We start from the raw sequence: 144179 nt of genomic DNA, 5'->3' as shown, positions 1-144179 counted from the left end.
TCAAAACCTATTATTTTAAAAAAATCACAGTTTTTATTTCAGAGAGAATTATAAATGCGAAAGTTTAGATGGATGAATTGATGTTTCTAAAAAGGTATTCGAAACGATTCAATGGATCTCTATGAAATTTAACACAGATGTAGAACATAGTCTGGAAGAACACATATTCTGCGTATTAAGTTTTTTAAATGCCACGGGGATGGAGATGCAGGCGATAGCTAGTGTATACATAAGTCTAAATCTATAATAATTAATCCAAAAAAAACAACTAGTAAACATCTTGTCTTATTTCAGTGTTAACCCTATAGTCTCTTCGCTAATATAAATACGTTAAAGGGGAACATGTTTAAAAATTATTATTAAGAAAAGTACCAAACTATTTTCTTTCTTCACTACTTCTTTCGCTTTACCTATCTATGTATGATTGATGATTTAAATATGATACATGTTTGTGTACAGATAAATATTTAAACACGTATTATATATATAAATACGATTATTATGATAACATTACGTACAAAAAAATTGTTTATTTAGGACGGCCCACGTCACGCGTTGAATTATTTATTGTCACTTTATTTACCCAACGATCCTTCTATCATATAGACGATAACCGATCATGATTTGCCGTAAAAAAGGATTTCTGTACTAAGAAACGAGTTTTCTACGAGTTTATATCAATCAATATAAATATTTGTTCCATTCTTATTTGTACCCATAAATAGAGAGTAGATTAAACTTTATCTTACTTCTTACTAATATAATAAATGCGAATGTTTAGATGGTTGGATGTTTGTTTGAAGTTATCCAGGACGGCTGTATGGATCTCGCTAAAATTTGGCATGGATACATAGCCAGGAATAACACATAGGCTACTAATTAAGTTTTCTTTTAATTCTGATCGGATGGTGTTGCGGGCGACCGCTAGTTTAATTTACTAAAAGCACACATAACTAATATTACATGTTCCGTGTGCGTAAATACTAATCCATAGTTATTTCTCTATATGTTTTCATATAAAACTTAAAGCATACAACGAATTGTATCGTAAATAATATTATTCAAAGACAAGGAATTTATGCCCGCTCTAAAATAATGGAGGCGTGGACGCTGCAGTGGAATGAATGTGGTATCAATTGAATTTATTTGTCAGCTTATAAAATATGTTTTACATTGTTAATCGCTCAGTACCTATTAATTCATTATAAATGGGGGTAAGATGGTAGGATGGGGTATCTTTACTTTTTTTTTAATTCTTAATCTAATTACAGTTGGAAAGGTAAATATTTTTCATTTAAGACTAGTTATCACCCGGACTCCGTCTGCGTAAAATAAAACTTAGTGAGTATGTGTTCTTCCAGACTATTTTCTACATTTGTGCCAAATTTCATCAAGATCCGTTGAGCCGCTCTGAAAATACCTTCAAACAAACATCCATCCATATATCTAAACATTCGCATTTATAATATAAGATTAGTAAGATTTTTTTTATTCCAAACGTGTAATTAGAACAAGCAATCTTCGCTGTAAATATATTTAAATCTAGTACTAATTTATTAATCTAGTATCTAGGGTAGATTTAAGTACTAGATTTATGCATAAAATATATATAATATAAGTAATTACATCGATAACACGGGTTAAATATTTAACGTATGCAAACAAAATTAACACGACAATCCAATTACATGGCAAGGGAACAAAACACGGACTGATAATAAAAAGGTAAATAGATGGATGGAAGTGGCACAATAGAACTTCCTGTGAACGTTTGACAGTAAACATGCGTCAGTATGTGGGTGATAACGATGAGTTTCCACTGCCAAAAACACGTAGTAAAACAGCTTTATCTCAATTTCTTAAAGGGGAATGAAAGAGATGACAGTATAAACGAATGTTACGAAAAGAAAAATTGACGGAATGCATATCTCGATGTTGGACACACGTAAATAAATTGACTAAGTAATTAATCCATCTTTCTATGCTTGAATCGGAATGCTAAACGCGTAATGAGTGACAGCCCTAGCCGAGGTCCAATCTCGGGGGCCCTTGAGTCCAGTCACTCCATGGAGCGTTCACCTAAGCGATCTAAGAACTCGATGACCTCCCAATCCAATAACGAAGAAACAGCCCAAGCTGAGGCTCCTGAGGGAGCCCTCGAGTCTTGTTACTCTTAAACGAGGTTCAGTCTAAGCGCCATCTGCGCTCGGCCACCTCAAGCCCGATGAAGCTGTAAATGCCTCTTCAAAGCAAACAGTGACTACTCAATCTCGAAATAAACCATCTTTCTATTCCTATGTTATTTAATCTATATATTCTTTTAACAACGAATACAATTAGGTAATCTAAAAAACAGCTTGACCGATTTTGACATGGATTCACTGAAAGGTGCGGGAGTAACTATTTTTTTAAATTCAACACTGACTAAGTTGCGGGCGAACCTAGTCGAAAGTTAAATTCCGTAGATTGTAAAAAAAAATGTGTCATTTTTTTATTTTTTTCATAAGTTGGTCTTATTTTATAAGTCTAGGAGGATTATATACTCAAAAAGACGATGACTAAAATTGCGTGTAAATGAACGTATTTAGTTGCACAAACATTTACTTGCCATATACTTAAATTTCAAACGTAAAATTGTCACAAAGTCCCATTCCTTGTGATAGAGTGCCAAGAAAGCTGAATGTGTTTATTTACTGAATACATTTAACCTTTGAAATTTATCTCTTTACCGGTGTCGCATTCTCATTATTATTCTAAAAATAATTTGAACATTTCAAAAGTTATAACAATGAGAAGAAAAAAGGACTTGTTAAGCTAAAAGGCATATGATACCAAATGGCCCATAGAGTTGCTAATTACTTTTTCCACCATTTTTATGTCATCCAGTACAAAAAAGTATCATCATCACTATACCTCCCCACTGAGGGAGCCTACACTAAGTTGGGGTGACTAGGCCATAGTCAACCACGCTGGCCTAGTGCGGGTTGGTCGACTTCACATATATCTTTGAATTTCTTCGCAAATATGTGCAGGTTGCATCACGATGTTTTCCTTCAACGTAAGAAAGTCGGATACGTTGTACGTATGTACATATGTAAATCGGAAATCGAAAAACATGTTGGTACATGGCGGGATTTGAACCCAGGACCTGCAGATTACAAGTCAAGTGTTGAAACCCCTGAGCCACCAACGACAAAAAAGTATAGTTATTTGTAATTACTATCTTATATATAAAATTCTCGTGTCACAATTTTCGTTCTCAAACTCCTCCGAAACGGCTTGACCGATTCTCATGAAATTTTGTTAGCATATTGAGTAGGTCTTAGAATCGGCCAACATCTATTTTTAATCCCGCGCGGACGGAGTCGCGGGCGACAGCTAGAAGGATTATATAAGTTTTTTTGGGATGAATTAATTTTACGTCAAGTTCGTATCGTCAAAATATTTATATGAAGTAGAAAGATTTTTGAAAGTCCTGGTTTAAGGTTAATGATTTTTTTCTTCTCCAAATAATCGTAAGAATTAATAATTAATGGGTAATCTAGAATGAATTAATTCTGCGTAAAATTGATGGAGATTTATAATTAAATCACTGGCTATCAATTCACGAGTTCCGTATAATCGGACTAGCGCTCTAATTCACTGACGTCGAATTGGTTATCATACAGGACGTGAAATAAATTATACTTCAATTAACTATAAACCGACCAAATTAGGATTATGATAAACTAGCTATTACCCGCGACTCCATCTACGTTAAAAAATACTTAATAAGTAGTGTAAGTGTCCTTTTAGACTATCCCAAACTACTCTACATATATGCCAATCAGCGAGATCCATGCAGCCGTTCTGGAGATATGTAACAAACATCCATCCATCCGTTCAAATATATGCATTTATAATATTAGTAAGTTAATATCGTAAACGCATTCAAAGTGTAACTTTTAAATACAATGCAACAAAAAAGTCAATTACTGCTTTACTATTACAACTTTTACTTACAACATTTTTGCTTAGACGTTTAAAGTAGTCAAATTTCAATATTCATCATTTCACTATACATCCCTATCGACGGGCTCGGGCATTAAGGTTGGGTAGGTCATATTCAACAACGCTGACCCAGTGCGGATTGACTTCACACATGTTTAAATTTCTTCGCATATATGTGCAGGTTGCATCACGATGTCTTCCTTCACCGTAAGAAAAAGTTAAAACAAAATCGAATTCGTTTCACTATTCGTAGTGTTAAGGGTGATGATCAATTAATGTGTATTAGAAGTTTAAAGATAGATTGATAGGTGAAATAAATTTGGGAAACTATTTCCAAACTATAAATAATTAATCAAGGATACTGCATTTCAGCTCGTGATGGGATCAATTAGTCGCGCTGTCGGCAAATGGCGTATGTCTGAACGCAAGACAAAAGTACGACAATTTGATAGACATTATATGTGATTAAATTAGCTAACAGAGGAGGGAAAATCTATTTTAATTCCAAAGTTTTCCTAATATCGACTTTCCTCGTTTCATTGGTGCACGTGATTTGAAATCATCGCGTTAATTTATCCTTTCAAATACTATGCAATATTTGAAAGGAAGAAGTTTAAAGTAAAATACTTAATAAAATATTTGTGTTATATGGATTCAATTATTATTACTTATCTCCAATACTTTATACAGCCTACTGCCTTGTTATGGCAAAATTTCTAAACTGATATATAAACGGCTAAGCACTCACGTATATTCGTCCGGTGGCGGCACCGACGACGGGCGACGGGCCGCGTCCGCGAAATAATACCAGTACCACTCATCCTGATGAAGGCCCCAGATGGGCTCGAAACTAGTCGGTGCCGCCACCGTACGAATATACGTGAGTGTTTAGCTGTGTTTATATATCAGTTTATCATAATGTCTCACGAAGTTTGAATAATTTAATACCAAAATTTCTGTATAAAATATCTGTATTGTCAAAGATACAGGGATACCGATATGTTTTATACAAAGATTGTCTCAGAAACCAAAGGCTATTAATGTTTTCAAAGTAAGATATAATTAACTTGGATTGAAGCTATTAGTATTTAGTATTATAAATGCTAAAGTTTGGATGGATGTTTGTTTGAATCTTCGGAACGTCTTAACGAGTCTCCCTGAAATTTGCCGTAGATGTAGAAAATTTGGAAGAACACAGCCTACTTATTATTATTTTTTATTCCGCGCAGACGGAGTCGCGGTTGACAGTTAGTTAGTAAATATAAACGTTAAATAAAACAAATACGCTGATATATATATATTATGTTATGTTATTTCTGCTTACTTCTCCAGAATAGAACCTATAAAACTTGTAGCGGCTAGCCACTTTACGTTGTCTAAATTAAGTTCTCTGTTCACGATTCAACCTGTGCTTTATATTGCCTAGAGAGCTAAGTTTCTTTACGGCTAATTTTGACTTGATTCAATTACTATGTATTACATTAACACATTAATAAGTGTGGTTCTTACCGTCGATTTCTGAGACCAAAAACTGTGAAAAATAATAGTAATATTCTTTTTAAAAATCCACGGTTAGTGGCTACTTAATTCAATAACCGATTGTAAAATGGTAATCATGAAATAATATGAGTTAGTAATGTAAATTAAAATTCATACATCAAACTTTTTTTGAGCAAAACCTAAGCAAAGCTCCTTGTTTTGTCGTTGTAGTTTAAATAACGATTAGAAGCTATGTTTTTAAGCCTGTATTTAGGCGATGTAACCGACATTACACAAGCTGTCACTGGCGATCGTTAAACTTAGTAAAGTTTCTAAGCAAAAACCACAACTTTCATGTATACATATTTGTTAAATCAAGTATAGAACTCAAGTTACATTGTTAAAACCTATGCAAAAGTAGGTTGATTCCCTAACCATGGGTTTCTGAAACAAAATTTCCCATTTAAATCATATAATCATCTCTGTGTGGTCAACGATATTGGCAAGGACGACGATATGTTTTACACAGAGATTTTCGTTTGAGAAAACAACGGTAACTCACTTTTGCTAGGTTTATTTCAGATAGTGTTTTTGTTTCAGCTCTTTCTTTTGTTTTGTACTCAACCATTTATTTATTAACAATGGGATGACTGGCACTGGACAGTAGTAACAGTTCTTTTTTTTCATTTAGAGCCCTAACCTATATACCTACTTAAATAAATCTTCATCAGTTGTGTTGTAAGCACAGAAACATTTCGAATAGGAGGAAACATTATTTGTTACGTTAAGAACGAAAATAAATTACTTTCCAATGTACAGATGCCTAACTGTAGGTTTTTGATAACAAAATCCAAATATAATACACCATATTTTATCTTTAACAACACAGAGATATGTTTTAAATGGAGATTTCGGATTCACAAATCCATGGTAAGACATCTCAAACGACGACGACGATTAACTACATTGTAAAGCTTCCTAGAAGAAGCTTATTTCTGACCCAAGTATTACGTCAATGGTAACCCATGCTTGGGCTACATGTTTATATCTTGGCATTATCCTACCTCATGGAATAAGTAACTTGTAACCGTTGTGTTACCGTTGGTTTCTAAGACTAAAATCTCTCTGTATAACATATCATCATCCCTGTGATTATCTCTGACAACACATATAAAATATAATGTAGAAGAGGATTTTGGTCTCATAAACCCACCTTTAGTTAATAATATAATCGATATTAGGTAGTTAAAGTTTTCTAGGAAACGATAACATATTTTTCAATCCAATAACATTAAGTGAATATGTCTTACAAAGTATAACATTTATATTCACAAAAGCAATAACAACAGTGATGTTAAAGTATCGAGAATTAATTTTTCATTTGATGTTTCCATAAGCGGGGTCTACTCGCAAATATTTTATGGCTTGCTGCACTCGCTTTGACCGTTAATCGTTGTATGGAATTGCTGGGCTTTTGAACGTTAAAGTGAACGTAAAGAGAATGCTAATATATAAGACAATGTTATTTATGATTTTACTCTTTTATTGTTTATGGTTTTATGTTTAGGATCGTTTTTTGTGACCGAATTGCCACTATTTGCCTTGAGGAGGCATTTACAAGTTCACCGGGCTTAAGGCAGCCGAGAGCAGATAGCACTTAGCCTGAACCTCGTTTAAGAGTAACTAAGCTTGAGGGCTCCCTCAGGAACCTTTGCTTCGTTATTATTACCGGAATGGGAGGCCGCCGAGCTCTTAGGTCGCTTTAGGAACGTTCGGAAGACGTTTATCAAATACTCATCAGTCACTTTTTTATAAGAGAAGGGGGCAAATTAGCTACGGGAATACCAGAAGAACCGCAGCTGCATTACCGGCCTTTGAGGTGATACGCTCGCTTTTTGAAGGACCTGTTCTTTACTTGATAAAGACAGGAGAAGATGACTCATAATCTTTTCTTCCATCTCTATAATGCAATATTGTGCATTTGTTGGTTTATCATATTTTAGATATATTCATATTTTAATATATCAAGAGTTAAGATTCAATATTACGTTATTAAAATCTATACTTATTAAAAATAATACAAAAAACTTAATAATGTAATAAAAGGAAAAAAAACGTAATGCCACAGACATAAAAAGACAAATTTAGTTTAGTAATTTAGATGTAAGATGACTGGTAGAAAGATAAAAGGGTGAGTTGATTAAAACCGTTTGACAAAGTACAGACCGTCACAAAAAAAAACAAAATTTAATTGACCGTGTAGCGAAATTGGACGCGGAAATGTTGCAGGAAAATCCATCATCCCAAGCCGTCCCAAGAGTGTCGTTTGAGGCTATGGTATAAAAATGCGAGAAAAGATAAGCTGGAATTCATCAACATTCACTTTAAATAACAAGCGTTTTAGCTTTGTTTTCGCACTTACTCTATTATAACAAACTAGCTGTCGCCCGCGACTCCGGCCGCACGGAACTTATAAAACTATTTAACTACTATTGGTCGCAGCGTAATGTTATATATTCTAAAGCCTTCATCTATAAATGGACTATCCAAAAAAAATCAAATCGGACCAGTAGTTCTTGAGATTAGCGCGTTAAAATAAACAAACAAATTCTTCCGCTTTATAATATTAGTATAGATAACAAAACAAGTAAGAGAAAACAGAGTAGATTTTCATTCATTGAATGTTATAAGAGCACCACATATAAGTAGCTGTCGCCAGCAACTCTGTCCACGCAGAATTTAAAAAAAAGATTAACAATTAAGTTAAAAACTACCCTATCTACCAAGTTGGACCAAATTACGGATGTTTACACAATTTGATAAGAATTGGTTCAGTAGTTTTGTAGTTTATCGCGAACATACATCGTGACACGAATTTTTTATTTATAAATAAACAAGTGAATGCTTAAATGAATGAATTATGGATTGTGTGAAAGAGGATAGGAGGCAAGAATGGAATGAATTCAGATAGAGGTATAAGGAAAAGTTCCATTTTGCCCTGATAATCAATAAGGAAAAGTACTAGATGATGATTTATGTATTCGAATGGATAATACCATGAATGATTGTAATAAATATTACTTCTAATATTACAAAAAAGGAAATTAAAGCTTAATTCGTAATCTTCATTGTTCAAATGACAACCATAACCGTACCTCAATCTGAAGGTCGTAAACCACAGAGCAAGTTGAGTAAAAACGATTCTATAACAAAAACGGAGCGGTTACGTTGCGACGTCGTCCCCAGATAAGGTTGCGGTCTTGATATCGTTGCGATATTTTTTTTATACCATTTAAACACCTTGTCCTCTTTGCTCTAGTGGTTTTGTACTTTCGACCGGCTCTGCAACTTGTTAGGTATAATTTATCGGTGCGCGTTGGTGGCTCAGGGGTCAAGCACTTGATTTGCAATCTGCAAGTCCTGGGTTCGAAATCCGCCATGTACCAATGTGGTTTTCGATGTCCGATTTACATCATCAGCTCACTATACGTCCCCACCGAGGGGCTTGGAGCCTACCCTAAGTTAAGGGTGATTAAGCCATAGTCAACCACGCTGGCCAAGTGCGGGTTGGTTGACTTCACACATATCTTTGAATTTCTTCACAGATATCTGCAGGTTGCATCACGATGTTTTCCTTCACCGTAAGAACGTCGGATAAATGTACATATGTAAATCGGAAATCCAAAAAAAAAAATTGGTACATGGCGGGATTCGAACCCAAGACCTGCAGATTGCAAGTCAAGAGCTTGACCACTGAGCCACCGACGCTCTTAACACGTTCCCTGCTACGATTTATTTATCAAAGAGCTTGTGCGGAGCGGCACTGAACGTGTTAATAACAAAGGATAGTCAATTTTAATCGTCCATTTCCTTTACTTTGGTCATTAAATAATTTTTGAAAATTTTAATTATAATTAACAGTGTTATTCTGCGTAAACTGTTATCGAAAAACGAAATCTCTGTATTAAATCGTCATCCCTGTCATTATCTTTGAGAAAATAAAGATAGCATATATGTTTGAAACGGAGATTTTGGTCTCAGAAATGCACGGTAAGTCAGTTTTAATTTATAAATATGTGTTATTAGCAATGTTGTTTGTTGCATCTTTAATTTATTAAATACTGCATACCGGTTAAGTATTCGTGTTTCGTTTTTATTTCGTTTTGTGATACTAATTAGATGAGAAAAGAAAAAAAATGTACGAAATAAGTTTTATATTGAAATGTCATACTGAGATAATTTCTTATAAAAATGTTTTTATATCTCCAAATTGAAATAACTTTAGTAAAATATCAGTTAAGACATAAATATTAATAAATTATAGTAACAGTATTTGAGAATAATATTAAATATACATTGTTATAGTAAATATTATTTGTGGTCCCTTTGTTCTAAATCAGACAAGGAAAAGGGCCTTTGAATTAATTATTAATAAGGTACCGATTCTATACGTCTATTGGGCTACAGTCGACGGAAAATTTCTTTATTATTTCACGTACTTTCCTCCAGGCACCTCTGTACCGGCCTTTGAAATGGAACGACACCGTTTCGACAATAGACATGAAAACAAACATAGATATCGTCGCACGTAGTTTGTATGTGTTACCGAACGATCGTGAATGTCGCCTGTTTGAAATTTACCTAAGAAAAAATGTAAAGACGGCAAATCGTACCTACATTACACAGAATTAGAATTCGTATACAATAGCGACATTTTTCAACATTTTGTATAGATACTTCATTGACTGTCATTTTCAAGAGCCAAGATTGTGTTGTGGCTAATGTATTTTTTTATATACGATTTGCCGAGGTTTTACTTTTTTCTAGGCAAATTACAAACTTGCGGAATTCCCGATGTCACGGTGACATGTATAACGAAATGGTTTGCACACAAAGCATACCGCAGTTGTAAATAATGAAAGCAATTCAAAAGATATTCGATTTTGTCTGAGTCTTAATGGAGACCCGAGTATAGGGGCGTATTCAAAGCAATTCATTTTTCAAAAGTGTGATAGCAATAGGGACAACATGGAGATATGTTCTATAGCATTTTATACTACAATTCTATGGAAACCTCATCACCAATCTCATTATAATTATTTGTTTGCTGTAATTATTGTTAGGAAGAAAATCCGACACTTTGCCGGTGTATCGGCGCAACACTAGTCTTATTAAAATGTCGACGTTTATGTCCCCTCACTAATCAATCGAATACTTGACAGGATGAAGAAAGCGCGGCATTCGCGATAAAGCATTCTAACTAAAAATGTCTAAATTTTTTAAAAAATAAACGTAACTCCGAAGGCAAATATCATGTAATAAAAAATAAACAAATCATAAACTCTAATTTTATTTGTACTCGATATAATTCGTCTCAATACACAGGAGATTTTCTATTTGAAAGATGCTGATACACGTTTCTTACTTTCCGAAACCTAACGTTTCTGTAGGTTTTCAATGTCGACATACTTGTATGTGATTATATTGCCATCCCTTTCAAATACTTCTTAAAAACAGAGATAGCAAAGATGTTTCAATACAAGTATTTAGTTAGGAACTTCATAATAAATCTGAGCTTTACTGTGGTTTTAGCGTTAATGTCACATAAGTTGCAATAAAAGACATAGATTTACGATATGACTAACAGTTTCCCGCGACTTTGTCAGCGTGTAATGAAATAATTGCCTAATTTACTCTTGCAAACATAAGAACGATTACCCGTAACACACGTGTATTTGCGACATATATATCACGTGTGCTAAATATGTTTTATTAATTTCATAAAAGATACTTCAGTTTTATTAATTTTATAGATAAAGGATATGTGTTATAAAATGTCATGTAATTTCTCTCAAAGGATTCAACGTAAAATGAAGCAGCACAAGCATTAAGGCTACAGTAGCGTGTAAAATATCTCCGCTGCGGACTAGTGCATTATACGCTTTCTTCACTTAAAATGTTGCCGAGATAAATTGTCGAAGCAAACTTCTGTAGCATAGCTTTGTATAGGGGAAATATACTTTATCTGAGCGTCCCTCCTTCGTCGATTAAAGGTAGGCTACTGCAATCGCGGATGTCTATGGGCAGCGGTCACTTCGTTATATCGACGAATTTAAGTGGCTTGTTCTTTTCACACCTTTTAAAATAAAAAACTTTATGGTTTTACTTGTACCAAGAGGAAACAGTACATTCAATGAGGAATAACCCTTGTCTATTCCATCAAATCATGGATTTTCTTCTTCTTAAGTTGCCTTTCATGTTGCGTTGTTTGACTTTTAGTGTCTTGTTTTCCATGGTTCTATTTCTAATGGTCGTAGTGTGATGTTAATATTAATTACGCTATCAAAATAAAAAAAAAGTATTTTGTAAATCCGATTAGCAGTTGCCAAGTTTGACATATTCAAACTCTTCAACTTTATAACATTGAAATAGAGATAAGTTTAAATACGAAGATGGAACATTTTGATAATGGACGATGTATTGATTTTGGGATTACGAAACCCTTGGACCGTCTGTACTGACCTTTTGAACTTTTCTACCTGAGCCTATTAAGTTTTAAGCACGTATGCTTGATATTATATATTACGATACATGGACAGAATTCAGGCTACATAAACTTTCAAAGAAAATGTAATGTTAATTTTTTGGTTGACCCATATAACATAAAAAAATAAAGAAAGGGCGAAACTTAAGAATAAATGTATAGAATGAAAGATTTTAAAGTATAACAAGTATCTATAAACTATTACTTTTTATATCAGCAGGGGCAAACAAACAATTGGTCACCTTAACCCATTAGTACATAAAGTTTATTAACGCCTTTTTTCATTATGATCACTGTAATATTTTTTCATTTCGAGTGTATTTGACCATATGCTTCCCGGAATGTCATACCAACAGTATTACCACTTTAAATATATATTACACTACTGTTTAAAAAAATAAACGGTTGGTAAAATAATATATATATATCTCCTAAATTAACAATTTTATTGGCGTCCGATTTATCGAACGTTGTGCACTAATGGGTTAAGTAAACCAACGCATGGATATCCGCAACACCAAAAAAAGCAATTCGTCCTATTCAAATCGAAAGCAGTAACCAATTTCCAGAGATTTTCCAGTTAAAATGCCACTTAAATAATAATATAATATTGCGTGCTTGTAAAAATATGCGGCAAATTTATTTAAGAAGGCAGACGTATGCCACGCTTCATTTCTGCCACAATAGAAAATGAAAAATGTAAAACGTGTTCCGTTCCGCCTTCCAGAAATCACACCATATTTTTGTCGAGTAATTGTAACTCCAATATGTCTTTGGAATATAAAGGTATATCTTTAATATTTATAAGATACTCCTTATTGCAACATAAATATAACTATAACGGAGTTTACGTCAATGGCAAAAGAAACTATTGCAGAAAAATATTTTTTTTATATAACAGAAGGGGGCAAACAAGCAGCGGGGACACCGAGGTGTTCAACGATGCCCATGGACATCAGCTTTAGCAGAGGAATCGCAGATGCGTTGCCGGCCTTTGAGATGGTGATACGCTCACTTCTTGACCCTAAGTATGTCACTTACAAAAAATCTAAGTTAGTTTGTTTTCAATATTTCGAAGTTTCAATTCATTAACCTTCAGTATTTTCAGAAGGAGCAATAAATAAAATCCAATTTAAGTTAAGATTCCCAATTAATTTAAATATAGAAAGTAAATGAATAACTAAATTTAAATTAATTTTAACTTTCGAGACATATTATAAACTAATTGATGTGACATTATTCCGGTTATTATATTTAACAGTGTCAGAGCACGCTTTAAAATCTTCGCACTAATTGGCCCGGCTCGCCCGGTGAAATACCACGACCACACAGAAGACACGCGTCAAGTGGAAACAATTCTGCGTTTCGTCTGATGAGTGTGCGTCTCGGAGGCCTAATTTAGTACTCTGTCCCTTCCCACCCTTTTTCTTATAAGAAAAGGATGGGAAGTGGAAGTGGACTTTCCGGATAAGAGGATGCATGGAAAGGGAAGATTTTCTTTCTGTGCATCCTCTCCTCCGTTGATTAAATTGCGTATGTCTATGGGCAACGGCCACTTCGCTATTTCAGCGATTTCAGGTGGCCGTTCATTCGTTTGCCACCTTATGATATAAAAAATATATATATTTTCCAATGTGGTTCCAAAACTTTACTGTCTCTACATATTTTCATTTAATATCTCTATGACATAACCTCGTTCAGTAACAGCTGTTGTCTAATTGCCTCTAGGCAACGTTGTATCCTAATTATAATTAATAGAGTGAGCTTTATGGTGACTTGGTGATCGATATGTCCCATCCGTGATCTAAATTACAATTAAATTATGAATATTAAGTGATGAGAACTAGCCTATTTAATGATACTTCAGAAATAAAAAAAAATCGACAAATAATCGGTATTTTAAACTTGTTAAATTATTTTATAACAGTCAGTTTCTATGGATCAAAATACAAATAATAATGTCTTGCCTCGTATAATTTTAAAATAACAATAAATTTTTGTACAAATTAAAGCGTTAATAGCCTAATGGTTAAGGGTACGGATTTCCGACCACGAGGTCGGGGATTCGAAACCCGACATTCGACTATTGTCGTAAACCATATCCAAGCACAAGCTAGAGCTTAGTTGGAATGGTTAAAGAAATGTTATTAAATTTACAAAAAAAATCTGCTAATATTAAAAAAAAAACAAATATATGGCAGTGGAAACTCACGGCTAAACCAAAACCTCTTATTAATTTTCCTACTACAATAAAATGTAATTTTTAGTAGAATAACGCAATTTATAATTATTAATGTACACGCATACGTAACTTAAAGTGATTTAGACATAAACTTCAAGGCTGTAAAATAAAAACTTCAGACTTATTTAATTTAAGTTACTGATTCGCATAAATTAATAAAGAGAAATAGTTTCACGTATGTAGATGTAACAAGATTAAAACTTCAAAATCCAAATCCGTTACATAAACCGAACTAAAACTTTGAGATACTTTTAGTTGATTTTATCTGAAATAAATCTCAGTAGTTTCATTACTTATGATATGATACATTAAGACTAGCTGTCGCCTTCGACTCTGTCCGCGCGGAATTAAAAATAAACTTAATTAGTAGCCTATGTGTTCTTCCAGACTATGTTCTATATGTATGCCAAATTTCAGCAAGAACCGTACTGGAGATACCTGCAAACAAACATCCCTCCATCCATCTAAACATTCGCATTTATAATATTACTAAGAAGTAAGATGAAAAGACGTCGATGGCTCAGGGGTGAAGCACTTGACTTGCAATCTGCAGGTCCTGGGTTCGAATCCCGCCCTGTACCAATGTGTTTTTCGATTTCCGATCTACATATGTACATTTATCCAACATTTTTACGGTGAAGGAAAACATCGTTTTGCAACCTGCACATATCTTAGAACAAATTCAAAGATATGTGTGAAGTCAACCAACCCGCACTTGGATAGCATGGTTGACTATGGCCTTATCACCCTTAACTTAGGGTAGGTTCCGAGCCCCTCGGTAGGGACGTATAGTGAGCTGGTGATGAAGATGAAATTAAGGTCGTGAAATCGAATTTAATTGTATGATACCCATTATAATTTTATTGTACTGTACCTAAACTGTTTTAAAACACGAACCTAATGTTGTTACTTTACTAATACTTAAAGTTAAACGAAGCAACTTTGAGCAACTTTAAAATTGTAAATCAATTTTACTGATTAAGTTGGAAATTCAAGAAGAAATCTGTAACAGACTTTATAGGCCTAATTTTAGTCCCCTTTCCCTTTCCACCCTTTTTCTTATAATTAAAGGATGTGAAGTGGAAGTGGATTTGCCCAATGCATGGGAAGGGAAAATATTCTCGTCCTGGGCGTCCCCTCCTCCAATAAAGTAGGCAACGCATCTGCAATTACGGGCTACGGTCGCTTCGCTATTTCAGCTTTTTCAGGTGTTTAGCTCTTTTGCCACCTTATGATAAAAAAAATATGATCTAGATAGAAATTGGAAATTTTTACTCCAAAAATACAAGTAAAACATTTTATAATATTTACACAATGCTACTTAGTACTTGAAGCAATAACAGAAGCTATCAAAGGATTCCAAAGAGGCAACGAATTTGTTCCTTGCGCTAAACGATGTTTAGACAAACCGGCTACGTGAGATATCTCCAACTGTACAAAGACAAATAAAATTAACACGCCGCACTTTCCACAGAGCATTGCGGTATTTACTTAAATTATTTTAATTATCATTACTCTTTTATTAATGCTATAAAGTGTTATTGTAATATTATGTAAAGTGAACTAACTGGATGTTCCCCTAGAGACCTACATCGTACACTGATATTGTTACATATTAGAATTCACATATTACTATTTACTAATATTATAAATGCGAATGTTTAGATGGATGGATGTTTGTTTGAAGGTAGCAAATCGGTTGAACCGATCTCGATGAAATTTGGTATAAACATAGAACATAGTCTGAAAGAACATATAGGTTACTTAGTATGTTTCCCTTTAATTCCTCGCGGACGGTGTCGCGGGCAACCGCTAGTACATACATCCTATTCCATAACATGGAACTAGAATTTTGTTTTGGTCTTTGGAAAATGTATTCAACATGATTGTTCGATAGGAATAAATGTCAAATAATTTTTACAACACTGGAGTTTTTACTGCCTATGTTGTAATTGTTTTTGTCAACGTGTTTAAGTTGTGTAAACTCTCGCTAAAATCATCTAGTTTTTTTTATTTTTTATTAAATATTAGCAGATTTTTTGTGTAAATTTACTAATATTTCTTTTACCATTCCAAATAAGCTCTAAGCTTGTGTTAGGATATGGTTTACGACAATAGTCGAATGGCGGGATTCAAACCCCCGACTTCGTGATCGGAAGTTCATACCATTAGGCTATTGACGCTTTTTACCACTAGATAACAGTCTTTTAATAGTGTAGTTTGTTTATCTTCTTTCGTTCCTTCTCGTTTAGCATAGGTCTCATTATTAGACTATGTTTCTCAATTTGATTTAATTCTTAAATATTTTCTAAATATTAGAAGAATGTATCGTTTAGTTCAGTTTACAGGTCTTCAACTGTATTACGTCCTCTAAACTTATTTGTGGTATTAACTTTGCTCAAAGGCTCTACTGGGAACCTCGGTTAGAGGTGTTACTATTTGTTACACTATGCGGTTGAAAGACGTATACTCCTTGGTAAATCAGTGCAATGGTTATTCATGAACATTTATTTCTATACGTAAAGTTTCTTGCAGATTGCTTGTGTGATATTATGAACAAAGTTATATGAACCTTTTTCATAAATCTGAGAAAAAGTATAATATTACTAAAATTTTTACCGCAAATACGCTGCCGCGGTCTACTCAATTTTCTCTTAAGGGGAAGTAAAGAAAAATCTTACCGCACTTTTAATTTGGTTCTGTCGTTAAAGTTCTTATCTTTCACTTTAAAACTACGATTCCAAAAAAATCCGGTGTCAATTTTGTTTTTAATTCTTTATTTAAATAAATATGTCCTACAATTTTTATATATGTGTAAATGCTTACAAAAACTTCTAAAGATAAAATCAACTTAAATTTTAGAGAGTTTAATTTAGAGAATAGTTTAAAGTCTAATTCAGGACGAATTAGACTTTAAACTAATAGAAATAACCGGGGAAAATGCAACTGCGTCTCCATGTAAATTCAGTGGAAATACCAACACGTACAAGCCAAATAGAGACTTGTGGCTAAATCTATTGAATCTACCGATGAACTTCTAAACTTGGCAGAACTTGAAACAGTTGAACGCTGAGGTTAAAATATTAGGCTGGATACTTACCTAGCAGCCCTTAGCTACATTATTAAAAGTAAAAAAAGCTGCTTTTTAGGACGAATGTTTAAAGTATTATTTTCTTCCCTATGGTCTTAAAAATGGAGGATTCTGCCAAAGTCTAGTTTTTAGAGGTTACAATAAAGTGGGTTTTTGAAATATCTTATGAGTGATTTTGTCAAAAGTTTAATTTACAAAAATAAACATTGTGTCCTTTAAGATTTTTTTTATCGAAAGTAGTACATTTGATCCTTTACATTATGTCTATTCTTTTGTTTTTTCAAGAACAGTAATAAGAGTTAAAAGTAAAATTAAAATGTCATAACGTATTGATGTCTTCTTTTATTGAGAGAGTTTAAGAGGAATATGACAATTTATATTTGTATTTATGAAATTTTTCGACTATGCCAATAATCTATGAATAATATTTCAATTAGATCTGTAAAGAGGTTGAATATTTAAGTAAATTTACATTTCAAAAACTTGACATCATTAAAATATACAAGTACGACAAATTATATATTTTCAAGTCTTGCTCATTTAAATAAAAAAAAAATATTTAAAAATACTTTCGGAGCAAATTTTTCTAAAACTCTTCGAGAATATTCTGGAATTACCATAAATATAGTCATGAGATTTGCGGACCAGTATATTCTTATCACAATTTTTATACTTAACTAAGGTAAAGCCGACTCTTAATGCAAAAACCGTATCTGGTATAATAATTACAACTATGAACGTTAACGCTGTAACCTACTTTTTTAAAATTCTAACGTTGGATAACCAAAATTTTGCTCTTTTTTTTACAGTACATTACCTTTGTTGCGAGAGTTAGTATCTGTTAGTAAAAGCTTTTTGAAATTGTGATGTAAAATTTTCCATAGAAATAAAACTGACCACTATATCAAATATCAATTTTAAAAGGGTATAAAAGATTAAAGCCAGCAATAAAATCTACCTGGTGGATCTACCTGGTACCCTGGTGCCTTCCACTTTTCTTTGGTCAATGGATACATACTATAGTAGGTGAGGATACAAGCATGGACAATTGAAGAAAGGCGCTGATTTTAAGTGAAAAATAATAACAGAAATAGCTATAGCGATAAAAATGCATTTGAAATTCATTTGTTTTTTGAAGAAAATCCAGCTTAGGTAATACAAAATGTTACAATAGTGTCAAAATTGATCAATAAGTATAGTAATTTAGAACAAGTTGTATAATTGGATTCCTTGTTCCTTTGTCCCAGGAAACGTAAGACAAAGCAGTGTTACAATTACACGAAGACTGCTTTGTACATTTTTTTCATTTGAGTGTGCTCCCAGTTTGTGAAGGCATTCTTTACATTTCGGCTAACGTAAGGCATTCGTCACCTTCTTTTGTATCGTATGAAATATAGACATATAAATTATAATGCAGGATTTCATTATGGAATTTATTTGATGTTAGCTGTCGCCCGAAACGTCCGTCCGTGGGGAAATAAAAAAAACTTAATTGGTACCCTATGTGTTATTCCAGACTATGTAGTACATCCATGCCAAATTTCATAGAGAGCCGTTGAGCCCTCTAAACATTCACATTTATCTTACTAATATTATAAATGCGAATATTTGGATGAATGGATGGTTGGATGGATGTTTGTTTGAAGGTATACAGAACGACTGCATGGATCTCGCTGAAACTTTGGGATATATGTAGAACATAGCTTGGAAGAATTCATAGACTACTAATTATTTTTTCTTTCGACCCCTAGTAATATAATATACGTAAGATGTTAGCAATACAAATGCATTGTCTAAAAATTTGTATTTGCCAAAATATCACGGTGATCAAAATTGAATTAACATTTACGATAAAATCTAGTCCGTAATCATTGTACGTTGTTTTGTGTAATTTCATATTTCACAAGACGAAATCAGAAAATTATATTAAAATTACATTATTGTATCATTAGATAGAAATATCTCATAGCCGCTGGAGGAGCGGAATTAAGATTATTATCACAACACTGGCCGAAACAAAACAATGAATATTTAAATATGCAAAACAATGATTACTTATTGTAGATTTCCATTGCCGTAATACTTGTATCAGATATATCGCTATCTCTGTTTTTCTAAAGACAAACAGAGAGATAGCAATATATTCTTGAATACGTTTTTAGCGATACTATACTGTCCGGTAATGTTTCAACTGTCCGGTAATTTTCAACTGTCCGGCAATGTTTCAACTTCGCATGAAATATCGAATTATAATAACATGGTTTTACTTTTTTATTTTTAGTGTTTTTTTTTAATATATCTTACTAATTTGTATTTTTTTTCTTATAATATAGATAAGTGTAGCTTTGAAAGCTTATGAAATTCAAATACTTCTAAAAGTTAGCATAAACCAAGCTTTTGCCTGGTAACAGTTTGTGATCGTAAACGACTGATGTCACATCAAGTTTAGACTTGCAAATGTAACTAACGCACACGATGTGGTGAATGCTTTAAATTTAACTCTGAATCAATCTTATCCATCATCCTGACCATTCCTTACTGACCGTCCACGCAGTATTAAAAAAACTTAGTAGCTTGTGTGGTCTTCCAGACTATGTTCTACATCTATGCTAAATTTTATCGAAGACCGTTGAACCGTTCTCGATATACCTTCTAACAAACGCATGCATACATCCAAACTTTCGCATTTATAATATTAGTATGGCCTAATAATCCCTTTTTTTCCGAGGGGAATGCTTTATGCACACTCCGCGCCCCGGGGGGGACGCGGTAGTTATGTGGGATTCTCCTCCATAGCGGAGGCATACCCACTAAACTCCTCTGTTCCTCCAACGCATCGGAACGGGACCACGGGCACGCTTTCGCTCTCGTCCGCGGCCCATGGCCTAATAACCCTTAATTGGGTAGGCTCCGAGCCCCTCGGTGGGGATGTATAGTAAGCTGATGATGATGATATATTTACCGTAATAAATAGAAGATTTTATTGGAATTTAGTACTTCAGTAATCTATTAGAAAATAATGAAATCAACATGTATAATATCTCTTACTTTTCAATACATTAAAATATACTTTATTTTAAAAATATTTTACACAAAATGACGATGTACTCTTCTCAAGCCCTTCTAAAGCATCGCTTTTGCTAGTTAAATTAATAATCAAAGTATAGTAGAAGACTAGTATGGTTAGGAGATTTACTGGTAGAGAGTTTTATACAAAAGGTCTGTTGTTGAAATGATTCCGCTTCAAGTTACTTAGAAGGCAATTTCCTAGACTAAATTGACTAAATGAGTTAAGAGCCATGATACTTAGACATATCTTAATTTCATTCAACACATAAATAATTGTATAATTATGATATTCAATATCATAATCAGAATTAATAAAAATCCCGTTTAGTTCAACGAAATATTCGAAACATATTTGAGACATAAATTTTTTACGGATAGGTTCGTAAGTCTCTTTATTTATCTTTAAGTTATTATTTATACACTAACTGTCAACCGTGACTCCGTCCGCGCGGAATTAAAAAAAACTTAATAAGTAGACTACGTGTTCTTGCAGACTATGTTTTACGTCTATGCAAAATTTCATCAAGATACGTTAAGATGTTCCGGAGACACCTTCTAAACATCCATCCATCACAACTTTCGTATTTATAATATTAGTAATTAGTAAGATTTTACCGAGAGTTTTGACACAAAACATTTTATTTACTTATAAAAAATATTAGCATTAAAGTAAAAAAAAAAGTATACCAATTTTTTCTGACTGTACTATTAAATACACCGCACACTATATTTTGTTTACTAATCGATTAAAAAGTGATTATTATAATTACTAAATTAATAATTAAATTACAATTAAGTAATAATAATAATTACGAGTAATTAGCCATTGCATTAGTCACGCAATTCCATTTTTAAATCACTTCTAATTACAAAATTAAAAAGATACACTAAAATAAGAATAAAAAAAATACTTGATACACGCAATACAATTTAAAATAACGTAATATTTTTTTGTTGGTTAAGCGAAGAAAACTTTTAATGTTACGAATATTGACACAGAAAATTACTCACCAACTTTAACGGCAACTGAGAGAATAAATGTCAGAATAATATATTCAAGCTCCGTATTTCTCATTTTTAAAACAATATCTCACTATACATTACACAACGAAAAAACACAACGTAATTATAATACGTAAAATTGTCTACTTTATAACCGCCATGAATTGGCGCGCAAAAGTTAAATCGTCTCTCATAATCACTTCACAATATTCAAATAAATGTCAATAAAAATATTAATCTTGCTTCAATTATTTATTTCAAATTTAGAATTAATTATTTTTAATTTTGGCGCGAGACAAACGTACGACACGCGCGCAAACTTCGAAATACCGTATGTAAAGGAACGTACACACCGCGCTCTGGTGATCGACCCCACCGGAACCACAGTCAATGGGCCCGCGACTGACGACTCCATGTGCACCGCACCGAAACGCGCCTTCTACAAACTTAAATTATACGCCGTTAAAATCACACTGAACCTTATTGCTAAGGAAATAAAGTTCAAAGTTAAATAACTTTTAATTTTTGGAAAATTTGTCATTATATTAAATGTAGAGTTCGTAGTTTTGTAGAGCGTACGCGCATAGAAGTACGTGTACGGTACCACCTATTGTTATTCATGTCAAGAAGGACTACAATTGGATATAAAAAAAAACAATAGGCAAAGGTAAAATAAAAATTAAGTACAGCGATTTAGATGAGAATTACGCAGCACAAAGGAATGTGATTATTAATAAATTAATAATAATAAATAATTGTGAAGTGAATTAATAATATTACACTAATAAGTAAATAAAAATATAAAGGCATTATTCACTATTCTGGGGTAGGTAGAATGCTCATAACAATTAAATATTTTTTACATATTTGTATAGTTTTATTCTGATTAAAAAAATGTTTGTTATGATTATCGTCAGCCAAATGAATTAACAAAACTATCAAGACAATCTGTTTCATCTTCGTTATATTAAATAAACTAGCTGTCGCACGCGACTCCCTCCGCACAGAATTAAAAAAAAACTTAAAAAGTAGCCTATATGTTCTTCCAGACTATGTTCTAGATGTGTGCCAAATTTCATCAAAATCCGTTCAGCCTTTCCGGAGATACCTTCAAACAAACATCCATACATCCAAACATTCGCATTTATAATATTAGTAAGATTACATTCTGTTATTTTATATGTTCAAAAGTATCTCACGGAGTAAATGGTGATTTGTCACGAGAACAGAAAAAAATATAAACACGGTCGCTTTCAGTAGAGGAGCCTTCTAGGACCGGATAATCCCTTCAGAAGCGTCCCTTCACAAACAAACGAGTGCTATTTCCTGTTTACACCTTGTTAAGCTCCACTTAAACTTGCCACTGTTTTCCCCGTGTGTTGTTGTAGGACCCAGTGTGAAATTTTAGAGACACATTATTGTTGAATGTCAGAGAATTTGCAACAAAAAATTTACTTGTTGTAAAAAAAAATTCTGGCAACCATGTAGTCTTGGTGTAGCTTACTAATTATAATCATCATCATCAGCTCACTATACGTTTCCACCGAAGGGCTCGGAGCCTACCCTAAGTCACGGGTGACTAGGACATAGTCAACCACGCTGGCCCACTGCGGGGTGGTTGACTACACACATATCTTTAAATTTCTTCTCAGATGTGTGCAGGTTGCATCACGATATTTTCCTTCACCGTAAGAACGTCGGATAAATGTACATATGTAAATCGGAAATCGAAAAACACATTGGTACATGGCGGGATTCGAACCCAGAACCTGCAGATTGCAAGTCAAGTGCTTGACACCTGAGCCACCGACGCTCTTATAATTATAATACCTTTGGTAATTAGTAAGAGTTATAAGTTTTAGTTTGTTATGGAAGAAACTTGGTCTTGAATTAAAATCGACTCAACAAGACCTCATCTTCTTGTGTCCAGCGAAGCGATGCGACTAGAGAAAGGTACTCTGTGTTAACGTCCAAGTGAAAGTCATAATTTTGCAATATAAGTTTTCATCGTAATGGGATGTTGGAATAAATTATACTAAAGGCAAATAAATACGTTAATTATCTACACGATAGTTAATTACACAGATGAATGTTTGAAACGCATACTTAAAATCTACTAGACTAATTCCGAAAATCGTATATTATCCCTTGGCAATATAGGCTATAGGCTACACTAATAAAAAATAAACCTCCACCTAGTCATTATGTTTAAGATACAGTGAAACAGTTGTTCGCAGTAAATAGCAAACCGAGCGTATGATATTTTGAACAAATCCACGTATTCGAATATGTAAAAGCCGTTCAGATACGTGCAGAACACACGGGCTAGTCCGGGCTCTTATCTCACCGCGGTGTGCTGAAACTTGGAACAAATGGCTAGCAACGGAATACGGAAAATATTCCGCAAATGCTGTCTTTTTATGGTTATAAAATATTCTAGTTATTTAAATTTTATTTATACCAACCAAAAGCAGATTCAATTTAGGAATCAGAAGTATATTTATGCAACTAAAATTAATAATATTTCTTCAACGGGAAACAATTTTTTTGACAAAACTGATAAAGTCAGATCACTCAGCTATTAGAACTTGGTCTGTAAACTTCGCCGAGACGGCAATGATATATAATGATACGACCTCTATGGTGATCGAGCCATTTTGCTAGTTCAATTAGTTTTCGAAGATGGCGGAAGGGTGATAGCTGAGAAGACGTAATTATTTGATATGACGATGTTATAACTTCATTTCAATGAGACGTTATCATAAATGCTGTTATGCCATACTTTTATGCCTATTTGCTTTATGTGCTTTAGGCAAACATTTGCCGACCCCCTATTGCATAGGATAATTGAATTTGGGAACGATTGAAAGGTATCCCTCTAGACAGCGGCGACCTTTAACCGTAGACAAGGGAACGGAATTTATTCTTTGTTTTTACCTTACCCTCGCTGGTGAGGGGATATTATATACTCGTAGGTAGACTTGGTTTCTAATAACTTTTGTATGTTTGAATTATTGAGTAAGCAAATTCTTTGAAAGTAAACATAGGGGAAGGGAGTAGATTATTAGATCGGTTTACATTCTAAAATCTCTTAAAAATTCAAAAAAGCCTATGTTATCTTTCGACATAGCAGAGTTTATGGAATTAAGCCGACGTAATTTTTATTTTACAAATATGAAAGAAAAAATGCCTTTACCTGGAAATCGAATAGAAAAACATTGTAACATGTGCTGCGGATTTTAGTATTGGGTATGCTTTTCAATATTGAATATAGAGAAACATCGCTCCAGTTTTATAAGTAAATATTTTTCTTCAGGAAAGGAGTAACATCATTAACTAATTTTATTTATTATTATACTTTTAGGAGTAGAAAATATGCTTAAAATATTCCTAAAAAACATAGTATTGTCCAAAAAAATAAAAACGCAATGTGTTTTAATACCATACTTATCTCCGTGTCTGCAAATAATCCAAAAGCTCTATATAAAACATATCGGCATCTCACTTTCATCTTTGACAAAACGGAGATAACAGTAGATTTGAAATGGGGATTTTGGTCTCAGACACCCACGGTTAGAGTCGTTTAATTCTAACTCTATCATTTAAAGACTCAGATCACGGCATTTAATGTGTAAAAACAATCCTTCAAGGTCACACAACTAATCATCCGAACTTACCTTTCACAAGACGATAAGTTCATGTTAAAATGGTCAAGGTAATTGTAATTCTTAACCTCTGCTTCTCTTGAGAACTGTGAATGTAAAATAATAGGTTTAGTTGCTTAATCACTTAAAGTATGGCTCTATAACTATCGTATGTGTAAACTTAAACCTTGTAACACACAAAGATCTTTATAAAATCTATCAGAAACATAGCAGTTGCTGGATTAACACTTTACTTTAGATAATAGTATGGGAATATATTTTAGGGGACTATTAACGTAAACTCTACATTAGTTTGACCTTGACCAATATTACGTCACCAAAAACAATGTTAAGTAGGTAAGTAAAGTAGAAAAATAACAACGTTTTTAACTGAAGCAAACTGAACTACATACTTCAATTCATTTATGTAACTTAGATAAGTCTATAAGGCTACTAGCGATCGATACAAAAAAAAATAGTAGTATATGTGTTCTTCCAGGCTATGTTCTCCACATATGCCAAGTTTTATCAAGATCCAATCAGCTGTTCTGGTGATACCTTCAAACAAACATCCATCTATTCATCTAAACATTCGCATTTGTAAGATTGCGTTTTTATGACAAAAAATTTCACAGCCCAAAAACTCTTAATGGTCACTTTTGTTTCCACACAAGTTTAATTTGTGATGTAAATTTCGAACAGGGCAACAACAGGCTGTAAGGATCAGTGATTTTCGCAATATACTGCTTCAACCCAAAGCTGACTCAGTCACTCATCATTTTCCGTTTCCGAAGCTTCAGACAAACAAATGACTAGAGCATAATTTCTATCATGAATACACGTAACTTTTGTACTTATTACCTAGGTTTAATTCATGTTATAGATGAGTTACAGCTGAAAAGTATATTTTAATTAATCTGGTTTATCGATCAATCCAATCTTCTACTTTCGATCATACAAAGTAATTGATTTTCTCATTAATCTTAAGGTTCGATTATTGACGTCGGTAGTCATCAGCTTACTAAACGTCCCCACTTAGGGACTCGGAGCCTTCCCTAAGTATGGGGTGACTAGGTCATAGTCAACCACGTTGGCTTACTGCGGGTTGACTTCAATATTTTTGAATTTTTTCGCAGATATGCGCTCAAGATGTTTTCCTTCACCGTAAGAACATCGGATAAAAGTACATATGTAAATCGAGAAATACATTCGAACCCAGAACCTGCAGATTGCAAGTAAAGTGCTAACCTCTGAGTCACCGACCCTCACTTGAGTAATTCTTAAGTTTAATAATAAAAATAAGCAGAACGTAAGAACTGTGAGTAACATTAAAAGTGAGGAGTGTAAAGAATAGTTAATTTTATGTCAAATATTGATGCTATGATATAGTTTTGACAAAGTTGTATAAATCTAGATAACGTATAAAAGGATAGTTTTATACCATCCCGGCAGCGGCGCTTGGATTTACTGCTTACTAGTGACGGGATGAAATGTATCCCCAACTTTAGAACCGTACACTTTGGCCAGTGTTGTGTGATAGTGCTGTGCCAAATTTCGTTGGCACTAACTTGTTACACAATCTGTTCATTAAGTTGATTGTGATATTTTCATATTTAATGACCATAAGTCAGTAAAACTATCGCTAAAGATATGGACACGATATAACGTAATTTTAAGAAGAAAAGATTATCTTATATATAAAATTCTCGTATCACAATTTTCGTTCCCATACTCCTCCGAAACGGCTTCACCGATTCTCATGAAATTTTGTGAGCATATTGAGTAGGTCTGAGAATTGGCCAACATCTATTTTTAATCCCGCGTGGACGGAGCCGTGGGCGACAGCTAGTATTTATATAGTAACGTTGGATGAACTATTTCTTGATTAATTCTGTTCATTGTATCACCTTTTGAGAGTAGTAATGGTAGTAATTTCAACTCTAAAAGTAAACGTAATATTGCGACGTAATCTGTGACGTCTGTGTGGTCAGTTCGGAAAAGGCATATAAATAATAAACTTTTCTTATCGCTCTAAATATTGATGAAATCAAGTGTGAATCAACTCCTCTATGAGCAACTTAAGATGAGTGTGTTTTTTAATTTTATCTACAATAAAAAAGTCTAGATTAGTCCCTATTAAACAGAGTTATTAATTTTAAATAATACGTTGTTACTGCTTGTTTGTCCGGTTGTATGTTTTATCATATAGTCATCCCTATTATCTTTGACAAAACAGAGATATGTTATGTTTTAAATAGGAATTTAGGTTTCAGAAATCCACGATTAGTTTTCTGGGCATAAAGTTTAACAAAATTCAAACTATGTCTTTGGCGATTTGTGTACTAAATACTTGGTAACTAACTTGAACATCGGAATTTCATTAAGTTAGAATCAATCTTTAAACATCATTAAGTAAGATATAGATGCTTGGGTATATTTAAGATAAATTTTTATTTCATGTTATAAAGTTTATGTAATGAGTAAATATTAAACTAATGCGAAAGAGTAGTACTAAGTAGTAGAATTAATATATTAGTTTTTGAATGTTTTATACTTTGACTGTTTAGTAATATTTAAGAACGTCTACCGCACAATAAAGCGCTGAAACAAACAGACGAATAGAGAACCTCCTCCTTTTTGAAGTCGGTTAAAAAGAATTTTATACGTTTTCGATAAATTTCTACATTAAACCTAACACATTCTGTGCCACGGACTCACCTGGCGACATCTTTTACAACAAATTAAATATGGTTTTTAACATATATTTATGTTTTAGCGCCATCTTACAAAAAGAACTTACAATAATTTTACGAATTGTTCTGCCTGTTATTCCTGGTAAGCTCGCTACGGCTTGCACACACTCGACGTTGTAAATCCGGCAAAAGATGGCGCTGTTTACAGATAATAGAAGAAGGCAACCTTATGAAAGCCTAGTATGGTTGGCGAAAGGAAAGCAATGTCTTCATATAGCATCACGTTTAATGTAGGGTTATCACCTGGGACGACTTTTGAACTCAACTTTTCAATAAAATATTACATAAACAATGAAACCTAAATCATAATACTTATCACTGTGTCATCCATAGTTACTTAGCGTAGTACCACTTTCCTAGTAATTTATTTAGTTGTATTTTCTTATAGCTTTTTGGAAATTTCTATTATTATAATATTTAAGGAAATATTATTTCTTTGACTAAATGCTAGTAGTATTCTATTTATTTTATATGTTGTGATCTTGTATCATAGCATCAATTTTCGGCACACTATATTAACACGTTAGCTGCCATGTCGGACTATATGACAGACAAGATAATGTTTCAATCGGGCCGTGTCAGACTATGTGTCCGACAAGCCATACTTCCATTCAACACCTCGCTGTGGCAATGTAAATAAGGTATTACTATATTTTTTGGTAATGGACAAGTTTAAAAAAAAATCGTTTTTCGAAAAATCATACTGGCAGCTAACGTGTTAATGTAGAGTTGCAAATTTATGGAGCAAATAAGAACTGTATTAATTTATTAAATCATACAAGGGTATATTATTGATCTTTGTTTTTATTATATTGTTAACGATATCTAATTGATACCAACTAATTTGTACTAGTTATCTTGGTTCATTACTTTTTATTAAAACATGGCGTGGATAGTAGCTGTATATTTCCTTGCAATAACTGCTGCGCGCGTCACCTGAGATGTAGCTATGACCCGTAATAATTTCAATAGTGGAATTAGGTCATTGACCTAGGTCACCTATAGGGTTCTCGCCAACTTGAGACTAAACTTCCCACACGCCTTTATATTTTAGCTACTAGCTCTTTACTATTTATCATCAAATCTCCTTTCATAATTGGCATTATCAAAATGAATTTATTTTAAATCATTGGTTTATTTTGAAATAAATTGGAATAAAGAAAGGTGTTAAAGCGCATGTCGAAAATTTATGACCGCGCACCCATTTCGCATTGGCTAGTTAGTTGCCAGCTTGTAAACCCCGTCCGACAAAGCCGTCTCGCATTCGGGTGCGGTCCAGTGTAGTTCCTGCAGCACAGGATAACTATTTCTCGACGAAAATATTTACAAAGGGGTAAGTTATTTCTTAAATATTGCTGTTATTGCCTTATTATATCTTTGTCATTGTTTTGTTGCATGTATTTAATTAAGATTGTGCTTTCATTTTATTTATAGCGGATTTTTCGTTGAATTCAGTTTAACCTTTGTAACTCGCCTACACATATGAAGGTTTCAACAGCGATCAATACAGGCTCTTATGGATAGTCTATAAATATATTTGAGAAGGAGCTGGTGAACCAATATTTGTAGGTTTATTTCTTATCACATCTATATTTAGTGTTTCGTTTATAAATACTAGTTTTATGTTTTATATTCTAGAATTTAAAAAAATCACATAGCAACTAATAAATCATACGTCTTTTTCATTTAGCTTCGATTTTATTTAACAATAATAAAAAACAAATTTTACTTCTTTTCAGATTTCGAAAACCCAAAATGAGTGAACTAAAATCTGGAGCTCCAAATGATAGGGACAATAATGATAACAAGGGTAATCCTAAACTTCAGGGCGACAACAATGAAGCAAAGAACGAAGCTAACAAACCAGCAACAGTTGTAGACCCAGCTTTGGCAAGATTCCAAAAACTTTGGATTGAAAATATCCCATGCATAATAGTAAACAAACCTGATGGTACTGAGTACAGTATCAAATATAAATCTCAGAAACGATTCCAAACAAGAAGGATAAGACTGTCTCACTTGCCTCCACGCATTCCTAATGCTATAAGAATCTTGATCACAACGGTCAAATCGAAGAAGGTGCATAAGAAAAAAACCTGCCTTCCTTACAAGAAATTCAAAAAGATGTAAATTTACATCTATGTATCCCAGTTCTGTAGTCAAAATCTTGTCTTTTATGCTTATTAGTGTTTGACGGGTTTTCAAATGTAGTACTTATTATTCTCTCAAGTATTTTACATTACATTGTAAATCTGTTTTATTCAATCTTTATAGTTTAGAGCAATTTCATATTATAATGTAATTGATATTAAATTCAATTTTTGAATTTGGAAAATATTTTCTTTTCCAGAATCACCACTGTGCAAGTCGATATGCGTTAGTGCGAAATTAATAGCTTTACTTTTTAAAGATATTTTGTTTATCAATGTAACTTATAGAATACATAGAAATCGCATTTCATTACTCGTTTTATAGTAGTCTATAATTCTGTCATCATTGTAATTTATGTTGAAATAAATAAAAATTAGATCACGTCTACACTTTATTTATCTTAACCTTCCCAAAAGCTGGCAACTCATCTGCAGTTCCTGGGTGTTATTGTTTGGTTGGTTCTGGTATTATGGAAGTCTATGGGCGTCGATGACTACCTCTGTATTCCCACTGCTCGTTAGCAATTCTTCTTTTATATAAAAAAAACCTAATACATTTTTAAAATAAGAATGTCGCCATCAAGGAATATTGGTCTCGTATTAAACCTTAACCTCTTTTCAATGTTTTCAACTGCTATTCAAATATTCTTATCAACCAGAAAGTGTGTCTATTACCACGGCATGTAAATGGAAAGGACATGGTAGTAAATTTTATTTTTAAAACTAAGACACAAGGAACAAGACTAATGATATTCGACCAGCACTACTTTAAATCTTAGGAATTAAAAAATAATAATTAAAAACTATTTATAATTTAATTAGTTATCATTTTATTATAAGCATGTTCAAATTATGTTTGATTTAAGGAAAGAAATAGTTCCTTTCAGCGTTTCTTACTTTCAACAAAAGATGGCATTACTGACTAGATTAGAAAAGAAAAACAGATATTTTGTTAAGTCTTAATTGTGTATTACTATAATAGATGGCGGCACCAAGTTAAGGGAAAAAGACAACCAAAGATTATAAAGGCTTAAGTTGATATTGATAATTATGATAAATGTATATTAAAAAAATAGCATTAAATTTTATCCATGATTTATTGTTTAATAATTCGTAATAAAGATCTTTAACAGTAAAAAAAGAAAATTGTTCCAATAAATAAACAAATCTGTGAAAACATACAGAAGTCAGATACAAAAATAAAAGTATGAGGAATAATGAAAATAAAACTAAATATATTTTTAACACCATTTATTTTAATTATATCGAACAACTATTAAAAACACATAATACATATTTTTTGGGAGAAAATGATAATTCGGCCGACATCGCGTTGGTGCACTGAACAATGATTAAACTTCCTACGTAATTTCAAGGAGAATCAAATTATGTTTCTACTATATTATGTTTACACACATTGCACAACGGAAAATAACTTAACTTGTATTTTATCTACACCACATCGATACATTAATAGTAATAGAAAGATAATTAAAATTTTTTAAATTTTTTGAAGGGGACAGTATAGTTCAGTTTTCGTTCTGCTTTATTTCTAAGGGGCGGTTTAGGTTGAGCTTGCCCTTCATTGCTTGAAGTGGGGAGTACAACTTCAGTTTTAGTAGATTCGTTACCATCAGTGGATTCTGCGTGGCTTGAGATGTTCTCAGTTCCTTCATCATTGGATTTTTGGTAAGTTGTCTGTTCGGAGCTAGAACTGTCATTTGTATCTTCGTCGCTTGAACTTTCGTTTTCCTCTTTCTCGGATTCATTTTTGGTTTTACTACATTCACCCCCATAATGACTGGTTGTCTTTACCTGGCTTAAGATGTAATTTGTGTCTCCATAACTTGAACTGAGGTCTGGTTTTTTTTCCTCTGGGACGATAGATGCATCTTTAGTTTTACTCGTTTCACCGCCATCGTTGGAAGCTAACTTGCTTAGGACGCAATCTTCTTCATCGCTAGAATCGATGTTATCGTCAATTACCATTTTCTGTGGTTTTTTACTTTCAGTTTCTTTCATTACATTTATCCCAACGTTCTTCTTCATGACAGTTTCATTACCAATATCTGTATTAACTTCATCATTGTCAGAATCAGCGTCATGATTTGATTCAGAATTATCCGATGAAGCAGACCCGTCTTTATCAGTGATGTCGTCGTCTGAAAATGTTAATAGATCATATGGATCGTTGCTGCCATCTTTATTCGTGTCATTGAAAAGTTGACGATAGCATGGGCCACGTCCTGACGAAGTCTGAGGTTCACTTTTACAAGTCGAATCTGGCTGAGTACCATCCTTACTTGTTGAAGCTATTGGTACTTCGTTCACTGCTTGTTCTGAGGTACCTCTATCTTCATTTGCTGTAATATTCATAGAGTCATCGCTCTGATCGTTCTGTGGTTCTGTTTGTTTAGAGGACGTTGCTTCAGTCATTCTGACTCTTCTAATTTTTCGATTGACTTTATGACCTGTGAAATAAAAATTGACATGAATTTAACAAACCATAAAACCTATTTTACCAGTGGTAGAGCCCACTTTAACATCTTCGCAAGAGTTGGCCCGGCTCATCCTGTGAAATACCACCACACAGAATGTAGGCGTGAAGTGAAAGTCATTCCGCGTTTCGTCTGATGAGTTTGCGTTCCTTGCGTGCTCTTTTTCTTATAAGGAAAGGATGGGAACTGGAAGTGGACTTTCGGATGAGAGGGTGCATGGGAAGGGAAAATATTTTCTTAATGTGCGATTAAAGGTAGGCAACGCATATGCAATTGCGTATGTATGTGGGCAATGGTCACTTCGCTATTACAGCGATTTCAGGTGGCCGCTCGCTAGTTTGAAAAAAAAATGGATTATTTTGTAAATTGCGTCGACATGAATAATATTTCAATGAGTAGAAAAAGTTAAATCTTATCAATAGTTATGCTATAGTAAAGTATCTGTTTATGTTGATCTTAATTTAGCACATTGAAAACACGACGGACAACTAAATATTTCATAAGCTGCGCTCAGTTTACATTTTTCCGACGGCCGACGGCAAATGGCTTTACGGTTTAACAATTTCTTAAAAATTAAAGCTGAAACTTTGGTGATCCTACATTAAATAAAACGTAGTATTCTTAAGATTTTAATGCTTTTTATAAATAAAAACCAAAGATTTAAAAAAAAAACATTTTTTTGTAATTTTTTCATAATACTACAACAAATTAATAATACATATTCGATAAGAAATTTAAACAAACAAAAATATAAAAAATGCAGTTTCTCTCCTATCATAGTATATTTTAACATAGTTTTAAAATGACGCCTAAAATAAATTCAATTTTATTTATATTTTCAAAGTCGGATAAAATCAAGCTAGCGTATGTTTATATCAAAAATACGATATTAGATTCCTAACTTATCACTAAAACAACACTTTTTTTACAACAAAGTAACACACACTTGTGGAATATCTTTTTATAAATAACCTAAATAAACCTCTATTATTATATCAATTACAAACAGATAAGGTAAAAATAGTAACAAACTCAAGAGAAAACTTACCACTATGACACTTTAGAGTCGAAAAACTTGTATCACTTCCTTTATGAAAATTTCAATAGAAATATAAGGAGACCGGCCGCGATGCCTTACCCAAAGGTTCTGGCGGACGCACTCCGGTTTCATGACATCTACACAAAGCTTCAGCCAATAGGGCGCTGTTTTCATACTGGATGCCCGTCATGCGCAGTAGTGTTTGATGCCTTTTATTTTCTCCCTTATTAAGATCGAAAATTTGATCATACTGTACAAATAGGTAGCTTATTATTATATCAACAGCAAACAAGTCTGTTAAATAATAAATCTGTTGTTACTCGTAGGAATGGAAACATTTTATAAAAAGGTTACTGCGTCGTATTTTTGTCTCAGGGGCAAGCCTGTATGCATGTACTACCTATGTTTATGTTTTTAATATCTTGCTCTAAGGGCTTTGTACAGCGTTCTATTTCGATATATGGACAGAAAATTTTATTTGAAGTTAATAAAATAAAACACTCGATAAATTTTTAATAGTTTTATTTTCTTTCATTTTACTACAGGTGCTACTTATATTATATTTTTTAAAACATCGTTTAAGAAAAATCAAGCATTTTCTTTATGTTATATTATGGAAAATTTTATTCCTGTTTATACTAACTCCAGTTCTGATTTAATTATAATTGTGTAGTATTTTAATTTTTTTTGTAAAAAGATATATATTAAGAATAATCCTTAGCGCTTTGTTACAATACATATATTTTTAGATATTGAATATTAAGTGGAGTCAGTAACTTTAAATTGCATTCAAGTTGTTTAGCGGTCCGGATTATTTTCTTCATTCTTGACACGTTTTCGTGGTCTCGCTTTTATTTTAAATAATGCTCTTTTTTGATCATTATTTTCCTCGTCGGCTACATTTTTTTTATCACTGCTTTCATCATCAGTTATTGGTTTTAATGTTTCAATTTCTTCAACGGATAAAGCTGTATCGGTCGATTCACCGTTATCGTTGTCTGTATTTGAGTTATCTTGATTATCAGGAGACGTATCATCTCTGTCGTTATTATCAACATCGCTTTCTTCTTCACAACCGTCGTCAGATTCGTAGTCATCCGATGATGGGATATTTGGTATATCATTCTGGTTACTACGCATACTAATCCTTGTAGTAAAAGTGGATGACGTAGAAGTCATTTCCACTGATATATTCTGTGCAGTATCACCAAGATTTTGAATGCACACCATCATTGTGTTATTATTATTGATGGCGTTGTCATCGTTATTGTTATTTCTGAAAATGTGTAACACTCTACGTGTGCAACTCGTTGAACTAATTCTGAACTCATCATTCTCACCGAGTTCTTGTTCTGATGATGTGGGCGTTTCTCCCGTCATTCTGGACTACAATCTGAAAAAAAAATTATAAGTTTTATGTCTTTTATTCTTGAAAATTTTCACTGTGTTTCATTTTAAATGACAAGTTATGTTTTGATGTATTATGCTAATGAATTCGCTCAATGCGCAATTTGCTAAATGACAAACTGGCGACTTTCGCAATTTGCCTGTGACATGTACACTGATAAATAGTAATTTTATATGCGCATCTGTAAATTGAAAATCCAAACAAGAAATTTTTGTTTATTTTAAACATATTTAGACAAGTTGCATCTATTCAGAATTAAAGCTTTTCTTTTTAATACTATCAAAATAAGTTTAAAAGATGACTTACCTCTTTAAAACTATATTTTAGGGAAGTCGTTTTCCAAAAACAGGACTCGATATGGACAAGAACCGCTCGCGTTGCCGTTCCCAAAGCCTCTGGCGGGCAGTGCTAATTTTCATGATATTTAGAACAAGCTTCAGCCAATAGGGTAGCTTTTCGCGTTTACTCGACATGCGCCACGTTAAGGTGAGTTTCCACTGTCCTATCGTCTGCATTAAGACAATATTACCATCCCTCTTATTCTCGTGGGAAAAACAGAGATAACAGTTTTCGAATACACATGTCACGCTATTTGAAAATCACTATAACTTAATTCTGACATACTCTTTTTTTGTTTTTATATCAATTTAATTACGATGACATGACAATTGTTTAAAACCTTATCTAGCTGGTGACAGCTATTATGAATTTATGGCATTTGAATCTGTAAAGATAATTAATTAGGGTTTTGCTTCTGAACTTTGAAGGGAGATGATGTGATATAATTTTCGGAATTCCGTCTCTGCTGTAAGAAATTTAACAAAAACATTCCTTTACTGTTATTACTCCGAATTCAAATGAATCCGATACCTTGTTTGTGACTGTTAGCGTCTCGAGCTACCTTTGCATAATACTTGACCTCGGATACTGTATAATTTCTTTAAAATTAAATCAATGCGTCAACATTATTCGTATTATGGTTAATGTGACCGTCCGTAGTCTGGTGCAAGATTTTGAATCAGTTTGAATAAATTTGACGATGAGAAAAGATTTACTCATTTATCTATGTAAGATAAATGAGTAAATTACATTATAATAACGAAAGAGTGCGATATAAATGGATTAAAGCATTTTATTCTGCGTATTATTCCAACAGACACAACTAAAAAAATCCTGAAAAAGTTTTTTTTTATTATGTACGTATGTATAAATATTTCAAAACGTTTTATTCCATTAATATTGAAGATATATTTCAAAGTTTTTGGTAAATAAGAAACAGATTAAACATTTTCTGATTATTTATTTATAGGTACAAACACATCAGTGATTCAACTGATTTAAATCGCATAAGTGAGTGCGGCGCGAAACGTTTGCTACAAATCTTGCAACTTTGTAATACCAGATTTGTAACAAATCCTTTGTCTTTTGAATGCTATTTTAAACTTATAGAGACTTACTATAAAAAAATTAAACAATATTTCAAATAAATTTTAGCTTAAACATACGTCAACTTTTTATACCGAGACTATAACGCCCAGATTGGATTTTTGATAAATCATGGTTATTGAAAACATTATAGTGCGTAGTATAGTGCGTAGGCTTGCTAAATGTTTTCTTGACAAATAAATAATGAAAATCTTATACCAATAGTAGACAGTGATACTTATTTATTGTGAGTATATAACCTCTTTGAAGTCTATAATATATTTCACCGGCGTTCAAAGGGTTAAAACATTTAACTAAACAGTATCTAATTATATTTTTTATTATAGTAAATATTTATTTTAATATTTCTTTGATAATATAAATAAAAGGTTAAATTAATCGTTTTGTTTAGTTATTATTGACAGCGCCGGTGGCTCAGGGGTTACAGCACTTGACTTGTAATGTGCAGGTCCTGGGTTCGAATCCTGCCATGTACCAATGTGTCTTTCGATTTTCGATTTACATATGTACATTTATGTGATGTTCTAACGGTGAAGGAAAACATCGTGATGCAACCTGGACATATTTCCGAAGAAATTCAAAGATATGTGTGAAGTCAACCAACCCGCACTTGGCCAGCGTGGTTGACTATGGCCTAGTCACCCCTAACTTAGGGTAGGTTCCGAACCCCTCAGTAAGGACGTATAGTGAGCTTTTGATGAGTTATTTTAGTAATAACTACCTGGAAATAACAAATTAAATAATAATCAGCTTTAATTATTCGACAAAAATACTTTTTTGCAGCTGCAAATCTTAAATCAATACTTTCCTAGCTTTGGTTTAAATTAATTTATCATACATCTATGTTGATATCTTTGGTATCGTGTGAAATCTAAATATATACTAAGTTATATTAAGTTATACTAAAAAGTTACTTAGATGTAATGCAATGTTTACTTTCATATATATAATGTTACTGGTTATAATTATTGATGACGACTTATAAATAAACATATGTAAGTGCCGTAATGGCTGATAGAAAAGAATTATTAATCGTGAGTTTCTGAGACCGAAATATCCCTTCAAAACATACAAGACGTATTATATACAGACATTTTGGTCTCAGAAACCAACGATAAGAAGATTATAAAAGAGTTAAGTACTATCACAACACTAATTTTATATTACCTCAAAGAAATTGTGCATTAATAAAATCTAAATATAACAGAGTACGAATGATTATTTTATATAATATAAAATATAAAATTCTTGTGTCACAATTTTCGTTCCCGTACTCCTCCGAACGGCTTGGCTGATTTTTATAAACTTATATTGCATATTCGGTTAGTCTGACAATCGACTATCCACTTTTTAATCCCGCGACAGCTTCTTAATTTAGTTAGATATATTATTTACAAATATTTACAATCTCCTTATTTTATTAAATGCAACTATGTACATTTTTTTACATTTAATCATTTTTATACAAAAACCTACCATACCTTACATATTTACTTATTTAATTACCTTAAAAGGTAACAAGCTTGGTATTTAATTATAAAGGAGTATTAGTATTTAGTATATAAAACACTTGCTATGTAAAGATTATTAGTACATGCTAAACTTTAATTCAAAATTGTGTAAACTAAATTCCAGATTTACAATTAAGCAGTCAAAGTGTTTCATGTGTTTATTAAGTGAACTTACTAATTTCTTACTCAGAGGCATGATTCGCTCTTTTTTCTGAACTAAGTGAATACTTAATTTAACCCTTATGTATGATGTTTTAACGTTACTCAGCGTAGCTTAGCCCTTACTATGAGTGCTTATTACATGTACTTTGCTATGAATCAAAGTTTATAATCAAATGGTCCCTTTTTATTTACAACCACACTTGACACTACACTGCGGTGTCACACGCATTCTGGAACAAAAGAACAACTGAATTATTTCACAGAAATATATTACTTAAAACTGAATGTTTCATTAAGTTCTGGATTATGTTCAATTATAAACCTGTCCGTTCTTAACTTTAAAACAAAGACAGACGATCACTTAAACTTAGATTCTGCTAAAGATTGTTATCCAATTCAACCTACATTTTTATAGATAGCTTACTTAAAAAATGTTTACGTGGATTGCACTGTAAGTACTCTTAACTAAGGAAGATGTCTACCAACGAATTCTTTCTTAACGCCTCCCATGAAAGTTGAAAACAGTGATTATCAAATTATCATACCTGTCCATAGATCACACAGTTGTGGGCGGCTGCAATACCACAGCAGCGTGACGGACTTGCATAGCTGCTGGTGAGTAACGCGGGCAACTGGTCTCAACAGTCGTGGTTCCAGCATGTCGACTGTCGCTGGAGCCTTGGGACGGCTGAGGACCGTATAATGCGTCCGCTGGCAACACCTTGACTTCACTGTTAAAAGAAACAAAAAAATGTTTAATAAGATATTTAGATAATCCAAAATATTTACCGTTGGTTTATGAGCCCTAAATCTGTGTACAAAACATATCGTCAACTCTCTCATTATGTTTGACAAAACAGAAGTAACAATATGTTTTAAACATGGACTCAGAAACCTGCGGTTAGTGTCTTAGCTATTAATAGTTAATTGCACTTACCTGTTTAATTCATCAGTCTTATATTCGACACTTCCTGAAATCAAGAAAATATATAAAATAAAACATACCATTTACAACTTTTAAATTAAAATTTTTCACACTGTAAATAGATGAATGTTGAATAAGACCTTTTTAGTGTTGGTCTACGTAATTTTCTTATTTTATACATTTGGCTAGATAGATATTTACCTCTTCGTCGTCGACAACGCACTACAACACACAGCAACAAGACAGCAAGTGCGGCGATGACAAGAGCAGCCGCGATAACGGGCGCAGCACGCGTCGCCTCTGTTACCGAAAAATTGTCTGCGTGAAGAGATATCACGGCAATTAATAATATTTGCTACACAACATAACTTAAAAAAATAAAAATTAAAAAAATGTATATTAACTGCCGCACTCAAACACGTCCAAGAGTTTTTTAAATAGTTGCTTCACTATGGGATTCTTCCTTACCAAACATTTAATAATGTTGAAATCGGCACTTAGTCTAATGAACTTGAAGCTTACAAACTAACGAAAAATTATTATTTCTAATAATTAAATTGGTTTTGTTAGCTACGATGCCCTTTATATAAGAAAAATGCACAGCTTTAAATCTATTTAACGACCTCGTAGCACCAGAGGAATTACACTCTTCAACAATTTTACAGAAAAAACAGAAAAAATGGATAATTACTGTAACAAATATTAAAAAAAACATGGATTTTACTTCACAAATGAAAAAAATCTCACACTTACCATGTACAATAAGGGAAACGGTGAGTGAAGTGAATCCTCTCTCGTTCTCCACGTGCAGAATGTAGTCGCCCGCATCAGGCTGGCCCACATCGTCAATACACAGCGTATAACGATAGCAACCATCTACTTCTTCTTTATCTAGAGCTCTGTAACGCCCTGTAAATATTTAAAAACATTATTACAAGCTAATAAAAGATAAAGAAGCAAATCACCGTAACAAGGTTCCCGGATTAAGGTTACGTTGCAAAACTAAATAGAAAAATGGGTCTATGAATTTAAAGTAATATCTGGCGTAGGGACCTAGATATCTTAGAGATAAGAAATGATAAGCTCAGTTAAGAACAATCCATGGACATCAGATCACCACAACAAGCTAAAACACTTTACAATAATAACAATGTCATGATGTAACCAATAAACTCGTGAAGGATAACAGTTAGGGTCTTAATAAAATAACTACGGTTACTAAAAAATCGTGTTTTGTCTTAATTGTGGGGAAAGTTTGTCTTTTTACCGATCTCTGATGGCACATCAAGTCTCCAACTGCCCCACATCCACGTAGCGTCGTCAGGGGCTGGCGAAGCGCATACGGTCGCGTGTACTCGGCCCTCGCCGCCGCGCCACGCGTGCACCGACGTCGCCTCAAAGCCCATCGGCGGACCCAGCACTTTCAATATTATCTCTTCTGATAGATGGATTCTATTGAAATTATTTTGAGTTTGAATTTTATGCACTAACATTTTATGCAATTTAGTTGTATAATAATAATTAATGTTTGGTTCTCAAACACTGTTAAAATCACCACACTTTCATAGAACAGAAATGTATCCAAAGATAAATCAGAATAACTTCATTAATTTAAAATAGAATTTGGTATACCAGATCAATATTAACCTTGCCATCGTTGAAACGTTAAATTGGAGAAAAAGGTTGTAAAGACACAGAAAAATAGGTCAATTATAGCTTACTTTTCCTCGTGTCCAATGTAATTCTTGGCAACACAAATGTATTTTCCGTGTTGATGATAAGATACGTTGTGGAGTTGAAGCTGAGTCGTGGACGATATGAGGTAATCATCATCAAATATCTTGTTGTCGTTAGAATGTATAGTAGATTCTGGTCTAAAATAACGAAAAATGTTTGCATAAAAAAAATGTTTTGTACATTGGATGGAATAGTTTAATAGGTATTTGGGAACAGAAATATTTTTACCTATGATACCACTGGTATAAAGGATGTGGATTTCCCTCAGCTCTGCACTCCAGAGTCACTTGTGAAAATAGATTGGCATCAATTATGTAATCTGGGCCAACCCATGTAACACGTGGTGGATCTGAAATTGATTAAAATAAAAAGTTTTATAATTACACAAAGATGTAAGATGTCTTTGTTCAGGAGCGACTTTTTCTAAACAAATTTTGAATGAGGTCATAGACCTGCCATCAAATAATTTTGACTTTGTATTAGGTGCGCAACTAAGTTCTCGCTTTTTTTTCGATAAAAATATAACTTTATTATTGAAAAATGGTTACAAATGAATCATTCAAAGTATTTATTGCCCATCGCTAGACACAACTTTTTCCCATCTTTCTGGTAGAGCTCGAATGAATTGACGCCAGAAGTGTTCGTCTTTTGAGGCTATCCACGAATCAAGCCATTATCATTATTATAATTAATAATTATTGTCTTTTGTGTGTTCTCAACATATTAGCTACGTTTTTCGTACCTATTTAGCAGTACTTAAATAACATTGTGATAAGTAGCGTGACAAAATACTGTGTCGCATTTTATTAATAGATACGTGACGATGGCCCTCCCTGGCATAATCATATTAAAGTCAGGTTTAAATAATACTTACATTTAACATCTATATCAATTTTGACAGAATCAGACGTTCCAAGGGAATTTCTTGCTTGACAACCATATGTTCCTGTAACATTAAAATCCTTTCGTAAAGAGACATCCATTTTGCTATGCTGAGAGAATTTAAATCTATTGGGTAACAACGATTAAAAGTACCGATATCAGCCAAAATATGCATAAATTAAATAAATTAAAATTTTAACTGACCCGAATGATTCCTTGTTACAGGTGCTAGTATGAGCTTAGGGCCGTTTGTTGCGATGATTTGTCCATTCTTCGTCCACCATACATAAGGTTTGGGATTACCGTCCGCTTTACATTCCAACGACAACACACTAATGTGTTCTTCTAAACTGGATAGTTCACTTGCATCAGCACCCATGATAGATACTACTGGTACATCTGCAGATAAACATAAGCAATTTGCAATACAATACTAAAGTTTTATCGGCTGCGTAAGAACATCTGTCTTTGAACGAAAAACCCAATCTCTGAGTGTAATCGGGTTGGAAATACCGCTGGATACAGATCATTACACTAGTCAATTGTTCCAGGCAGGAAATTGTGCGAAACAAACTTATGTAATCGTATAGTTTTGCAACTAACTATCAAGACGGTTCTGATGAAATTCGGTACTATACTTCACAGCAGGAATTGTTACATTCAGATACTAAGCTATTCTCACTACAAGAAATTAGAAGAGACCTACATATCTTTGTCAATATAGAGAAATAAATTAATTAGAAGAATAAGAGAAAACTAATAAAGTATTCCGATCCACTTACAAGTAACATCGAGCATAGTATAAGAATCTCGGTAGTAAGGTGGTGGGAAGGAGGGATGGTGGGCTCGGCACTTCAGCCGCTTGCCGTGCGCGGACCTGGTCGCTCCCATCTCAAGAACGGAGCGCGCTGCCCACACACGCGGTCTTTCCACTTCAGACGCGTTCGTATGACTCCATGCTGTTAATCGTTCTCTTTCTAGAATGTATTTGAAAATTAATATTTAGATGCTTCTGATTAATCCAACGTATTGTATGGAAACAGTAATCAATGATCATTTTTTTTTAAATTTGCAACTCGTTCCTCTTCATATTCAATTTATTCACTTCTAAATTGAAAACATTATACTAATAATTATTATTTAAACTACTCCAAACAGAGTATATAAAGCAATCAGCCAATTGCCGAGTTGTGTCAGTTTTAATTTTATAAAAACTTTTACTGTAGTAAATTATTAGTACAATTATATATAAAAACAAGAAACGAACACAAATATAATTGACAACGACACACGGTAACACACGCACTCACGCACGCACGCACACACACACACACACACAAGCACTAATTTGCTAACTATGTATATTATAAAGGAAAGACGCCGGTGGCTGTCACACAGTTCATACCATGACAGACTCCAACGCTCAACCTATTTGTTTAATTGTATAAGTGTACACATTTTTAATAAATAAATAAATATATTACATTTTTTTTTAATTTATTAAGTCCACTTTATTGTAAACTTAATTGAACTTGTTCCAAGCACTGCTTCATTTATTACATCAGTTCATGAACTCTAATTTAATTACTATTATGTTAGGGTTTGTGATACGGGTGTACTTCACATGATCATTTTATAAAACCATGTACTGCTATATTTTTGTTTAATTAACAATTGAAAATTGCAAACTAAGCTTTGCCTCAGTGCGATTAGTTCCTAATTTACTCTGTCCAACAAACACCAACAGTATCGGATCTTTGAACCATTATCACGTACTAACTATGATCACTTACCAAATTAATAGTAGACTAAGTTTAGACATTTGTGAATCTAAAATCTCTGTATAAAACAGATCGTCATCCTTGTCATTTTTTGACAAACAGAGATAACAATATATGCTGGTATTTAGGTCTCAGAAACCCACTATTAGTGAGTATACATGATGTGTAATTTATACTTTTGTGATTATCGATATTGTCTCATTGATTTCCACAATATTAAAGCACATCTTGTATACAGAGTAAGTTAATTTTAATCATATTAGTTAAAAAATAGGTAATTGTGCTAATGTTTATAGTTTTTAATAGAATACTTACCCAAGTACCATTCGATGTATGCGGGCGGGTTTCCGTATCTGGCCTCGCAGACTACGGTGGCTCTGGAACCAGCTGGCACCGTGATGTTCTGTCCCGGCAGCACGTGGGATCCGTTGAAAAGTATCCTTGGGGACTGTGGTGGGACACGTACAGCAAACGCGGCGGGTGGACTTGATAAAGCATCCTTGAAAGTACACAAATTAACGTGTATTGTACGATTCTATAACACATTATAATAAAATTCGACAGACCAGGTTTTGTGGATAAGTGCCTTTATTCTATTTTTTTAAAGCAGTATATATAATTATTTCAGTGAACGATATAACATGGCCCTATGAAATTTATGTAGCAAGTAGTTTTTACGTACCTGGACATTATAATTGCTGGCAGTGACCTGGCATTGCCACTGACCGTCGTCCAGCTGCAGTGTCGCCGCACGCACCAACAGCGAGCAGTCACCGTTCGCGGCGCTGTGCTCGCTAACCCATTCGTACTTTCCACGGTATATGCCTACTGGCTGGAAATAAATAAAAATGAAAGAAAAAGGCAAAATAATGAAGCGTCAGATCATGTTTTTTTTAAAGCAAAGATACGACATCCATATTTTTTATCTGTATTCACTAGTATTGTTTATGTTGCAGAATCAAAAACTTTATTACAGTTAAAAGTATGTATAGAAACTCCTTGGTTTATTTGTCATCCTTTAGTTTATTATAACTTCATTTATTAACAATAATTTATCCTAGGTTTTTTAAGACTAAGGAACAAGTAAGGCTGATGAAGACTAAACTAATTCACATATGTATTGATTTTAGCAGTAAGAGTGATTCTATCTTTGACCGCATTTTCCCAATAGGGATTACCTCGTTTCTCTCTTTAATTAACTACTGTATCTAATTAACGTATCGACCATTATAACGCTCCCGTCAGACGCATAACTATTTTGTTATTGAAATTTATCGGCGGATATTCGACGTGGTCGATTCCCAAATGACCCGAGCCTTTTGTTTTATAGTAATGAATGTTCGACGGAAAAAATACACATATCCAACACTGAAAAGTGTTTAAAGGAAGAAAAAGATATAGCTAAACAAAGGAACGATGAACGGACTCAATAGTACATACGAATAGAACGAAACAAGGAGCTCGCTCCGGGCGTATGAACTAAACATTTGTTTGCTGCACAGTTGAAAAAAATGAACTGGAAAATGTATACCTTTATACAGGGTATGAAAGGGTGGATCAAAAGTTCTGTACGGGTCTAATTATAAATACGATGAACATAAATTGGGCTTAATCTATAAGTATTGAATTTCTCGACCCCTATAAAAGCTTACTCTCAAGTTACACCCTGTATTTTATTTGTTACTTGACTAAAATTATTGTATAAAAATAAAGAAAATAACTTATAATTGTTTTTGATTCAATTAGAGATTACAGTTTCATTTACATCGCACTTTAAAAATTAGAAATAATTTTGCATTTGTATATTTTCTGTCCAGTAATGGCCATAACATACTTTTTTCGAGAGATCCAATTTCCGTTGTTCTGTGAACTGAATAAAAACTGACATTAAACATTGTATTCAACTTTTTTCGCGACGACTGTCGTTAGCAGTTTTTTGTTTTGCGAAATGAATCCTTCGCTAAATAACATATGGCGTGGAAGCCGCACGGGGACGTTAAGTTATACAAAAAATTATCAGGAAGTGCGAATTACTTGGCTCCGGAAGTATTTTAAATTATTTTTATTTACGTCCTTTGTTTTTGTGTATAATGTGTCATTATTTTTTCACATAAGACATTTAACATAAGACGTATTTTTTTAACTTTTAATTAAAAAAAAACAATAAGAGTTTATAATTGATTACTACATTTGCATCTAAAAAACTATACAGTTGGGATCCCTGTCAAATGCATTTGAGGGTAACGTAACCCCTTTTTGTTTTGTTACTCCTTGAAATAGTTTGATTAATTATATTCATGTTTTGTTCTCACGTTTTAATAAGGGGTGTGCAAAAATCAACTCGAATCAAAAGTGAATTAAAGTCATTTCTTCAAACCTTAAAAAAATCATCACCCTAGTGATCTGTGACTTAATAAACCTAAAATTAATACAAACAATTCCCATTATTCTAAATCATACTTGTCATATATAAACTTGTAAACTCTCAAAGTTTTGAAGTAAAGCTTATTTTCTCATCCTAACTTTATTCTCACACACTTGACCATCTCTTAACTACAGGTGACTTTCCTTCAACAATTCTATCCAAAACTTACTTCGAAAACTTTAGCTTTAATAACTTATTCTAATGGAAATGTATATACATATATAATAAGTTCTGAATAATTCTGATTTTTTTAATAAAGTTTTTTTGAAATTATAATTGTTTTTTACCTAAGCGTGTTTACACTATTTTTCAAATATAATTCCTGTACTAGGTATAAGTATGTATATACTTAATACATAACTTAAATACATACTCTCGATTAGTTGTTATATACTTCGCTATACTGTGTAGTCTTGCTCAAACGTACAGCTTTTCAATTATAAAAAAAACTTCTCCGCAAATCAGTATGTGCGTAATTTTAAAAAAACTTAGTAACCTATATGTTCTTCAAGACGATGTTCTAAATAGCAAATATCATTCAGATCCATGCAGTTGTTCTAGAAATCTATCGCATTAATATTAGTATTATAAGATTATAAATTAAATCGTGAAAAGTACAGTTTTACATTTCAACTTATTACTTAAGTAGATTTAATCCGTTTTGATCCATGTCACGTGACCAAGTTCACGTGGATGAAAGTTCAAACTTCAACTTATTTATATTACCGCATAAGGAAACATTGTTAAAACTACGAACGCATAAGAACATACTGTATAATAGATCTGACTAGACCAACTTCGCTTTATCCGTGGAATGAACACTTAAAACTGATTTTCAGATTTTCTCGGCAGGATGCGGAACATTTTGAAATTTGAGAGCAACATCTGTTCTTTCTCTTATTGCTTTCATTGAATTGGTATTGTACTTATTAGTGCAGTTTGCGTTTCTGAGTTTTGTTCTCTTTATTTCATAGGTAAGTCGGATCCGGTTGAAATTTTCAAGCACTCGAGTTTTCAAATAGCGAATAACAAGCAAGTTGTAACAATAATACTGAAGTGGTTATATCCTAACATGATATTGGCAAGGATTTCAATCGTAAAATGTATCTTCGAACTAGCAAATTGAATGGAAATAGCTTTAATGATTTCTTCGAATTACGAAGACGAATTTTTACATTCAAAATTGGATATGGCAAAAGTCTGCACATAAGTACGGTCAGAAAAATAGTAAGTCGGATTTTTTTTTTCATGCAATTAATATATACCTGCGCTTCTGTAGCCGAATAACCGTGTCCAAAAAGTGTCTTTATCTATCTTATATCTTTAAATGAGCAATACTTGTATATTTATATAATTGGAATCTCGGAATTGGCTCCAACGATTTTCAAAAAATTTTGTATATATGGGTTTCGGGGGCGATAAATCGATCTAGCTAGGAATCATTTTTAGAAAATGTCATTTGATTCGTGTTTTGTCGATAATGAACTTAAACATAAACTTAACTTTTTCTATCGGTTATATCGAAAAATATTATTCATAGTTCATAATTTTATTAGTAATTCGTACTTAATATAATTTCCAAAAAACACAATTTAAAAAAAAAGAAAATACTGAGCAAAGCTCGGTCATCCAGTTTTTTTTTTTAAATAGAATGAAAGTATTGAAAACAGTATGAATTTACGGAGCTGTTGCAAGTTGAAACATAAAGTTAGAGTCCTAGATAAAATTAACAATAAGAAAAAATCAGCGTTACTTTTGCATTGAAGCTATTAAAAAACAAAATTTCTAAGAAATGTATTATTTAAATAATAACACAGAACTATTATGTCAGATAAATAAAAGCGAGTACATCAAACTTATAAAGTTCTTTTTAAATTATAAGGACGGTATTGGCCTTTTAGTTAACAAAAGAGGTCTATTATAAGCTTTCGAACTCTATTGTGATATCGCTTACGGTACTACTGGTACATCTGACCTATTTTAAAAATTAATATAATAAGAAATATCCAGAACTATTTATCGTGAAGTGCTTGCGACGCCCACGATTCGATTATTTCCAGTAATATTCCTTTTAAAAATAATATTATTAAAACTCCTCAATTCTAAATACTAAGACTTACACAAAACATATTTATTATGTAAATTAAATAGAGTAGAGTCAACCTAAGATAATATTGAAAGCATTACCGTGGGTTTTTAAGACCAAAATCTCAGTATAAAACATATTGTCATACCTGTTATCTTTGATAAAACAGAGTTAACAATATGTTTCAAACGAAGATTTTAAGAAAATTGCATTGTAAGTTAGACTATTCAATATCAAGACCTAAAGAGATATATGGTTAAATCATTGTTATGCATTTCTATTTCCTTCCTCGTATTCTTTCCCCTGATTATGAGACTAACCGTATTTTTATCTTAAAGCAGACCACCCATAACCTTTATGAACTTTGATATGGTTATGAAACATCACAGCACTCGCTCGTATTCTTTTAAATACAACATTCATATATTCGATATATCACACAACACTTAGAGAGACTCAAATTATACCTCCGTACGCTTTTCATCATATTAATGGCCTCCCAAATCGTAATGGCGGGTTAGAATCGACGGCGCGTGAGCTTTCGCGGGGCGAGATCAAAATTTATTATCGCCAAGTCATCAGGTTTCTTGTAAGGTATGATTAATGTGTTACATATTTACTAATGTATGGAGATCATGAGGACAATTAAAATATTTAGAAGCCATTTTATTGTTTACTTACTTATAGATCAAACTATGTCTCTCACATTACGTCAGTAGTCATTAGTCATGGCATTAACCAAAACCTACTAATTGTTAATATTATATTAATAATAACCAATTAAAAAAATTATAAACATTTTTTTAAAATAGTAAATAGACATTTAATAAGTTAATTTTCTAATGAGAATTGATTATACGGCGTGTCCCAAAACTTCAACGATATAACAGTAATGGTCTATAACCAGATCGATAACTACACGGGGAAAAATACTAAAAAAAACATCTCTTTTTGTTTAAAAGTTACATTAACTTTTGTAACTTTTCTTATAATTTGATAACCTTCACCATATTATTAGACACTGTGGTTACAAATATGAAGATATTCCTGCATTTTTTTGTATTAGCTACCTAAGTAACATAGCTATTAATTGAAGTTAAAAATTGGATTAAAACATTCGTAATTTAAGCACAAAAAATTGTTTATTTTTCCCTTTTCTTGAAATTTTAGAACATTTTTTGACCAAATTTGTATACACGCTGTATACATATTAATTAAGGTAATCCTTAATCATACCATTAGAACATAACATGGAAGAATACATAGACTACTAATTAAGTTTTTTTTTATTCTGTGCTGACGGAGTCGCTTGTTCTATTTAAATTCAACTGACGAATAACACTATCTAAATGTTCCTGGCGACAGTGTAGACAATCGATGGAACGATTCGTACCTGACACGGAGTGAACACTGGACTACTTCTTACACAATACTCTCTTCACTAATACCGCGTAAACTTGCGTCGTTATTGTCAATAAATCGCACCAGACCTTCCTGAATATCGTCCAGGGAATACGCGAGGCTCGTACACTTGAGTGTAAATTCAATATTAACATTACAACCGAATACAATGATGGTCTACTCAGATAGTACGTTTTATATTAGACATTAAATACATTTTTAAAATAATCGTATCTTTAGGGTTAGATATGTTGAAAATCATTATTATATGTTTAACGAAGTATAGGTTGAAAGTATACGACTGTTCTAGAGAGGGTATTAAAAGTATTTAGTTCCACCTGTCCCTATGTTTGTCTTCAAATAGCAAATTATATTTGATTTACTTTTCGGTTACTGAAGGAAATTTTGCATACATAATGCTTACCTGATGAGGCTTGAAGGTGGCCATGGGAATTTCGTAATAAAATAACATAAACTCATCGAGTTTTGGCTCGTTTGAATCGTCTTGACGAATAGTTTATTTTTAGTTGTTTTTAACATTTTTTTTTCCTCTAATATTTCAAATGTTAAATACGTATTTTATACATTAATATTATATATCTGGGTACATCAATCAATATCAAAACGTATGGAAGTTGTTTGTTTACAAAAAAAAACGATCGTGCACAGAAAGGTCATTGAACCCCAATTAGTTTTTAGAATTCCTAGTTCGTTACTTACACTCGAAATTTCCTGGACGATTTTTGATCGAGTATTTGGAGTTTCAGTGACGTAGGTCAATTAAAAACTACACGTTAGACGGTCGTTAGAAAAGATTTTTACTTTGGATCATTTTTATAAAGAGACGAATAGAAAAGAAAATGCCGTTTTACTGGGAAAAAAATTGTAATACGAATTGTAACATTTTTAATTGACAAGACCAGTTTTTTTTTTATAAGAGAACGAGAGTTTTTTATAAGAAACAAATGAGCGGCGGGAACGCCGAGGTGATCAACGATACCCATGGACATCTGCAACACCAGAGGAACTGCAGATGCGTTGCCGACCTTTAAGGAAATGATATCTTCTTGAAGGTCCCTAAGTCGTATTGGTTTGGAAATACCGCCCAGGACAGACCGTTCCACAACGCGGCTGTGCGAGGTAAGAAATTACAAGTTGTAAAAATTTCCTTCGTAAAAATCATCCTTGATTTTTAAAAGCTTCGTTGTATTTCTCTCATTGGCTAATTAATAAGTTTTTTTTTAAATTACGCGCAGACGGAGTCTCTAGTAATACATTAGAAAGGTGAAGTTAAATGCATTTGTGCAGTAACTTCAAGAACAAACTATTAAATTGAATGCATCGCGTAAGCAACATTAACTTTACCGAGCTATTATATTTAGATAAAGTTCGTCGGGAACTTATATGTGACTAGAGATTCAACACGATGGTTAAATTTACAAGGAACTTCATTTAGCAGTTCCCTCACGCAAACAGGTATGAGTTAGCAGAGAGATTTCCTTGCACAATGTTAGTATATTTTAGTAAATATGTAATATTACATAAATGTTAATATTAACAAATATCAATAAGATCTTTATTAAAGCTATAGCTGTCGCCCGCGACTCCGTTCACGTTGAATTAAAAAAAGTAAATTAGTAGCCTATGTGTTTTTCCAGGCTATGTTCATGTCGACATCTATACCAAGTTTCATCTAAATCCGCTCAGCCGTTCCGGAGATACCTTCAAACTAACATCCATCCATCCATCCATTCATCCATCCATTTATCCATCGATCCATCTAAACATTCGCATTTATGATATTAGTATGAAGTAAGAAAGAAAAAAAACACGTAAAAAACATCGTGATGCAACCTGCAAATATCTGAGGAGAGATTCAAAGATATGTGTGAAGTCAACTCGCACTAGGCCAGCATAGTTGACTATGGCTTTTTAACCCCTAACTTAGGGTGGGCTCCGAGTCCTTCAGTGGGGATGTATAGAGAGCTGATGATGGTGAAGGCTTAAATTACATATTTATGTGAGTCTTAAGTTATTGCCATCATAACTATGGCTTTTAACTGCTATAACACTGATACATAAAATATTTTTGTCTCAATTTGTCTTAAGAATAAGAAAAGGATGAGAAATTGTTGTCTTCGCATTTTTCGGTATTGAAAATCGCTGTAAATTCTTTTCGTTTGTAATTAGTCTGATGTAGAAAATCAAATTAAAGAATAAACTAGTAATTAGAAAATGACGAAATTTTTTAATCGCTCTCTAATTCACGTGTCCTATGAATAATCAAAGTTAATGGTTTCGTAGGACAACGTTTAAAAAGATAAAAGATTCTTATCGATTAAATCATTTTGTCGATTTGTTTGGCTTTCATTACCGATTGCTGTGAAGCACTAATAGATGGTTGATCGTTTTAGCGAGAAATAACATAAAACATTTCTTTTTATATGTTTCAAAATTTAATTTCTATTTTAATTACAACTAGCATTAATTTTGCAATATCTTTCCTAGCTTTGTTTTCATGGTATTGCATACACTGTACATTTTTTTAATCTATGATTGACTATGGGAAATATATCACAAATTTTATTCTGCATGTAACATGCATTCTGGTGTTCCCGCTGCCTGTTTGCCTCCTTCGTTTATAAAAAAACACTGATTTCTATATACCATAGGATAGGATGTTGCTTGGAAATGATAGCTTTTTCATTCAGATTTAAATGCGCCTGTCGATGTTACGTGACAGTTAATTCTAACCACACACCACATATTCAAACCACTTCCATCAGCGCAAATTAAAATCAAATAGTCACAAAATACAAGGTCTTATAGCCAGTCTAATTATAGTGATCAAAAATGGTAAGAATTTAATGGAATTTAGTTCAGTTCAAAAACTTCTTAACGTCCGTATTATATGCATAAAAAGTAAGTTCATCATCAGCTCACTATACGTCCTTACCGAGGGGCTCGGAGCCTACCCTAAGTTAGGGTGATTAGGCCATAATCAACCACGCTTGCCAAGTGCGGGTTGGTTGACTTCACACATATCTTTGAATTTCTTCTCATATATGTGCAGGTTGCATCACGATGTTTTCCTTTACCGTAAGATCGTCAGATAAATGTACATATGTAAATCGGAATTCGAAAAACCTAAGTTAAAAAGTAAGTTACCTAAAGCGAAAAAATAAGCTCCAATATTTTTTTCTTGTTGCATAATTTAAGACTTCTCTCAAAGGAAAAAAAAAGCGTTTACCTTGTTGTCTTTCTGCCAGGAGCAAATTCCCTTCTTGTCGGATATCCGGCACTTGAGCAGCGCGTCCTCACCCGGGTTCACTTCCGTGTACGTCGGTAGCTCAGAAAAACGCTGCACGCCACCTACAATACAAATTATTACAAACCTATATTTTTGATATTAAAACTAATTATTAAAAATCATAAACCTTTGGATATGTGGTAGCAGTAAAAAAAGTTAGAGAGGAGCTTCCCCAAGTGTAATGCTGGCTTGAAGAATAACAAAGACTTTTAAGTAACTTTTACTTTTTTCAACTTTTACTTTATTTAGTTGCGAAGCAAACATGGAAAGGTGTTCGTTTGTTATTTTTAATGAATAATGTACAAGAGACATAATAAAATATGGAGAACTGCAAAGTGCATTCGTTTCAAAGCGATTCCATAAGAAACTTCAAAAAATGTTTAGAACTGACAAAAATTTTCGATAAGTCACGCAATTGTCGCGCGTCAGTTCCATACATTTTTGAAATTGGCTATGGGCCTAGGATATGTGTCAATCGCCTTCGTGTTATCGTTAATTATATCGAAATTAGTATGAGATTTGTTGGTATAGTTTACTCAGACAGGGGCGCTGCACAAATTCAATCATTGATGATACGATGGCGACTGTCACAAACATTTGTGGTAGGTTCATTGATCGCCGACCTTAATCAGAAAAGAAGAATTTAAACCTTAGTATGCAAAGATATTAGAACAATCACAATGAGAGCGTCAGTGGCTAAGGGGTTAAGCACTTGACTTGCAATCTGCAGATCCTGGATTCGAATCCCGCCATGTACCATGTGTTTTTTGATTTTATTTTATGTACATATGTATTTTTTGACGTTCTTAAAGTGAAGGAAAACATCGTGATTCAACTTGCACATGTCTGAGAAGAAATTTAAAGATATGTGTGAAGTCAACCAATCCGCACTTGGTTAGCGTGGTTGACTATTACCTAGTCACCTTTAACTTAGGGTAGGCTCCGAACCCCTCGGTGGAGACGTATAGTGAGCTGATGATGAACTTACTTTTTATGCATTTAATACGGACGTTAAAAAGTTTTTGAACTGAACTGAATTCCATTAAATCCTTACCATTTTTGATCTCTATAAATGGACTGGCTATAAGACCTTGTATTTTGTGACTATTTCATTTGGCCAGCGTGGTTGACTATTACCTGGCTCTGGGGACGTATAGTTGATGATGCAAACATACATATAATGTATATGTATGTAAGCTCATAGTTTTCCTTCTATTCGCAGACAATATCGCATTTTCAAATCAACATAACAAATCATGCATGTTACAGATATTTTCACATAATGCTATATATTCTGGTACGAAAACGTAATCTGATATTAGTATTCGTTGTACGCTGAGTCTCGGTATAGCCAGTCAACTGAGAAATGAAAGTAACATTTGTTTCTCACGATTTATTAGATCACATTCAAGTCACATACCTCCTACAGTAGACCTCTTGAAATTACAATTTACCGTGGGTTTCTGAGATAAAACTCTTCAATTAAAACATTGTTATCTCTGTTTTGTCAAAGACAGGGATGACGTATTATATAAATAATTTGGTCTCAGCAACCAACAGTTAAAACGCAAGTGCAAAGGTTTTCCATTTAAGAAGCAAGAACAATCTCTTTAGCTTGATCCTTTCATCTTCATGCGCAGTCCTTTTTAATAAACATATTTATTCAAAACCATTTAAAGCATTCCTTAAAATCGCATGAAATTTGATTATTAATTCAATTTATATAACCACTTCTTACAATGCCAAGGGAATTAAACATGACGGATTACATAATACTGGAATTTAATTAGAACGTTTGGTTTTATTTTGAAAGATAACTAAATGGAATAAAATAATTCTTAAAAGTACTTGTATAATATCTGCTAAAAATAATTGTCATCAGAATATTTTTGTCTTTTCATTTGTAAATAATAGAGAGAAGTCCAAAAAAGTATGGAATGAATGTGTGAAAGAGGATATGCGGAGGAAGGGGGTAGATTCAGACATGACGGCTGATAGAGGTGTATGGAGTAGTACATACTGTGCTGACCTTCCATATAAGAAATAAGTAACAACTATCTTCAAAGAACAAATTAATAAGAAACTTTACAATATGTTGTAGTACTCCCCGAGGTAAACTGTTCCGTTATTCGAACTTAGTAACTTAAGAAGTAAAATTTGATAGAGCAATATCAACTTCAAGTTAACCCAGTAATTAACTTAATAACTAACAAATCCCTTCTATGTTGTACAGCTTTTAAACTAATCCATTCGCAAGTGCATAAAATAGATCCCGTAACAACGTTGTATCTAGGCAACAAAACACGGAACGTTTAAAGCCATTTACACACCCTCAACCAACCTCCATTAGTCAAGTGGATTAACTTGAAAAGTTTTTAGTTAAGAAGCCATATAAAATACATTTAAGAAAACTTTTATTGCTTATATTTTAACTTTAACGTTACGTACCTGTTGGCTATCGTTTATTGCTCGACAAACAGAAGTGTAATGTAAATAACATATTTGTATATCAGTACTTTTAGACATTATTAGTTAGAATTCTTTGATACGAAGGCGCGCTTTCATTCCAACGTCAAGTGTCAGAATTAGTGAGAGGACATAAACGTCGATATTATAGTAACGCTAGTATTGCACCAGTACACCAGCATAGTGACGGATTGTCTTCCTATTAGTATGTATGAGTTTGTATGTATGAGGATAAGAGGTTATCATTAGGGTTAAAACTAAACACTTATGTGCAAATAGTTTGGACACGTTGAAAAAATGAATTTCGAGAAAGTGAGTGTGCGTCCATTGTCGACTCAAATGGACTTATACCCGCCAGATTGATGAAATACTTTAGAAGGATAGTAAAGAGAAAGAGCTGTGTCAGGTCGCGCCAAGTGGGGGTCCGAGGTCTATGCCTGCCATGTTATTGTCTGTATGCTTGTTATTTCCATTGTGACCACCGATTACTCGCAGTTCTTGGTTGTATGTTAAATTTATGTAAATCTAAATTGTTAATTCACCTACTCGAGTATTCGTCTGTGTATTTTGTATAGTAAAAGGTAGGAAATTTTAATTAAATACGCATAATAAACGTTACTTTTGAGAGTTGCAGCAGGATTAAATATTAAATAATAAAAATGTATACATAGTAAGGATTTAAATCACGCGTTAATTACTTCATAACACTAGAGTGTGTAAATGCCAGACTAAAAGTTCTATTAACATGAACTAACACAACTTTTTAATACACACTTTACCCATTTGCTCTACGAGTTATTACAGAGTTATGTGTGGTTATGAATGGCGTGAAATTTTAACAGGTGATTTTAATTAAAACTTTGTCGAATCAATTTCACATACAAGTGCATTTTAGTATATTTAAAAAAAAATGTTATCATACATTTTTAATTTGACATACTATTGTATAGAATATTTAATACTCTAAAATTATTCAAATTTCCGTGAGACATTATAGTAAACTTGTAAGACATTATTAGTTAGAATCCTTTTGGGCGAATGACGTGCTTTCGTTACAAAGTCAAGTATCAGAATGATTAGTGCGGAGACATAAACGTCGACATTTTAGTAAGGCTAGTATTGCGTCAGTACATCGGCACAGTGTTGGATTTTCTTCCTAACACTCGGTCACTGAAGAAGGGCTCCCGATGGGCTCGAAACTAGTCGGCGCTGCAACCGGACGAACAAACGTGAGTGTTTTAACAGTTTTCATATGAGTTTATTTAACACTCTAGTTATTAACATCCAAAATATTATAGAGACAGAAATCTATAAGAGTTAATGCAAACCTATAAACAAGACATAAAATAAAGTAAAAGGACGATAATAAACCTAAATATCGGAAAATCACTAACCTGGAATATATCAATACTCTACAGTCTAAAGATTAGAAACGAAATAAAAAACATTTTTAAAGGCAATTTGACCTCTTGACAGTGAAAATACTCAAAGAAAAACAAATACTTTTTAAATCATCATACCTCCTTTAAGAACAAACATAATTGCTTACTTGTAATATTTAAGACTTTTTACGTTTCGCAAAAAAAAAACATCGAAGAGTCCCTTTGAAAATTTATTATCTATACGAATGCCCGGCCGTCAATAAATATGTATATGACAGCGTTTTGGGGTTTTGGGAATAGAGAAATATGTAAAATATTCACCGGTGGACCCAAAAATGAAATAAATAATACATTATTCAGGAAACGGTACGAAACAATAGGTACATTGGCCGCGTCACCGATACTTATGCATCAAAGACTTGTAACACGGACCACAGAGTCGTTCAATTATTTCGTGTCACGATGTATGTTCACGGTAAACTCCGAAACTACTCAACCAATTCATATCAAATTTTGTAAGCGTCTTTAATTTTATCTAAGTTAGGAGATAGGGGTTTTTATCTCAATTGTTGATATTTTTTTAAATTCAGTGCGGAGTCGCGGGCCATAGTTAGTATAGCTATAAATAAACTATGTTTATGATTTTTTATGTGACGTATGAAAACATATTTTTGTATAATTATATTGCGTGTAGAACCTCATAATTATATATTTTTTTGCATAAATAAAAAACAATTTTTTGTTACACTTGCATTTTTATTTTTATAATTTCGTGACTAACGCTTTAAAAATAAACTTTACTTGTCCGGTATGAACTCACGTGAAATATAAATAAGTAACTTGTATTCAGTACCACTCCTAGAAATATAAACGATAAGGGGAGGATATAACAATATTTGCCAATAATGTAATAGAAATCGAGACACGCCGATATTCTACTCGGCAAACTAGATCTATTTTTAATGACTCCCTACAGGAAAAATATTTTATTTTCTAGTACATCGTTATTGTTAGTTCATAGAGTAAATTAAATATCGATTATATTATCAGTAACACAACATAAAAAGTTATTATTTTTTTTTAAATCTAGTATTATATTTTTATATATTTTTTTTAAATCTTTTGTGACCTTTTACTTAGATTCACTTTAATTTGAAGCACCAATCTTAATAAAGATGTTCTGCTTCTTTGAGGGAATAAAGTAATGTGGGATTTTACCCACTAAAACTCTTGGTGGCCATCGTCTATTACCATTAGCGGGGTTCCAGGACCTCCGGTGAAATGCGCCAGAGTGTACCTATGGCCTAATGATTAAGAGAACAGATATCCCATTGAGTGGTCGAGGATTCGAATCTAGACTATTATAACCATATCCTAACACAAACATAGAGTTTAGATGAAATGGAGTACCATTTCAATATTTATACTAAAAAATATTATTAGTAAAATGTTCTCAAATATGAAAAAAAACCTAAACTAAACGAAAGTTTATATAACCAGATAGAGATATTTAATGTTTATTTATAAAAGGATATTTGTACCAATATTTTGTGACATAAAACAAATATTATTTCGGTACACGAACCGACAGTTACATAAAATACACGCAAATAATTTATCCAGTTTTCTTTGTTCGTCACTGTTGTAGATTTTTATCGCGAACCGAATAGTAATGTGTCTGTATTTCAAATGATAGAATAATATTGTAAGCAAATTATGATAAACGTAGTGTTACGTAACAAAGAGCGATACGGAATTTAATAAGTACGACAAAATTGGTAAAGATTTTGTCGTCTACACGAAAAAAATATTTTTTTTTATGTTTACATTTTAGGTCGCTTATATCAAACTAAAATAAAAAAGGAAAGAAAACAAACGATCTCTAATATTAAACGCACGACTAAACTGGTATTAAAAATAATATGCCGTAAAATTAAAATGGTTTTAAAAGATTAAAAGCACAAAACAAATTATTAGTAGCTAAAAAGTATTAAGTAAATTCCCTTATTCATTTCGATCTCCCTATAAACGATCAATCATAGAACACCGCAAAATTGTTAAAAAAATGCCCTCCTATACTTTAACATACACACGAATGCACACAAATATCCAAGCACCGTAAAGCACACCCGTCAAATTTGCTATTGTACTTAAAAGTGTTTTTCTCCTTTCCCCCTAAAGTATGGTAGTAGAGACAAAATTACCTCCCCTATTGAAAACCGAGGGGTAATTTTATGGCTTCCATAGTTTTCCTTCATACTGAATATAGAATGCGTATTCAATAAAAGTAAAATATAAGACGGGAATATAACTGAGGAGAATTGAATTGCTACGATTTTTATTAAACGTATATTTTACGTTAGACGGAATTTTTTTTACCTTTTGGCAAAACATTGGTATTTACATACATAATGCAATGTCTGTTTAAAAATAGCCAAGGATTTAAGCAAGCTGACCTGTTCAAATATTTCGTATTGTGTCAATCTTCGAATCAAATCTTCACCCTATTTGAAGGTAACGTTACACCCACGTTATTGCGAGACAGAAAAGATACTCCTCCATTGGTTCACGCCGCACGCACCGCACGCACAGTCCGCAACGGATTTTAATTTGCTTTGAGCATAGCGCTGCGTCCATCATCCGCGCCGGCCCGCATCGATAGATAAAGCAAATCTGTATAATCCGTGCGTTTCGTCCTGCTCGGGCCATTGGAACCATACCTAAATACTGAGACCGGCAACTTATTCAAATAATTAACTTTGCTCTAGAATAACAATGGTTCAAATCGCTTCGTACGAGCCTGCGGTATATCAACTATGGAGAACAGTTGTTTTCTTGTACATATTATTTCGTTTTATAACTATTACTTAATTTAAGAAGACAAAGTTAAAACAATAACTTGGGTGTTACCTTGTTTGAATTGTGTATATAAGTTCATGATCACACAGTTAAAGCAGTTATTAAGAATACTTTGTACAAGAAGTGATGACATAAAAAGCACTCAATACCCACACCCCTTAAACTCGGAAGATTCCCACGCGAATGCCGCGGACAAACAAAATTTTAACACGCCTCGTCGTCATTCGAGACGATCCTTTTTCTTTTTTTTTAATACTCAATGACAAGCGCTACTTCAACTTTCTTCTTTTTAATTTAAAATTCATATTTAAGAGCATAAAGTAAGGGTTCGAATAAAATTCAATTTAAATTAATTCACGTTATTTCTAACAGTATGTAATTTTTCAAGTTGGATTATTAATTGACGACGTTCGTCATCGATAGGTGACGTCAAAAACTTAATCTAACTTAACTCTAAGTGTGTAATAAATATTACGTAATAATAGAAAAAAATGTGTCGTACTTTTTTCACTGTCTCTTGAAATAAAATATTAAAAACATTCAATTGAAGAGTTAAGTATTTGAACCATTAATTTGAATAGACTTAATGAATGACCTGTTTCGTTTTTTTTAAGTTAAATTCATTCATTCAGAAAGTTGGTCATAAGTACTCTACTTGGCGCAGCTTTATAATACAGCTGTGGAGGATTCGCTTCGTGAATCATTTTTCACGCAATAAATTTAAATATCAAATAGAGTAATATACATTATTTTGGAACATACTGTGTTTATTGAAAAAATAAACATACGATCAAAATTTATGTGTAGCTGAGTACTAAAAATAATTTATCTAAGTTCACAAGATTAATATGTGTTATAACTTTTAAAAAAAAATAATTTAATTTTTTATTATACATTTTCAAGCGAAATTTCTACTAAATATGATTCGAAAAATACTATAGCTAAATCAAATTTTAGTAAGAAAATTGGTTTTTAAAAATTGCAAAACAGAAATTCGTTCCTTATTGGAAATTGGCTTTTTGAAAAAAATAACATCGAATAAGAAAGTGTGGTATTAATTCAGTATGTTACATCTGAAGATTTTCAATAATGAAAACCTAGTATTCCAGGAAAAATAATTTCCTTGACCTAGTTTTTCCTTTAAAGAAAATAGTAAATTAACTCGAGCTTTTGTTTCTGTCAACGTTAAAAAGTATTTCAAAGCTTTTGTCTTGAAACTTTTTTGACATTGAAAGAAAGTTTGTAGCACTAAAGTTTTTTTTAGAGGTTATTAATATTTTAATACTGGCCATCTAGTAGAAGAAAAAAGAAACAAAAGGTGCCAATTAAAATGCGTCTACTTCGTAAGCTATTATGTCACATAACCACGGTAAGCGAATAACAGGGCAACCCAATTATATCGCAGATAATAGAATGCGCACGTACAATGCTAAGGTAGTATTCGGGTGCAATGCTAGTTTCACACAACGGCAGAAAAGTAAGACAGAGCCGTAGACATTGCAGTACTGCTTTTATTTGAAAACAGTACAAGAGGGTCAATGACAATACTGAGACCGTAGACCAATTAACAGCGTCAAAATGTATCAAAATGAGTCGGAATAAATATATTAAATAATATATCTAGTGCTACATATTTTTTGGTATATCTCTAGTAATAACGATCGTGCAAATATTACTTTGTAAATGGCGATTGTTGTTTGCGTTCTAACAATAGTTGTACTGCTCAGTTCTACTCTTCTGTCGCTACCATCGTGCGAAACCAACATAACTCGTGATTGTGTTAAACAAAACACACCACACACCTACGTGCATACAAAATGTTCACAGCGTGAATCTCATCACGATCTTAATTTGATCACAATTGGAATTCAATGAAGAATCATTATTAATTTGCTCAGATATGTGACCCGTGTCAAATTGAAATCCGTGATCATCGAATAATTACGGTGCTATTCTATTTTATGCTTAATATAAGTAGATCGAAAACTTGTCATAACATAATATACATAATTGATATTCAAACGTAAGTCATCCTCATTATCAACCTGCCCATATCTCTGCGGAAGATCGGTACAGTATGTACTCCTCCATACATCTCTATCAGCCGTCATATCTGAATTCATCCCCTTCTTACGCATATCCTCTTTCACACAATCCATTCATATTCTATGGTCTCCCTGTACCTTTGTAGCCATCCAATCTTATTTCTTTTTGTTTACATGATCATCATCCCTCCGCATAACGTGAACGATGTTCAATGGTAAGTAGAAAGCAAATTTAATTCTTTGGTTACGCACGGATTACATTAATATTTCACTGCGGTTCATATTTTTAAAAATGATTTCTTGCATAAATAATTTAATTCATCATCAGCTCACTATACGTTCCCACTGAGGGGCTCGGAGCCTACCCAAAGTCACGGGTGTCTAGGCCATAGTCAACCACGCTAGCCTAGTGCGGGTTGGTTGACTTCACACATATCTTTGAATTTTTTATCAGATATATGCAGGTTGCATCACGATGTTTTCCTTCACCATAAGAATAAATGTACATATGTAAATCGGAAATCGAAAACATATTGGTACATGGCGGGATTCGAACCCAGGACTTGCAGAGTGCAAGTCAAGTCCTTGACCCCTGAGCCACCGACGCTCTATTTATATTATTAATTTAATAAATATATCAAAAATTGTCACTGCAAAATATAATCAAACATTATCATCTCAAGCTATATTAAGTCGTATCTTTCTAAACTTAAAGTCCATTTTCCTGTAATAAATTCAACTCTAATCTAGGTTTATATGAGTACTGGAGAGATATATTATAAAAACAAGCGTACCATGAAAGATGGAACGACATTTCCAGGCCACTGAATACTCTTTAAAATAAAACTATTAGAGTTCTTAATGTACGGTGTTCTTAACGGTGCGTTTCTATTGTCGAAACACATGCGATCTCTTCAGAGTAAGAGGTAATATTGTTTGTATTAAGTTTTTAAAATTATCTATTTATTTACTATTAAGGTAAATGTATATTAATATTATTTCTGCGTGTAACAATAAGTTATTTAATCAGAGCTAAATTTTATTTATTGAAATTATTATAACTTAATAAAATAAATAAAAATGTGCACTTTGTGTTTATGTACTGTCGCCCGAAAACTCGTCCAAGCGGAATTAAAAAAAAAAACATAAAAGTATCTGTTCTTCCAGATGTCAGTGATATCCGTTCAGCTGTTCTGGAGATACCTTCAAACATTCATCCATCCAAACATTCACATTTATAATATTAGTAAGATAGTAAAAAGTAAGATATATATTATAGATGTATGTAAAAAGCTATTCCGTCTTTATATGATAAAACAGACTTTCCAATTCAATTTAAGCTGGATGTTTTAAACAAGAACAAGAGAGAAATAGACACGACAGTGTTCCGCCATAGAAATAAAGCAAATGGCTTGAACATTTTATTTGTGAATATTTGAGTACGCTAATAGAAATGGCTCGAGAAATTTTTCCTTTTATAATAAAGTCCCTGCGTTGTACAATAATATTGTTCACATAAAGTAAAGCTTTTTTCTTGTCAAAGTTTATTAATTATCACAGGGCATAGATCACGAAGAGGGTCGGTGGCTCAGGGGTTTAGGCACTTGACTTGTAATCTGCACGTCCTGGATTCGAATTCTACCATGTACCATTGTTTTTTTTTGATTTTCGATTTACATATGTACATTTATCCGACGTTCTTACGGTAAAGAAAAACATCGTGATGCAACCTGCACATATCTGAGTGACACACATAACAAGTGAATTAATATAATAAACTTTTTGAGATAACTAGCTGTCGTGCGCGACTCCGTCCGCGAGGAATATATAAAATCAGTAGCCTATGTGTTCTTCCTGGCTATGCACACCTATGCCAAATTATATCGATATCCGTTGAGCCGTTCCGGAGATACATTCAAACAAACATTCGAATTTATAATATAACATTAATAAAACAGTGCACTTTGTAGCCGCATTATCTCAAAAAGCTTAGTCCGCAAACGAATGAGCTTCATGAGCTTTCTAAAGCTCGCATTAATTCAGTTAGAATTTAAGAAGTATTTTCATTCGATAACACTTCTCTATTCTCACTCCGATCTAACTTGCCATTCTTTTACTGCGCCTTGATTTTTCTAAGTTCGCAATTTCTCACAGGAAGTGCTCGTTAAAACTTAGAGTGCTTCTTTACTTCTAATTACTTGGTTTTGTGAAGGATTTTTGCATTTTTTTTTTACTTTAAAAGAAAGAAATAAACTAAGTTTAAGTTGAAATCAACTGGACCATGGAAGAAAATACTTTATTGCATAAAAAAAACTTTATCACTAAAAGGATAGCCAAAATTATCCGTAAAAGACTAGCTGCGTTATTTTAATTAGGATATATAGAGTTTAATACGTAACACAGATTTTTTTATTTAAAAAATCGGTCTGAATTACACATGTTATAGAGAATCTTCGTGTTCCAGTACAATAATACACTTGTGTATCTTGCGCCGTGCCGCAAGGGCGCAGCCTTGCATGCTGCACTCCACGCCCTTCATACGCCGTACCTGTGCCTCGCAACGAGGTGTGACCGATAGGGTTGTCAAGCGACTTATAAAATAATAAAAAAAATATTTTATGACCTAACTAAAATTAGTTAAAAAATAGTTAATTTTTTTTGGCATTTTTTATATTCTGTCAAATACAAAAAAAATATTTAAAATATTAAGTTTAAAGTATTAAATTCTAGAAATAAACTTTAGTAATTTGATAAATTTTATAATTAATTAATCAGATTTAATTTTCATTGGTTTTATAATATGTAACAGTGGTTTCAAGTTTAAACAGAAGCAAATTTCTAAATAAGATTTTTGTTAACCCTATAGGAAGTATTAAATAAAGGATTTCAAAGAACAGCTGACATTTTAATAAACTAAGTTACTTATTTCCGCACAGGTCATTGAACATTGAAACATATACTCTGAATATTGATACTAGTTACTACTATAATGAGTTTCCATTGCCAAAATACTTGTATAAAACATGTTATTAAAATTTTCAAAGAACAGAAATATAATACGTTTTACAGTAGAATTTCAAATTAAAATAGTACTTGTAACTTTGCCATTCCAAAACTTTATGGAAAGCCCATTCTATGAAAAAAGGGATAGAAAAAAATTGGTTAAATCCATATAAACCTCTCTCTTAGCTATAACCTATAAGCTTACTCGCTCAATATTCAATATCCGATTTTTTTACGTAAATTAATAATTTTAAAATTAAATATATATTGATTTTTAAATGTAACATTGTACAACGATGTTATTAAGTAGTACGTAGTTTTTCGTGCTTGCTATCGTACTTATCTTACTAATATTATAAACTAGCTGTCTCCCGCGACTCTGTCTACACGGACTTAAAAAAAAAACATATTTAGTAGCCTATGTGTTCTTCCAGACTATGTTCTACATCTATGCCAAATTTTAACAAGAACAAAATATACCTTTAAATTAACATCCATCCAAACATTCGCGTTTATAATATTAGTAAGATGTGAATGTTTAGATGGATAGATGGATGTTTGTTTGAAGGTATCTGCCGAACGGCTCAAAGGATCTTAATTACATTCGGAGTAGATGTAGAACATCGTCTGGAAGAACACTTAGGCTACTTATTTTTTTATTCGTCGAGTCGTGGGCGTCAGTTAGTACTGTTATAAAAAGTTTTATATTTAATCTATGGATACATAGCGTCTTCTAGTTAGAAATTTTCCAGTCTGTTTGACTTAAAGTTGAGAATAGTGTTACTGTATCGATCTGTGTGCTTACACGATAGTTACAAAGTACGTTTTCTATACGCAATGTGGTGTACCAGATAAAAAGTATGCATATACTTGTTACCCAAGTATTAGTGCAGTGGAAAGGGTGACGTTTATCTTAGAATAATTCCTTATGTTAATATTTAAACATATTAAGATACGGCAAAAAGGTACATATTAAATTTTTCCAAAAAGATGGAAATCTGTTACACACGTGTGGATTCATCATCATCAGCTCACTATACGTCCCCACCGAGGGGCTCGGAGCCTACCCTAAGTTAAAGGTGACTAGGCCATAGTCAACCACGCTGGCCCAGTGCGGGTTGACTTCACACATATCTTTGAATTTCTTCTCAGATATGTGCAGGTTGCATCACGATGTTTTCCTTCACCGTAAGAACGTCGGCTAAATGTACATATTTAAATCGGATATCGAAAAACACATTGGTACATGGCGGGATTCGAACCCAGGACCTGCAGATTGCAAGTCAAGTGCTTGACCCCTGAGCCACGTGTGGATTACATAGAATTGAGTACATAATTTATTTTACTGTAATTTACAAATTTAATAAATTGCAATATTTCAATGGATAGATATCTCCAGAAGTTAGAAGGTATGGATCTCGCTGCAATTTAGCATAGATGTAGAACATTGTCTGAAAGATGATATAAGCTACAATTTTTTTTAATACCGTCGGACGGAGTCGCGGACGACAGCTAGTATAATTCACAAACATAACAGGCAAATCTACATTTAAATATTAAAACGGTGATTAAAATTGCAAACGTATGAAATATTTTTTCATTGCAAGACCTAAAAAAAAACTTATCAAGATTTCTGCTAACATTTTAAATTAGCATTTCATATATGCTGCCTCGTAATTAGTGGCTCGTATTCCTTTTGTTCTATTCTATTCTTAATGATATGTAGCTGGTGTGCTTAGCGCGTCGCGACAAGCGGAACTAGCTTTATATTGCACGGATACAGCGCCCTCTACAACTCACCATAACACTTATTTTCTCTAATTTAAAAGTAAATTTTGGAATTTTTTTTTTAAATTTTTTGACATGCATATCAGCCAGTCTACAAAGTTTTCTGAATTTAAAGATAAACAAAAAAACATAATTAAATTGATAATTCCGTAGTTACATTGATAAATTACCCAACTTAATAAATTTAAAAACTGTTGTTACCTATATGATTCGACCAGAGATATCGAAATTCACAACACAGACACATATTAGTTTTAAAAATTAAAAAAAAACATATTTTAAAATAAAGGTATCGATTTAAAATAATTATTTATCTATCGCATAATTGTAGAATTATTTGCTTTAGAAACCTATGAGTTGTGGTGACATATTACGTATTATTAAAAATAAAAAAATAAAAGACTTACCAACTATTTCCATAATAATAAACAGGAACACTATCGGAACAATGTTTTTGTACTCCATATTGCCCCTTCTTTATGCTCCAGTAAACTTGAAACACCAACCCTTATATTATTACAAGTCCAAACATATTTAAAATAGACAATTAAATTATTTTTTAAATTATCAAAAGTTTATTTATTTATTTTTATTATGAATATACACGTAAAAGTTTGTAAGAAATACTATCACACGTGCGTACACTTCGCGTTCGAAGTTCGAAATGCACGTTGAAACTCGAGAACCACCGGAACCACAGCGGTTAAGCCGAACGACTGCACGCAACAAACTGCCGTACCGAAACGAACCTGTACCATACCAGCACGTGCGATATGATACTAATGTACAAGTAGCGATAAATAATAATAATACTTATATTATAAATTCGAATGTTTGGATGGATGGATGTACGTCTGAAGGTATCTCCAGAACGGCTAAACGGATCACGATGAAATTTAGCATAGTTATAGAACATAGTCTGGAAGAACTAATTATATTTTTTCGAGAGGACGGAGTCGCGGGCGACAGCGAACTTATTTCCTCGGGGTTAACTCATGAGTAATAAGAAATTTGGTTGTGTGATAATTGTTTTAAATTCTATTTGTGAAATATTCAAGGAGACCGTAAATGCATGCATGAGAAAGATTCGAGACTTGTACCTGGACCGTACCAAAAGGAAGTCCATCTCTGCCTCCCTTCTAAGTTACACGCGTGAGTTGTGATGTTGTTTTTTTGTTTGAAATGATTACCATATGAAAGTTTAGGAAGTAAAAATTCGTCTGTTTATTTTGACAACTAGTGTAAAATCGAATAGAAGTTTGATCATGTTCAAATAATAAAAAAAACACTATTGCTGCGAAAAGCGCGTTTGTATCTTGACAACATCTTTTGGGTCAGTAAGTACATTATGAGATACTGTGACAACAATAGTTTAAGAATAGTCGCTATGAACTTTGATCCTTTATAAAGCGATTGAAAAGCACATCTTTGTATTGTTCGCACTGTCAGAGGAATAATTAAAACCAGACAATGATGAAAGACTGTAAACTGAAGGTCAATAACCTTCTTTAGATGTCAGTTGTTAAAAATTATTAAGATTTTATATTCAATCAAATATATGTATTAAGTTACGTGTCGACAAACTAAAATTCGAATGCATTTTTTGTTAAAAATATTATTTTTTATTTAAACGGTCGCCCGCAACAACGTCATCGCAGAATTAAAAAAAACTTAACTAGCAGCCTATTTATTCTTCCAGACTATTATCTGCATCTATGCCAAATTAAATCGAGATCCATGCACACGTTCAAGAGATACCTTCTAATAAACATCAATCTATCTTAATATTCAAATCTATAAAATTAATAAATTTCAATCGACTTAACGTGAAATTAAAATGTAAAGTATAAAAGAATTTTTTTTGTATTAAAAAATATGTCAAGAAAAATTCTCTTAGAACTCTACGTTAGATTTTTTGTATTAAAATTTCACTGCCTTTTTTATGTTCGTAGCCCCATCTACTCGAAGAATAGAAACATTCAAAAAAGCTTTTCATTTTTTAAGAAGTAGTGCCATCTAGTGGTAGAAACTTGTCACATTTTGTAACTCGAATTTCTTTTTAAGACATTGCCATCTATTGTCGAAAAGATGAATCTTAATGCAGAAAGTCTTAAAAATTGTCTTTTATAAACAGGAATAATATTTTATATTTATGTGGTTATAATAGCAAAGGCTACAAAGTAAGTAAAGATTAGGTTATTTTTTTCAAACGTTCCAATATTTATTAAAATGTAAAATTGAATAGAAACACTATGAGAAGATACATTATGATTGTTGTAAAAGAAAATATTTCCATACTTTATGGTTTTTTTTATAAAAAAAAATTTTGATTGAATTGAAAGCGAGGTTTATAGACCGGCCATCTTAATATGAGCCAGACGAAACCTTACATTCAAGATTTCATTACTGCTAGTAGACGCGATACTTGTATAAAAGAAATTTCATACAAAGAAGCTTTAGTCTAAATCTGAGCTTTAGTCGAATCTTATTACAAAATACCGGAGGATAATTAAATTTTAATGTTCTTGAATAGTTTGTAATTTAATATCTTTGTCTCTTAAACAACATAAATACTCTTTGTACTTTTATAGCGTAGTTTTTTTTCCAAAAAACAGTTTTTTGCTTTGTTGATATCAACGACAGTAGTTACTATAATAACTAACGTATTTAAAGCATTAGAAATATATTTAAAGAATTTATATTTAAAAAGACAAAAAATAATGAAGACAATATACATATTAACTTTTTATAACAATCTAAAATTAATTAATTGTGGGTTTCTAATTAAATGTTTTGTCAATTATACGTTTTACACATACATTTTGGTCTCAGAAACCAACGATAAATTAACTAAGATTTTTAATTACTTATGCTTTAAAAGTGTAGTCTTAATTTTAATGTGAAGTCAGTATTTTGCTTCTCTTTCTTTCTCTCCTTTTTTTCCGTTAACATTCGTTCAACAAATTTTCCTTATATTTCGCAATAATCCTCTCTTAGTAACTCCTTACACGAGCCACTTTTCTATTAATAAGTACGAAAATAGGTCGTTCTCATGACAACGGTGTTACCGTCGTTTTTACCGATAATGGCCAGCTAATTAGCCTTTTTTTTTAATTCGTAAGATGTCTAAGATTGGGTTCTGTTTATTTTTTCCATTTAAAAACAAATTATTGGGACCCCTTACAATAATATTTTTTACCGATAAATTTGTTGTGATAATTAGGAATAAAATCAAATTTTCTTCTTTCTAACATATTAGTTTTTTTATATCATAAGGTGGCAAGCGAGCGAGCGGCCACCTGAAATCGCTGAAACAGCGAAGTGACATTTACGATTCCTCTGGTATTGCAGATGTCCATGGATGTTAATAACCAGCTTAGTGTTCCCGTAGCTCGTTTGTTTTTCTTTAATAAAAAAAAATCATTAGTAAATTTATATATTATAATTTTTTTCGTAAGTAACCTAATAGACTACTTACTAAAGATTTCTTTGTAAATCAATCTGTTTAATGATTAAAAAAAGTACTTAGCAAATAGTTAATAATAATTTTTTTTAATTGTTTAAATGCTAACGCCTAAATTTGTAGCATTATCTATGTGTCATGCACGTTTCCACTGCCAAATACAAATACAGAAACAAATTACCCCAGCTTTCATTAGCCACCCACGTTTAGTAAGATGAATATAAAAAGTTGTTGACATGTTACAAAGCTATGTTACAATTCAAAAGAAAATCATCTCTTTCTCAATATATTTTTGGCTCAATTGCTACAGAACGTGAATAGAAATTGGCAAGGTAACAAACGTTGTTAGGTTTCATGAGACGTTTCAACGTGACTCAATTATCCGTAATGAAGTATTCATTTTGATTTTCTGAGAGGCAAAACGTAGGGTAATTGAGGCTTAAATTATTTCTTCGAATTACGTATTTTATTTTTACTATCTATTGCCCGTGACTTCGTCTGTGATTAATTCACAAAGAAAACAAAAATAAATCATTTTTCGGTGATAAAAATCCTTTATATTTTCCTTGGCTATCATGTATCTCTATTTCAAATTTCATTAAAATCTGATGAGACTTTTGAGAGTTATTCGATTTCGAACATACATACAAACTTTCCCATTAACTATATTATATTTCGCATCGATACAAATGTTGGAATATATTTTTGCTATTCAACTTACAATCAGACAAATGACGATCAATTGGAGTATTTGATATCTTTTTATTGAAGTAAAGATTGTGCGCAAACATCCAAATTATCATTAGTTCGTAGAATCGAAAGTTATTTGCCAATTCAGTCTTAGTTAAATTTGTTTGCTTGGTTAGCTTTACAAACATTTCTTTATGGAAGGTTTTACGGTTTTACGGTTCATAAATAAAAAAAACAAAAAGGTAAATCTATTTATTTTCTACTAGCTGTAGCTCGATACTTCGTCCGTACGGTATTTAAAAAAAATCTTAATTAGTAGCCTACGTGTTCTTCCAGACTATGTTTTACATATATGCCAAATTTCATCAAGATCCATACAGCCATTCACGAGATACTTTCAAACATCCATCCGTCCATCCAAACATTCGCATATATATTATAATATAATATTAGTAAGAAGTAAGATATATTTAGGTAACTAAATGTAAAAACATAAAACTAATCTAAAAGAACACTGTAGTTAAAAGAAATTGAGATTTAAAGACAAATCCCGTCATTTTTGAATTTCAATTTACGCAAAACGAGACAGACTCAGAGAGTTATTCAATGAATAAACGGAGACTCGTAATAAGCTTGAAATCTTTTTAGGTCTCGCTGCAAAGAACCCACGCAAAAGAATATCAAAGCTTGTCTTTACATGCAATGGTTTTAATTTAAATAAATACCAAAATAAATTATACAAAAAAATATTATAAATGTAATTTTAATTAGAAAGCTAATCATCCGAGACGTTTATTTCGTAATTAAGTATAGTCTAAGTAGTCTTTTTAATTATTAAATTTATACTAATTGCCTTCTTAAGCGACCAAATAATGACTTGAATGAGATAATAATTACACCTAACTAATGTATTTCAATTAGGCAAAGAAAGTTAAGTATAAAATTAAGAGTCAATTAATCATGACTAACCATATAGAATTAGCAACGACTCACCGATTTATTCGTACTACGATGCGGTTACAGATTTCACGTAGCGATTATTCGTAGCACCGTAGCTCATCTACAGTTAGTTCACACTGTTATTACACTTTGGGAATCGTATCGACTGTGTATATACAACGCGGCGTTCCTCTGTGTACGCGGTCAACCGCAAATACAACCTCAACACTCGGATAACTACATGTTGCGAGTCGCTTTTAGCTAATAGCTAACTGCTCGATGCGTGAGTTCAAATATGTAACAAAACAAATGTTAATGAATATAACATTCTACGTCCGCGGGGAATTTAAAAACGTAATAAATTGTCTATATGTTCTTCCAGACTATGTTTTGTGCCAAATTTCATCTATAACGATTAAGCGGCTGATACCTTCAAACATCCATCCATCCATTTAAACTTACGAATTTATAATATTAGTAAGATGAACTTAAATCTGGAACACTCGATCTTTTAGTTTTCTATTAAATAACATATTATTTTTTATTAAGGTAATAAATAAATGAGTAGAGAAAATATAAAATGACTAAGTAGTATTAAATTTAGTAAGTAGACAATATAGATGGCCATTAAGGTGATTTATATTTTATCATACAAGTATTTAATACGTACAAGGGCGACGAAGTGCAGACAAACTTCATAACAACCCTATAACTTGTCGTACACTCGCGTCCATTCTCTATTTAAGTATGATTTTAAACCTTTGCGCGTTGACTCAAAGTCGACAATTTATTCAAAGGTTTATTGCACACGACTGTACCGAAGGGTAGAGTGATCCGTGCTCGACATATGTCTATATCAAATTAATTGTATACCACTGTCTGACATCGCCGGCATCCGGGCTGCATCGAGCCCCGGCCGTTGTCATAACGACGGCGGGGTGCATTACAACGCCCCGTCTGGGGTGGTAATCCGAAAATACGTTCCGCGAAATTATTTCAAACTGAATTCGATGTTAACAACTTCCTAATAAACCTACTTCGAATAGAAGAGGGATTTGCCAGACAGTTTAATTGGCGTATGATACAAATATCATTAAATATCTCTTCATATTTGCCGTATTTTGTTCTATAACATAAAAAGGTACTTATTTAAACAGGTTATCAACTGATTTATATTATACTTAGCCGACTTCTGTTTGGTGATAATGTGTTCTTATAATGTAATGAAAGTCTGGTCTCATTTATTGGACAGAAAAAGCTCCGGTAGCTTTTCAATTTCATATTTATACACTAATTGTCGCCCTCAACTCCGTCCGCGCGGACTGGGAAAAAAATCTAATTAGTAGCCTAGTGGTTCTTTCAGCCGTTCTGGAGATACCTTTTAATAAACATCCATACACCTTTCTGTCTCAACTTTTGCATTTATAATTAGTAAGATAAGATTACATAATAAACTGTCTATGTAGTATCATGTATAATGTACATAAAGTTATGTAATACACGACAGACATATTGTAATAGAGAACTGGGTAGATGCAAAATGTAAAAATAAAATACCAAAGTTTAATAAATTTCACAAAGCGACTGACACAAGTGTGTGCGTGTAAGTTACACGCCACACGCGTCCACTGCATCAAATAGCATCTCCCTGGAAAATGCCCGGGCGAGGGGTCCTATTTTGGTATCCGTTTTTTACTATGTGAGATATTATCGAACACTATTTTAAAAATTTCATTCGTTTATAATTGAAAGTGTAGTGTTTTTTATCTTACTTAATATTATAAATGCGAATGTTTAGATGGATGGATATTTTTTTGAAGGTATCTCCAGAACAGCTGCATGGATCTCGATAAAATTTGGAACCAATATAGAACATAGTCTGGAAGAACACATATGCTTCTAATCAAGTCTTTTTTTTAATTCCGTCGCGAGTCGTGGATATGAAATATATATTGTAACCTAACGCTTTCTTTAAGTTAATCTTTTTTTTTAATTTTGCGGACTAATAATTTGTTTCACTGTTGTTAAATTGATTAAAATTTATTCAAAAATACGTAGAAATTATGAGTTCTAAAATACAAAACAATTTAATAATAATCGTGTTAAATAATCCCCGTATCTTTTATACAAGGACGCTAATTCGATACTTGTTAGAAATGTTCGATATAATATCGCGCACTTGTTAGTCCCCTCAGCCGCGCCCGGTAGCTGTGATGCAACCATCTGCTAATAAACTCCTCATCGCTCTCATTTTCACAGGGCTTCATATTTGCCTTTGACGTTTATTTCGCGGAATTAAAATGTCATTTGTATTATTTGTTTTGAAGCTCCCTTTACGGGAACGCAAATTAAGTCTAGCATATTTCGTTCGCTCATTGAAATGGAATATTCTCTTTCACTGAGTTTTTGAATTCATAATAAAGTTGTTGAAAATAGCTGATAGTTTATTAAGTTTAATTCACCTTTATGTTACTAATATTATAAATGTGAAAGTTTAGATGGATGGATGTTTGCTTGAAGGTATCTCCGGATCGATTTAACGGATTTTGATTAAATTTGGCACACATATAGAATATAGTCTGGAAGAAAACCTAGGCTACTTATTAAGTTTTTTTTTTATTCTGGACAGAGTCACGGGCGACAGCTAGCGACGGTCATGTATGTTCACATATGTATTTTTATTCTAGACCTCAGCAACAAATCTGGCAAATTTTTTTTTATTATTTTTCTTGAATTATACATAGTACGAATAAATAAAAAAAATCTGGATTCTCTATTAAACTTTACACTTACTGTTGAATGCAGAATTAATACTGTCTGCCATAGACTTAGCGTACTGGCCAGTAAGAACTTTTACATTTTTATTTATAAAAAAAGAGGCAAAGAGAAGAGAATGGCGCGGGAAGTGTTAACATAATGTAGCCGGGAATAAAGTTAGTGAGAATTATTACGTAAATAGTTTAAATATAAGAATGTTAACATTAGCTGCTGCGCTGCTGTTTTCGATGTAAAACTGACATTAAAAAATCTATAATCTTTCACTATTGAACATATCACTAAAACCTTTACGTCATTATTGATTCATGCATACTCGTCCCTTCGTACGTCCGCCGATAATTCCATTATCAACGTCCTGTCAGCGGCAAAAATCGAACTTAATTATAGCGGCAAATGCAAAGGCCAGTGCAACCCTTGCCCGGAAATTTTAATAACCAGTCCATTTAACTGAAAATGAGTTTGACTGACAGCTTTTGATACTTAAGTGTTCAATGAACAGTCAATTCAAAGACCTTACTTCATATCATCATTTCAATAGTAAGTACTTCACGAGAACGATAAATTCATAGTGAAACATATAACGAAATATTATGTCTTTAACGCGTAATTGAATGTCAGAAATATTAAACAAAAATTAATATTAGAAAAAGTTTTATATAGTGGTATAACTCGACCAGGAATGTAACAAACCACGCCAAATTGCCGATACAGGGACTTCTTTGCGTACATTAGAAATTGATGTAATACAACCAATTGAAGACTCTCCGGTCAGCATTTTTAAATTCTTGGTTACGTTATAGCGTGGTAGAGCCCGCTTTAACATCTTCGCACGAATCGGCCCGGCTCGCCCGGTGAAATACCACGACCACACAGAAGACAGGTGTGAAGTGGAAGCAATTCCGCGTTTCGTCCGATGAGTGTGTGTCCCGGAGGCCTAGTTTAGTCCTCTTTCCCTTCCCACTCTTTTTCTTATAAGAAAAGGATGGGAAGTGTAAGTGGACTTTCCGGATGAGAGGATGCATGGGAAGGGAAAATATTTTCTTTCTGTGCATCCTCTCCTCCGTCGATTGAAGGTAGGCAACGCATATGCAATTGCGTATGTCTATGGGCAACGGTCACTTCGCTGTTTCGGCGATTTCAGGTGGCCGCTCGCTCGTTTACCACCTTATGTTATAAAAAAAAGCGTGTATTTTTTTTGTAATTTATAAATTAAATAGTCCACAAAAGAGTATTTATTTATTGCTTATAATTAATAATTTAATATTGTAAAGTAATCAAACGTTTATAACACCTTTTCTAATTCTCAGATTTTAAAGAAACGAGATGGAAATACAATTAAATATGTAAAATTTCATTTATGTTATTTGAAAACTCTTCATAAGTTTCAACAAAATTCCTATTTATACTCGCTAAGACTTTTAAATTTATACATTTTAACATTGTTGTGAGTAAATATTGTTTTGAGACAACAGACGACTTTGTAGTTGTGTTTTTTATCAAATATTTTTAAGTCTCTTTCTGTACCTGTACCTATTGTAGTCTGGGAGCTTAGTACAGACGGCTTTCAGAGTCTTAGAAATAAATTCTTTACAGTACAGAACTCAAATACAAAGATACTTTTCGTATTCCTTTATATTTGTTCTTATGGTTCGATAAAAAACTTTATTCGCAAAGAATCAAACAACGTTTCCTTTTTTAGATGTCTGTGCAGCGATTCGTTTACCTTAAGTTTCTGAGAGAATCTCTGTATTAATCGTATTATCGTCATCCATGTCTTGACAAAACAGAGATAATAATACGTTTTAAACGAAGATGGTCTCAGAAATACACAGTTAGTTGCTTACCATATGTTGTACAAGAATTGTATTTACAAATCAAGAAATTTCTGTCCGTGATTACGAATAGTGTATTTAGACATTCGTTCCTTGTTTGGTTTATTTAAAAAAAAAGACTACTTTAGACTAGAGTACTTGAAAAGAGTTATCCTCTTTTAAAATTACAATGTGTGAAATAATTCGATTACTAAATATACCTATTTGTTGATGAAAGTCTCTGGCTTTCTTACTAATATTATAAATGCGAATGTTTGGGTGGACGGATGGATGTTTCTAAAGATATCTCGCTAACTGTACATAATCTGGAAGAACACATAGCCTAATAATTAACTTTTTTTAATACCTCGCAGACAGAGTTGGGGGAGCCAGCTAGTTTGTAATATGTGTAATGGAAATGCACGGATGCGAACGCTGAAGCTAATCCTATAGGGCGTCAAACCCTAAAGCCTAATGGCCTTTCCACACTGCCGGCCGTCGTTGAATATAGCCGAATATAGTTATACACCTTACAATATAATGGTTGGTGTCTATCCCTCTTAATTTCTTTGTAAAAGACAAAGATAGAAGACAATATTTTGTTTAGATACAGTAATGTGAAATATAAAATATGACGGACTTTTTAATTTACATGTAAACTCTATAATAATACCATTTAAAGATTCTTCTAAATTAATTTTTATCTCTGTCTACCTCTTCTCGTATAAAAAGGTTTCTTTAGTTTTAAACTATCTTAACTAGATGGCGCTTGTAGTCGCAAATCTTATTCTGTATTGATATATTTTTAATACAATTTCAAGTCTCTCCTCTAGGGGATCGGAGGAAATATTTTTTAATCAAGTTAAACATTTTTATTTTTCACAAAAGTAAAAGCAATTTGAAAATACCTCAATGTTTAAACACTGATTGGGTTCGTTTCTTTATTTTAATGCAAAATATTACAAAGAAAAACCTATTAAGTAAAACATATTTTCAACATGAGCTTACAATTCCACATTATTTGTAGTTTGAAATTTCAAACAAAGGCTATGCAGTCTGGATGAAATTGCTACGTAATTGAAAACGACGAATGTAATAAATATACTTAGGTTTAGTTTGTAGAGCCCGGGCGAGCTCGCTTCCACGAATCGGGCTTCTATTACCAAGGCTATGCGATAAATCTTATACAGATGTTTTAGTAACATTTAAAACCGCTTTGAATTAACAAGAGTGTTTTATTCTTTGTCTATTTTAAAAGACATTTAAGTATTAAGATATTTAAATTAATTTTGATTTACTTGTCAACTTAAAAAAACTGACGAAGATTTTTTTATTACGAAAAATCTTACTAATGTTATAAATGCAAATGTTTAGATGGATGCGTAGATGCTTGTTAGAAGGTATCTTCATAACGATTTAACGGATCTTGATGAAATTAGGCATAGATGTCGAGCATGAAAGAACACAAAGGCTACTTACTTAGTAAGTTTGTTTTTTTATTTCCGCGCGAATTATCTCAATGGAGTCGCGGACGACAGGTAACGATATTTTTAAAGCGAATGTTTAGACGGATGGATGGATGTTTGTTAGAAGTTATCTCCAGAACAGATTTGCCGTATATATAGAACATAGTCTGATAGAACACATAAGATACTTAATAAGTTTCTTTTTTATCGCGGATAAATTCCAAGAAGCGAGCAAAATCTGTTATGTATGTGTATATTTTATTCAAGGTGGAAGAATTTTTATAAGACATTGTGTAGATTCAAAAATTAACTTAAAAAGCTATTCTTTCTATTTATCTGATAGCATTTTAAGTTATCTAGAATAATGATTGTTGGTTATTACAAATACATCTTTTGATTTTCTAACATGAAAAATGTCTTGCACCATTACTTCAACACATATTCATCATCAGCTCACTACACGTCCCCACTGAGGTGCTCGGAGCCTATCCTAAGTCACGGGTGATACCACATATAACGTATGATAATTCGATAGTGAACAATTATGTTCCTGTCAACAACGATGTTGACACCACATTACCATACATTAGAGAGCGTGGTCATAACAAGTGTCATTATACGTTAACATAAATTATCACAGTCCAATTGTTTATTATCTAAAATCATCATCATTACTATCTCACTATACAGTTCAAAAACTTCTTAACGTCCGTATTATATGCATAAAAAGTAAGTTCATCATCAGCTCACTATACGTCCCCACCGAGGGGCTCGGAGTCTACCCTAAGTTAAGGGTGATTAGTCCAAAGTCAACCACGCTGGCCAAGTGCGGGTTGGTTGACATCACACATATCTTTGAATTTCTTCTCAGATATGTGCAGGTTGCATCCACTGTTTTCCTTCACCGTAAGAACATCGGATAAATGTGCATAAGTAAATCGGAAATCGAAAAACACATTGGTACATGGCGGGATTCGAACCCAGGACCTGCAGATTGCAAGTCGAGTGCTTGACCCCTGAGCCACCGACGCTCTGTATCTAAAATACATTTACAATAAACTTGTATATGTTATCTAGAATTTGTACTAACAAATAATCTTTATTTTAGAAATAGCTGTATGATTTGTTTCGTCATCTAGAAATTCCTACTGACTGTTCTCACGACGATCTTACTAAGGTTGGAGCAACACATTGGTATATGTCGGAATTCAAACTTAGGAGCTGCGGATTGCAAGTCAAGTGCTTAACCCCTGAGCCACTGACGATCCTGGTATGTGGCATGGTATTCAAAGTGGTGCTATAATATATATGTATTAAAATTAATCTAATAAAACGCTATTAATAATTTCCAAATATTTAAATGAGTTATGGTATGCCAAGAGATCAATCGTAACCATAAAAAATAAAAAATAAATTGTATCTGTACGTATGAAATAATATTGTGTTATACTATACCTTTGTAATAACCTAGGGTTGTAAGTTTAAAAATTTGAAAGCAAACACGATTCATGCCGCGGGCAGCAAGCTTTGACGCTGCCCTAGGCCCCTAGGCGGCGTAGGGCAGACGGCGAGATTCGCGGGCGGCGAGCTTTCAAACTGTTTGCGGACGTGACCACGCAATCGATTGACGCCCGCCATCAGAAACATTTCAAAGCAACAGTATTAACTGAACGCTTTGTGGAGATTTTTCCCGATGTAGTTTTTTATTTACCTTTCATATTGGGTGAGCTTTTGTGCAACTGACGCGCACACGCCCACGATTTGTTACGTGCTATATAATTTTACTGGAAGTGGTGCCAAATCCACTCCTATGTTTGTTTTTTTAGTGCACTTAATACCAAGGAGTGTTTTTATGCTACCATATCACTTTTAAATCCTAACGATTTAAAAAATACTTGTAATCAAATACATTTGGCCTCCGCCACCCTTTAAATTATTAGACTTCCATCTCCAATATTTAGACTTCCACTTCACGTTTGTTTTCTTTGTGGTTATGATATTACGCCGGTCCAGCTAGTCCATACAAGCAAATGTGTTATTGGATATACTTACCATTGTTAGAGTTAGTGATGGTCTTACATCGTACTAAAAGAGCGACTAAACTGTGTAACACATACGGGCGACTGACTATGCACGCTGCCTTATTCTTCTTATTTCTCTGTCCCCCTTTAATATAATGAAACTAATTATTGTTTCCTAAGATCTGCATTGGAATCATACTAATATGAATGCGAAAGTTTAGATGGATGTTTGTTAGAAGGTATCTCCAGAACGGATAAACGGGTTTCGATGAAAATTGACAAAGTTGTAGATCATAGTCTATAAGAACACATAGGCTACTGATTAATTTTTTTATAATTCTACGTGGACGGAGTCACTTGCGACAGCTAGTTAATTATAATTTGATTTGTTGAATTCCCTATTAATTTCAATAACTGAGGTTGATGTAAAAATCAGGTTTAATTGCTTAGTTAAATATGCATCCTTACACACATTTTGAATGTAAAATAATTACTATAATAACATCAAACGTTATATTAATAATTTATCTTCATCGTCTTTAGTGATTCATTTGGAACTCATAAGATTTCCACCCTATTTGCTTTATAAAGTACCCTTAAGTACATCTCCATTACACCCCTGTTTAAACTCACAACAGCGATCGTCAACTTTTTCTTCCCCTAATTTAAAAAGGGTAAAGAAATGAAACCATATTTGCGGAGTGAAAGATTTATTACAAAAAACTAGAAACTTATTGGGGTTAAAAATAACAGTAATAATTTATGTTTAACGGTCGTTTCCACTTGCGATACTTGTATAAAAACATATTATCATTCTTCTCGAAAAAGATATGATGTTTTTGTACGGGTGCTTCGAAAGTGAAAACTCGCTATTTCATTTTGATTAGTAATATAAATTAATAAAACATAAATTACTTTTAACTATGCATTTCAACTGACGAGAATCTTCTATTGATACTTGTCTTTTCTCATAGATGACATGAGGAATGTTAATGTTTTACTGCAGTCGAAACGCACAGTTTTACAACAAATCGTAGCTTAATTTAAACATAATTACAACTTCGGAACTTTGAGATTAAACAATCAATAACATGAATTAATAAACGATATAATAAACAATTTAACAAACTTAAAAACTAAATAATGTAAATTATAAACAAATGAATACCATGGGTTTCCACTGTTTTGATATTTATAGAGTTTTATTATTTTATTAATATTGTAGCATTTCAAAGAAAGTATAGACTAAAGCCAGTATATGGTTGACTATAGTTGAATAGCGAGGTTTGAACCCTCGACTACAGAATCGGAAGTCCATACCTTAAACCTTTAGGCTATTGGCGCTTCATGTTGTTGTCTCTGTTACTTTCAATGTGATTGATAAAGATGGAAATGTGTTTTGGCTATGGAAACCCACGGATAGGAAGTACTACATCTTAGATTATAAGCTAGGAACCAGACCAACTAATTAAGATATTACATTAAGGCTTTCGTACACAAAGCAAAGTAAACCTTCGAAAAGTGGCAATTTTTGTCGCAGCGTAATACAGCGTCGTAGACATTTTATTCTTTAGTTGCCATAACCAGTCGCTTGAAATTTGGTTGTCAAGATTGTCGTGAGTAAAGTCGCTGCGGTGTTCAAGATGGCGGAACAAATCTGTACAATTGACACATGTCTATACCTTACGTACTGTACTCGCGTCGATGGTTCAACGAGAGGATACAATTTTAGTCTCCAAGGTTTACTTTGCCTTGTGTACGAAATAGTTGACTTGTTAGTGACATTATACATTTGTATTATTATAAGACATGTTTTGTTTATACTTTGGAATTATATAAAGGTAACGGTTTTTAATAGTTAATTAAAAAGTTGATTGAATTTAAAAACGACGAGAACAATAATAACTGTTTGTGAATTTCAGAGTCCTAAAAACTTCTCATTAAATTATTCAAATATTCGTGAGACATTATAACAAATTTATTTAAAAACGGGTAATACAGTCACGTATATTCGTCCGGTGGCAGCACCGACTAGTTACGAGCCCATCGGGGATCCTTTTTCAGAGGGGCTCACTGAGCGACGGGCCGCATACGCGAAATAATACCCGATTCACTCACACTGATGAAGGGCACCCGATGGGCTCGTAACTAGTCGGTGCCGCCACCGGACGAACATACGTGAGTGTTTTATCCGTTTTTATATAAGTTTATTAAAAACTTCTTAAATATAGTTTACGGGTGATTTTTTTTTATCTCATTACCACTGTTTTTGTTAATATGCATTTCATTGTTTTGGTTCAAATCACTTTTAAACGTCCCTTAATTTCGCGATATTAAAAAAAAATATACCGAAAAATTGAGAACCTCCTTTTGTTAATTGTATTGAATCAGCTTACAATTCAGTCAGTCAATATTAAATTCTAGATCATTTAATTGCTTTTATTTCTGCAAGCACTTCTGTATTTTAAATAAATATTTACGATATTTTTTTGATGATTAATAACTGAACAGATACAGACTAATTTATAATATACTAATTAATTAATCTACATTTATCTCAATTTGGCATTATATTTCTTTATAAATTACATGTGCGTATCACACTTTGAGTGTTTAAAATTACGTTCCACATTCATCGCACAAGCACACATCAGCTATATCAGTATCCTAGGTGAGCGATAAACATGATGACGGGCGGTAAATGTGATGACAAGTGACAAACGTGATGACTAGACGCATTGCGGTGTGGAGTCGTAAGCCAACTAGACACCTTCAGTTTAAATCTGAATGTATATAACTGACTTTACAGTCAGGTAAACTACCGCAACTGACAGAGCACAAGATGTTTTCTATGTAAACTGTACTACGCAATAACTCGAGTTGCGAATTCCGATGATCAAAAGTTTTCAGTTGATACAAATGATGACTAAGTTTCTGATTACTATTAGCAACTAACAATGTATCGGAGTATGTCTTGATGGTGCTGACTCTATTATTAAATAATCTATGTAAATTGTCATATATTGCAACAACCGGAAACCGTGGTACGCAATAGGTGATATAAAAAAAACTTGAGAATTGCTTCAACTAATGTGCTCCGTCAAAAACTTATAGATTAGCAAATAACCGCAGCATATGGCCTAAGTTGTTACATTCAGCCGCACATATCATATCCAATTCCGAAACATTAAAACAAAAGCATATCGTCATCTCTGTCATTTTCACTGAAAAAAAAAACTGAGACGACATGTTTTTAGGAACATTTCGGAAGTTAAATGCCGCGGTAATTTCCTTTTTGTCGCAATTGTATTCGCTCACCTATGATCATTTATAATTAAGTTTTCATTCACAACATTGTTCCCGTATCACGGAGAGCCCTTAGCTGGAATATTTATACCACGAAGGTATGAATGATGATGATATGATGTGATAGAAATGTGTATGAATGGCATCCAAATTGTGATTTCGCAGTAAAGATAATTATCATTATGTGGCTTTGAGCCCTACATCTAAGATAATTAAGTTAAGCTATATAAAAGTTTCTAATGTCCCGGTGCAGCGATCTTTTTTTAATACTAATCTTACAGAATAAAGAATCATATTCTTTTGAATTATCATCTATATTTTATAACTATACCTTATTTAATTGAAATAAATAATAAAAAAAAAAAGAAACAGAATGCAAATCAATTAATAGTGACCTTACAAACTCGTACAGTATAACATCATAACTAAATCAAATGCCAGCCAGCTCCTTCTTATATTTATCTTCACCCTGTATATGTTTTGTTTATACCATTTCAGTTGGTCTTTGTAACACTCCGCTGACGCAATCGAAGTAGTATCATGTTATTGTGCACGACTATTATCAACTATAAATATTTAAGTTCTGAATTTTTTAAAACAAAATTTTATGAAGAAATTACTTGAGAAAATTATATAAGTGGATTGATAATTTAACAAAATTAACCTTATTGTTACTATGTCATATTTTTAATCTACTTTATTTAGAATTCGCTTCAATGTATGTTACTCGTATCGTATCTAAGTGTTTAATTCTATAAGACTCTTAATCATTTTTAGTTGTTTAAAATGTAAGCTTAATCTTAATTATTCTATCTGGGGAATATTATTTACAAGCCCCAGAAATGTTTTTACTTAGACTATTATATCAGTACGTTTCTGTGTTATTTTTGTTTATTAAATTCTAAACGTCCTATTATTTTATAATCGGACCTGCGTTAAACTAAATGACGTAATTAATATTTACAGCTACATTTTTCGAGACATTTCGCAATTCATTATATCAAATTTACACGATTTAACTTACACTATTTTAATTTATTAAAATAATTTCAAATGAAAATACTTAAATGAGAATAAAAAAGGCATAATAATTGTTACATAACGAACTTAATACCGTAAAATAATATTAAGATCCATTTTTGCCACTGACCTCTAAATTATAATGGACAGGCTGTGTATAAGTTGTGTTTTGTGCCCATTTGATTTTCGCCACTTTGGCGGTTTAGCGGTTTGTGTTTATAGACATTGAATTAATCTGTAACTTCAATTGGAACTTTAAAATTGGAACGTTATAAAAGGGATCATTTCTAAGCAGCGATCTTTCCAGCATACTTCTATTGAGGCCAGTAATTATTGGACATAAGTTAAATTCAAATATAAAATATATATAAATAAGTGTTCTTAATCATCACCATTATCATCATCATCACCTCCATCATCATCATCATCATCATGTCTACCTTTCCAGATTCATTACATCGGCCTCTTCTATTTACACCACTCATCATTATCAAAATAAAATTTATAAAATAAGTAAAAAAAATTGAATACCGTAATACGAAAAAATAATAAAAAAAATACTAAATGCAAAATAAGTAATAAACGAACTTTTTTTGTGTTTTCCCTTTTTATATATTTTTTTGTAATTTTTTTTCTCTTATTTTTATAATAGGAACTACTGTACATATATTATTTTTTACCCAGTTTTGGTTTAATTTGGTACGCCTATTTGTAGAACATATGACAAGTTGTCGATGATTTAACGGCAAGATGTATGGATGGGTGATAAAATTAAACTTCATAGAGTTAATTAGAAGAAGAAAGTTGGATACGGAACGGACGGAATATTCTTGAAGAATATTATTCAATCTGATACGACAAGAGAACAAAGACGAGAATTGATGTATCAAATCAACCCGACTAATTTAAGAAGGTGTTATCGCGCTATTTTTATGTATGTAAGATCCATTGTAACAGCCTGTAACAGCCAGTAATCAATGAAACATTTTTTTTAAACATATCGTTATCTCTCTCTCTCACTCTCTTTGACAGAACAGAGATAACAATATGTTTTAAACGAAGATTTTGGTTTCAGAAACCTACGATGAGTCAGTTGAGAAAAAAGTGAAACCAATTGAGGTCATTCGGACGGAAGATTTGTGATGAATTATGATAACCTTACAATTAGTCTATTTTTTTATATTAAGTACCTATAAATATATCCCATGTATACCCTCCTTAATTTTAATTATTTAAATATTATGCTAATTACTAAAAATAAATAAAATCAAGCGTGTTTGAAATTTATGAGTTCGATTTTTTTTTAATTAATTTTGTCTAAAGATCGATTTCATTGTTAAAGGATTTTAATAATTAATCTTGACTAAGGATTAGTTTCATTGTTAAAGGATTTATTTTAATTAATTTTGACTATGGATCGCTTCCATTTGATGGTAAAGGGTGATGTTATCAAAATCGCTAGTTTACATTGTTCGCATTTGTATTTTTAATAATGATTTTAGATTTGTTATTTTGTATTTTAAAAAGTATTTTGCAAATTAAAATAAAATTATCCTAACTTATCCTAGTTGCCGAGGTCTATTTTTCTATATAGGATACAATCCTCGGAACTCATTTCAATTATTCTAAAAACGTTGATTCCTCTTTGGTTCATTTATATCTTACAGTAATTAAGCTTATCCCATCAAAATCTAGATGTTTTATTGTATCGAAGTTAACAGAATTAAAAAATGGTGAATTTAATAGAACAATACAATTTTGGACAAACTTTTTTGAATTTTTACTTTCCTTGTACTAATTCAGAAAAAATAAAAAAAAATATTAATAAAAAAAATGTTAATGAAAAAATTTGTTACTATTGAATTTTTGTTATACTGAATCGTTAGTGGTCTTGTTCTTTTATTTAAATTATTAAAAAAAAAAACAATATCTGATCATACCTAAAGATTACTATAAAACTAAGATTTTTAACTTCAATTTCGAGCTGTTGTATTTTAAATTTCAATATAGTTCACTAAATTCTTTTGTATAAGAAATTTCATGGTTTTTGGAAAAAAAAATCTGATTTTTTGTGAATTAAAATCGAAATATTGCAGAGTAAATGCATTTGTAATTTAAATGTAATATTTTACGGATCAAAACATTATTATGTTCCAATTTGAAGTTAAAAACCTACACACGTACATTTTTGAGTAAACAGTTGGACTGCTCAATTAAAACGTACATGTGTAACCGGCTTTAGAATATTATGCTAGTTCCAAAATAAATTTTATATATACATTCCTTGGAATCTTTGACTAAACTATGTCTACATATGTACATGGCATATTTATCTAATACCTTATTTTTCATATAACTAAGTTATTCTGTTTTAAATATTAATTTTTGTGTCTTTAAAATTAGTATCATAATTTAAATATTTATATTTATGAGTTACTAGTATAAAAAATAGAATTTCTTGGAATGCATCGATTGTAAAAACAACATAAATATATAAGAAACGAAATTTCAGATTAAATAAAAGTAGTCTATTTGAAATAAATTGCACGAAACCATAAAATTATATTAAATTTATGTAATCAAATATATATAATTAAAAAAAAAAACTTCTTTTTGGGTTTTTACTTTTTTATAATTTTTTTTATATTTATTTTTGTTTTTTGCTTTTTTTTAAATTTTTTGTGTTTTTACTTTTTATATTTTTTTGTGTACTTTCTTTTGATTTCTTTTTTAATTTTTTTGTGTTTTTACTTTTTAGATTTTTTTGTTGCTTTTTGACTTATTCCTATATTTATTACTAAACATACTCTAAAAATTATACAATTTGTCATAGGCGGGTTTATAATTTGAAACAGACCGACAATCCTATAAGGGATATTTTCTGACAGATCGCGAAAGTAGCGCTTCACTCAACGGGCCAGATAACCTCATCGGACTATTGATTCCTATTAGTCAAACGTTGAAATTTTTGTTTTAGCTATAGAAGGTCTTAAGTTCTGATCTCGTCTGTTGAATATTGACTGATGGAAAAAAAATACTTATTTCTAGTTATAAAAACTATTAAACCTAGCTGACTACTGTACTATTTGTACCTAGAAGCTCACTACATATGTACAGAATCTTAATAAATAATTTATTATATATTTTTTCTTAATCCTGCTTACAACTTTAATCTTCGGCAATATTGTCTTACTGTCAATAATATTTTTTATATACTCTTTAAAATAACTTACTCTATCTCCGAGGTATTTTTATGTACACATCCTCTGGAACAATTCTTATAATTAAACTATAGGTTCTTGGTACATGTCAAATTTGAGTGATCATTTATTTACAGTTTTTAATATTAACCTATATACTAATTTTTTAGTGGACTCCGTCTTAAAATATGAAGAAATATGACTATTTATTTTTGTAACCAAACTGTATTTAATATGAAAAAAAAGGTTGACGAATTAAAATAAATAAGGGAAGAAAAACCGAAAAAATGGACTAATATAAAAATAATTAATAAACCTAATAAAACCCAGCAATTCCCAGATAAAAACGCACTATAAATGTTAAAATAACGTATAAAGAAATTCAATAATAAAGATATTGAAGTTATTCTAAACTATACTATCCGGGGCATATTATTGACAGACCACGGAATTTACTTGTTCTTAATTTACTGACCGTATTATGACTGTATATGACCTACTTATCCATTATGTTTATAGTTCAACCAACTTGTCTGCCTCGATTACAGAGGAGCTTCTATCGCGAACGCACAAAAAGTGACACTAGAAAACAGCTAAAGTTAAAGTTCTTGTAACACCCTTTATCGTTGGTTGGAGGGCGCTTGTTTGCTATCGTAATTTCGTGCATTCGCTCACACATTTAACGTCTAAAAAGGCACATAGTACGTCATGTGCGTGTCGTCTTGTGCGTCATTTTTATGCTTAGGTCTTAAACATTTACTAACAGAACTAACGGCGAAATTAGCTCCTCTCTCACCAAGCCAGATCACTTTATAACACTAAAGTAATGACGCTTACTGACTATTATATTAAGTGACAATTTTTTTCGATAAAAATGACAAAATAAAAAAATAAGATAGATTAAAAATTTAAGGGAACATAACGCAATGAATTACTTTTTGTGAATTTTGGTAACCGTATGGATAGACAGACGACATGCAGTGAAATTTAAGTAATTTGTTATTAGAATCATTAAAATCCCAGTTTTAAATATAATTTCATGGACATTATTAAATTTTGATAGAGAATTGTATTTAGAATATTTGCATCAACTTTTTATGAAACTGTGGCTCAAGGGTTAAAGTTTTTCAAATAAATATTAAACGAAAAGTAATAAAAAATATATATAAAAAATTAAATAGGATGAAAATGATGTTATATATTACGTATTATGTAATAAGTAATTATGCTACAAGACCGACACCGTTTTGGACATTAGAAGACTTTTAATTTATATATATTTCAATTGACAATTCTTTTTCATCAATATTTACAACATAGTATGTAACTATGATTTACTACTTTATACTTCTAGCTTTAATATTAAATGAAGAAGTTGCCAAGTTATCTTACCATCCATCAACTCATCCGCTCGATCACCATCAGGCCAATCTTTTATCATTCCTCCCATACAACCATTCATCCTTTTAACTATCTATCTATCCGTCCTCATCCGCCCGATTACTATCAGTCCGATCGTTTATTATCCGTCCATACAACCATTCACTCATTTAACTATCTATCTATCTATCTATCCACTCATCCATTTATCCATTCATCCAACCATCCATCCAAGTATTCGTCTGTCCCTCCATCTGTCTATCCACCTATGCATCCATATGCATCCATCTATCTAATCTTCCATACAATTTTCCGCATTCATACATTAAAGCTTTCGGATCAAGTAAACTTACCCTAATCAAACAGAATCCGATAAAATAAGAGTATTTAGAAATGCGGTGTTAAAGTTTATGAAAAAAAAAAATTATTTTGGATTTTTTGGTTTCAAAATACAGAAGTATTTGCATGTTTTTTTTTGTAAATATCAAATTTATTATTTTGGATTTCTTTTAAATTTTCCATGAATTGATTAGAGAACAGCTAAAATGCATTAATTGGAGGAGGTCTGCGTTAAACGTTGTCTTGTTGCTGATAGAACCAATCCTTAAGTTTTTTTACCGAAACGTTTGGATAAAACCTTTTGTAATCCCTTGCATTCTCTTTGAAAAAAAGAAAAGCAAAGATACAACTTTTTTCAAATGTTTCAGCAAAAAAAACTGATATCAAGATAGAAAAGTTGATGTAGATATCAAATTTAATATTTTTAATGCCGATATGTAGAAAATTATTTTAAATTGCATTGTTAAATTATGTCAAAGATAATCAAATAACGCTGTGCATTATGACGACATATTTATGTGAAATCGCCAACAAAAGAAAACGAAATTCGCGGCGCCAGATAAAAAATGTTAAAAAACTTGATGGCTCTTTAAAGGTTAAGAAACTTTTCATAGTTAAACGACTAAAGACTTGCAATATCAAGTATATTTTATATCATATGCAAAATAATTGTCTTATTAACGCATAGCAAAACCCGTAAAGAACGTACTAACGCAAACAGTGGCCGTTGAGAAAAAATAATCACACAAATATAAGAAATATCTGCTTTGCTTCCTTCCTAATTACCCGACAAATCGGAGTCTGGTTCCTAGCTTACCTTACAACTAAAGGTGAGTTTCTACTGTCATTCCTTTCATTCTCTTTATAAGAAAGAGAGATAACAATTTCTTAGGGTCCGGTTACATACCGGGACGGAGGGCAGATCAGATGTTCATCTCAAATGAAATTGAGCTTTATATCATTTAAATAATTATTACATTCTACGGTTTTTTATCAAGAACAAGCGTAATTACGCCCCGGTTTGTGTGAACCGACCCTTGTACAGATGTTACGACAGTTGTACACGTACACGCAAACATCAACATAGCTAATCTTATCTATTTAAATTAATTAATAATTTGAAATAATTCAAACATAATAAAAATAATATCTTCTGAAAAAAATATAAACAAGTAGCTATTGATACCTGACGTCTTCGGTTCTGGCTTTTTGATGTTGATGGGTGTACAGTTGAAGCAGGATCTTAAATAAATTATCAGGATAGCAGAGTTGATAGCTCCAATCACGATTGTACCTCCCCAAGTTGATATCTCCTTTATATTATTGAGTCCTAAAAATAAAAATAAATATTAATACTTGATACTATTAAAAAACAACTGAATGTTTAAATTCATTTGTTTCACGTTCTTTGTCGCATTGTTGAACGAGCATTTTCATCATGCTTAATATTAAAACCTCCCAGCGTTCAATGAAAATATTTGCCAATGGAACTACAAATATTCGATGCCGGCGGCTAATTTGCAGTTAAATTGAAATTTTGTTATTGTACCTATTGCGGTGGGATTTGTTTGCTAATAACGCGAATTATGTTACATTTTATTGTTAATTTTTACATTTAATTCTTTTAGTTTTACAAATTTTATTAAAAAATGTAGTAGCTTAATTTTTAAAATTGTTGTTTTAATAACGCTATATTTTTTCAGACAGCTGGGATTTTTTTTTTCAATAAAAATAAAAGTCTTTATAAATATCAATGTTTCGGTATTTTTAGCAAATAATAAATATCGACGGGCTTTTAGCGAAGGTTCAATGGATTTCTCGCCGTCCGCCCTTTTATTTATTTTGTACGATAATAAAATATGCTTTGTGGCAGGTCAAAACCTTTTGAAATTAACCGTATACGAGAAAAGGTTTACAATGTAAATTTATTTAACTTTATAATCACATTATCACTTATTATTTTATTTTATTCGTTAATATAATATAATTTATTTTTACAAAAAGAAATTGTTTTTTTATAAAAACGAAAATTAAAAATCCATAAATAATACTCAAAGACACTTTTTTCTTTGATGAATTACGATTGTACATTTTAACACGACAAAAAATAAAATAAAACAAAGGTAAAATCACAAAACTAAAAAAAAAATTAAAGTACAGAAAGATATTAAACATTTACTTACATGTTCAGGTGTCTGGATTCATTTCTCTCATCTAAACAGCTTGGCTTGTATAAATTCTGAACAGCAATGAGGTATACTTTCAAATTAAACCTTAAAACTTAGGCCATAAAATTTAAATCAACTTGGCAACTGATGAGGAAAAAAATTAATAAAAACTGAAAAGACAGCGTTCTTGCTTGACTTGTTACATGTTGATGTGAGAGCTATTCCCAAATGATGTGGGCTTCAGGTCCGATCGAGCTTTTAAACTCTCCAGAGCCGCCATGCAACAGTTGTTCAGCCAATGAACGCAGAGTGCGCGCGCTGCAGTCTGGAAACACCGTCCCTCACCCGTTACATTTCCACACATTCAAGAGAAATTGTTCACAGATACTGTCGTGTACGCACACATACACACTACAGAGCCTTGGGAAATTAACGTATTATTTTTTAACTATCGACCTTCTCGATTTCCAATGCCTTCTAGAAATTTCTATGATTTTATGTTAGGGTTTTTATATAATCTAACTCTTACTAATATCATAAATGTGAATGTTTAGATGGATGGAAGGATAGATGGATGGATGGATGTATGGATGGATTGGATGTTTTAAGGTATGTCCAAAACGCATGCATTGATCTTTCTGAAACTTGGCATAGATATAGAGCATAGTCTGAAAAACCCATACGCTACTTGTGATTTTTTTTTAATTCCGCGCGGACGGAGTTAAAAAGCAAAAAAATCTATTTGCATATCCTAAGAACAAAAACACTAATAAGAAATATTACATTATATTATTTGCCTGTCAGATATGTTTCGTAGTCTACTTACTTCATTAATTTCAGATAGTTAACCGGAAGTCGGTAGGCAAACAGCGGATGTGTTCCCGTCAAAGCCTCGCGCTCGTGGCCAATTAACTTAACGCGAACGTTCCGCCGGATGTCAAGTTTCTACATCTTGTTGGAGTGTAGCGGATCAATAAAATAACTCCCAGTTTGGATGTTTTTTTTCATGAAACTGTTAGTATTCGATATAAGATTAACTGCTCCTTTTATTAATTGAAATAAACAAAAAGATTACCTATTTTTTGTATGATAATCCTAGCTGTCACTCGCGACTACAGCCTCACGGAATTAAAAAAAAAACTTAACTTGTAGTCTATGTGTTCTTCCAGACTATGTATTACATCTGCGCCAAATTTCATCAAGATTCATTGAGCCGTTTCGGAAATACCTTGTAACAAACATCCATCCTTCTAAACTTTCGCATTTATAATATTAAGTAAAAAGGTAAAAGTAAGATATAATAAATGTAAAAGTTTGGATGTATGGATGGTTGATTGATGATGATGATTGACTATTGTAATATAAAATATTTTTAAGGCTTAAATTGTTAAACTACACTAAGGGGCTCGGAGCCTACACTAAGTTAGGGGTTACTAAATCAACCACGCTGGCCAGTGCGAGTTGGTTGGCTTCACACATATCCTTAAAATTTCTTTTACAGGTATTAAAGGTTGCACCAGGATGTTTTCCTTCGCCGTAAGATTGTCGGATAAATGTCAATCAAAAATCGAAAAACACATTGGTACATGGCAGGATTCGAATCTATGTATCAGGGATTAATTACTTGACAATTAATCCCTGAGCCATCGATGCTCTTTATAAGCGATGAGTTCATAATCAGTGCTACGTATAACCGTAGCGGTGCTACGGCTCACCTCACAAGGTGCGTAGGTGGCGAGACAGAGTCGCGTCTTTGTGGCGCCAACGTCTTTTCAACTGGAAATAATTTTCTATTCTCTGGCTAGGGTCTATACAAATTGTTTGTTATTTTTGATATTTTCATACCTGTGCTAATAATTTCAAGTTAATCTAAACTTAACGTTAAGAATTGATCGATTGTCTTGCATCGTAAAGAATTATCTGTAAAGTGGAAGATTAAATATTATCAAAAAAGATTTTTACAATATCTATAAATCTTATTAAACTAGACTTAGCTTCACGAACAGAAGTGAAATTGAATGGTTTTAACAAAAAAAAAACAAATTGGTTTTTAATTGAGTCGCGGGCATTGGAATCACCATAATACTGAAATGAACTGACAATGCTAATTTTGCACATGGCAATACACACTTAAAAGATCAGATATGGGCACGGGCGTCCCTTTGCAGCTTTGCGTTGGTATATGACACGGTATTATAGCCACCGCATCGAACACCTTATCGCAGCAAAACCATGTCGTAGACATGCCAATTACAGACTTTACTAAGTATAGACCGACAAACTTAACTAAGTCAATGAACATTAATGATATTAAATTAGCTAGATAACAATAGTTCATTAATACCATGTCAAAAAATCCTTTTCGGGCTTGTTATATCTTATGTCATTTTCTATAGCTATTAAATATTATTCTGACAAAAGTAATGACGATATCAGCGCCTCTCACACAGGTTCAGATTAGTCGGTTTATAAAAAGACTACCTATCGCCTGCGAACTTGTCTGGGCGGAAATAAAAACAAAATGATTAGTAGCCTATGTATTCTTAGAGATTCTGTTCTACATCTATGCCAAATTTCAGCGGGATTCATGCAGTCTTTCTGGAAATAACTTCTAACAAATCATCCATCCATACATTCGTATTTATAACATTATTAAGATATGACATAATCCATTATGTTAGGATTGTTATTTGTCTATCAAGGAAAATCGTGGATGGAATATATCTAACTGCATAGTGCAGACGCAACTTAATACTCGTATTATTAATATCACGTGGATATTGATGTGGAGAATAATGGCCTGTCATTTGACGTGACCGCCCCTTTGTGACGTCAGTCAGGGAGACTGCGACTCCAATTACAACAAGATTCAATTACATTACCTTCGCTTCGATGCTTTGTTGATACTGACTTGATTTGTAATCGTAATTAAATGATAAATCCGTAATTACATGATTATGTTAAGACGAAATTAAGTTTGATTTGTTTGGATAAACTCTAAAAGTATCTTAGTCTTGTTTAAGAAATTTCATAAATATAAAAAGACAAATATTGTTCATATAATTCTCTAAAATTAACAATAAAACTAAACAAAGCTAATTTTTTAGTAGTCAATTATGAGTACTTGTAATCTATAATATAAAAATGAATCGCAAAATGTGTTGGTAAGCGCATAACTCAACAACGCCTGGACCAATTTGGCCATATCTTTTTTTAAGTGTTCGTTGAAGTTCGAAGACGGTTTTTTAGGCGAGAAAAATTCGAATAATTGCCGCGAACTATTTTTTTTTTTCATTTCACGCGGACGGCGTCTAGGGCGATAGCTAGTTTGGAATAATTTAAGCTTTATTACGATTTTTTTTTCGTTGGATAACAACTATAGAATAAATCTGGACCAATTAGTAGATTAAAAAACATTACATTGCGGTTCTTATCCAAATTCTTGTAATTACAATTAACCAATCAATAGATTTTGGGATGATACCATAAAAATAAAAAAAGAAAGATATGTGTGAAGTCAACCAACATGCACTTGGCCAGCTTGGTTGAGCCCATCGGTGGGGACGTATAGTGAGCTGATGATGATGACCATAAAATTATTTTTTCTAAAAAAATTAAAATGTATGGACAATTCCCAATTTCCTAAACGAAGCAAACTCTGAACATGCATTATTTAGCATACTGAAATGAAATCGAACCGAACCTAAAACGAACCCAGTTTTGATTTAAACTTTTAATGGGTTTGTTCTGTTACATCGTATCATATGTCAGCTAGGCCTACAGCGCGTAACCGAATATCATGTCGAACATTTTGCGCTCCATTTACGCTTTGCTTCGTTGCCGATTCGCTTTCGCGGCAATGTGCTACAGACTAACACAAGCTGTTCGCTGGCAACTACGACTAACTTGCAGGTTTCACGGACAGGTTTATTAAAACGTCGCCCGAAGGCTTGCAGCGTGCGTTGGCCGGTGTAATTACACGCGACTTTTTGCAACTGACAGGATGTTGGTAACTAAATTATCGGAGCGGAGGGTTGCGAGCTAACGCAGTTATGTAAATTAATGAACCCTAAGCGTTGTATATTGTAGGTAACTGTGAAACTTAGTCGAGATTTTTGATCGTTCAAGATGATCGTTAGTTCACTAACATTTGATAGTTAAATGATAGAAAGACGGTAAATACTAAACTAACTAAAAAAAATTAGACAAAGTTTCAAATATATATTTTTTTTAATATACATCAACCCTATGATACCGTGATTATAACGGCAGACGCGGATTTTTGATAAATCGTCACTATTGAAAACATAATAGTAAGTTAAGCTTAAGCTTCTTTACCATTAATAATAAAATACTGGAAGTGCTGTGGTGATACATATTTATGGTGAAATACATAACCACTTTGAACTCCATAATATCCTACACCGGCGTTCAAAGGGTTAAAACAAGTGTTTAACTAAACAGTGTGTAACTTTTTTTTAATATAATATAATATAAGAATATATATTTAATAACTTTAACACTTAGAAATTTTTAATAATAATTATATTAAAATGTTTATGTTACTAAACACCTGATTTCTAATAATTTATAATGTCTACGAAACGTCGTTTTTTTTTAACTTTTCATTAGAGATAGAGAATTTTTCTTTTAAGAATTATCAAAATGTTTTTTGTTAACATAATTATAAATAGCTTTGGGTCAATAAACTTAGAATTGAGTGAAACTTTGTTAACCTTGAATCTAAGCTTTCTATGTCAAAATGAACCTACCTCAAAGAGAGCGACCGCGGCAGTGGGTCAGCATGGCGGGTATCGATTTACGACCCTTATACCTTTATCTATCTATTTGTACATCGGAAATCACCCTCGCGTCTGTCAGCCCCTCTGCATGCACAATACTTTAAAATTGCGTTTCGGCACATCCTTTTGATGTTAGAGCAATATTACGTATGCTAATAGTATAGTGAATAACAATGTATATGTAACACTATCTGTAGCCCGCGACTCCCTCCGCGCAATTTAAAAAAGCAATTAGTAGCCTATGTGATCTTCCAGACTATAATCTATATGTATGCCAAAATTCATCGAGATCCATTTAGCCGTTCTGGAGATACCTTCAAACAAACCCATCCATCCATCTAAATATTCGCATTTATAATATTCATAAGATCTAAGAATAATAATGTTACCCAAAGGTTTGGGAATTTTCAATAGTACTGAAAATCACAAATTTAAAAAAGTGTAAATTACTTCTTTATAGTATTTTGCAGTTCCCTTCTTTTCACGTAATAAACAGTACTATCACGTTAAACAATACTAGTACACAATTCCCTTATGATTAGAGTCAATATAATGTCATTTTAAACAAGACATAAAGTGTTAAACAAAACCAAAACATAGTCTTTATGCATTATTCGTTAGATTTAAAAATGGACAAGAAAAAAACAGAAACTATAAATCATCAATTACTTCAAGTTTAAACGGCACATTTAAATCAAGTTTAGGGACACGAATCGCTCCCTATCGTAGCATTTGTAGTAGCGTAGCACCAGACAGGGCCGTCGGGATTGACGCGACAGTAAGAGCGCAGTTTCATTAGTCGTTAGCGTGGTGCGAGTTATTCCCTATTCACGTATGCCATAGCGCTCTGATGTGTTAGAAATAAAATCCGACACTGCCGGTGTACTGGCGCAACACTAGTCTTATTAAACTGTCGACGTTTACGTTCCTTCTCTAATTATTCTGACACTTGACTTTGTAATAAAAGCGCGTGATTCGCACCAAAGGATTCTTATTAATTATATTTAAAATATGCGAGAACCATTTCATAAGTCGTTAGAGTCCGGATACGTTCGGCGATAAATCCTTACTTTTCCTAACCGTATTATAGTCAACCTTGTCAAGTTAGTCTTCATAGGACGATATACATCGACCGATTATTTTCATTTGTCGTTAGCAGTATGCTCCGAATGTTGTGTACCGACCGTGTTATCGACTAATAAAATTGTGCCTTATCATTTAACTTAATTCCCGCTTAAACATGCAGAGTAATAATACGGCAATCATTGTACACTTTGCAATTAACACTGTTAAGGAGAAAATTAATTTTATTAGTGATTAACTATCGCCCGCTCTCCGTCTCGCTGAAAAAAATATATTTAGTAGCCTTCGTGTCCTTCCAGACTATTTTCTTCATCCATACCAAATCCATCCGTTGTGCCGTTCTGGAAATCTCTTCTAACAAACATATGGACATCCATTCATCTAAACGTTCGCATTTATAATATTAGTAAGATATAGGCTCATTACAAAACAATTTGATTGCACTAAAGGAACACATCGATAAGTTCCTTTAATGTTATATAATATCACTATAATCTACAAGTTGTAAGGTCCTCCTTATAACCTCTAGATTACTTACTCCGCTGGCGCATCGACCCAAAGTGGGTCTTGGCCCCCGACACAAGAGATCGCCAAAGTCGTCTGTCTTGCGCCTTCTCCTGCCAGTCCATCGCCTACCTATATTATCTAACCTCTAGATTAGATTAGATAATATAGTTGGAGTCATTTAACCGGAATTCATGAGGATAATACAAAACTATCAAGCATCATCATGTAACCGAATGTAAAAAATTGCATTCTAAATATATTTTTTTCTAATAAAAGAAAACCCTTTATCCTCCAATTTGTTTTAGATTTAAAGTATTATTCTTAAGGATGACGAGACATCAAATAATTCAAGTTTTGGGTATCAATGTTTAATGGGTTTTGTAGCCTATCGTAATATAGTAATGACATGATGACGTGGATCGTTAATATGTTGAAAATCTTCTTCAGTACTTGTATTGGAAAATAACAATCAAAATGGCCGACTATACTTGAACAAATATTTTCATTAAGCCGTAGTTAATGATGCTGGGCAAATAAAAAACATTACCAACGAAAAGCTGACAAAGGAAAATTGAGTATTTTATAAAACATTATGTATTTGTTATATGTATGTGTGAGCACACATAGATGTTTTTGTTAACGCTTTTGCTTGTAATGGTAGGAGGTTCTGGTTTCCAAGTTGGCACTGCCCACACAGTGGGCGGGCATCTGTTGAATCCGCCCAATGCTCAGTCGCCCAGTATCAGTTGACGGAGACAGACGTGTCGAATGTTGCAGAGCCGCAGTTACAATCGCTACGGTTCTGCAACATTCGAACTGAAAATGTAGCGACGGCAAAAAAAAAGTTTTTTTAATATTACTTTGCAAATTATTTGAAAAGTTGTTTTGAAGATTATTTTTATGAAATAAAGTGACGAATCTGCAACACCTAAAAATTTCGCTATTGAAAAAATGTAAGTACCCATTTTTTTTTTCTCGTGGAAAATGAAAGCGCTCTACAGTATTGTTATTTCTATACTACTGCATCTATGAAATTATATGTGCATAGAAAATAAAATGTGTAGATCAGTCAAACTAAAAATATTCATTAAAAAAATATAAATAAAATTAAATGATCGTCAATTGTTACAATAGATTCTAATATTTGTTTTGTTTGCAGGGAACAAGATTGCAGACGTCAGAAACAAGAAACATAAATGTATTCTCGGATTATAATTTTCATAATCTACCAGAATCAACAGACTTCACGAAAACAAGGAAAAACTAAAACATTGAATGCAGAATCACAGGTCGTATACGTTTTTTACTCAACAAAACTTCAGACTACAGATATAAATGAAAAATAAGAGTATTTTATATGTAAATTCAAAAAAATAATTTGTTAATATTATTGTTTAGTTATCGCTTTTTAAATACATATTATTGTTAATTCAAACGAACCCAATAATCAATCTCTAACTATTATTTATTTAAGATTCAAATTGTAACAAATATAAGTTTTAATATCATCAGCTCACTATACGTCCCCACTGAGGGGCTAGGAGCATACCCTAAGTCAGGGGTGAAGTTTTAACATATTTGTTCCAAATTCAACTATGAGTAGCAAAAGTAATCGAAAAACGCCGGCAACGCATCTGCGGTTCCTCTGGTATTGCTGATGGGCGTCGTTGAACACCTCGGTGTTCCCGCTGCTCGTTTGTTCTGTTATAAAAAAAACATGTATCGGTAAGACTATAAACGATCCACTTTCGAACTTCCCCACACAAATTAACAAAAATAATCTTGGTATCGAAGTTAAGGATCGATTATTGGGATCTGCTGTTAGATGTAAGTCCTAGATGTAGTCAATATATTAAACTACGTAATAATTAGTATCAGGAATGTCCCATGCTGTTTAATAGAAATATTTTTATTACCAACAATACTTAAAAAAGAATCCACAACGAACAACCAAATCTTTACAATTCAAAGTTACAAACAAACCTAATTCTAATAAAAAAAACTAACAAACAGTGCCATTTACAAATGTCTTAAAAAAAATCCGTGGTACACAGTTTTTAAAAATACAATTTTTTTACCGAGCAGAATTTATTACGGCGTAAGCATTCCATATTTTCTTTATATTATTGACAAGAGAAATTTTAGTTTACTTTTCTATTAAAAGGTATATTTATTTCCAATTAATATGACGAAAAAAGTCGTCAAAGGTTTAAACTTTAAATTAAGTAGTTTCTAACATAGTTTTTATATTAAATAAGATTAAATATGACTAGATTATAGTTTTAAATACAAAATTGTTGCTTCAGTAATAAAAAGTCAGCCATATTTAAGTATGTAAATTCACTTTTAATATTTATTATCGATTTCTAATACAAAGGTAACAAAACAGACATAACTTTCTCAAGAATCTCTTCAATAATCTTCATCAAATATATAGTTTCAAAACTTAAAAAAGAAAAGTCAAATAGCGTTTTCTGTATACATTTAATACGCATTTAATGAATGAATGTGAATGTATGAAATTGTGAATGAAAGAATGAAGCGAATGTGTTACTGAGAAAGTGTGAATTCCGGTAAATCTTAGTAGATTTAATAGTTCGGACTTTAACCGTAACATGAATGAACGATTTAGCATAGAGTTTGATGCTTCACATCAACCTTAATAAGGTTAGGTAAGTTATAAAAGTTTAAGAAGATATTATTTTTAAAATAAGAATTAAAACTACGTCAATCAGAAACAAAGTGATCTTATAAGGGTTCCGTTTTTTTCATGGTACGGTTTCCGAGGTACGGAACTCTAAAAATACTGAAGAGATATCTACTTATTCGTATTTTAAAAATAATATCTTCTTAACAAACTTTTATTAGTAGCCAGTAATTATTATTGATGTTAATATCAAACTCTAACTTTAACTTTTAACTCAATCGTAAGTACTAACTTACGATTTAGTTAAAAGAGATTGATGGTTTGTAGAAATTTTCAATTATGTATATACCTAGAAATATTTAATAAGACACTAAAAGTGTAATAATAATAAGTTTTAGGTTTACGACATTATTCGCAACTATTGATGTGATATTAATATCGATTAATATAGGAGGATATCTCTCGCAACTAGTATAAAGTAGATTTAAAATATATATTAACTTTTCTCATAGTTTACTTCCACTTTTATATCAGTTCAATCACGTAAAGATACAATTTCTTATAACAATTTAAATAACAGTTATTTCGGTCCAAACAACTGACGAAAGACAACAGCCCCCTTAAAAAAAAAACACTTAAATTGATCTCTACCATTACTTAAGTAAATTTTTCTATAATTTAATGAGTTTCGAAATCTTTAAATATACTTCAATATATTTTTAGTAAAATCCGTTGAGCCGTTTTGACAATACATTCTGACAAACATAAATACAATCTTTACATTTATATTATTATTTACTTATATAATATTAGTAAGATTAAGTAAAATTTATCCTGAAAAGGATAATACTTTAATGATGCCAGAGTTTATTAGAATAAAGTGAAAACATTTGCGAGGTTTGTATATATATAATATCCCTCGGATATAGGTTAGTTTAGTATATAACAATTATATAAGCTTAAATAGAAATATATATTTTCCTTGCAACGAAATCATCCTTTCCCATCTCTTTTTTTTCTTCTTTTAATTTCTTCGTTTCTTTTCGTCTGTCCCTTTCTAACTTATATAGAATGCGTACCCATAGATACTATTGGAGTTTTATTTGTAACGTAATTTAAATTCACTCTACCGCTTTAGACATCCCTAACTTTTTTATTAAAACGTCTAGATTAGATTATATTAGATGTATCATGCATAATTATTTTTTCGAGAATAATAAATTATTACAGTTATTAAATGTAGAATGTACCGTTGAGTTGTGTTATGAGTTTTTTTTTTGGATAGATTTTTTTTTTATTTCATTGGAGGTTTTGTTTTTTAGTATTTTATTTCACACAATGCTAGTTGCATTTTGCAGCTTTGTCGGAAAACATCGAGTGCAGATTAAAAATGCGTTTGTAAGAAAAGAAGAAGAAAAAGAAATCTTTTTGTTTGGTTACTAACGTAAAAAATTTATTAATTTTGTTAATTATTTTAACTTAATAACACAATTTCTTTAAACGTAGTTAATAAGAATGAATCTTTGCTCAATTAGATAACTAACTTATAAGGTTATACATTTTCACGTTTTCTTATTTTGGCAATCTAATATACATTTTCTTTTTTTTCTGTTATACCATCCTATAATTTTTGAATAGCACGATTCCCTAGTCTATTTAGGAAGGATTTAGGCTATATGTATATATATAACATTACGCTGCGACCAATAGTTTTTTTTTTAATTTAATAGTTAAACAAAACAAAACAGTTGTGACAGTACGAGAAAAATAATATAGATAAACAATCGGGATTAAATTATCTACAGGATGTTAAAAACCGTTTTTAAATAGATCATAAAAAGCTATGTTTTTTTTTACTAATTACAAATTGATGAATAGATAAATATTTTTATTTAGTTAACCATTTCGAATAATTGCTCCGCTTTTTTATTGTACAGAAGTTAATTATTAACACAATGTCGGGACGAAAAGTTAATGCAAAATATATTTTTTTAAATTATTAACTCCATATTTATATAATAATTAGTGATCAGTATAATTTATTTATTTATTTATAATATTATTAGTTGACAATAAGGGAACAGTGCTTTATTTTTTTTTAAACTAAGAATCTTATGTAAAATCTTATTTCTTAAAAAAAAATAAAAAAATAAAAAAAGAATTAGGTTTAAATTAGTATAAATTATGCCGGCTACATACTATCAGTTTTAACTGCATAGTTTAATTGACAGTTGTAATGTTACCTACAGACGTACGATTTAAATGAATTACGATGAATAATCGGACTGCTCAGTGAAAAACTTAGTGTGTAGCGGGCTTTAGAGAATAAGGTTAAGTCAATGAAGGCGAAAAACAAGTGCTGTGATTAATTTAAGTGTATTTAAATTAACGTTATTATAATACTCTGTATATAATTTGTAAATATATAATTATTACAAAAGGTGTCAACTGGGTGTTTCCCGAAAAAAAAATCCTAAAAAAATTCTAGCCGCTAAAACAAACGGGAAACACCCGTGTGACCGGGTTTTCACTGCCGTAGCATTTGCAAAAACATGTTAACTGACTATTCAAAAAATTGGTAACAAAATTAAAAATTTGTAATTCCTGTTTTTTTAATGAGTTAGAGAGATAATGTTTTTACAAATGTTTCGACTTTGAAAACATACAGAATGAATATAAAATATTTTTTTCTGTTAAAGATCTGGTGTCAATTTGCGTTTTTTGGCCAGTTAATGATATTAAAGATTATAAAAAAAAACATCGATATTGGAACCTCCAGCAGTAGTGTTGCAGATGAACATGGGCGCCAATGATCACCTTAGTATACCCTGCGTCCATTTCCCCCTTTTCACTTATAAAAAATGTTACATCAGTCAGTTTAAACTTAACAAACATAGCGAAATCATTTAGGTACTTTATTGAAGATTGTTTCTGTGTTTTAAAATGTCAAATAGGCACCGGATCTGACATTCATACTAACGCTTGGCGTCATGAATGTTTTTTTATGAATAAGAATTATAGATTAAGAAAAACGCTACGACCACATGCTCTTAAACTTTAGACAATGAATATCGAAGACTGTACCATATATTGAAATATACTTCGATAATAGGATAAGTTAGTTATAGTTCGTTTTAGTAATTTTATCTTTTCTTTTCACCTGAATAAGTTTTCATTCAATTGAATTTCTTTTTTTTTTCATTAATTCTTGAAATTTTAATATTACATAAATTTACGATTCCAAATTATACGAAACCAAGCAAATAAGACCATATTGTGTTAAAAAAATCCAATATTTTGTTAGCACATCATAAAATTGAATTATATATTTTAGAATAATCCTAGGCTATAGATATTTAATGTAAGTTTTAGTCTTAATTAGTTTTGAGGTTAATTCACTCTAAAAATAAATGCCCTTAAGCACCTTGCAGATGTAAATGTAACTTTTAACGTTCAGAAAACGTTTAATTATACTATTAAATGTGTCACAAATATCACCATATTTATACAACAGATATAAACACAAAATAACCGTAAAGCGAGCCTATCACCATCTCAAAGACCGGCAACGCATCTGCGGTTTCTCTGGTATTGCTGATGTCCATGGGCGTCGTTGAACACCTCGGTGTTCCCGCTGCTCGTTTGCCCCCGACTGTTATTAATAAAAAAAGTAGGATGCGTACAACTTGACAAATAAGCTAATACATACTTACTTAAAACTAATACTTTTGCAAATCAAATTTAATTGACATCTTGAAATTATACAAATGAAAAATGTACACAGTGTAAATTTGATTTGTTCTAATTGAAGAAACCTGTTTATCGGCAGTGAATACTCTTGTTCTAGATCGAATTTAATAACTTTAAAATAGTTTCTAACTCAGTAGTTTATCTTAACTTTTAGAGTATTACCGTGGGTTTCTGAGACCAAGAATTATGTATAAAACATATCGTCATGCATGTAATTATCCTTGATAAAACGAATATAACTTTATGTTTTAAACGGTGATTTTGGTCTCAGAAACTCACAGTTAGTTTGTATTGATTAGTAGCAAGTAATTTGTATTGAAAAACTCTATTTGACTTCACACTTTTCATTTCATCAACATTAGAACACTGAAGTAATAAGTTCAATTACATCAAATAATCACATTGTTCAATAATTCAATTTTTACAGTATAGTCAAATCAATAGATGGCGCTGTTGGAATGTTAAAACGCGGTATCGAGTTGTTCGATTCATTAATGTTGTAAGCATTTCATAATATGTTAGGGTAGAATATAAACTATTTAACAGCATGGGACTATAAATTAATCTCTAGAAATGTAAGAAAATAACAGCATTATGAATTAAAAAACAATAAAAATGATGTATTCATTTAAATTATTTATTTATTTAATTCAATTGAATTCCGACGTTAATTGTACAAGACATATTGATTATTTTATTAATATTGTGTAATATGTTTGTATATGTTAAGTTAAACAATATCAAGTTGTTTATATAAATTGTTTTTTATTAAAATATTATGTCTATGATTTTTGGTATGACATATTCATTATTTCATAGTTTTCTTCAATAATAATGTGTACTAGTTTCAATACCTTTAATAAATGTTTTAACCAATCATATCTTTTTATTGCCTAATTACTACTAATAAAAAAAACAAAAGAGGATCGTACAAGCAAGCGTCAATAGGCGTCAATAGCCTAATGGTTAAGGGTGCGGATTTCCGATCACGAGGTCGGGGGTTCGAATCCCGCCATTCGACTATTGTCGTAAACCATATCCTTTCACAAGCTTACAGCTTAGTTGGAATGGTAAAAGAAATATTAGTAAATTAAAAAAAAATCTGCTAATATTTCATTAAAAAAAATAAAAAGCAGTACTGCTTATAAACTTATACAACCGTGCTACTAACAGAGAAACGTAGATAAACATAGTAAGAGTCATATCAAATAGACAGCAACATTCTGATGTCTGCATCTATATCTATATTTGTATTGTGTTCTTTACTCCAAATTGTGTCTTAACAACTCAACGCAGGCAACGCCAACGTCGTCTGTTCTGCAGAGTCCTGTCAGTCAACTCTTTGTAATCTTGCTTGTAATGTTTTGCACCAGAAATTAATATTAGTGCACTACGAACATAAGTACCTATGAAAATTAATTGTACGTCTAGAGAGAGAATGAAACGTTTGGATCGATACAGAATCAGTCAAGTATCAAGTAATCTCATTTAGTAATGCACTGTGTGGACGAGACGCTACACAAAGGGCGGAATTAATAAACGTTTCGTTAGGGTTGAATCTGTTTCTAATTGCTGAGCTAAAATGATTCGAATGCATATGGAGCAGCGTTACACGACTCGCATTTTTTGTAGGATTATATATTTGAAGACGTTTTTAGTAGTGGTAAGTTCTTTCGGACGGTTAAATTCATTATATTATTATAAGTATAACAATAAAAAATGTCGTCTGTCATATTAAATCACATATTTGTACAAATGTCAAACAATAGAACTCAGGGCCTCCAATATACGTAGTAATTGAAAACATGTTTGCTCCCGAATTCCCACACATGTTTTATTATTCTTAAGGACCACCGTACACGAACTGGTTTAAGCTATCGACAAGGGCAGGTTCAAATTGTGTATTGCTTATAATATTTTTTGCAACGATTCGTGTGTGAACATCTATTGATTGCTTGAAGCCACCAATACGCTTGGGTTGAAGTAAGTGTGTGTTGGCCCTTAAATACAATGTTTTACGAACGCTCCCTAAGCACCAGTCTGGTCAATTCTATGAATCAATAGCTTAATTAATAGGGATTGTGCAAAACATTTGCTTTATACATTTTTTTATTAAGTCTACTTTGTTAAGTACATAGTTAGGTTTCGTTCATTCATGTGGAAAAAGATTGTCCCGAGGCAAGTCAAAATGTGTTGATAAGTTGAAAAGCTTCGGCGAAGTTTCGTCGTCTGAAGTTCAACGGTTTTTCATTACAAGATTTCTATCATGCCAGTTCATAATTCATAAAGCATTTAAAAAAAAATCCTAGTGAAATTTGAAGCTTTGTTGTAACGTTGGTATGACAAGAAAAGATCAAGTATATTTTTGCTATGACGTATTACTTTACTCCAAATTAAGGGTATTAGACTTTTGTCAACCAATCCTCACTTTTACATAATTTTTGTAATTCCAAAAATTCCTTCAGATTTCCTATTTTCTTTTTCTCCTACATTATGTTAAAAATGAGTATTCTTCAAAATACATATATGGGTATAAACTTTAATATTTTTTTCGCAATCTCTGTTCAAATATAAAGTTTTAAATAGACCAATATTCCCACTCAAAGCGATGTCAAAAGCGCAGGTGGAAATGGAAATTCCGAGTACTGGCTTTGTCGGTGCGATATGGTTAAAATTCTCGTAAATAAACTAGACTATCAAAGCCTTTTTTCTCTTTTTCTTATAATCTCAATCCCTTTTACTAAAAAGATGTAATAAATCCTGTTTGCAATATTTCTCGTTTAGTTTACAGTGAATTTATAAACAAGAGATAAACGACGATTTTTAATTTACACTGATCTTTGAATACCTTAACAATTCTATCCAGTACATTGATTCTTTGTAAGTATGGATAAAATATCGGTAATTCCCGGTTGGATTCTTACTACCACTAACATAATTCTTTTTAATCTTGTCTGCTCAAGGTCATCGGAGGCAGGGTACTGCGACGTAAGCTCCGCCGGCATCCCGCTACGTCTCGCTACACGTAAATTGTGTTCCACGCAGGGACTCGCACGAAGCTAAAGGGCCGCCAAGACACTTAAAAATTACTGTACAAAAACCTATAACTTTCCATTTTATTCTCCGCCAAAGTTGGATTACAATATTTGTCTTTCATTCGTGTTTCTGCTATAATACAGATTAAGAGTCTATTTGACAATATCTAATTAAGTTCTATATAAGCTACTTGGAACTTGGCGAATAAAGTAGTCGTTTCAAAATAAATAAGCTGCAAAATAAACTATATTGACAGGAATTATTGTAAGTGCGTTAATTTATTAGTTAATTATCCACCACTTCACTTGGTGATTGGGAAACATGTCCTAAGACTCTTAAGAAAGCCCGTAGGGAGAGCGTATTGTCGTTTAAAATAAATTCGATACGAAATATAAATAAGGAATAATTAGATTAGCATTAAGAATTTGAGACGCCATCGTAACTCCCGACCTCTAATATACTTAAATTGCTTTGCTATAAAAATACTTGTAAACTTCACCGGTCGTCTTCCCTTTAGCCGTAAGTTTACCTAAATAGAGAAAAGAGCAAGCAATCGAATACAAAACTCGGACTGAGTTTCGAGTTGTATTTGGAGTTCTTGTAATTATTAGTATAGAAAGATTTACGAAAAGAAGTATGTTATAAAACTTTATATTCTATAATAATAAAGATTATTGACTTAATTATACCAAAAACTCATAATGTATGCTTGAGCGGAGCTAAGTTTTCATGAGACTCTAAACTTATTTAATTCCTATTTTAAAATACCTATCCCACCATTTCATACTGATTAAATATTATTCAAAGAGCATCGGTGGCTCAGGGGTCAATCACTTGACTTGCAATCTGCAGCTCCTGGGTTCGAATCCCGCCATATATAATACCAATGTGTTTTTTGATTTCCAATTTACATATGTACATTTATCTGTCGTTCTTACGGTGAAGGAAAACATCGTGATGCAACCTGCACATAACTGAGAAGAAATTCAAAGATATTTGTTAAGTCAACCAAGCCGCACTTGGCCATCGTGGTTAACTATGGCCTAGTCACCCCTAACTTAGGGTAGACTCCGAGCCCCACGGTGGGGAAGTATAGTGCGTTGATGATGATTATGATAAAATATTATTCAAAACATGTTGTCATAATTAGTTGTTTTTCTACACAAACAATTATTAAATTTATATATATGGGAAGTCCTTTTCTCCTTAAGTACAGGTCTTCCTAGTTAAGGAGTCAAGGCAACATTGAATTTGAATTTCTTGTGTATAACAATAAAGATTTTTTCATTTTTTCATTTTCATAATCTAAACAATTATCACACGGAAAAGGAGGAAGATTAAAAAAAAGAATTATTTCGTCACAACATTTATTAGCGAAAAATACACATAACATTAATACAAACATTTATATATGTTATCTTAAAAATAGTACGTATTTTTTTAAATGAAGGTACATCGATAGGGTTAGGGCTAGGATGAGATTAAAAGAAAGAAAAGTTTTTATTATAGGTAATAAAGATTAAACCAAGAAACAATAACTAACATAATAAAAATTGCACATAACTAAGAAATTAAATTAAACTTAAGTTAACATTTATGGTTAATTTGGATAATATAGAGATGCCCACACTAGGCAATGCCTGTATCGTGGGCATCGATATTCAGATAGGTATGTAATATTTAGTCCACAAAATTAAAAAAAACCACACTCACGACATTTTAGCATTTAACAATTATTATTAACTCCGGTATACATATAATAAATTGATTGATGCCATGAAAGATATTTATTATAAAGGAATAGTATGAAATTATGGAAGATACATCGATTTAAAAGAGAAATTAGGTCTGTTCATTCTTGAATGCGATAAGGAAAAGGAAATTATGATCTATATATGTTTACTTATAGTATTTTTACGACACATAGACAAAAATTGTAATAGACATCCATAAATATATGTTAACATTTATTAATAAAACATGCACAAATATAATCTTACATCTATTTTACGTAATTACATAAATATAATTTAAAATCGGCGTTTTCATCTATAAGCAATGGCAAACAAGAAAGTATTTAACCTCTTTTAGAAGATAAAAAAAATATTGACGAAATGTTATACTGCCGCTCTTTTAATCTTGACTCTTTTAGAATAATTATGAAATAAAAACCTTATTTTTAATAATACAATATATTAATAATCATACCAAATGTAAAGAATATCAGATAACATTCTTTTATATGTACAGACTTGCTTACGTTAAAGCACAGAAAATATTATTATTACGTGCATTAATAGTTAATAATATGTAATGAATAATACACATACATTTATAGGAATTAATAATTTGAAGGATTAATTAATTAATTTAATTTATCCTTCAAGTTATTAATTTTAAAATTAAAATAAAAATTTAATTGATTCAATTATTAATTAATAATTAAATTATTAATAAATGATTTAAAAATCTGCTCTACTTTATAATCACACATATCAATTATCACATTCACAATCATAAATAATCTTTCAAAAACATACTTCTTAAGTTATTTTCTTACTTAATTTTATTAAAATTGCATCATTTTTTTCAATACAATCTCGTAATTATGATGAGATTATAAACATTAGTGTTTTTTTGTAATAAAATTGAATTCTTAATTTAGCTTTTCATAACAATTTTAAGCAGATTACAAGCAGATTAAATATATATAAATAGATAAACATGCATTTAAATATGATTTTATACAAAACACTGATGAAATTAACTTTACGTGTTTTCTTTAAATTTATACGCACATCCGTATTATATATGAGTGAGCGATTCCAATTTTCCCGACTGACATGAGGGGAATTATCCTTAACAAACAAATAGGTTACTTGATGTTATAAGGTTCTCCGCGAGTAGATTAACGCTATGACTCACGATCACGCGAAGATTCATGTCGCTTGGTCACAAAAACATCGTATCTATGACGTCATATCATAAAATTGGTATGTCTATAACCTAAGCTTAAGAAAAAGTTAACTGTTTAGCTAAAAGCAAGAACTTTGTCGCAATAAAATTGTTTGATTCGGGATAGTGTGAATTGTTTAGCAAGAGATGTCGGGTAAACGGTTTTCGTGTTAACGTAATAGTATAGCCGTAGGTAACTCTTGACTGATTATATATTGCGCGTCATTCACTCTTGAACGCTATGATTTATTGATTTTGAATGGTCTAATATTATTCCATTAGTAATCGTTAACGGAGTGTAAAAGGTACTGTCAGTCGGGCTGATTGGTTCATCAAATGAATGTTTAATTATTCCCGTACTGATTTTGGTTGGAAGGCACATGCCACTGAGGATAATTAGGGTAAGGAGGGTTAGCAGCTGCGTAATAACCGTGAGTGCGACGACCGCGACCTGAAGACGGGTTAGGTGCGCGAGGTACGGTCTGCAATTGACGTTGGCTTCGTTGCATCTCTCTTGGTATCTCCTGTCTCAGTGCATTCCCAGATTTGCGTTGATTGTAGTAGGTTGGCTGGATTACAAATTGTCTCTGTAGTTGCAAAACTTAGGAGAGTAATTTACGGTAATAGAGATTACGGCGTATTATATCTTACCTCCTTATACTAAAGGTTTTAAAATTTAGTAAATTTTATTTGAAGAAAAAGAAAATGAAGTTTTAGTAGCCTAGCTATTTATATTAATTAAGTCAGAATTATAAGTCTTCTTTATGTTATTAATCTGTGTTGTAATATTTTCAAGGTTTAAGTAAGCTAATTCGTAGAACAGCTTCTGCTACTGATGTCCTTTATTTTTATTACAAGGAGTGACGGTTATTCTCTTAGGCAAAGTACCTGCGATCATCTGTTGCTGTCCACTTAACATTAGAATTCGTTTTTGCTGAGTTGTTATAAATAATTAAATTAATACTTACATTAACGGGAACCACAGTTGCGTTGGGAGGATGAGATGATCGAGCTTGTAGAATTGGTTTCATTCTATTTCTGTTGGCATCCACTCGCTGTATATTGGAAAGGTAATGAGATAAGATTATGAGAATTCTGATATGAAAATTGCAGGTCATGAGAAGAGATAATGAGAACTGCGGAGTAGCATTCTTTGTTGTCAAACGTTAGATATCTTGTTACTGGAGTTTTCTTTTAGTTGTCGCTTAGTGATGTAACACTGATTCTTGGGACCTTACTTTTTATCGATATTTCTTGCATTTTGAATAATCAAGGTAATGAAATTTATTTTTTGAGCTCAATAATTTAAATCAGGATTGAAAATATTTTTATTTTTGATGCTATAAAACCTAAACATTCTTTTGAAATGGATAGAAGGAATTTCTGAAATAGTTTTAATGTATTAAAAAAAGAAAGTTTTTAAGATAATTGACGAAACAAAGGATGACTACTAACGGCTGACAGGTTTCATTTTTTTAGTATAATGTCCACCAATGTTTTATCAAGATAAACAATCATTGAAACAACCTGTAACTAACCTGGACGATAGCTGCGGAATCGTGTTGAGGCATTCCAGTTTGCGACATTTGTATTCCACTCATGCAACAGTCAGGTCTCTGTGTAAAAAAATCATCTGCATAATTTCCTATATAATATATAAAATCAATATGCTGGATCAAAAATCATTTGGCAATCGTTGTTACCAAAGACGGACTCGCTTAAAGAAAATGGCGCATTAAAATATGTTAGGGGAAAATTTTAAAAGGGTCAAGGTTACTTAAATACGTCTAAAAGATAAGATTTAATTAGTTTATACTATAAAAGTTGCGTCAAATAATACACATAAAGGCTATTGTTACTATTAAAACATATTTCGATGTACTACAATTTGAAAACGCTTCACTTTAAAAAACATCTCACATATTTAATCCGGCATACTAAAGCTACATTAACATTCGAATGATTTATTGCTTTAAGTATACCTGCATCATAGTATTAGCAGTTTGAGAATGAGGTATTCCATATGGATTCATCCCTTGCATCATTTGAACTCCATTATTGCCTGATTCCGTTCTCTGTAAAATTGTATACAATTAGAAGCAAAATTGACAACAATAAACAATCTTACGCATAAACAATTAAATTATGAAAACCATCTTTAGTGGTTGATTTGTAAAAAACGAGATTCTAACCACGATTAACATGTTTGAGCTAACGATGTTTCGACATATTTCGCCCATAATCATGGGTTGACTGATACAGTAGGGACAACGCAAACCCGTGATCATGGCGCATGCAAGTGTGCCGAAATATCGAGAGCTCAAACTGAATCGTAGTAAGAATCCCGTTTACGAATGTTATAGTAAAAAGTACGAAAGATTAAAATTTTATTAATTTTACGGAATAAAATAGAGCACCTGCATAGCATTTGTTTGAGGCATTCCATATTGCATCATTTGGGGCTGCATATTGTTTCTGTTCGACTCGGGAGTCTGTAAATATAACATTTATAACATTCGTTTTCTTAAAATGAAATGAGACAGAGACTGTTGCTTTGTATCTTACATAGTGTGACTCTAATCTAAGTTTGCTCTTGATACTATTTTTTTTTTCAAATATTGGCAGATGTTTGAAAATTTATTAATAATTCTAGTACCATTCTAACTAAGGTCTATGCTTGTGCTAGGACATGGTTTACGACAATAATCGAATGGCGGGATTTGAACCCCTGATCTAATCGGAAATCCGTACCTCAACCATTAGGCTATTGGCGCTTTTATTGTAAGTTTACAATTAAGATATGATCCTATCTATTCAATGTTTGATCTCAAAATTTGAATAATTGTTGGAACTTATTTACTTTGAAATTTGATTAATAATTAATAGAACTTAAAGTTCTAAAGGACTATCTATTTTGCAAATGACGTATTTAGACCGAACAAAAATGTGAACAAGCGCCTACTTCATCAATTTAAGGCCATGTACCATAGTGTTTTTTCGATTTCCGATTTACACATGTACATTTATCCAACGTTCTTACGGTGAAGGAAAACATTGTGATGCAACCTGCACATATCTGATAAGAAATTCAAAGATATGTGTGAAGTCAACCAACCCGCACTGGGCCAGCGTGGTTGACTATGGCCCATTCACCAATAACTCAGGGTAGGCTCCGAGCCCCTTGGTGGGGACGTATAGTGAGCTGATGATGATGATGACATATGTTGTATATCTGTATTAAGAATGCATACCTGCATAACATAGCTCTGATCGGATGGTAATTGAGGGTACAGTTGCTGGGTATCATAAAACTGTTCTTGATGAATGTTATAAACATTTGTGTTTTGGTTTGATGCGTTTTTATTTTGGCAACACCGTGGAGTTTGTTCCTTGCTCGATTCTTTGTTTTGATGCACTTTATTAGAACGTGGGTTTATCTTAATTCTGGGTACTGACACTGATTCAGCATCTGTCTGCGTATGTTTGTTTGCAACGATCTGTGGTTCTTTGGAATCTATTTCCGTTTGGGTGTCTTTGTTACATGACGGTTTGTTCATATAATTCTGCGGAAAGTTTACAACGATATCCATGATACAGCGCACAAGTCCTTGGAATGCTTTTCCATCAATAAAACATTTTGCCCCTGGCGCATCCATCCCCTGTCCTATCACCAATAAACTAGGCAACATTACGATGGTGAAGTTATTTAACAATGTTTGAATTATTGTTTTGTTTAGTTCGCTATGTTTTTCGAGTTGACTCAATGTAGAATGATCTAAAGCTGAATAAGTTTGATCAACTTCTTCATTTTTAGTGTTGTTTTCGTCATTATGCTGACTTTCAACTGATGAGATATCTTCAAATATTGAAAGAGGATTTAGAAATTCCCCGTTATTATTGTACTGAACACTTGGTGCATCGATTGCGGAAAGATCATGTAATGGCTGCTGAACACTTTTAGTTCCAATCGCATAATTTATGGCTTCAAATTGATTTGATAGTGTAGATTGATGGGACGATACATTGTTATCAACTATAAAGTTCATTGCACCTTTAGTTTGAATAGCTCTGTTACAACTAGGATCGGTTTGCATGTTCCCCTGTGTTGTTAAATCGTAGACTTGGGTAGGATGTTGTGAGAGATCAACTAAATTGTTGTTGGCCATTGTAGGCAAATTATTATTCATGTTGTCAATAAAGGAGTAATCGTAGGGCACATCTTGGATGCGTTCCATGTTAATGTTAGACCCGTTCCTTTTCATTTTTACTATTTGAAAGAACTGAAAGAAATTTAATCAAACTGAATTCATCATTATTTTGTACTACAACATATAATAGAATCCGGATTATGGAAGAAATTATATTAATAATTGCATGTGAACTTTTTTTTATATCAAAAGGTGGCAAACGAGCGAGCAGCCAGCTGAAATCGTTGAAATTGCAAAGCGATCGTTGCCCATAGACATACGCAATTATTTATGCGTTACCTAGCTTTAATCGACAGAGGAGGGGATGCATAGAAAGAAAATATTTTCCCTTCCCATGTATCTCCTCACCCGGAAAGTCCACTTCCACTTCCCATCCTTTCCTTCTAAGAAAAAAAGTGGGAAGGGTAAGATGACTTAAATTAGGCCCCCGGGACGCACACTCAGCAGACTAAACGCGAAATTGCTTCCACTTCACGCCTGTCTTCTGTATGGTCGTGGTATTTCACCGGGCGAGCCAGGACAATTCGTGCAAAGATGTTAAAGCGGGCTCTACCACTGTTAATAAACTTTAAAAAATTAAACTAGCATTAAAAATTTAAGACACAAAAGTACCATGTTGTATTATTATTGTCGAACACATTATATAACAAGATATTATACAAATAAACAACAGTAGCGCTGGACACGTTACTAAGTGAAGGAAAAACATCAATAATTGCGACAAGCGCCATCGTGTCGTCAACGACATAATTTGTATTGAAATTTGTGTGGCGACCTCTATCGAACGTTGAGTACAGAAATCTCATAATAATTTTACTAATACTACAAAGGTGAATGTTTGGATGGAAGGATGTTTGTTTGAGTTATCTCGAGAATAGCTGTATGGATCTCGTTGTAATTTGGCATAGATGTAAAACAAGTGTGTTGTGTTATTCAGTTTTTTTTTAATTCCGCGCGGACAGTCACAGGTTCTACGGCTAATTTTAACATAATTAAAGCTGACGATACGCACTTGTAAATATTCTTGTTAGGTCCATTTTCTTTAATAATACTATCCGCTGGCGATATTGTGCATGAAAAAAGCTTAGAATATTTATAAAATCTCTACATTAAATATAAAAATCATATCACGGACTCTATGCATGTATCTACTAACTGTTGCTCGCGACTCCGTCAGCACGGAGAGAGAAAGTAAACTATAATACAGTAACAGTAGTAGAGCCCGCTTTAACATCTTCGCACGAATTGGCCCGGCTCGCCCGGTGAAATACCACGACCACAAAAGACAAGCGTGAAGTGGAAGCAATTCCACGTTTCAACTGATAAGTGTGCGTCCCGCAGGCCTGATTTTGTCCTCTTTCCATTTCCACCCTTCTTCCTATAAGGATAGGAAGGGAAGTGGAAGTGGACTTTCCGGATGAAAGGATGCATGGGAAGGGAAAATATTTTCTTTCTGTGTGTCCTCTCCTCCGTCGATTAAAGGTAGGCAACCCAGATGCAATTGCGTGTCACTTCGCTATTTGTCACCTTATGATATAAAAAACAAATTTACATATATACGCATGCATCAGGTATCTTCCCTTCAATACGTTTCAAAATCAGCAAAGCGGTTTCGGAGATGACTTGGAACAAACGCTGCCATGCGTACATAAAGGCCAACATTTTAAAATAAACTTTTTCGTTATAAATAAAGCAAATACAACATACATACGAAATATATTTTTTCCTTTTCGAAATTACATACAGACATTGTAATTTTATTTTATGTATAAGATACCATATGGGAAGCAGCGTTCATCAAAGGGTAGCAAAGTATTCATATTATTTTAGACTTTAATCTTATTCAATATCACTGTAAAGTAACATGATTTAAGACTTCCGTCTTGAAATTTAAACTGCGTAGTTTCATAGAAAAACATTTTACTAAATTTATAATTAAGCTCGATGACGACTTTAGCCCAATGAATAATTACTAACAACTTATATTACAATGTATAGACTTTATAAATGTAATTTAATTAAAAATTAATGAAAATTACTTACAATTTTCTGGCCACTAAAGATTTTCTTCAATGTTTTTCTTCAAATCACCTTATCAAACTAACTAAAGACGCTTGCACGTTGTTTGTAAGCTTTAACTATCTTACTATAATAATAAAAACACAACAAACACTACCGTAAACGTATAATTGAATTTAATATTTGAATAAATTCATTTTAAATCAATATAACGAACATAATTCTTTATTTAAGAAGACTTTTCAAGCAAAAATATAGAAAACTGAGAGATTTGTTCAAAACTTTTCAATAGATCGTAGATGTAACGCGCAATGCTTTCGTGTTGTGTCCGTCGAACAGACTGAAGCGAGCGAGCGTTGGTTAAGGGCGGCGTAATAACAGATGCCCGCCCAACACTAGAGCATGCGCCTATTGTACTCTGCAGCTCTGAATTCATACAAATTTTTTCATTATTAATAAAATTGGAAAATTAAAGTGTATGTATGTAATATAGAGAAAAAAATCCATACTTCATACATATGACTTATTTGCGTTGCTGATGCCGAAAAATCAATTTTTAATATTTTTGTCTGTCTGCCTGTATGTCATATAGAGAAATGAGATGTACAGAAAGTTTCCTATGCGTCCATTAAATCCTTTACTTATAAGAAAAGGGCGGGAAGTCTGAAAGTAAGGGGACTAAAATTACGCCTATGGCACTCTTCTCAGACGAAACGCGGAATTAATTCCACTTCACTGTCTTGTGTGTGGTCGTGGCATTGCACAGGTCAGGCCGTCCCATTCGTGCAACACATATTATTGCTGGCGTCTACAACTATTAATCCAACTGTTTAATGAGAGCTTCTTAAGACTTTTATAGAAGCCTGTGTACAATCTTGTGATGTCAATAATGATGATAGGTTATTTAATACCATATTAAAAAAAAGGTCTTGACAGACAGACGGACGGACAACGAAGTGATCGTATAAGGGTTCCGTTTTTTCCTATGAGATACGGAACCCTAAAAATGAAATATATAGTGTTAGGAAGAAAATCCGATAATATGACGGTGTACTGGCGCAACACTAGCCTTATTAAAATATTGACGAAAGCGCGCTATTCGCGCTAAAGGATTCTAACTAAAAATGTTTAAAAATAGCTGGAATTTTTAAAGAGGGCTTAACAAACTTCATTGATACATAGTATTTTGGTAGAGTTTGGTATAGCATGTTACTGTGTCGCGTTCTCGCAGTTGCAAGCGTGCCCGTGATCACGTCACCATGCGTAGGAGGAACAAAGAGGTTTTAATGGATATGCTCCCTATTGGGGAGAGGATCCCACACAACTACCATGTCCCTTCCGGGGCGCACAGTATGCATAAAGTTTTTCCCCCTCTGAAAAAAGGGGTCGCGTGCTAGTAGCTAAATTATACCTTCGATTTCATGCATATCAAATCTAATTATACGGTACTTGTTGTCGCCAATTACTAATTTCCTATTTTTAGTATTTATATTAAAATTGTGATATCGCAATGATTAGAGACACGAGAGAAACCTAATAACCAGAGTCAAAAACTATATACTAATTAAATATACTCCACACAGAAACAAGAAAATAATGAGATTGAATAATTTGAAAGAAAGAACGCATGGATTGTGTGTATCCCACCCAGATTTGCGTAAGAAGGGAGTGAATTGTGTCCTCGGCGGTATTTCCAAACCAATACGACTTAGGGTCCTTCAAGAAGCGAGCCTATCACCACCTCAAAGGCCGGCAACGCATCTGCGGTTCCTCTGGTATTGCTGATGTCCATGGGCGTGAACACCTCGGTGTTCCCACTGCTCGTTTGCCCCCTTCTGTTATAAAAAAAAAATTCAAATATCACTGCTAATAGAGATGGATGAGAGTAATACATTATACATCTACCCTATCTAGTAAAAAGGATGGTTGATTATGATGATTTTTATAGATAATTATAAAGACAGTTTTTACAGGAAACTAGTAGACGCCTAATAAATATCTGTACACCCGTACTTTAAGCTCATAACAATAGTTCGTTTGAATGTCTAACTTAACAATGAAATGTCTTCCAATAGAAGTCACTTACGTGGCCAACTTTTGTACTTAAGCTATTTTTAGACTCTACAAACTAGAGATCGATAATGTTGTCTTTGCTTCGTTAGCATATTTAAAAAAATAAGATAAGTGATTTACATAGAATGTCAGCCATATTAGTCGCAGCCACTTGCATTGTTAATTTGTTATAAACTTTACCCATATTCTTAATTTTAATAACAAAAAAGAATTAATGCACAACCGTGCGGTTTGCGCGAAGCTTCCTGCCTCGCACAGTCGCTTAGTGGTATGGTATGTCCTTGGCGGTATTTCCAAACCGCTACGACTTAGGATCCCTCAAGAAGCAAGCGTATCACCACCTCAAAAGCCGGCAACGCATTTATGGTACTTCTGGTATTGCAGATGTCCATGGGCGTCGATGAACACCTCAGTGTTCCAGTTGGTCGTTTGCCGCCTTCTCTTATAAAAGAAAAAAAAACAATTTAGATGTATAAAGACAATCTCTATGTTAGTAACACAAAGATTGTTATTTTAGTTCTCGTAAAAAGCGAATCAGTAAGAATCTGTACCTTGGGTTTTAGTAGTTATTTACTACTATATCCAATTATCTGAACTGTGATCTAAAGACCTTTCATTGTGCCATTTTAATGTTATACATCAGATTTTCTCGCATTCGTCATTAATAATTATTATAATGATTTAATATTAGTTAATGCAATAGCAATATTAATAGCAACACTAACTATCAGCTGCCAACTTTTGACAGTGGCTGTCAGAAATATATAGGGTATAAGGTTATGTTTGTGCAATACAAATTCGTTTCACAAATTATTGCACAATATTATTTTTATTCATCAAAGTTGAAATAGACAGGGGTTTTGTGTGAAAGTTTTAAAATAAATTAACTAAACTCTTTTTTTCATGTTGAAAATAACCACCCATATTGTATGTTTAGAAAAATGGCTAATAAAACAGAAGTAGCAAAACCTCATTTAGTAAGAGTTTATGAATTAGACGCTTTCGAAAGATTACTAAGAGGTATAAGAGTGCCAGCATGTATGATAACTGAGTCACACGTAGTTGGTAAGTTGTAATTTTTGTTCAATTTATAAATGGAGGGAAAAGACAAAAGGTTAATAGAAATTATTAAAAATTATGACGAGTTAAAATTCTCTGTAAATGTGTCTTAAATTAAATTTCACCGAAACTTAAACTTTAGTAAATTTCAAGGAAATGTGACGAAAAAAAATCTTATTGGTGGTAAACTAGTTAAAATGATTTAAGTATTGATAAAAAATGTTAAGGCTTATCAGCTCTTTTTATCACATAAGTGAAACTATATTTTGTAATATTCTATAGATAATTTAATACATCAACGAGAGTTCAAAGTTTTCTTTATTATTTATAAACCAGAACTTGAACAAAACCTTACCTGACATTAAATAACAATGATAACATAATGTACAAATATCATTATCGTCAGCTCACTATACATCCCCACTTAGGGACTCGGAGGCTACAGTAGGTTAGGGGTGACTAGGCCATAGTCAACGCTGGCCCAGTGTGGGTTGACTGCACACATATCTTTGAATTTCTTCGCAGATATGTGCAGGGTGCATAACAACTTTTTCGTCACTGTAGGAACATTGGATTAATGCACATATTTAAATAGAAAATTGAAAAACACATTGGTACATAGTGACATTTGAATCCAAGACCTGTAGATTACAACTCGAATACTTAACCCCTGAGCCACCGACACTCTCAATGTACAAATGTATTAAATATCAATTTTGTTAACAGTTGATGAGCAAAGTGTTCTAAAGCGCCTCAATGCATTGACCATTGGTGGGCCAGCTGATGGGAACTGCTGTTCATGTTGTGGTGTGGGACCATTCACCACTAGAGCGAAGCAGACTGCCCACTACAAGGAACACTGGCACACATATAATATAAAAAGAAAACTCTTTGGCAAACCTGCATTGACATTGGGCCAATTTAATTCTAGACAAGGTAAGGAATACATGATTATTTAGTAATTACCACAAAAAATAAGGTAATGAAAAATATGATCTTAAATATGTAGTCATATTTTTTACTCAATGATTATGTAGTAAATAAAAAATACAATTTAAAAAAAAATCCTGAAAAAACATGGCCACAATAGTTTTTACAAACAAAATACTATTAGTTATTTTATCAATGAAAATGGCCATAGCAGCATGAAGTCGCTGGAGACTGAGTTAATATAATTGCTGCTTTTTATAAATATAATATGTGGTAGCCATTATTTCATGCCTTATCTTTATGGGTGCGCTCACCGAGACTGGTATATTTTTTGAATTGACCAATTATAATGTTTTTTGTAGGATAATTTTTTGATTTTCATTTACATATTTGTTATTTCTTAAATATGATCAGTATCAGCAACAGGTTATGCTTTTTTTAGGTATTTACAAAATAATTGTAATTTTTTTTTTTATTTCAAACATTTAAACTATTCTTGTGGGTGTCATTACAATCATTTAAAACAGTGTAAACACAATTATTGCGTTAATTTTGTATAGCTTTTTCTGTTTCCAATCATGCCATTGTTTTTTGACCTAAAAAAAACTAGACGTCATTGGGTTTGGTTGTATTTCACATAGTAAGATATGCCTTTGTCGAACAGATGATAACTCAAGTGTTTCTGGCAGTGACTCAGAAGGTGATGATGGTGGAACTAATCCAGCCAGTGATCTATTTGCAGCTGCCACTAGGCACTGCAAGGCATTCTTTACTAACCGCTATGGCCAGGTCTTCTGTGTGTACAGATGTATTTTACATCATAAAAAGGTATTTCTACAAATAAATATTGTTGTCACTTTCCTACTTTTGAAACAAGCAGAGATAGCTATATGTCGTTTTACAGGGCAGTGCAAAAAACACCTTTCAATTACTAAATACAAGTAAACCTTCATGTGAATCATCAATATATTTGTTATGATTGTTTAATCGAATTGCGCATTAAATATTTCAAATGCAGACAAAAGCATCAAATAGTCAAATTATTTTGATAAAAAAATACATTTTTAAAATTAGGAGGAGCTGTCAACGGACGGTGATGGTCAAAATTGGGTGGAACGATGTACGCGACTTTCTATCCCAGGCTACCAACGTTGGGCGGTCCTTATGGTATCAGGCGGTCATTTCGCAGGGGCCATATTTTCTGGTGGCGTAGTAGTATTACATAAAACGCACCACTCTTACGTGACCCGTCGTGGTCAAGGGCAAGCGCAGTATAACAGAGACCATCACGGCAATGCTCCGAGATCCGCGGGAGCTAGTTTAAGAAGATACAATCAGGCACAGTTTTTAGAGGTATATTTGCTTCAGCAATTTTTAAAGTTACGTTCACATTAATATGTAGTCGAAATTATTCTTTACCAATTTTGCAACTTTCTTGCCAGGTGACCATAAAAACCTTTAGGGCATTCATGGGTGGATGGATGGGTGTTTGTTAGACGGTATCTCCAGAACGACTACGGATCTTGATGAAATTCGGTACAGATGTAGAACATAATTTGAAAGATCACATAGGTTACTTATTAAGTTTTTTTTAATTCCACGTGAACGGAGTCGCGGCAGACAGCTTATACTTTCAAAAAGCGTGTCTTTTGGTCCATTTTTGCAAGAATTACTTTTAGTACTGTCTGTCTTTTAGCATGTCCAAGAGATCATAGCAAGCTGGGCGGAAGATCTAAAAGGTTGCTCTTGCATTCTGTACCGTGCGGTGGGTTCGATGAACCAAGCTGCGTTATTTGGGAAAAATTCTCCGTTAAGTAGAGATGATTTTCGTGTTAGGGCATTACCTTTTCCAACAAAGAAGCCCAGTTTTAAAGAAGTTAAGAGAGTACACGAGACCTTAGCAAGCTTTGAAGTCTACGGTAAGAAAGTACATTTCAATAAATTGAAGTTAAAAACGTAATTATTTTTACATTGATTTCCTTATAATAAGATAAATATATTATATGATTTTAGCTACTATGATTGAATTTTGGTAGCGTAAATTTCAAATCAATACGTAAGACTTCGAGACTCTGAAATACAAAAATATTCGTCTTGATACCCAAATCACAGTGTACAAAGTTTTCGACTTGCGTCCAGATTCTGAGTTAATTTGTTTTCACGACTAAGTACTGTGTCCTGTTATAAACTGTACGCGGCTTTTAAAGACAATGTTAAACTCAAAGACTTATTTGTCGTTATTTATAAACTTACTTAAAATGAAATCTTACTATAGATTCTATGGAGATTTTCCAAAAGGCGTTGATCGCTTCCTCAACTAAACCTGCTAAACAGACTGGTTCAGACGAAAGTAAAAAGGTACAAAAGAGTCCTAGCAAGACCATCAATCGAGCTAAATCCAGGTATTGTATTGTACAGTTGATTTCATGTTTTACTTTTAAGAAAGATTTATTCCGTCAATTTTGATCATTTACCTCATCATCACCTATCCATTTTTCTGTTGAATAAAAGTGAACATACCATCTAATTACTTAATAGGGAACGTCCAGCTCGAGAGTTGCCAACTCAGTTAATATCAAGCGAAGACGAAGGCCCTTGCTTTATAGATCTTGATACGCCGCTGGATTGGATTAAAACACTCTCCGAACAGAGCCGTCTCGGTTTACTAACGAACTCGAGAAAAGATCTGATCAATGACACGGCGATCGCAAGTTGTAGAAGTTCTGAAAGTCAAGACGATAATTTACCAGAGCATAAAGAACAAATTAGGAAAAAGAAAAACAAAAAGAAGGCCGAGGAAGGTAGACCGACTAAGAAAGGGCAGCCTAAAATTCCAGCTAGTGTTCAAAAGGTACAGTCTCGTTACAGACTGATCATCGTAAATTGATAATGACATTCTTAACCTTCGTAAAACCTGACACTATACAAACGGAATAATTTTAGATGTGGACGCTTATTGAAGACAATGATTTTACATCGCTTGAAACTATTATTGAGACCTGGGAAGGTGACGATTTAGAAGCAGCTTGCAACACACAGGATCCGTCTGATGGCAACACCGCTTTACACAAGGCTGCCATTGCTGCTAAAGGAGAAATGGTGACGTGAGTATGAAAAAAGAAATTACACCGTCAATTGTAACCCACAAGTTTTTTTTTCAGTTTGACAATAAAACGTGTTGATTTATCATCATTATCTTTTTCGTCATTAATTTTTTTTATCATGATAGCATTTGATCTGAATTTTTCCCTATAGGCAAATATTAACATCGGGAGGCGACCCGTGCGTAAAGAACCATTTGCTGCAAACTCCTTACGCTGCATCTCAAGACAGCGATATCAGGGTTTTATTCCGACTTTTCCAGGGACAGTATCCTGACAAATATAACTATAATAAGGTAAGAACCATGAGACTTGTGTATAATTTATTATCTGTGTATATTGTGTCCACCTTATTTTAACATGAGATCCATTTATTATTTTTTCAATTGTGTCTTCATGCTAATGTCAATGATTCGAGAAATTACTTTTACAAAAGCTCTGAAAGTGTAACAATGTAACAACTATCTTACAATTTTCTAAAGATGCGACAAAGTAACTGTTTAATTTACTCTGCGTTTAGTCGCAAATCCCAGGCCCTGTTACTCTGGAGCAACTGGAACAGGAAAAAGAGAAGAAAGCTCAGCAGAAGAAGTTGAAGAGACAAAGAAACAAAGTGAAGCAAGTTGAAAAGATTAAAACGAACAAGTATTTACAGCTAACGGACACTCAAAAGGTTTGGTCACACAACACATTTCAACACAAATATAATAACTAACCTAACCTAACATTAGCTGACATAACCTAACAGTTACACTTACTAATGTTATAAATGCGAATGTTCGGATGGATTGATGTTTGTTAGAAAGTATCTCCACAACGGCTGCATAGTCCCGCTGAAATCTGGTATAGATATAGAACATGGTCTGAAAGTTTTTTAGGGTTCCGTTCCTCGAAAGGAAAAACAGAACCCTTAGAGGATCACTTTGTTGTCCCTCCGTCTGTCAAGCCTCTTTTTTATATCCGCCAGGACGAAATCGCGAGCGACTACTAATTTTTAATGGAAATTTTACTATTTTTTTATAGTTTTATGTTTCAAATTACGATTTCACGGCCCTCATAGTTAATTAGGGTTTTTTAGTTTTGACCGAGAAATATGATAGTAGATTTATTTTTCTAGGTAAGACTCGACGAGCCTCGATGCTTTCTTTGCGCGCATCGTCTTCCAAAGCCGCCATTCGAATATGACAAGTACAAATTCTGCTCCATTCGATGTCTTCAAAATCACAGGAACGTTAGACCGCTGCACATGAGCGCGTAACAGTGGATTTACAACCTTATTTTCAAGGACATAAAGTTTATATTATTGAAAATGAATAAATTTGATTAAGCCCTGTAAGTGTTTGTGATTTTTGTTAAGCAATTTCGGAAAATAGAGTGAATTTGAAATAGGTATATTAATTTATAAATAGTTCTTCACTTGGACAAAATAGTTTTTACTTAAAATGTCCTAAAAGTCGATACATGATGGTCACCTTAACATTTTTTTACGTGCACCCTTAGGTTAACTGACAACTATTTAAGTTATTTGAATAGGTTTCCACTGTTGATAAAATTTATAAAAACATTATATTGTTATTTCAGTTTTTTCATAACGAGTGACAGAGATAGCTAGTGTAATACTAATTTAGCATTAGGAAACGTCAGTAATGCGATACTAGGAGTATTTTATGTTATTCTTGCATGATATTACAAGTGTTTATTAATTTATTTCATTAGACTTATGGATTTTATTCATTGGTACTTAATTTTGGTAATATATTTAGTAATATTGGTAATAATTTAATGTGTTTATAATAATAGTACACGTATTTGGATATTAGCAAAATATTTTTATTACTAGCAATCTGCATAAATAAGTCGATGAATAAAATTATGTATAATATACGAAGATTTTAAATTATCTGAAAATCTTTTAAAGGTTTATTAGTTATTCTTTTCTTAAATATATCTTCTCTTAATCTATTAATTTTCAGAATTTATGTTCAATTCTCAAGAATTACGTAATAAAATGTTTAATAACAAGGTTGAAAATATGTTTTACGATGTATATCTTACCACTGTCTTCATGTAGGGATATGTAAGTTGATATTTAAAGGTATCCATACACGTAGGCAAAATGGAGCTGACGGCCGACACGATGTACCTGCAAACTGGGGTCCGTGTATAACCTTCCGTGTACAGCGGACCTTAGTTTTGCTACTTCTAAGTGCGTTAGTAAAAATATTCAAACACTGCCATTTTACGTGCTATTGTTATATATTATGGTATGATATAATAAATAATATTTTTTTAAATTTTTGATTTTTATTTTAAAAAAACAACTCATGCCCGTAACCCAGACAAGTAGCACAGTCCTGACAGCTAGCCCTTTGGCTTCCTTCTCTGACATTAATACATCTACGAACACATGTCCTTAGGTTTCGGGTGCTCTTAATACCATCTTGAAGGTTTCAGAAAATTACGAAGATTTGTCTCTGGTAGATATAGCTTTTCTCCTTAGTCTATACTTACACTACACTAGCGAAACTTTATGGTCGGTCCAACAAAAGTATTTTTGACAAATTATTACCTGATCTTTAGAAATTATCAGACATTTTTAAGCCTGGAAAGAAACAATAGTGCCTTGAAATAATTGTTAATCAATATTCCCTTCAATTTTTTTGCAATTAAGTTTGTGTTATGAATAACTTTGAAAAGAATACGTTCACTGACCGAGCGGTGGTATCCTAGCGATATTTTCATTTCAAACGGGCGAAGCAGAATACAAGCTTATTCGTAAGCAATGATTGTGTTGTAAATATTAACCTAAAAAAAGTCTGGATTAAAAGTTTCCAATAATTTAATCTGTAGATACATCGACTCTAAAGGCGTAATAGTTGACGTAAAAAAAAATTATGTCATAAGGCTTAGCTGCATAGCTTTAGCCGGCAGTCGCTGGCCTCACGCCTACCAATACGGAAGGTTTTAACGTCGCGACATTATAAAGTTCTGTAACTTTTTTTATCTGCATTCGAGTTCTGTTTAAAAAATAAAAGTGAAGTAACATCATAGAATAATTTTGTTGCCAGTGTTAAATTTCGCGCTGAATTAAAAAAATAAAAAATATATTTTTGTTAAAAAAAAATAGCCAACTGGGGCAACATGAGCTGTAGAAGTATCATTCAGTTGGCAATTTCATTTATAACTGCAGTCCAAGTTGGTGAGTATACTTCATTGCATTTAACAAAAAAAGGTGTTTAAAGTTTTAAGATAACTTAAATTGTTCTAACTGTACCTGTATTAACATGTTTTATATCGTAGAAAGTAGCAAACAAGCAAGCGTTGTAACTGATGGCTTCGCTGTTTTGGCGAAATCGTGTTGTCCAGATTTCGCTAAAATAGCGAAGACACGGCTGTCAATAGACATCTGTGAAATGTTGAATTAATATTATATGTGGTATGGAGTTAGGGAAAACGATTATATTTATCTCCAAATTTAAGCCACACATGACAGGCTATCAGTCTACATGTCAGGCAGGGAGGCAGACAAGAAAACATTTGTTAAAGCTAACAATATGTTAGGAAAATCGAACCTAAAAATGTTTTAACCGTGGCGGAGACCGCAGCAACATTCACCGGTGCAATACCACGACTACACAGAAGACAGACGTAAAGTGAAAGTAAATTCAAATATCACCCCATGAATGTGTATGCCAGAGCCCTTTTCTATTTCACTTCTTCTTCCCACTAATGAAGAGGAACGCATCTATTTAACATATTGCCAATGTCTATAGGTAGCAGTCACTTCGCTATTTTAGCGAAATTAGGCAACCGCTTACTCCTTTGCCACTGTATAAAAAATCTTATCATCATAATTCTAGAATATACATAACATAAAATTTTCAATAAAACAGTACCTCATTATTATTATTTTAATGTCATATTTCCAATGCTCTGGGACGCGGCATCATTATTATTTTTCGATATTAATAACATCACATTGAAAGGCAAAATAATCAGCACACATTTCTAGAGTACAACTTGAGAAATGTTCCAATTTTTTATTTCAAATCGAAACTTTGCATTAGTTATGACATCGCCTACCAAAAACATAGACATAAATTATTTTATAATATTTTTGTCTATAATCAGTTGATTAAAATAAGTCAATTGAGTTTCATTTCAATTTTAGGAATTACCAATTTATAACCGTTTAGATTTATTTAAATTTTGATGGCCTCAATATATCATCCTGCCCGTTTCTCTCCATTTATCTCTATCAGCCGTAATATCTGAATTTATTCCTTACTAGTTGTCGCCCGCGACTCCGTCCGCGTGGTTATATAAAAAAAAACTTCATTAGTGTAGCCTATGTGTTCTTTCAGACTATGTTCTATACGCATGCCAAATTTAATCGAGATCCGTTCAGCCGTTCCAGAGATATCTTCAAACACCCATCCATCCATCCACATCACATCCATCTTAATTATTCGCATTTATAATATTAGTAAGTTAAATAAAAAGCATCTCTTCAATGCAAATTTGAAAAAAATGAATGACTATGTCCGTCTCCTGGCTCTAAGCTACCTCCTCACCAATTTTCAGCCATATCGGTAAAGCCGTTCTTGAGTTATAAATAGTGTAATTAACACGATTTTCTTTACGCATATCCTCTTTCAGACAAACCATTCATATTTTCTCCGGTCTGATATAATATACAAGTTATTTCCTGCCGTTTCAACAGCATGGAGATTCCCTCAATATATTCGAAAACGCACCTTTAAAAAAGGTGAGCGTAGTAGTACTTTTGGCACGACAAACTGCACTTCATTGTAAACACGGGTCGTTCTCACTTCAGCAAAAGTGAATCCTAAGTGTTTGAAGTTTAATTAAGAGCGAGCGCCCGAATACCGTATTCTAGTGACCTACTGAGATTTTTATCCTTATCTATCTCGTTCAAAACAGATATGAAAGAGACGGCGATAGAAAAAATCCTTCTTGACTTTCGAATTCATCCCATTGTACCAGATGAACGTTTTAATTGCATCAAATTTTAAGAACATAACATTAAAAGCATAAGTTCGGATATAGCAAGGTGCCAATATATAATAATATTGAGCCAAAGCTCATGATTGCCAATATATTGTAATAATGAGGGTTAATTAAATTAGATAAGTCCAAAGAACCTTAAAAGAATATTTCGTATTTGTTGCATAATTACAGTTTTTAAAAAATCCTAAATGTTTAGTGATCTGTTGACAATCCCATCGAAAAAGTTCCGTGCTCAGACATGGACATGTATAAAATAAAAAAATGACAAATTTAAATTGCCGATGCAAGGAAATTTAATCTTTATTCCCTTGGAATACGATACAAAAGACAAAGTGACGTTACATATTACACTTCAATGTTCAAGGCTTCCCTTTGAACCGGTGCTGAATAAAATATTGTGTCTTCTCTTTGAGCCTTTGCCGTTTATAAACTTAAACAAAAGCAGATATAATATTATTTTTAGCAAAAAAGTCGGTTATACACGGACACAGATGAAATATTATTTACAGATTTGATTTTTGAAATATGTTGGCTGAATTATTTAGGCTTGATACCTTTTCAAATTAAAAAAAATCGTTCCATTTTTAAATAATTGCAGGTGGCTTGCAACGGTTTTTAGAAGAACCAACATACACGGAAGTAAATCCTGGCGAAGATGCTTTATTGAAGTGTCGCATATCAGACAAGAGAGGTATCTGTTCATGGCAAAAAGATAACAAGGTAACAGGCGCTCTCCATGCGGAAATTAAAAAAAAAACTTAATAAGTAGCCAAGGTGTTCTTCTAGACTATATATTACATCTGTGCCAAATTTCATCAAGATCGGTTCAGTGTTTTCGGAGATACCTTCTAACAAACATCCGTCTAAACTTTCGCGTTTACAATATTAGTAAGATATTGTTTTAATATTAACTAGCTTTAAATCATTCTATCATTGGCCTCGGAGTTGAGATACGAAATTATACGCGGCACGTGATGTCATATTGACTTTTCATTACGCACAATAACGGCCATACCGCAGACAGTCTTGTGTCTGCTGTAATTATTATGTTTATACAAACATTTACTCTAACAACAAAAGCAACTAATTGCAATTAAATGTTGTTACTACGTATAGTTACCCTATGAAAGACGAAATTAATATCATAAACGTGATTCGGGCACAACACAAGTGAGGTAATAGCATCATTTCCTTCGTCTGTTTATTTGGATAATTATATGAATTCATTCCAAGACATGTACAGTCGATCCTGGATAAAGGAGAGTCCATAAAACCGAGATATTTTTCTCGATTATATTTAGTTTCTCTCCAACCAGAGTTTTGCGCTTATGAAGGTCGCCTGTCGGAAGCAGACAATTCCTCTCACTTATAAGAGTTTTTCGGTTATCCAGTTTTAGTTGTTCATGGTTCGACTGTACGTAACTAATTGAATAGGGGTTTTGTCTAATATTCTATGAACCTACATGTGAATGATTTACATAACTTTCCAGATTATTTAATTAAGTCATATGTCAACTTGCGCGTCGGACGTTAAAGCCGAAACAAACTTCACAGACATTTCAAGTTACTCCGCATCCTATTTGATAACGTGATCCGATTATTACGACGAGTTTCACGTTCGCTACCTTGTTCACGGTCTCTCGCCTTCAATTTCATAACGGGCCACCCTAGTCCTTTTGTCGGTATCGCGAACTCAAAACATATCTATTATTCTGTATATCAAAATACTTCTATGAATAGATCATAGGAATTAAAATGTTCTACATGTACAGTCGACGAGACGATTTACGATCTATATGACGCTGACTGTACTATTACTAGTTAATTACGAGCCAACACTAAATGTTCTTTTTTTAAATTTGAAAATTAGATATTAGTTTTTACCTTATCAAAACTGTGTCTCCTAATCAAGTAATTTTCCAGCCGGTTGGTATGTATCGTGGAAAATACGAGTGGGCGAGCCCTCGCGTCGCTATGACCAGTGACTGCTCGCTCCGCATTCGATCCGCCAAGCTACATATTGATGATGGACAATGGCGATGTCAGGTCACTTCCAGCAACTATAACATTCAGGTTAATACTGTTGGGTCATAGGCATCATGGAACGTTGGTGGCGTAGGGTTAACATTCAACTTGTAATCTACAGGTCCTGGGTTCGAATCCTGCCATGTTCCAATATGTTTTTCAATTTTTGGTTCACAAATGTACATTTATCCAATCCATATCTGCAAAGAAATTCAAAGATATTTGTGAAGTAAGCCAACCCGCACTGTGCCATCATGGTTGATTATGGCCTAGTCACTCCTAACTTAGGGTAGGCTCCGAGCCCGTCAGTGGGGACCTATAGTGAGCTGATGATGATAGGCAAAACATTGCTTCCTAAGTCGCACTATGCTTTGTTTAAGTCCCATTTATTTTCAGGATGCTCTTTCCAGTCAACCAGCGATACTTGCCGTACGTGTTGCTCCACAAATACCAAGAATTTATTACAACGGCTCGCGTGTTCTTACGGATCATAGTGTCACTCTAGCTGCCGGGTCTAAAACAACTATCTTCTGCGAGGTTAGATATGGCAACCCACCGGCTCACGTTGAATGGTTCTTAGGTAAATTTAAAACAAATTCATTAATTAGGAAGATATATAGCGATTATAAGCGATTGTAAGAATATAAGCGTCAATAGCCTAATGGTTAAGGTTACGGATTTCCGATCACTAGGTCGGGAGTTCGAATCCCGCCATTCGACTATTGTCGTAAACCATATCCTAGCACAAGCCTAGAGCTTAGTTGTAATGGTAGAAGAAATATTAGTAAATTTACAAAAAAATCTGCTAATATTTTTAATTAAAAAAAATTAGTAAGAATATGAATCGAATTACTGGACGACTGTTGTTCCGATTCATACATTTTAATATGCGTAAAAAATTATTTTAAAAGTATATTAAATAATCACAAAACAAAACTCATCAGTAAGAAGAGACTTGATTACACTTCATCATTTTCTAGATATTATATATAGTTTTATATGCTATTAACGTCTTTCAGAAAAGGGTCAGGTTATAGCATGGAGTCAAACAAATACATCAGAAGTTGAACAGCCACGTCTGTGGGCAGCGCGTGCTGTGCTGGAGATGATCCCTACCAGAGCTACACACCGCAAGCAACTTGTCTGTCGAGCACATCATCCATCTTACCCACCGCCTTACTATAAAGATGTGCATATTATATTTGACGTGAAATGTTAGTATTAACTTTTTGAATTCCGAATAATCAAGTTCAAATATACTTTATATGCTCTTTGAGACAGAGTTACCGTACAATAAAAATTTAAAGTAAATAAAAATCTAAATAAAAATTCTCGCTATTGACCTAAGTATTAATTGAGATTTTTTTTATTTTATTATTTAAATAATCTAATGGGAAATACAAAATTTTATAGATTAACTTCTGTTGAGTCATTGCAAATATCTTTAGTTAGACCTTTACCTAACAAACACAATGACAACATGACTTTATGCACTAGACAGGCAAGGTAACATTTTTAAAAACTTTTTATATTTTTGATACGTCTAATTAAAGCTCTTACCATTGGTTTCTGGGACTAAAATGTCATAAAACATATCCCTATCTTTCAATTGACAATATAGAGTTAAAAATATTTTAATATGGATTTTAGTCTCAGAAATCCACAATTAGTTATTAATTAAACACAGTTGTTACAATAATTACAGTTATTCCAGTTGCTTCAATCGTGGGAGCGGAAGGACTGTCTACGCTTGAAGAAGGTTTAAGTTCTTTAACATTAAATTGTAAGGGAGATGGTAATCCTAAGCCTAAGGTATGGTGGACAAAAGACGGTCAAAGAATAGTCACTGATGGTCCTAATCTTATAATTGTGACTGTTACAAGAAATGATTCAGGTGAATAAAGAACTACATAGAGCTGTTAAGATGGATAGAACATTTTTAAATCATTTTGTATGTTATTAAAAGCTACGAATGAATAACTTAAAAACTCTTTCACGTTACAAGTGCTGTTATTATTTCTCTTGTTTCGTTGGGTTTATTTGCCAACGTTAATATTGAAATAGTTATTAATAAATAATAATTTTGAGTTGTACTTTACTTTTAAGGTATCTACAGATGCATAGCTAAAAACTCAATGGGTAAATCCGATTCAGTTAAAATTGTAATAGATGTCAAATGTAAGTAACTACATCATATAATAGTGAAACGTTCCCTTTGTCTACTTGTCATAGTAAATAAATGTAGCCTTAGTGATCAAATAACGACTCTGAGTATCGTAGCAGTGATGTGTTTCTGCTATCCTACTACTTATGATACCCGTACTTTTAGTCCCTCCACAAATAACTTGGATTGGTCCTCGTTTATCTGTTAACGCAAATCTGCATTCACATGTTAACCTGGAGTGCAAGGCAGATGGAAACCCAGCACCAACGTATCAATGGTACTTCTGGTAAGTCAACAAATTTCGTATCCCAAGTAAGGAGCAACTTCACTATGTAAAGTAGGCCTAAGTTTACTTATCAAAATATTAAATTTTCAAAGTAACATAAAAATATATAACAATGTAAAGTTTACATTATGCCAGTAGAGTAGGACAGTAGTGCTAGCCTGGCACGGACTGTGGGAGCTCACTGGCGCCAGTTAGTGCTTACATTATGCATGTTACAATTGGTTAGCGTACATGCCAGCGTTGATTTTGACCGCTGTACTGGCTGGATGCATGGAAAGGGAATATATTTTCTTTATGTGCATCCTCTCCTCCTTCGATTAAAGGTAGGCAACGCATATGCAATTGCGTATGTCTATGGGCAACGGTCACTTCGCTATTTCAGCGATTTCGGGTGGCCGCTAGCTCGTTTGCCACATTATGATCTAAAAAAAATATTATATATGTAAACCAGACACTATAATTTTTTTTAAAACATAGAATGTGATAGTTTCATCATCATTATCAGGAAATAAACCTTTTCTCGTTTACACCATTCTTTACAATTTATGGAATTTAAAAAAGTAAGGTTAGAATGCCAGTTGATTAATTTTTATCTTCCAGCCCCAAATCATTAGCCAACAATAATATTTGTTTAGACGGATATTTAATATCATCTGCATCTAAGCTTCAAATATTTAATGTGACTTACTTTCAACGTGGAAAATATGTTTGTATCGCTAAAAATTATATTGGAGGTGAAGAAAGGTAAGCCATTTATACTACTACTGTTAATAATAATTTAGGCTTATTTTCAGCAAAGAAAACTTACGGTTAAAAGTAACGTAAACTATCAGTGATAACTAAATTATTATAATAAATTCGATTAAACTCAGATACAAAAATGATTGAAGAAAACCCGATGTCTTTCTGTTAATAATTGACAAATCTTTGCCATTCAAACTAAACGAAAATAACTAATATATTTATCATCTGTAAGAAATTAAATAATCTAATAAAATGTTTCGTTTACTATATTCTTAGAATTCACAAATCAAAAGCAATAACTCTGAATGTCTTTGGACCACCTATTGGTATAGACATCAGAACAGCTGAAGGCTGGCAAGGCAGTACAGCAAGCGTGCATGTCACGGTATGCTCTGATCCGTCGCCGACTATGGCCTACTGGTTCTGGGGCCGGTTCCGATTGGATGTACCTTCAGAAATTGGTAAGTTTTACGAATATTTAACCATAGACAAACTATGATTAGAGGTTAAGGTTTTATATTTCGAAATATTCCTGGTGAAACACTTCCACATAATAACATAGAACACACAACAACACTTACATTATCTCACAATTAGCACAAAATGGCCGCCATGTTGGAAATTTAATATTCGTTTTTTTGGACAATTTAGGATTTCACTTGAAACGAAGGATACCTCGAAGAGTTTCTAATTATTAGAATTAAATTATATACTTTAAATATTTTTTTTCTTCTAACAGATCGGTATAAGGCATATCAAAAAGAAGGCAAAGATGACTGTTACCTTTATACACTGTCTATAGGAGACGTTCAATCTTCGGATGCGGGAGATTACCTGCTGCGAGTAGGAAACGACAAAGGATTTTCATCTCATGCAATATCCTTAAAAGTACACGGTAAGTCTTCATTAGTTAGTTTAATTTCAGACTGCACAGGGTGTTTAAATTCATCAGCAATTATTTGAAAAAAAAGCAAGAAAGAAAGAAAAAAGTTTTTATTATACGTAATAAATATTAACCCAAAAACAATAACCTTATACTAACATAAAAATTACACATAATAGAATAATTAAATGAAGAATATGTGTATGAATGTCTGTTTTATTGTACTCTCCTGTAGCAATCATGCGACTTGCTACTAAGATGTATTCACTGGCTCACCACTACATCCAGTCCCGAGCGCATGCACACGTCCAACCTTCACTGCGTATAACGCCAGAATGACAGATTGACGGCTGCCCTCTACTGGTGTACATGAGACAATGTATTACTTATACCTATGGTATAGATTTACACACTACATCTTTAATATCCAAACCAATTTTAGAGATTTTGAAGAGTCATTAATCAATATCCTTTCGCTTAGTCTGTGAGTTTGTTTTTTTAAGAATCTAATTTCTTCAAATTCCTCTAGAGAGAACTAATGTAGCACCATTGATCGCGGCGGTGCTTGTTGCAGCATTGTTGGTGCTATTACTATGCCTCATATTACGATGTCGACGGAAGAGAGGTAATCTATTTATGACGTCACATCTAATAAGTGTGTATTCCATTGTTTCTGATTTTTTTTTCTTTACTTTCAGATACTATCGATTACAAAATTACTAAACTTGACAGGTATTCGATTTTTAAAATTTCTTCTTTATATTTTATTGATGTCTAGTATCTAGTGTGTAGTCATTTTTACTTAATTACTTTAATAAAATATTATATTTTTTCTGATATCCCTTTTATTACCTCTCTCTCTCTCTCTCTTATATTTATTTTCTTTCTTACTCTTTTATTTCCATTTCCTGCCTTACCTTCTCAACGATTTTATACGAATATTCCTTTGCATTAACGAAAAGGTACGCAGAACATCTACACGCGAGTACGGCATGCAGTCACCGAAGTCCAGTAATGCATATAGCAAGACTCCAAGCTAAAGCTGATCTAGAAACAGAAGAGAATTTCTACAGCTCACCAATAGCGTTACAAACGCGACATCCAAGAGTCATATTACAGCCATCTGTTTGAAGTAATTACTACTACTACTAATTTGTCTTACTAATATTATAAATGCGAATGTTTGGATGGAAGCGCGTTTGTTTGGAGGTATCTCCGGAACGATTCTACGGATCTCGCTGATATTTGTCATAGATGTAGAACATAGTCTGGAAGAACACATAAGCTACTTAGTAATTTTTTTAATTCCACCGTGTGTCGTCGGTCGTGTGTCCCCGGTGACAGCTAGTAAATCAGTAAATAAAGATCAAGTTTAATGATTAATTAACTTGTTTAAGTAAGTTTTTATAGAGTATAAGTTGATGATAAAGTATGATAACAGTTTATAAATAATATGATAATTAAATTCATTGTATTAAATCCATTTATAATTAAAAATCTAAAGATAGATTAAGATAATTTAAAGCCAAGATTCTTAAGAATATTAATTTTGTTTTATTTGATAAAAGTATATGATATTGTCACTATTTGTACTGTTATTAGGTCTTATAGAAAAAAAGGTCTTGTAAGTTTGTTAACATGTTTTATTGATACAAAAGTGTTTTCCAAAAATACTTGAATAAATTACTTAAATGAAGTTAATGGTATTTCATTAATTCAATCACCTATTTCGTCTTACGAAATGAGATGAAAGGAAAAGCGCAATAAAAAGTAGTTAAAAAAAATAAAAATGTAAAAGTAAGTAAGGAAAAATATTTAAAAATACTACTTGATATAACATCATTAACGGACAAATGTGTACCAGTATGACAAGTAAGTTGTTTGTTGTTTTAAACAATAAAATACCGCCCTAACTCTTTGTTAGTTAAATATTTGATGCATAGAGAATGGACACAAACAATGTTTAAAAACTTGTTACAATGTAGCTTTCATATCGATCAAATGCAAAGTCACGTACAAACAAAGCATTCGTTGATGCATGGGGAGTGCTGACCACTTTTTAGGGCAAATAAAATATTAGTTGTACTGCATGCATTCTATTTTTAACTTACAGAGAAGACAGGCATGAAGTAGAAGCAATTCTGCGTTTCGTCTGAAGAGTGTGCGTGCCGGAGGCCTAATTTTCTTTCCCTTCCCACCTTATTTCTTATAAGGATAGGATGGGAAGTGGAAGTGGACTTTCCGGATGACAGGATGCATCGGAAGGGAAAATATTTTATTACCGTGCATTCTCTCCTCCGTCGATTAAAGGTAGGCAACGCATATACAATTGCGTATGTCTATGGGCAACGGTCACTTCGCTATTTCAGCGATTTCAGGTGGCGGCTCGCTCATTTGCCACCTATTGATAAAAAAAAACTTATTATTATAAACGTAGAATTAAAAGTAGTGATTCTTGTATTATTACATACAATCATCCCTTTCATTACGTTTGATATAACAGAAACAACATGTATATTAATATAAATTTCGCGGCAATAGAACTCTACGATAAGTACCACGTTATCAAAGATACAATTTAAAATATTTCTTGAACTTTCTGATGTTGCGTAAAAATATCATTTTGCTACCAAAATTATCAGGAATAAATTTAATAATATTTTCACAGAAATCAATCGCTATTTAATCATACAAGTTCCTGTTAAAATGTTTATTAAATATTCGTATTAATATTGCATATACGAATATAATATGAAGGGGCTTTCAAAATACTGGGAATCGACACAAAGCGCTGCACACATATGCACTCATGTCAATTACACTCACACAGATGCAGGTAAGCTGCAGGCAGATGCGTTGCCTTGACGACGGCCCGGGCAAAGGGATCTATATTAATAGCCTCGGATGTTTGCATCAATGTAAATTGATAACCGAGTGATTAGACTTAACAAGATGCTCATGCTAATTAGATTTTACGACATCTGATTACCTTTGTCTCTACATCTACTAACAATGAGTACCTGCATAAAAATATCACTATCTCAGTTTTTTTAAATGGAATAAAAGAGATAACAATATTAGTATTTCGTCAGTGGAAACCTATTTTGATGTGTAGGAAGCAGATTTCTTTGGTTGTAACGTAAACTTTGAAACTGATAAGATGTCGCAAGCCCTACCTTCAATGTTGGCATCACATTCTTTTGTTTTTAACTACCCAATTTCTGTTAAACGTATTATAGAATGGACAATAGTAGTCACTTATTGAACAAATTTTCTATTTGCCTAAAATCCATCATAAAATGGATTACATTATAAAATGCATTATTTATACCGATAGGTACCTTTGCTTTGGTTGTACCAAACAATGAACGGGGTTCATAAAGGTTGCTTTTTCATTAACGATTCCGACTACCAAATAATCAAATTTATACAGTGCGCGGACAAACTGAATGCTGTTGCAGACACAAAGACGCGAATTTAATAAACGTTCTGGTCATCGTTTGGGGCTCGAACCTGCGTCCCCCGTTTTGTAAACATACCGTGCAAGCACCGTCCATTCATTCGTGAATCTGTGCTGGTACGAGACTTAATCTGTCTGTTACAGGTAGAATTTAATTTCGATTGACGTGGAATGTAATGACGTATAGCCCGACTAAAGCGAATTGATACTAGGTACGGTAACAAAAATGACTACCTGGCCGTGTCGAGGCGAGAATAACCGCGACCTCCTTATCTCGGAGCAACTTGTGTTAGACTCACTCTTTAAGAGTTTTCATGTCCTTACAAAATAAAAATTAAACTATGTACATATTTTTAAAATATTTTATGTAATTTTTAATTTTTGCTCTCTAGTCTGACGATACTACAGGAGAAAATGTATCAAGAATTTTTTTATACTTTTCTGGTGTTATTTTTCCAATCATTATATTGGACTTAGCGTGTTCGAGAAGGCTTACTGTATGAAAATAGACTCATCGATTCCAACTTCACAAAAAGCTCTTGGAAAAACGGGCTTCAAAGAGATTAAACTTGGAGGGTTTTGATGGAAATTCGTTACATAAATAGAATGACGCATAGCAAATTATTATGAATACGTAATTGATATAAAGCTATGTAATTGATAATTTATTATGAATCCGAAAAAAATGCATATTTAATTACGCAACATACATCTATAAAAAAAACTTTACAATGTAAAGTTGAACAACATATAAAACATTAAATTATACTAAAAAAAAACTTTAAAACAGCAGTGTAGTAATTTTGTCAAACTATAAAATATTTTATTTAAAAATAGAAAAAAAAAACTAAACATTATTTTGTCCATGACCATAATAAAAATGAGAATAATAAGGTTGTCCTAAACTAATATTAGAAACATATTTCTTTACCTCATAATATACACAAGTAAATCGGGAAAATGACCAATTATTTACAAACATACCAAGGAGGTTACATAGTAATAAATATGGCAGGTTAGTACAAAAAAAAATTCCTGTTAAAAAAAAATATGCATTACGAATATAAATATTATTTTCATAAATTGAAATTAAATTTTATTATTCAATACTCTATGACTTTATGAATTATAAAATTTTATATTTAAACAAAAGTTACATGTTTATTTTCTCAAATGTGAACGCAGCCTTCGAGTTGGGCGGGCGGCTGTTGCTTACGCCCTATACCAAATAAAACATCAAACCAGCGAGAGTCCAACGCCAGTCTCGCAAATTACATCCGACCGATAACATCCTAGCTCAAAACCTTTAATAACTTTTTTTAATACAAAATCAATTTTTCCAAACATTCAAGTAACTTCTACGTTAAAAAAGGTAATTTTTTAGTGTTGTGTAAAAATTAAAAAATATATATTTTTTAAAATATTTAATTTCATAATGATTTTAGTTGCATCGGAATATTTATCTATTTGTAAAGCAACCAAAAATGTCTGAAGATATGAGTAACAAAGAGAATCGCGTAACACGGCCTCTCGTAAAAGTTTCGCTTCCGGTGGAATTGTAAGTAACTTGACAACTTCTTTATTTGTATTTTAAGTTATCGGTACTTTCTAAGTTATCAGTAATTATGCTTTTATTATAAAAGTAACTTATAATTGGAAAAACTTTGTTTTTGTCTATTGTGATAAATAAGTGACATAATTATTAATCATTTAGTTTTTTTTTTGAAATATTAATTGTAAATGGTATACATATGTTTAAATTTGATCTAAAATATTCACATTTATAATTATGACAAATAGCAATTTAATTGAAACAATTCTGTTGTTGAATAAATGAATCGAATTCCAGATTCGAATCTACGTTGCTCGCGTGGTGTAGTAGCATAGCGCTTAGTTAGTAGTAATTTTATTCGTTCTATTTCATGACCTCGCCTAGTTATGTAATTGCAATTTCTTATTGTCAATTTATAAGTTGAATAAAGGAGTACAGAGGAATAATGTTTTTTTTTCAGTTACTACAAAAGATTTAGAGAGGACAAATTGTATTTCATACAACCACCAAAGTTGTATGTAACCATACCAAATAACAAACAACAATAATGTCGAAGCCTAACTTTTTTTTTATTTACCAATTTATTTTAAATTAAATTTCAATTTATTACTAAACTATAAAACAAATAAATGAAACAAAAAATGTAAATCTTAAAGCATTTGATTTGTATTCAGTTTCGATTGCTAGATGGCGCTGTAGCATATTATTGTAAACATTACCAAAGATCGAACTACCCTCTTCTTTGCATTTTGAAGTATCGTTTAGTTTTTTTTTTTGCTTAAACATCTTTGTTTTCAAAATTCCTTAAAATAATAATAATTCAAACGAACAACAACAATAGAACTTACAGCCGTATGAATAATTTAATTATTTATAAACCTGATCAAAATATGAAGCCTGTATTTGAAACAGAAGAAATGGTGAAAAATACAGGTAAGGTTAGCTAAATTTATTAAAAAAGATTTTTTAAAAAGAGCTACTTAGCTTTTGGTTTAAAACGTCTTACGAAATTAATTTTAAAATCCAGTTCATTACAACACTTAAGATAAATATTTAAGCAAACAATTTTAATTATTATTTTTTGCAGATAACCCGTGAAACTACAAATCAGGAAAGCTCCATCAAATATTCGAATTTCGAACCGCAAATTACTCAAATACCATGCATGGAACGCAACACACAAACAGTATCTATACGAAGCATACTCTATTGCAAATCAGGTAAAACTTTTGTTTTGAACAACGATCAGCTATTGGTGTTTATTTATAGAACTACTACATTTATGAAACGTGTTACCTACTAAAATTATATACAAATCAAGGCCAAGATATGATAGTGTGTTTTTAGTATCAACAGCAATATTTATTGGACCGTTTTACTAAATATATTTTTGTAACAAACATATTATCACAATGTTAGTTTTGACTATTATTCTGTATCATTTGTCAATATAAATAAATGTTGCATAGATAACTTAACTATTGGTTACTTACATTATAAAGTAAGCTGAAAATCAGAGTAATGTTACAGTAGTCACTTAGAATATCAACCAACGTAAGTGGACCTCTGACAAGATGAAGTGACAATATTGCCACGGTTACAAACGACTGGTTAAGGGTTGCAAAATCTTTGTATCGAAGAAGCAAATATTTTTCAAAGTTTATTTTTATACATTTGTTTAATGGCAATTTCATTTTCGACTTCAATTTCAATATTAAATTACTTTAAAACGTGCTATACTGTATGTTGTGCGTTTTCATTGCGGAAACAGCTTTTTAAAATATTGTCGTTTTCATAATAACTTTTTTTTAACTAAAAAAAATGTCATGATTTTTGTGCTTTTTAGGTTTTGAAAATTAATAATTTATTGTATTTGTGAGCACCCATACGTAAACTTCATTTGTTTTAAAACAACGTTTTATTTGAAACAATTTTACTCTCTTTTTAATATAATCGATTTTATATTATTGAGTATTTGATTAATGAGTTCGGTAATAATTGTATACAATTTTATGTTTTTATATTATAACCATTATCACTTAAACAATATTAATGCAAGTAATAAATGTACATATATAAATCCCCGGACTAAGAAGGGTATGCGAAATAGAAACAAACACATACATCTAAATAGATTCTCATTAACAAATATCTTTCATCTTTTTATAGCTATCGCTTCTTTTAATAGCATTTAAGACTAGCTGTTGCCCATGACTTTGTTCGCATGTTTCCTCTGGTGACAAAATTAAAAAATAAGCTAAGTTACTCCACTTACATCAGTCTTCTTACATTAAAAGTCCTGTAAAAACAGTTCAGCTATTTGGAAGATTACCCGGAACAAATGCGGAGTTTTGGACTGACAAATCTTACTTTTTACTAATATTATAAATGCAGATGTTTAGACGGATGGAAGTTTGTTTGAAGGTATCTCATATAAAGATAAACATAGAACATAGTCTGGAAGAACACATTGACTACTAATTATGTTTTTTTTTAATTCCGCGCGGACGTAAACGTGGGCAACCGCTAGTATTTAACTTAGGCACTCAATTTTTATTTATCTGTATATATAACACATTTGTCGAATTAAACATATCCTTAATAAGTAATAGGTTGCGTAAGTACATTAACCTTCTTTAACCTTTGGATATTAAGTGTACATTTGCAAAAGAGCCAAAAATGTGATAAACAAGTAGTTTATTTAAATGAATCAATTTCGGTTTAAAGTTATAGTTAAGTGTAGTAAGTAATCAATAAATTTAGACACATATAATAACAACAAAGTTGAAATAAATTACTTAAAGTTAAGCAAGTCATTGAATGACTGTACATAAACTTAAAAATACTATTCTTATCATTACTTACTTTATTTTTACATAAAGACAAGTGAACGTACAGATAGAGGATATTAACACTTATGCGTTGCCTCCTCTACCATATCCACATCCCCTTCTAATTCCTTTAAAAGACAAGGATGGATGGACGGACAAATAAAACCTACTACGCGCTTACTCTTCAAACTAAAAAGTTACAAAAACTTTTCAATCTGAATTTTAAAAATTGTTTATTGAAATTAGAAATTTTACAAAAAAAAAATATTTTAGTTTTTCATACTTTATTTTATTGTTTATTATCATTTTATAGGTTAATCAAATTATTAGGAAATAAATTTTAGTTTTAGAGTAAACTTTCTATTAGTATTACGTAATGATTGTAAAAATTTTCTACACCTGTTTAGGGTTCCGTCCTAATCAGTAGTTGTCACATATATATACTATAGTATAATATTTCCAATAGGCTTAATTTGATTTCCTTCTCCATATTGTTTTCTTTGTACAATATTTGATTTGATACCTTTTTGTTTCGAGATACAAGGGCTCTACGCTTGTGCTACAGCTTTGCTACGGTGCATCGTAGACTTACAAACGTGCTACGAAATTTTGACTCATTTACTGCATGCGTTTTCTTTTAGTGCGTTTTGGATTCAAATCTTTGTACATTTCTTAATAGTCTAAATTGGGAACAGGTTAAATAAATATGAAGTTAACTTCACTATTTTTGATTTTTTTTTTAATTATTGGCACCTTTTACATTCTGGTTGGAAAAAATTTGGCCATATGTTCTTGTATGGATTCTTATGCAGTATACCCTCGGTTAACTACATGGCTAATACAAATACTATGGTTGTTTTATATTTTAAAAATAATATATATAGATATTTTTTTACTTCTATGCGTTGTACCAAAAATAAATTCATCTTAATAAAACATAATTTTACGTAATGTAGATTTAATATACTGCTGTACGACAATGTTACACATTAAAGATAAAAATCTTTTAGAATGCACAGTATTATTTTATATTATTAGTAAGTAAATTAGGCTAATAAATATATAACTTTTAATTAAGATTAGGTAATATTAAATATTACCTTTTAGATTATATTAACTATCATCTTTCTGTCCTTGTCGCACTCGTTTTCGTTCTCCAGATCTATTTTGTTTATCACTCCCTTCTCAATGACGTCACCTTTTATGCAATCTATGTATCTTTTCCTAGCCCTACCTTTACCAGTGTCCCCTACACATTCATAATTGAAGGTCTCTTTACCACATGCGTTTCCTTTCCCTTAGTGCTTATAATATGTTATATTAGATGCTAAAATTAACAATAAAATGTTTTATTATTATTATAATTATACATTTATTTATCATATTTTTAATATAGTACATTTCATATCCAAAAAAAATATACAAAACATATTATATTAAAATGTATTTACATTTATTGTAATTATTGTTATTTATGGTATCTTGAATACTTATATATCAAAATTTAATTAAGCATATTTTTCGCAACTTTAGATATTTTTTAATAATTTATTATTTTCCTACTTTATCATTTCATACTCTTTTATGTTACACTTCATATTATAATAAAACAAAAAACTTAATCAAAAATAAAAATTATCAACGGGGAAATATAACGCTTATTATAATTAATATTTAAATTTTAGTAATCCTAGGTATAAAATATTATAAGGTCACATAACATCACACATAAGTAAAACAAGTTAGGACCACAAACTTATCTGGCCCGGTTGTTGTGATGGAAAATATACGTATATACAGAAAATGAGTCACAAGACCACGACAAAACGGCAACCGTCAATTCAATTAATTCCACCAGGTTAGAAGTCGCTCTAGTTTCACTAATATGACACTCGCTTTACAACATTATTTTTACCTGCGAGATTTTATTTTGGATAACTTACTTAGCGTACTGTTATTAAATACTGGACAAATATTTATACCAAATTTATTTATACTAAAATGCTAATTTTTTTTTAAATTATGCGTTGATTGTAAGTTTATTTTTAATGTATCTCCTTAAACATGTTTACATAAATATTATTAAACAGCAAAAGCTATTTATTAAGTCATTTTACTAAGTTAGAATTATAAGATAAAAAAACTACCCTACATGGTCAATTCTTAAAGTAGTCTTAACAATTACTCCTTACCAAGTAATAGATAACTTTAGAAATATAAAATATAATTTAAAAATAATTTTTAATCAATCAAATTTGTTTTCATAGACTTTTAGTGTTTTTCAAAATTTAGAGTACAGTTTTTCTTGTTTAAATAGTTTTTTTATTTTTATGT

At 32.4% G+C, this 144179-nt stretch overlaps 7 protein-coding genes across 7 annotated transcripts; 4 read left to right on the top strand and 3 right to left on the bottom strand.

The window, feature by feature from the left end:
- Positions 1-29050: 29050 nt before the first annotated feature.
- LOC106119635 (uncharacterized) lies at positions 29051-30114 on the top strand. The gene is made up of 2 exons (XM_013314690.1): positions 29051-29147; positions 29554-30114. Exon 2 carries the CDS (start codon positions 29570-29572, stop codon positions 29942-29944), a length of 375 nt encoding a protein of 124 aa, XP_013170144.1. The 5' UTR covers positions 29051-29147; positions 29554-29569; the 3' UTR covers positions 29945-30114.
- A 1164-nt stretch (positions 30115-31278) lies between these two features.
- On the bottom strand, positions 31279-33593 carry LOC106119638 (uncharacterized lipoprotein SSP0535-like). Its single transcript, XM_013314693.1, has 2 exons — positions 33511-33593; positions 31279-32435 (listed from the first exon to the last, which is right to left on the bottom strand). Exon 2 carries the CDS (start codon positions 32398-32400, stop codon positions 31456-31458), a length of 945 nt encoding a protein of 314 aa, XP_013170147.1. The 5' UTR covers positions 32401-32435; positions 33511-33593; the 3' UTR covers positions 31279-31455.
- Positions 33594-34219: 626 nt separating this feature from the next.
- On the bottom strand, positions 34220-35294 carry LOC106119640 (dr1-associated corepressor homolog). The gene is made up of 2 exons (XM_013314694.1): positions 35216-35294; positions 34220-34894 (listed from the first exon to the last, which is right to left on the bottom strand). The coding sequence occupies exon 2, from the start codon at positions 34879-34881 to the stop codon at positions 34300-34302; it is 582 nt and encodes a 193-aa protein (XP_013170148.1). The 5' UTR covers positions 34882-34894; positions 35216-35294; the 3' UTR covers positions 34220-34299.
- A 2847-nt stretch (positions 35295-38141) lies between these two features.
- LOC106119608 (kin of IRRE-like protein 3) lies at positions 38142-88274 on the bottom strand. The gene is made up of 15 exons (XM_013314650.1): positions 88205-88274; positions 52516-52637; positions 44036-44185; positions 43669-43852; positions 42355-42549; positions 41777-41971; positions 41565-41636; positions 40919-41039; positions 40675-40827; positions 40221-40405; positions 39707-39862; positions 39155-39271; positions 38966-38999; positions 38574-38759; positions 38142-38258 (listed from the first exon to the last, which is right to left on the bottom strand). Exons 1-14 carry the CDS (start codon positions 88272-88274, stop codon positions 38585-38587), a joined length of 1929 nt encoding a protein of 642 aa, XP_013170104.1. The 3' UTR covers positions 38142-38258; positions 38574-38584.
- A 30281-nt stretch (positions 88275-118555) lies between these two features.
- On the top strand, positions 118556-125118 carry LOC106119698 (ankyrin repeat and zinc finger domain-containing protein 1). The gene is made up of 11 exons (XM_013314825.1): positions 118556-118844; positions 119565-119774; positions 120433-120596; positions 120843-121121; positions 121465-121687; positions 122044-122170; positions 122307-122619; positions 122712-122872; positions 123024-123165; positions 123390-123542; positions 123987-125118. The coding sequence occupies exons 1-11, from the start codon at positions 118709-118711 to the stop codon at positions 124125-124127; spliced, it is 2049 nt and encodes a 682-aa protein (XP_013170279.1). The 5' UTR covers positions 118556-118708; the 3' UTR covers positions 124128-125118.
- A 2970-nt stretch (positions 125119-128088) lies between these two features.
- LOC106119606 (kin of IRRE-like protein 2) lies at positions 128089-131144 on the top strand. The gene is made up of 5 exons (XM_013314648.1): positions 128089-128146; positions 128499-128620; positions 129824-129973; positions 130322-130505; positions 130945-131144. The coding sequence occupies exons 1-5, from the start codon at positions 128089-128091 to the stop codon at positions 131142-131144; spliced, it is 714 nt and encodes a 237-aa protein (XP_013170102.1).
- A 1091-nt stretch (positions 131145-132235) lies between these two features.
- LOC106119605 (tyrosine-protein kinase-like otk) lies at positions 132236-135133 on the top strand. The gene is made up of 7 exons (XM_013314647.1): positions 132236-132375; positions 132976-133119; positions 133396-133580; positions 133859-134014; positions 134532-134627; positions 134701-134734; positions 134965-135133. Exons 1-7 carry the CDS (start codon positions 132236-132238, stop codon positions 135131-135133), a joined length of 924 nt encoding a protein of 307 aa, XP_013170101.1.
- Positions 135134-144179: the final 9046 nt, after the last annotated feature.

Source organism: Papilio xuthus, unplaced genomic scaffold (assembly GCF_000836235.2).
Source record: "Papilio xuthus unplaced genomic scaffold, Pxut_1.1 DF827135.1, whole genome shotgun sequence".
NCBI classification, from domain to species: Eukaryota; Metazoa; Arthropoda; class Insecta; order Lepidoptera; family Papilionidae; genus Papilio; species Papilio xuthus.
The sequence above is the reverse complement of the archived record's forward strand: the minus strand, read 5'-3'. Positions and strand labels throughout refer to the sequence as shown.

Bases quoted from the DNA above. Each gene is read 5' to 3' on its own strand.
- LOC106119635 (XM_013314690.1), top strand. From the start codon at position 29,570: ATGAGTGAACTAAAATCTGGAGCTCCAAATGATAGGGACAATAATGAT.
- LOC106119638 (XM_013314693.1), bottom strand. From the start codon at position 32,400: ATGACTGAAGCAACGTCCTCTAAACAAACAGAACCACAGAACGATCAG.
- LOC106119640 (XM_013314694.1), bottom strand. From the start codon at position 34,881: ATGACGGGAGAAACGCCCACATCATCAGAACAAGAACTCGGTGAGAAT.
- LOC106119608 (XM_013314650.1), bottom strand. From the start codon at position 88,274: ATGAATGGTTGTATGGGAGGAATGATAAAAGATTGGCCTGATGGTGAT. The intron at 41,637-41,776 runs GTCAGTTAAAAT...TTAATGTTACAG, and splicing joins TGTAACAAGGAATCATTCGG to GAACATATGGTTGTCAAGCA. The intron at 38,760-38,965 runs GTAAGTGCAATT...TTCTTTTAACAG, and splicing joins AAGACTGATGAATTAAACAG to TGAAGTCAAGGTGTTGCCAG.
- LOC106119698 (XM_013314825.1), top strand. From the start codon at position 118,709: ATGTTTAGAAAAATGGCTAATAAAACAGAAGTAGCAAAACCTCATTTA. The intron at 119,775-120,432 runs GTAAGGAATACA...TTTGTCGAACAG, and splicing joins CCAATTTAATTCTAGACAAG to ATGATAACTCAAGTGTTTCT. The intron at 121,122-121,464 runs GTATATTTGCTT...TCTGTCTTTTAG, and splicing joins ATCAGGCACAGTTTTTAGAG to CATGTCCAAGAGATCATAGC.
- LOC106119606 (XM_013314648.1), top strand. From the start codon at position 128,089: ATGTTTAGTGATCTGTTGACAATCCCATCGAAAAAGTTCCGTGCTCAG. The intron at 128,147-128,498 runs GTATAAAATAAA...AAATAATTGCAG, and splicing joins CCGTGCTCAGACATGGACAT to GTGGCTTGCAACGGTTTTTA. The intron at 129,974-130,321 runs GTTAATACTGTT...ATTTATTTTCAG, and splicing joins CCAGCAACTATAACATTCAG to GATGCTCTTTCCAGTCAACC.
- LOC106119605 (XM_013314647.1), top strand. From the start codon at position 132,236: ATGATACCCGTACTTTTAGTCCCTCCACAAATAACTTGGATTGGTCCT. The intron at 134,628-134,700 runs GTAATCTATTTA...CTTTACTTTCAG, and splicing joins ACGATGTCGACGGAAGAGAG to ATACTATCGATTACAAAATT. The intron at 134,735-134,964 runs GTATTCGATTTT...ATTAACGAAAAG, and splicing joins AAAATTACTAAACTTGACAG to GTACGCAGAACATCTACACG.